Source organism: Tripterygium wilfordii, chromosome 8 (assembly GCF_013401445.1).
Source record: "Tripterygium wilfordii isolate XIE 37 chromosome 8, ASM1340144v1, whole genome shotgun sequence".
NCBI lineage: Eukaryota > Viridiplantae > Streptophyta > Magnoliopsida > Celastrales > Celastraceae > Tripterygium > Tripterygium wilfordii.
Window position 1 is genome coordinate 3,414,386 of NC_052239.1, and position 112,274 is coordinate 3,526,659.

The 112,274-nt window shown below is 36.2% G+C and overlaps 11 protein-coding genes and 5 non-coding genes across 24 annotated transcripts; 7 read left to right on the plus strand and 9 right to left on the minus strand.

Annotated features, from left to right (window-relative positions):
• Window positions 1-618: 618 nt before the first annotated feature.
• On the minus strand, window positions 619-6,964 carry LOC120004003 (serine/arginine-rich splicing factor SC35-like). 4 transcript variants are annotated; one of them, XR_005469423.1, is made up of 10 exons: window positions 6,758-6,828; window positions 6,576-6,654; window positions 5,518-5,597; window positions 5,346-5,412; window positions 3,370-3,441; window positions 2,120-2,326; window positions 1,817-2,021; window positions 1,604-1,732; window positions 1,110-1,289; window positions 619-1,006 (listed from the first exon to the last, which is right to left on the minus strand). XR_005469423.1 is itself a non-coding variant. In XM_038853197.1 (9 exons), exons 4-9 carry the CDS (start codon window positions 5,365-5,367, stop codon window positions 1,268-1,270), a joined length of 657 nt encoding a protein of 218 aa, XP_038709125.1. In that variant the 5' UTR covers window positions 5,368-5,412; window positions 5,518-5,597; window positions 6,576-6,654; window positions 6,758-6,828; the 3' UTR covers window positions 619-1,267. The 4 variants fall into 4 exon arrangements, 2 of the variants coding, with proteins under 2 accessions (XP_038709125.1, XP_038709124.1); XR_005469422.1 differs by having other exon boundaries at window positions 619-744; window positions 846-1,289; XM_038853197.1 differs by having other exon boundaries at window positions 619-1,289.
• A 5,357-nt stretch (window positions 6,965-12,321) lies between these two features.
• On the plus strand, window positions 12,322-12,438 carry LOC120004689. The gene has a single exon (XR_005469606.1). It is a non-coding gene; the product is annotated as a U5 spliceosomal RNA (small nuclear RNA).
• Window positions 12,439-12,944: 506 nt separating this feature from the next.
• On the plus strand, window positions 12,945-13,060 carry LOC120004691. Its single transcript, XR_005469608.1, has one exon. It is a non-coding gene; the product is annotated as a U5 spliceosomal RNA (small nuclear RNA).
• A 1,333-nt stretch (window positions 13,061-14,393) lies between these two features.
• On the minus strand, window positions 14,394-14,768 carry LOC120003539. The gene has a single exon (XM_038852556.1). It carries the CDS (start codon window positions 14,766-14,768, stop codon window positions 14,394-14,396), a length of 375 nt encoding a protein of 124 aa, XP_038708484.1.
• A 1,094-nt stretch (window positions 14,769-15,862) lies between these two features.
• On the plus strand, window positions 15,863-17,292 carry LOC120003540 (rac-like GTP-binding protein RAC1). The gene is made up of 8 exons (XM_038852557.1): window positions 15,863-15,967; window positions 16,194-16,281; window positions 16,385-16,494; window positions 16,588-16,651; window positions 16,738-16,799; window positions 16,894-16,959; window positions 17,039-17,136; window positions 17,223-17,292. The coding sequence occupies exons 1-8, from the start codon at window positions 15,863-15,865 to the stop codon at window positions 17,290-17,292; spliced, it is 663 nt and encodes a 220-aa protein (XP_038708485.1).
• A 2,261-nt stretch (window positions 17,293-19,553) lies between these two features.
• Window positions 19,554-25,976, plus strand: LOC120003810 (potassium transporter 7-like). Its single transcript, XM_038852904.1, has 10 exons — window positions 19,554-19,823; window positions 20,387-20,615; window positions 20,711-20,959; window positions 21,160-21,210; window positions 21,586-21,846; window positions 22,660-22,712; window positions 22,817-22,931; window positions 23,150-23,404; window positions 24,039-24,561; window positions 24,921-25,976. The coding sequence occupies exons 1-10, from the start codon at window positions 19,554-19,556 to the stop codon at window positions 25,456-25,458; spliced, it is 2,544 nt and encodes an 847-aa protein (XP_038708832.1). The 3' UTR covers window positions 25,459-25,976.
• Window positions 25,977-26,185: 209 nt separating this feature from the next.
• LOC120003811 (tobamovirus multiplication protein 1-like) lies at window positions 26,186-31,348 on the minus strand. The gene is made up of 11 exons (XM_038852906.1): window positions 30,967-31,348; window positions 29,557-29,647; window positions 29,418-29,470; window positions 28,774-28,866; window positions 28,622-28,693; window positions 28,425-28,497; window positions 28,180-28,225; window positions 28,032-28,095; window positions 27,801-27,854; window positions 27,639-27,716; window positions 26,186-26,816 (listed from the first exon to the last, which is right to left on the minus strand). The coding sequence occupies exons 1-11, from the start codon at window positions 31,138-31,140 to the stop codon at window positions 26,724-26,726; spliced, it is 891 nt and encodes a 296-aa protein (XP_038708834.1). The 5' UTR covers window positions 31,141-31,348; the 3' UTR covers window positions 26,186-26,723.
• Window positions 31,349-44,147: 12,799 nt separating this feature from the next.
• LOC120003514 (calmodulin-binding transcription activator 2-like) lies at window positions 44,148-61,228 on the minus strand. Of its 2 annotated transcripts, none has more exons than XM_038852527.1 (13): window positions 60,956-61,228; window positions 58,222-58,341; window positions 57,577-57,692; window positions 57,276-57,364; window positions 54,148-54,190; window positions 52,606-52,735; window positions 52,331-52,462; window positions 50,091-50,350; window positions 48,834-49,355; window positions 47,371-48,056; window positions 46,238-46,811; window positions 45,380-45,694; window positions 44,148-44,680 (listed from the first exon to the last, which is right to left on the minus strand). In XM_038852527.1, the coding sequence occupies exons 1-13, from the start codon at window positions 60,993-60,995 to the stop codon at window positions 44,573-44,575; spliced, it is 3,135 nt and encodes a 1,044-aa protein (XP_038708455.1). In that variant the 5' UTR covers window positions 60,996-61,228; the 3' UTR covers window positions 44,148-44,572. The 2 variants fall into 2 exon arrangements, with proteins under 2 accessions (XP_038708455.1, XP_038708454.1); XM_038852526.1 differs by having other exon boundaries at window positions 50,091-50,353.
• A 5,783-nt stretch (window positions 61,229-67,011) lies between these two features.
• On the plus strand, window positions 67,012-78,093 carry LOC120003747 (ubiquinol oxidase, mitochondrial-like). 3 transcript variants are annotated; one of them, XM_038852814.1, is made up of 5 exons: window positions 67,012-67,533; window positions 67,777-67,905; window positions 73,881-73,996; window positions 75,875-76,247; window positions 77,786-78,093. In XM_038852814.1, the coding sequence occupies exons 1-5, from the start codon at window positions 67,168-67,170 to the stop codon at window positions 77,843-77,845; spliced, it is 1,044 nt and encodes a 347-aa protein (XP_038708742.1). In that variant the 5' UTR covers window positions 67,012-67,167; the 3' UTR covers window positions 77,846-78,093. The 3 variants fall into 3 exon arrangements, with proteins under 3 accessions (XP_038708742.1, XP_038708743.1, XP_038708744.1); XM_038852815.1 differs by lacking the exons at window positions 67,012-67,533; window positions 67,777-67,905 and adding exons at window positions 68,206-68,514; window positions 68,758-68,886; XM_038852816.1 differs by lacking the exons at window positions 67,012-67,533; window positions 67,777-67,905 and adding an exon at window positions 68,206-68,514.
• A 3,426-nt stretch (window positions 78,094-81,519) lies between these two features.
• LOC120004046 lies at window positions 81,520-84,888 on the plus strand. Its single transcript, XM_038853266.1, has 2 exons — window positions 81,520-82,460; window positions 84,359-84,888. Exons 1-2 carry the CDS (start codon window positions 81,659-81,661, stop codon window positions 84,709-84,711), a joined length of 1,155 nt encoding a protein of 384 aa, XP_038709194.1. The 5' UTR covers window positions 81,520-81,658; the 3' UTR covers window positions 84,712-84,888.
• A 2,421-nt stretch (window positions 84,889-87,309) lies between these two features.
• Window positions 87,310-87,456, minus strand: LOC120004666. Its single transcript, XR_005469594.1, has one exon. It is a non-coding gene; the product is annotated as a small nucleolar RNA snoR145 (small nucleolar RNA).
• Window positions 87,457-88,085: 629 nt separating this feature from the next.
• LOC120004665 lies at window positions 88,086-88,232 on the minus strand. The gene has a single exon (XR_005469593.1). It is a non-coding gene; the product is annotated as a small nucleolar RNA snoR145 (small nucleolar RNA).
• Window positions 88,233-88,815: 583 nt separating this feature from the next.
• Window positions 88,816-88,957, minus strand: LOC120004667. Its single transcript, XR_005469595.1, has one exon. It is a non-coding gene; the product is annotated as a small nucleolar RNA snoR145 (small nucleolar RNA).
• A 4,099-nt stretch (window positions 88,958-93,056) lies between these two features.
• Window positions 93,057-98,027, minus strand: LOC120003686 (2-carboxy-1,4-naphthoquinone phytyltransferase, chloroplastic). 2 transcript variants are annotated; one of them, XM_038852708.1, is made up of 12 exons: window positions 97,897-98,027; window positions 97,456-97,554; window positions 95,968-96,232; window positions 95,018-95,121; window positions 94,767-94,838; window positions 94,509-94,647; window positions 94,184-94,290; window positions 94,003-94,102; window positions 93,873-93,911; window positions 93,676-93,786; window positions 93,490-93,555; window positions 93,057-93,409 (listed from the first exon to the last, which is right to left on the minus strand). In XM_038852708.1, exons 2-12 carry the CDS (start codon window positions 97,539-97,541, stop codon window positions 93,290-93,292), a joined length of 1,209 nt encoding a protein of 402 aa, XP_038708636.1. In that variant the 5' UTR covers window positions 97,542-97,554; window positions 97,897-98,027; the 3' UTR covers window positions 93,057-93,289. The 2 variants fall into 2 exon arrangements, with proteins under 2 accessions (XP_038708636.1, XP_038708635.1); XM_038852707.1 differs by having other exon boundaries at window positions 97,444-97,554.
• Window positions 98,028-99,350: 1,323 nt separating this feature from the next.
• LOC120004248 (polyadenylate-binding protein 2-like) lies at window positions 99,351-102,774 on the plus strand. 2 transcript variants are annotated; one of them, XM_038853530.1, is made up of 6 exons: window positions 99,351-99,486; window positions 99,618-99,720; window positions 100,602-100,672; window positions 101,910-102,101; window positions 102,230-102,363; window positions 102,478-102,774. In XM_038853530.1, exons 2-6 carry the CDS (start codon window positions 99,681-99,683, stop codon window positions 102,524-102,526), a joined length of 486 nt encoding a protein of 161 aa, XP_038709458.1. In that variant the 5' UTR covers window positions 99,351-99,486; window positions 99,618-99,680; the 3' UTR covers window positions 102,527-102,774. The 2 variants fall into 2 exon arrangements, with proteins under 2 accessions (XP_038709458.1, XP_038709459.1); XM_038853531.1 differs by having other exon boundaries at window positions 102,233-102,363.
• Window positions 102,775-103,060: 286 nt separating this feature from the next.
• On the minus strand, window positions 103,061-104,345 carry LOC120004247 (protein EXORDIUM-like 2). Its single transcript, XM_038853529.1, has one exon. It carries the CDS (start codon window positions 104,293-104,295, stop codon window positions 103,381-103,383), a length of 915 nt encoding a protein of 304 aa, XP_038709457.1. The 5' UTR covers window positions 104,296-104,345; the 3' UTR covers window positions 103,061-103,380.
• Between the last annotated feature and the right edge of the window lie 7,929 nt (window positions 104,346-112,274).

The following is a 112,274-nucleotide window of genomic DNA, read 5'->3' on the forward strand; positions in this document are numbered from 1 at the left end:
TCTTAATAAAAAAGAGAGAACAAAAATGGGAAAAAAAAAAAAACAAACATAAACTTTAAAATAAGCTTCATTTTTTTTGGATCTTACTAGAGCTATAAGTTAGTTTATGTGGATTGTTTGACAAAGCTTATTTTGAAGCTCATAAGCTAGCTTATAAGTTCCAAAATAAGCCGCTCTATCAAACAGGCATTTTAAAGTCTCTTAAATGGTGCTTGCTTTGTTAAGAGAACAAGACCACAACAAAAGGCATGCTAGATGTAAGAGGACTCCTAAAAATTGGGGACAAAAAAAAAACCAACACCAGGGAATCAAGAAGTAAACAACTGGGGAAAAAAGACTAATCAAAATTAAGTAACAGTTATATTTGCTAAACCAAAAAAAAAAAAAAACACAGCACGCACACGGTACATCAACATAAAATGGGCCAAGTATAATCATCCGAACATGCCAAAGTGGGAAGAAATGACCCAAAACCTCATGACGCGACGACTCCTGACCCAAAAAGACAGCACTATATCCTCGGCAGCTTAAAATATGCACAGCAACCGTACACATCAAGCCAGTGACACAGCTACAGAGTCATCATCAGTATCAAAACTGCTACAATAATCACCAATCTGACACCAGCACGAAGGGCAGCAAAAAACCCGCTACAAGAACTTATTCAATCGTAGTTCAACAGACCCAAGAACCCATATATCACACAACAGAAAGTCACCAGCTGCAATGCCACAGCTACTGTCACTACATTAAGCAAAATAAGTTATAAACTTCACATTCTGGGGTTAAAAGTGCACAAGTGTAATCAACACCCCAAAAAGAAAAATCAAGCGCAAACATGTTACCATGTTTGATAAGTGCAGCTGCGAAGATCAGTATTACTACATTTCATTTTATGCATCCGCATCAATTTACTGAATCACAGGTCCACCACATAAGCAGCCTCAGCTACAGCTAAAGTGACACGTACACCTTGTGTCCACCATTCACATCATCAGGGTAACAACTAACATATTTGAGGGCGACAGATTCGGAAACAAGTTAATCAGGTACATCATACAACTCAATGGCTGCATTATTCAGGAAACCAGAATTTAACTATATCTTACCAATCTTCATATCAGAAAAAGGAAAATTAGTTATCTATTCTCCAGAGAACTCAGCACACGCCTATAATCAGCATCACAGTCACGATCATGCATCTATGTTTTACAACAGCATCGACAGCCACAATAGCCAAATATCAACATTCGTTTCGATCTGCCAGTCAAATCTTTTCTCGAACAGAACTATAAAAATCCAATAAATGGTTTGAGATGTCAAGATTCCAAATTTTTTTAAAAAAAAACTAGAACCTTAAAAAAAAGTCACATGCCTCATGCAGACAGAACGAAATCAAAACATAGAGAAACTAAACTCAAACAGGAAAATTGGGGGGGGGGGGGAATCCTAGCAGAACTACAGAAGTTCTCAACATAAAACCTCGTGTGAGGATAGTAGGATACCAACACAACTATTACGACCACACATAACAGATGCATTCCAGTAACTAGAGCAATAAGGTTCCACATAAAAATAGTAAAACCGGAGTCCTAGTCCCTACCAACACCAAAAATCTAAATCTCCAATCAGAAACACATCATGATCAAATGACCAACAACTGCAACTAGCCATAAGATGCACATTGCTGACGATGCCTCCATGACCTCCCCCCGCATCACACGAGTTACTCCTGCATAAAAAAATGAAAAGTAAATAACAAAATTATCAATTAGCGACTGTAGTAACAGTGAAAATATGAGATATCACTACTCACGTCAACATCAGAATTCCGGGGAGATGGGCTTCGGGAAGCAGCAGGTTGACCTCTTGGAGATGAACTACGAGGATTGGGAGAATGTCCATTGAGACCGTGTTTCTCAGGGCTCTCACCCCTGGAAAGGGGAGTCCTGCGTGGGGAAGGGCTCCTGCGTGGGGAAGGACTCCTGCGACGACTTCGACCATGGCGAGCAGGGGAGGCACTATGATAAAATCAGAGCGCATCAGGAAAACATATACACATAAAAAATGATACAACTTGAAATGATGTTACTGAAGTAAAAAAAACATAGTTAACAACCTATCCCTCGACTGACTGGCACTGCGTCGCTCCTCGTCATAGCGGCCTCTTCCTCGGCCCCTGGAGTAATCAGGGCTTGCACTGCGACTCCTGCTACGACGGCGACCATCCTTATCCCTTCCATGATGTCGGTCGCGATCATGCCTATCATAGCTTCTGCTGCGACTTCTCCTCCTGTAATCCCTGTCCCTGTGGTCATCTCGCTCTCTAACAGTGCAAAAAGTCAGTTTTCCTATCAAAATGCATATGAGAAATCTATTGAAGAAAATTAGCTACATGTATTATAACTATCATAATATCCATGAACGAATTTTATTTTATTTTCCAGCTGCAGAGAAGATTTGCTTTTTGGCTACAAATCATACAAATAATTATCAACATATTACACTGCATATTATGCAGGGAAGGCTGTATACATCTTGCATGCCCCCGACCCCATCCACTACGGGAGCCTTGGGCAACATGATAGCACAAATTAAAATCAAATACATATTCCAATATAGGACTCTGTACTGTACCACAAATTTAGAACACAATAGAATCCATATATAAATATAATGCAATAATAACAGCATTTTACAACTAACGTATCAAATTATTATTATGCCTCTGGGTTTTAACTTCCTACTTAAAAAAACATATTTCGCAGTTTCAAATTTTACTATTTTAAATGATGACTTGGATCAAGCTCAAGTTCTTGGAAAAATTTTCTTACTTAGTGTATAGAACTCCAAAATTGGGAAAAAAAACAGAGATATGGCTACAAACAAAGTTAGTATCCACAAGTTGAAAATAACAAATTGAGCATCCACACTATTTATGATCATATTCGTAAAGAGCATTCTGCGACGGAAATATAAGGAAAGGTAAAAGAAAATAATATCATTAATTGAATGAAGAATTAAGAATGAATGAAAAATTCAAAGCACACTTCATTCAGCAATCAGATAAAGCCCATTTTGCTATCAAATAAAAGCCCATTTCATTCCTCCACCCTCCACCAAGTGATGGAAAACACAAAAGTGTCAAATGCCCAAAACTACTTTGTATCAGAAGTACAAATGTCCTGCTTGCTTCTTAATATTATCATTCGAATGCAACCAGAAACAAGTAAAGGAAAATTTTTCGTTTATAGGTAACTGGGGGATCGGGGGCTACAAGTTGGGCTAGACAGGGCCTACATATATGTTAACCACTGAACCAAGTAGTGATTCCCCCAATTAAAGGAAAACATAGAAAGAAAAGCATACCTTTTTCGAGGGCTGCGACTTCTTGAACTGTATTTTGATTTAGGAAATGATTCAACAATCCTACCTTTTCGACTGAAAATAAGGACAAATTAAACAGATCCGTAAATGAAGGTTCACGAGAAAATAGAAGCTACTATTTATGAGATGACCACATAAATAGACAAGCAATGCTGTCGATATTCAATCCACAAATAGAAACATTGCTTCTTCAGGTAAAGCTACATAAACAACATAAATTAGGGAAGCAAACAGAACATGGAATTCAAATTCCATAAAATAAAGTTAATTAAACTATCATTTAACCACCATGCAGCCATTTTATAAACAAAGTGTGCTTTAATCAAGAAATAAAAGCCCAAAAATGCAAATGGCAGTATTAGAAGATGACCAGATAACTGGATAAGCAATGCTATCAAAAATCAGTATCCCCAAGTTCAAAGCTTGAAAAGTCATGATAAGGAAAGCACCAAGAAGTCAAGAACAGTGGATTAATTTTTCAACTAGGTCTCCTTCCAATGACTAAAGGAAATGCTAATGACAACCATTACAATAGATGGACCTATCAAAAAAAAAAACATGTGGGAGGGGGTTGCATTGATAGACAACGGAGCCATTGTTCAAAAAGAACTGACATAAAACAGAGTCCATCACTGCCAAACTTATCACAAAAAAAAAACATAAAAAACCAAGTGGGAGGTGCAGAGAAAACAAACAACTCTAGTAAAACATGGGTTTGATGTCACTTACTGCAAGTACAAACAAAAAAATATATGTGAATCTTAGTAACTTTTTTTTTCCTAATGCACCCTCTTGAATGTCCTCAAAGGAAGCATGCCACCTAGGTCAACTGTGGCTGGCATTACACCAACCTGCCCTCAGGATATGGGTCAGATTCTTCCATCCGCCGCGCCCCCCAGCCCCCAAAAAAGGGAAAAATAAAAGATAGGTCAACTATGGTAGGCACACACCAACCTGCCCTCAAGGTAGAGGGTCGGGTCCCCCATCCACCCGCCGCGACAGCCCAAAAAAGGAAAAAGAAGATGAACAATCATGGAAACTATAAAAAATGGAAAACACCTATAACTTTGTCCCTCTGTTCAACCCATTATTAAACATACAACAAATCTACCAAATATGCAAAATAAAGAAATGAAAGTAAAAACCGTGAATAGGGATGGTAAAACAGTTGAACAGTTGGTTCCGGTCCCAAACTGATAAAACCGAAAATTTTGGTCCCAAGAAAATGAAAAGCAAACCAAACCGAACATGTCATAGAAACCAAACCAAACCAAACCGGTTGATAGCGGCTCGGTTCAGTTCGGTTTATGTTACCTGAAAAACCGACCATTTAAATGACATGCAGTAGAACTTACAAGCTAAAATTGAAAGTTTGGGCAATTACCAAATACATGTCATTTGAAGCTACCTATCACATAGAGTTTACTAGTGGGCTTTGGATAGGCTTCGCTTCATGGATTGGATATGAACTTGAGTTATTGGGGCCAACATTATAAGAATTTTTAAGTTACATTACATATTAAGCGTCGCGATAACATATTATCATTTTAACATTAATATTACAATTTATTGGATATGAGATATAATTGTATACACATAATTATATATATCAATTACGTATATGTATTTTAGGTTTTCAACCAAACTTTTTTCAAAAAAAAAAACCGAAATCAAAAATCAAACCTAAACCAAAAACCATAAAAGCCAAGCCACATCTAGAAAATCAGTTTGTTTTGAAAATAAGAGACTAAGAAGACCCCAATCACCGGTAAATCATGTAAATCAAATAAATATGAAAAGAAACAACTTATAAGCTGCACAAAAAAAACTCAAGCATGTTAATATCATCTCTAGCGTAACATTTCGGATACTCCAAGTATAAAACAAAGAACCAAATCCTCCATAACTCCTAAGAAATACCTAACAGAATAAATCATGGATCATTCATTAAAACTTACATCTTCTCCGCATTTGGGCCATATTTGGCAAATTGAACTGTTATCTCCCGACCGTCAACAGCTCTCCCTGAAAAAAAAAACAAAAGGGGCAGAGATGCCAAGTAAAGACTAGAAAGTCCCAGAGGCAGTATTGAAATCAAACAACCACGCTAAAAGAAATTTAGAGTCACACCATCTAGCCTCTCCACAGCCTTCTGTGCTTCCTCCGCATACTTGTAGCGCACAAATGCAAAGCCTCGAGAATCACCGCTCCTAAATGAACATACCAGAAAGTTAACAAAAACACATCACAGAAACAATCACCAGAACAATAAATTACCACGTAAAGCATCTCCTAAATGAACATGAATATCCGAAATAAAATAGTGAACACGAATTAGCATACGTGAACCCTCAAATCTATGTAGCAAGCCTGAAACGGCTAACTAGCTTACAGTTGGCCAAATTGGGCATCATTTCTGTGGGATTGACAGCCACCGCACAATAAAGAACATCAAACACAGCATCTTCACTCTTTGGTGGTTCTCTCTGTCAAGTGTCTCTCCATTCAACTATACAAACTTACATAATCAACTTATCAAGTGTTGACTTTTTTGGAATAAAAACAGTGGTTAAGTATACTTCAAAGTTCAAATATTAATTCTAGCAAGACATGCTTCTCGAGTAAGCGCAAGGACATAAAGGAACTGCAAATCACAAGATAACTCCCATTTACAAAAAGCCCTAAATCTAAGAAGACCTCATCAATTTTGTGAAACAACTTCAACTTAAAAAACTATATAAAGGGCCCATAAAATTATCATTGATCAGATATAGACTAGTCATGGTTTGAGAATATAAGTTACTTGTGATCAGATAAATAATAATAACTTTGAATATGGTGCTGAGAGCCTGAGACAAACCCTATCATGCTTTGAATTCTGGTTGACAAAGCGAAAAATTACATATTTAACTATCAATCCCCATTTTAACTGAAACTAAAGCCTCAAAACAGTTAAAGAAACAAATGGACCCAATACACCACCGTTATCCGGTGTTCAAGTCATCTAATTCTGGAATAAGGTTCATCAAAATAATAGAAATTTAAGCCATACAAAATTTAAAAATCTCCGTCTGTGCTTTTTTATTCTTCCTTCTACCACATCGAAGAACCGAAAGAAATTTCTAAACATCTCAAAAAACAAAACAGATATATGAAAAAAAAGAAACAAAGGGAGCGATATGAAGAACCTTCGATCTCTAGGGATGAAGATATCAACAACCTTGCCATATTTGTCAAAAAGCGGAAACAGATCGTCCGCAGTGGTACCTATTATTCACCAAATAACAATTAATATTTATCGATCAAAACCAGATACATGAGCAGTTTAGAATAAAATCTATGCACACAGAGAGAGTTAAAGAACGTATACGGAAGGTGATGTTGAGGACGAGAAGAGAGTAGGTGTCAGTAATATCTGGAGGGCCGGACCTCCCAAAGTGAGACATGATTTCTTCACAGCTGGGTGAGAGAGAGAGAGAGAAGGTTAGGGTTAGGGTTTGTAGACAGTAGTATGTGGTTGTGAATTGGCTCGGGGTCTGAGAGCTTTCGGTAAGGAACTTGGCAAGTCGGGGCTCCCGCTAGTATTCGGATAGGATCCACAATTGCCCCTTTACTTCTACTTAATCACCGTGACGACCATTGATTGTTTGTCTTTTAATTAATTAATTTATTTATTTTTTCACTAGTAAAAGAGTTAAAAACCTTATAATAGCAGCCCACTTGTAATAGAAGCCCAATTCTAGGTAGAAAGTTCAAGATCTGACAGAAGAAGCCCAATTCGATGAAAGGAAGGAGAGTTTTAATAACATCTCGTTTTTTTACTAAGGATAGCCCGACTTATATTGACTTCGTATATTTTGAGGCTTAGGCTTAAAACACTTTATATTTTATGTACTTTTGGTACCGGTAGTAAAATTTTAAAAATATTGAGTTGCTATTAACATGAGATATCACTGATAAAAAGCGGGGTGTGACTAAAGCTCTCCAGAAAGAAATAAACCCAAGCGGAAGAATGGCCTGTGAAGGATCAGGCCCAAAAGACCTCTGGGGATCTCTATGAAATTTAGACCAAGCCGAAGTAATCATGCTAAAAACGAATACTACTAGAAATATGTGAACATCATGGTAAGGTTGTTGAGAAGAATAAGGGAGAGAAGATATGAGATAACAATGTATTTGTACAATTATGTAAATTTACTGGTTTGATTTTTGGTGTAATAGAGTGGGACTCAATATTGATTTTGGTATAAAATATGTGTGTGGGTGTGTTATGGAGCCCACTTGAGCAAACATATGGGCATGACCAATGTCATGCCCACATTCATGCTCCAACAAAAATGAGCAAGCAAATGACACCCATTGAAGCTTCTAGTTTTACTTTGTGCCATTAAAATGAGACAACAAAACAATCCATGCCCCATTAAAAAACCTCCATTGCAATTGCTCTTAGTATGGCTATAATTACCTGTAATTATTTAAATATCAACCATCCATCTCATCTGATAACTGAGATTGAGTTACAGTTCATCAGCATAAATCTAGTTTTCCCTTCTCCCTTCCTAAATTGGTGCTTTCTAACCTAAAATTATCTGCTAGTGAGAGACATCTCGAAAACCAGCTCATTCGAAAGTGATACTCCCATAATAGAGCGACGACTTGGGAAACAGATCGGGATGAGGGCGCTGTAGTTAAATGAGCATCTAAACAACTCAAAAATATTTGAATCAATCACAGAGATATGAATCCATATCACGAATCGAACCTTAAATAGCAATAGATCTTGAATTGGAACAACTCTAGGAGAGGAAAACAAACTTAGGTAGAGAACGAAAGAGGAGAGAAAAGAATCGAGAAGGGTCTCTCTAGGGGTTCAATGACTGGTTATTATAAAGCGATCAGAGAGAAAGAAAGCGATTCAGACATTTTTAGAGGAAACGAGAAGGGCTTAGAGAGAGAAAAGAAGGATTTAGAGAGAGAAGGAGAAGAAGCATGAAGAAGAAGAGAGACGTGATATAGATGGCTGAGATTTAAGGAATTACATGTAAGTATAGCAATACTAACTACAGCGCCTCTCATCCCTCATGGAAGAGGAGCAACCAGATGGACATGAATGGCAAGGGACATGGTCAACTAAGAACGTTAGCGACAGTTTCACACTAAAACAATACAAACACCTACTTAGAAGAAGCTTATAACTGACATTATATACTTATATACATGCATATACCTAAATATACAGTAAACCACCTACATAAAAAACATATTTTATATACAGGCCTATACCTAACTATTTAACGCCCTAAGCGGTTAAGGACTAACTGTGCTGCCTAAGGCCCTAATTGGCTAAGTCGTTGTCTAAGTCTCAGTCTCAGTCTCCACTGTCTTCTTGCGCGAGCGCAGCCTCTGATTGGCTGATTGATAAATTGCTTCGTCTCCTACTCTCATTCGCTGATGCAACTGTGCAAGTGTGTTATTGTGTCCGTGTGGCTTCGTAAATTCGTCTCAAGACCCTCAACTCTCAATAAATCTAAATGTTTAATCAACTAGTCTTAATAAGTAACCAATGCTGTAAACTAAATAGGTGTAAGTAATATTGTAAATAGTCCTAAAAAAAATATTTTCAGGAGCCGAGCTCCCTTTAAACTTTTAATAGTCTCCCTAAACATCAAATCATGTCTCCGCCCTTGGAGACAGTGAACATATTGTAGTCACTGCCAGTTACCATTCTTGCAGCAACTCCACTCAACACAGACTCAACGTCAAATTACAACCTTGTCAGCTCATGGGAAATCGTTATCGATTTTACTTTCAAAAGTATTAGTCCGCTAAGGCTTGTTTATTCAATTATTGTCCATCTCAATTACTTTCAACCTACTTTTCAATAAATAGTTTGTTACCTTTCCGTCTAAGTTATTATTGTTTATTATGAAATTACTTTTTATTTTACATAGAATTGATTGTGATTCCTTATTTCCTTCCATAGCATGCAAACCATACTCAAAGTTAATGATTTTATTAATATAGATAAATGTCTTTCCAGCAATTACAATTTAAAAAAAAAAAAAAAAACTTCATTTTTTAATGGTAATTGAAATGGTCATTAAAGGTGTCTTATATCAACTGTGCAATTAGTCCTACACATTCAATGGATAATGTTGGCTGAAACAAATGCCGGTAAATGATGGTAGTTTTAACGACAATTGTAATAATCGTTAAAGCTCATAATCACAATTAGTCCTACACATTCAATGACTAATGTTGGCTGAAACAAATGCCGGTAAATGGTGGTAGTTTTAACGACAATTGCAATAGTCGTTAAGACTCAATCGACATTTGGTAACAATAAAAAATGTCAGGAAATATCGAAGTTTTAACAACAATTGTAATGGTCGGTAAAGCTCTTGAATATATGAAAAATTGAGTCGACATTTGGTGGCAATTACAAATGTCAGGAAATGGTATTACTTATTCTGGCGATTATGATGGTATTTATCAGCAATCAGCTGTTTCGTTGATAAAGCTTTTACCGACGAAGCCTTCACTGACGAAAGGTTATTCGCGGCTATCACAATCGCCGTAAAAGAGCCAAATAAACGCCATTAAAAACCTCTTCTGTGTAGTGATTGTTCTTTCATTTCAATGAATATATTCTATAATCTTATTTCTTATAATCAATGAAATTATAGGCAGTTTTTGCTTGTTTTCATTTCCTAGATAGTAGTTATCGATAGCGAATCTATCCATATTCAGTGGAGACTTTTGAATCCTTATTCAGTGGAGACCTTTGGCACTCTCAGTATTCACAATCAATCATCGCATTCCACGTGTAAAGACAACATCGTCAAAAAAAATTTAAAACCTCTTGTTTCTTTTATTTTTCCTTGTTCAAATCTCCTAGCCGATTAAACTTACTACATTTTGAGATCCCTTTGTGGAATGTTTTGAGTTATAATTATGATGAGAATCCTTTGGCGAGCCTAGGGATTAATGACAAAAACACCGTGCCAATGTGGATGACAAAAATATTATGGGGTCTTTGGGTTTGGGCGTGGCTAGCAAGCCAGCAAAAGACTTCTAGCTAGCAAGACGAGTGAGAGACTCTTGACTGACAAGGCTAACGAGAGGCTCTTGACCGACGAGGCGAGCGAGAGACTCTTGGCCGACGAGGCGAGGGAGAAGCTCGACGAGGCGAGGGAGAAGCTCTTGACGGACGAGACGAGTGAGAGGCTCTTGGCTGACGAGGCGAGCGAGAGGCTCTTGGCTGAAGATGCTAGCGGGGATGTTTTGGCTAGCAAGATACTTTTGGCAAGCGATGATGTTTTTGCAAACAACAGGCTTTTGGTTAGCGATGATGTCAAGGCTAGTGAGGTTGTCAAGGCTAACGATGATGGCGTGGCTAGCCAGACGTGGCGAGCGAGGTTGGATGCGTGTCAATCCATGAATGGTTTCGTCACATTCTAGGGCAACTTAAGTAGTATAAATAAAGGCAAAAACATACATTTGGTCCCTCTATATTCTTGATTTCATTTTTGTCCTTAACCTTTTTTTGCTCTTAAAATCGTCCCTCAACTATTCAAAGGTACCCCGTTCGTCCCTCAAATGATTCTGACATCAGAAAAATCATACGTGACATCTCAATTGGCATAACTTTCACATCCGTCATCCGACTTGACTTAAATTTTGTACTTGTCATCTCACAAAATCCTCAAAATACGTAACTCTTCGAAATTTACAAACTATTTTGTTGTATAATTTAAGCACGACTAGCCAGACGTGGTGAGCGAGGCTGGACGCATGTCAATCCATGAATGGTTCTGTCAAATTCTAGGGCAACTTAAATAGTATAAATAAAGCATAACTTGTAGGCTGTAGGGTTTAGGGTTTTATAGAGAAGAGAGATTTGAAAAACGGCACAGCTGTAAGAGGGGAAACCCATTCTTTATTTGTAACTTCAAAGTGCTCCTACGTTGATTTTTTTGGGCTAGACTTGAACCTAAACATAGGTTGTTGTTTAGATTTTCGATGGTTCATTGTACTCTTGCTTTGATCCACTTGGGCTAGTGAGGAACCCAACCATAGGTTTCGATCTAGAGATTGTATTAGGGCTTCTTTGTGCAAATTGTATTCAATCAAATATATATCCATCGATAGTCATTGCTCTCGTTCTTGTTCTTATTTGAAATTATTGGGTATTGCTTGGATTGATATTATTTGGGTGTTTGTGTTATCTGACGAGATTTTGTGTTGGATCTGGAATCGGGTCCTCATCAAATTACTAACCAATTAGTACATAACATGTCCCTTTTGACCACGATGCTTCATATATATAAATATCATTGAATGTAAGCGCCCATCATTTTATTTTTTTTCAAATCTCTTCCTTTCTTTTGGTTTTGTTCAAATATGCTAACCCATTAAACTTACTACATTCTTGAGGTCCCTTTATGAAATGTATTGAGTTATAATTTATTAGTATTGTGTGTTTTTATGTCCCCTGTGTGCATTGTATGTATGCTCTACAGTTTACACCAGAATAGGAGATCTATACTTATATATTTCTACAACTGTATGTATAGATGATTCATATTTCAAACATTTGGAAAATCATCTAATTGTTCAGCGTGACGAGACACTTGTTTTGGGCATCCAATCGTTAAATTTGGTATGAAAATTATATGTTTTTGACGACGCGTCAGTTTGTAAAAAATCAGAAGCAGAAGCCATTAGAAAATGTTTTAGTGTTTTTTTTTTCCAGTGTTAAAAGTTAATAGAGCATGCAAGGAACAACTGAACAAGGCTAACAGGAATGAAGATGTGTCATGTGTGTGTCCTGTGTAGTAGTCCTCTATTTACCAATGCCACATCGCTAAGACAAGAAAAAGATGTCGGCTATGAACTATAAATAAACAAATGAACAATTCTTGTCACTCACGCAGCCACGCGGTGCACACAAAGCGAACTATTCTTTCGCCTTTTACTAAAGAATACCGTGTGTGCGCCGCAAATAGTGGCATACGCCAATTTTTGGAGGGCCTATACATTTTTGGGCCCACACAATTATTAGTTCAAGTTTTGGGTAATTTATTGCCATGATGGTGGTAGGGATGGCAATTTGTCCCCGTCCCATCCGACCCGCCCCATGCATATTTTTCCCTAGACGGGACAAAAAATCTCAACTTGCTGCCGGGCAGGGCAGGGGTGGGTATGCCTCCCAACCCGCTCCCGCCCAGATCCCCTGCCCCGGAACCCGACCTGCACCTTGTCCCGCTATAGATGTTCATATATGTATATAACATAATATAGAAAAATATTTATTTGTCTAAACATATTTTAATTTGATATTATTATTAAAATCAAAGTAACACCTAAACCCTAAGTTCCTAAATGTAATTAGATTGAATAAATGTTGATAAAAACTTACCCTAAACCCTAAGTTAAATAAATGTGTGTGCTTTGTACACAGTCGTTTGTTTACCAATCCCACATCGCTAAGACAAGAAAAAAGATGTTGGGTATGAACTATAAATAAACAAATGAACAACTCTTGTTACTCACGCAGCCACGCGGTTCACACAAAGCGACCTATTCTTTCGCCTTTTACTAAAGAATATTGTGTGTGCGCTGCAGATAGTGGCATACACCAATTTTTGGAGGGCCTAAATGTTTTTGGGCTCACACAATTACTAGTTCAAATTTTGGGTAATTACGTGTGTGCGCTGCAGATAATGGCATACGCCAATTTTTGGAGGGCCTAAATGTTTTTGGGCCCACACAATTATTAGTTCAAATTTTGGGTAATTAAGTGTCATGCGCTAGCACATTAGCTGAAAGGCTAATGAAATCTCCTTGTCATTAGGCGCAATGACTTGGTGGGATTGTCATCTAGGTTGAAAGCCCATATAACATTTCTCCTCAGTTTTAGGTCAGACAATATCACTTGTTTACGAAATATTTACATGTTCGAACCCTAACTCGGAATGGATTTCAGATATACTTAATTTACCAAACCCAGATTGGTTTAAATCGGACAATAATCTAATTCGGTTTAGGATCTGGATAAGTAAACCATTGTATTTGGACCCATACTCGGTTTTAAACTGGACAAAATTTTTGTGTTTGGACCCAGATTTCGGACATATAATTTATGTCCAAACTTGGTTTATTCCGAGTCGAACAAATTCGATCTTTTAGATCGGACATAGTTTTGTCACCCCTAACTACCACAATCCCACAAATAGTGATATAGACAGTTGGGATCCTAGCTTTAGCTTGTTTGATTATTTATTGAAGAGTGAATATCTTATACTTCATATAAGTTTGGTGAGTAAATATTATTTTTAGCCACTGACAGATCACCCTTGTTATAACTCGCTCCCTCACGTTTCAAATGTTTCAGTTTGGCCATTTATGTTGCATCAATGTTCCACGATCAGATTTTTTGTGAAACTGGTTAGTCAAATTTTTGACGTGTCTCAAGGATCAAATGTGGAGCAATTTGAATGACTAGTTTGACAAAAAATATTACCGTGGAACACTGGTGCAACATGAATGGCCAAACTGAAACATTTGAAACCTGAGGAAGCAAGTTGTAATAGGGACGATCTCTCAGTGGCCAAAAGTAACATTTATTCTAAGTTTGGTTGTATAAGAAATAGGCTTGATTTATGTTCCAATAGGCCAAAGCCACTTTGCTGTCACTAATATCTAATTGGTTTGAATAGTATGTAGCTAACCAATAAGACAATTGGCAAACTACATTTTGACTTGTTTATACTGTAATGACTAGAAGGTAAACTAACAAAGAAACCCCAAATGACTTGTCCTGATTTTCTTAACCATTCATGACTAATTAAGCTACCAACTCACCAGCATCACACAGATCTCCAACTCTCCCTCTCTCTATATGTACATGTGTATGTGTGTATATATATATATATATAGACAAAGCTTTATGCGTATCCTCATCACCAGAACTTGAAAGAAGAGAATAATTAAGGAAAACAAAATCAAGTAAATAGAGAGATGGCCTGTTGCAAATACTTGTTGATGGCTTTCTTCATTGCATTTGCATTTTCGAGCATCGACATCGGCCTGGCAGCTCGCAATCTTTTGCAGATACCAAATTTGCCTCCTCTACCAACTATTCCATCACTGCCACAACCCACAATACCAACTCTTCCAACTACGCAACCATCTTTGCCTATGCCAACTCTGCCTCCATTTCCTAGTATCCCCAATATTCCTACTCTCCCTAAGGTCACATTGCCACCATTGCCAAGCATGCCTTCTATTCCCAACATTCCTACTACCATTCCCTCCATTCCATTCTTCTCTCCACCACCAAGCCCTTGAGAAGCTTCAGTTCTGCCCTTGGTGCACATAGTTTGTTCTAGTCTGGTTGCTTTAATTATTTTGTGTGTACTGTATATGTCGCTTAGTTTATGTGTGTGAGCATTGTTATAGCTCCTTTTGTTCTTTATACACTTCATATGATGTGTATTAAGTCCACTACTGTCTGTGGATTTGCAATTCTTTGAATTTGAGTACTTACATATGAATCAATTATTTGGCCATTATATCATTTTACTCTGCTTTATGCACCATCATCTGCCAAGTACTAATGTTCTCTATTAAGTGCTTCTTGCATGCTTTCAACCATGGATGTTGGCCTCGCGGCTCGCCATCTTTTATAGATGCTGAATCTGCCCACATTGCCACCACTACTGCCTACAATCCCAAATCTGCCACAACCCACATTGCCAAACTTGCCAACAATCCCAAACCTTCCACAACCCACATTGCCAAAGACACTGCCTCCATTGCCTAGCATGCCCAATATGCCTACTCAGTCGCTTTTCTTGTAATGTTTGCTTTATTTATATGGTTTTTGGTCTCTCACTGGCGTTGGGGTTGTCTTCTATGCTCAACAGGTGAACAGATGAATGAGCAATATACCATGTATAATGTATTGAACATTTGAACTAGTAAACTTGATTTTTTTTTATGAACCAAAATGTTTTGCATCGTATGATGAGGGAAAAATTTTCTGAGATATTTTCTTTTCCTTCAATCTGAATTCTGTCCATGGAATTTTACACCAACATAATATTACTTCATTCCTGTGAACTGGTGAGTATCAGAGTATGGACCTGGAATTAGATTATACTTGGGTACAATCTTACCATATATACACTTGTTTACTTGCCATTTTATTTTCCATATATGATTATAGAAATTGTGCGATGAGTATTAAATACACAGATTTTCTCTGCCATATTTGGCCTTTTATTCCTTTTTTATTTAAAAGATCTCTACAGAGAGAGAGAATCAAGAGCTGAGACGCCTCTTTCTTTTTCTTTGAATCCAGAAATCCGTAAATTTCTTCATAAAAGTTACCTTTTTTGTTTCTGTTAGGGATACTAACAATCTTGGAGAGCAATCTTGTTTATTTGATTTGCTTTGTTTTTGGTTGGGAATGGCTTCAACCACATCAAGGTTCATCAAATGTGTGACAATGGGAGATGGGGCTGTTGGGAAGACCTGCATGCTTATGTGCTATACAAGCAACACTTTCCCTACTGTATATATGCTCCTCTCTTTCAAATTTCCAGCTTTTCTGTTACTTTTGTATGAATGGATGTAAAACTCTAAATTCTAAACCCTAAACGTTTGTTACCCATAAAAGGATTTTGCAGCTCCAGTGTTCTTTTCATGATTTTCAATATATTTTACTCTCTTTTCTTACACCTCCATCCCTCTTTGTTTCTGGGTTTGGCTTTGGACTTTCAATTTTGTTTGCACATCAGGACTATGTACCGACGGTGTTCGATAATTACAGTGCAAATGTGGTCGTTGAAGGCACCGCCGTCAACTTAGGCCTCTGGGATACTGCTGGTATAGACTCTTTTCAAGTCTTCAATGTGATTTGGATGCATATAACAATTGCTTTCCTTACTTGTCACAATACATATTTTCTTTCATCAATGTTTTCCAATAGGGCAAGAAGATTATGATAAGCTAAGGCCATTGAGCTACAGAGGAGCAGATGTCTTTGTTCTAGCTTTCTCCCTCGTTTGTCAGTCGAGTTATGAGAACGTATCGAAAAGGGTACGTTTCACTCGAATTTTAGTCTTGTCGCAGTGAAATATGTTTTCCAACACATACATTTTCATTCTTCTGACATACCAATTGCTTGCTCAGTGGATCCGTGAACTTCAACGTTACGCTCCTGAAGTTCCAATAGTACTTGTTGGCACTAAATTAGGTATGGATGCATCATCTATTATAGTTGCATCGATCGATATAAATTTTGGTTTAGGTAACTAATGCAATTTTTATAATGAGACATAGATCTTCGAGAGGATGAGCATTATTGCGCTGATCATCCTGAATCAGTTGTGACCCCAGCACAGGTCTGGTTTCGACTTTATTGCTTGCTTAACACTTTTTATCGCGGTAATCCTATGCTCGGTAGTTCTGACAATACTAGTTCTGATATATACTCAGGGTGAGGAACTCCAAAAACAGATTGGTGCATCATATTACGTCGAATGCAGCTCAAAAACTCAGCAGGTAACTGCATGAGATACAACAAAAACATATACATTTCCATCAGAATAATAATGAATGCCAGGAAATGTTGTTATCGCAGAATGTGAAAGCAGTATTCGAAGCAGTAATCGAGGTAGTCATGAAACCACCGCAGAAGGAGGAGGAGAAAAAGAAACTCGCGTGGCGCAGACTCATATTGTTAGTGTCTATTGTTTCTTCTTACAGTTATACTACTTGCTTACACTTGATTATCTATCCGCTATGTTTTCTGTTTCAATATGCAGAAAAATCATTGGAGCGAAGAGGCTGCTGCGTTTGAAAAGAATTTCTTCCTCCTCCTCTCGATCAGACTAATATTCTTAGATGAAGATTTTTCGGATTTTTTTACTACTAATTCAACATTTTACACTAGATTGCATTTGTTCTCCAGAATGTGTTTTACAACATTTTGTGTTTTAGTTGCGGTCTTGCAGAAGATGTTTTTTATTGCTAATCTAGGCATGTGAACTATTTTATTTTTCCGTTAAGAAATATATTTTTCATTAGAATCGAACCTTAAGCACACATATATCTAACTTAAATGATTATCAAATACCAACCGAACCACTTCTCGTTGCTGCTTGAACTAATTTTGGAGAGTGGACTTTTGAGATTGACAAGCTGAAACACAGGCGCTGCTTAGCATATGATGAATAGTGTCCATATATGTTGTCTTTTGTCTTAATAAGGTTTCCTAAACACAAGGTCAACTGGGGTCATTTTAAATTAGTAAAGTGTATGACGTCGTGGCTTGTATTGCTCTCACCTCAATCTAGTTTGCAATCGGTTTGTAAGTGGGAACATACCTTAAGCAAGGGTGGTGCTTGGCAACTAGAGGATTGTTGATTGGTGCAGAGCTGGGTGGCAGTTCAGATTGTGTAAGATGGTAATACCCTATTGTCAGTCATCAGAAGGTATAACGTTTGATGTGATGTCTATTATGAGTGTGAGAAGTGACATGTGAGATGATTTGTTACTGGTGCTTACTAGATCGTGGGCATGGCGCCACATGGGCCTTGGGCCTTGACGCTTTATGGACTTGTAGATTAAGAATTAGGAAAACTTTAGTCACACCCCACCTTTTATTAAAGACACCCCAATTTGAGTTGACCATCCCTTGTAAAACTGAGTTGACGGGGTGTCTTTAGTAAAAGATGGGGTGTGACTAAAGTTTTCCTAAGAATTAAGAGGGACTAGAGCTCATGGTTAAAGGTTAGTGGGCCCATACAAATTTTGGCCACTACAGTCTCCCCTTTAATTGGGGATGGTTAAGGCATCAAACATTATCCGATTTAATAACAATGTCAAATTCCAAGTATTATTGTAAAACAGTACATTTAAGGAAAAACGATGTGTTTTCAATTCAAGTAATGATAATTCAGGGCTAGTTTTACTCCACGGATTTTCATTCGCACCCCAAAACTAAAAAACTCCATTAAAATTTAACCTAATCTGAATACACTCCATTTTTATGTTTTTTTTAAAAAAACCGAATACACCCCAAATACAGAAAAATAGAGCATTAACTTTCCAGAGCAAAATCTGGATCTGTCGCATAGGCAAGAGCTCTAATGGCAAGCATGGCCTCCTCATGTGTCGTGGCACTTCGGGAAGTAAACAGTCTCAAAAAAAGGCCCATCAATTGATTTGTGTTCTGCACATTTTGGACAAAGACATATTTTGGTGAAGCTCCATCATAATCATAGGCATCAATTGCATCACTGTTGAAGTTGTCTCATCAATTGAACATCTAACAACTTCATTTAAAGTCCCATATGCTGCAGTTCGGAGGCGTGATTCTCCAGTATCTTCTCAGTGAGTCAGAGATGAAGATGTAGTTCCCATGTCCTCATAATTTGCCGGAGTTACAATGGGAGTATCAAGAGCTGAACCGTGCAGAAATTCAAACATTCTACCTAGAGTCCATGCAATAGTGTCCTTCAAAAGATTACTTGGATCTTTCATCAAGACAACGAGCATGAAGTTAATGCAAAATGGGCACCCAAAAGGAGAGCAACACTGGGAAGATAGAAGGAGTGATCGCCATGGATAAAAGCGAAAAGGACGGTGGCGTTAACGATTTTAAAGAGAGAGGAACGGGAAGAAACAGAGAGAGAGGGAAGAAAGGGGGAAGGAGGGAAGAAACAATTTTGGCGTGGGGGGTGTTTTTCGACTATGATTTTTTTATGCTTTTTAGGGTGCGAATGAGGTTCATGGGGTGCAACTAACCCCACCATAATTTATACAAACAGAAAACGAAAATCAAGACCAAAACGCAAACTGCCAAACACGATCTTTAATTTATTTTTTTGGGTTTTTTTTCGGCGGACTGAAAATAACGCAATACCTTTTCGACGCGCCCTTTAGAGCGTCTTCGGCTTACCTCCTCTTCTTCCTACCTCGAACTCCGAACCTGCGACAGTGTATACCAGTACAGTACTCACAGTTCACATTCCATTTGTTCTTCACCATCCTCCAAATATTTCTTAATTTGGATAAAACCTGAGAACCGAATTTGCTGCCCCGACCCGAGGTTACTGAATCAGAGACTTGATTTTCAGTTCTGTGAAATTGTAATGGCAGAGGAGAGCTATGGAGCAGGTAGTGGATCGGACATCAACGGAAGATTGGCGTCTCTGGACTCGTCGGTGGACTCGCGGTGGGTCTACCAGGACGACGACGATTCTTCAGCGATCGACGATGAAGACGACGACGATGCTGCTCATCGGTTTGATTCCGACGACGATGATGCAGCGGATCAGCGTCTGATTCGGACTGGCCCTAGCGTCGATTCCTTTGATGTGGAGGCTCTCGAGGTCCCTGGTGCTCACAGAAACGATGACGAGGTGCATTGCATTGGATTCAAAAGTGTGATTGTATTTCAAACTTTACGCATGTCTAAGCATCTTAGCTGAATGTTCTGTGAGGTTTTTGAATTCTTCGTGTTTGGAGAAACGTTGCTGGTTCCTGATAAACTAACTGTATTGGTTTAATTGTGTGGATTGATGAATATTTAAGTAGCCTGGTAGTCCTTCTGACCTCGTAGTCGCAATTAATTCTATAATGGTGGGGATTTACTTAGTATTCTTGGAGCTTCAATGTGAGGAGATCTGGAAATAAGGTTAGAAGGGCTTCCTTGGAGTTTATTCGTGAGTTGTGTTGTGAATTTCATTGGATTCTGATTTAGTGTAAATTTAATGTACTTTTCTAATGCTACATAGTCGTAATGGTAGAGAGTTTATACCCTGTGTGTGTATATGCTCTGCACATTTGAATCTTTGCATTGTGTTGGCATGATTAATATACAATTATGGACTGCACTTTTTGTTAGCTCCTCTAGGATAAAGTCACATACCCTTACTGAATGAGATAAGTACCAGCTGTCTTTACTGTGTTAATCTAATTGCAGGAGTTTGGTGTGGGGAGAAAGATTATACTTGCTTTTCAAACACTTGGTGTTGTCTTTGGTGATGTTGGAACAAGTCCATTGTATACCTTTGATGTGATGTTCAATAAGGCGCCTATTAATGGAGATGAAGATGTCCTTGGTGCATTATCCCTGGTCCTATATACCTTAATCTTGATTCCCCTGGTCAAGTATGTCCTTGTCATACTTTGGGCTAATGATGATGGTGAAGGTAGGACTGTTCCCTCACCTACTCACTGGTGGACTACAGATAAATATTACTATTTTCATATGGACTGTTTTATAGTTATTACTTAACTATTGCAGGCGGTACATTTGCCTTGTATTCATTGATCTGCCGGCATGCTAAGGTTAGTCTTTTGCCAAATCAGCTTCCGTCTGATACCCGTATATCAAGCTTCAGACTAAAGGTGCCATCCCCAGAACTTGAGAGATCACTGAAAATCAAGGAGAGACTTGAGTCTTCATTGACTCTGAAAAAGCTGATTTTGATGTTAGTTCTTGCTGGTACCTCTATGGTGATAGCTGATGGGGTTGTTACACCGGCAATGTCAGGTTTGTAAGAATCTCGCTCCTTAAAATTTGGTTGGTCCTGGGCAATATACCGGGATACATATTTGTATAGAAAAAGCTGTTCCCGACATCTTTTGTTAGCCTTTTTTTGATAAGTCATCGTCTGTTAGCCTGTTTAAGCTCATCTTCTGTTTTTTTTCCTGGTTACTTTTTAAAGCATCATCTTTCCTAATGCAATGCAGTATTGTCAGCTGTCGGTGGCCTAAAGGTTCGAGTAACTGCAATCGAACAAGGTATTATAGTACTCTGTAAATGAAATCGTAAGCCATTACTTGTCTGATTTTGCAGTTTCCTGTGGTCTCCAACAGTTTTTTTTCCTTGTAAAAGTGTGTTTAATAGTCATTTACTCTCTGAGTTTTAACACCAATAGATATACTAGCTTTCGGATCTGATATTTTTCTAGTGATCAGTAGTCCAGTCCAATTTCAATCATCAAACTTCTTATTCCAGTAGTTTTATTTCACAAATGAATGTTCCATAAAGAAGTGTTCTGTAAACGTACATAGTACACACCCCATCTGTGCTTCTGATACTTCTTCTGATACACTCCACTGAGTTTCTTGGGCAAGTTGGTAATGGATTTCTTGTTGTTCTCTTTTTTTGTGCAGATGAAGTGGTGATGATCTCTGTTGCTTTTCTTGTAATTTTGTTCAGCGTACAAAAGTTTGGGACCAGTAAAGTGGGACTTGCTGTTGGCCCTGCTTTATTTATATGGTTTTGTTGTCTCGCTGGTGTTGGGATTTACAACCTTGTCAAATATGACACCAGTGTCTTGAGGGCATTTAATCCAGTTCATATCTATTACTTCTTCAAAAGGAACTCAACGAAGGCCTGGTATGCCCTTGGGGGTTGTCTTCTATGTGCAACTGGTAAACAAATCAATTCGGAATATGATGTATAATTTATTGTACTAATAAATTTGGTTTTTGGTTTCTTTCATGAATCAAAATGTTTTGCATCTAATGAAGGAAATGATTTCAGATATTTCTGTCCTGTCATTCTGAATTCTATTCTCCCTATAATCAGGATGATGGGACCTTCTATGCCCATGGAATATTGCACTAACATAATGTTGCTTTATTCCTGTGAAGTGATACTAATGTATTAAACCTCGATATAGTTGTAGTTGAAGCTTTGCAACAGTATCGTTATTCATGCTTAGAACAGTTTTTGATATTCTATATTAGGAGCAAATGTGAAAAAATGCTATCCTATTTCAAGTCTAGTGAAAGAAAAACCTATAAGTGTCCACTTATCTAAAAAGAAGTACCTATTCCCACTCCTTTGCAAGTTTGTGGCTCCTATCAGGATGGGTTGGATAGATTGAAGTTTGTGGATTAGAGTACTGATGAGTCTCAATGTGACTGTGTTATGCTTGAAGAGTTATGAACTAAGCTTCAACATATAGTTAGCCTAGTTTTGTGCCAAAGCTTAGTTTGTATGGACAATGCGAGGTAAAAAAAAAAAAAAAAGGGCATATAATTTCAGCCTGTTTTCTGTCATGGTGAATCGCTGATCTGTGTGGCAGTGTTGAAATTTGTGTGCATTCATGTGAAGAAAATTATACTGCACTGTGCAATTCGCAGATGGAATAGCAGATAAATGAGTTGTTGATACTATTGTGATAAAGTCTCCTATTGTATTCTTTCTGACATTGTTGCTGCTAACAAAATGTATTTCAGGCTCGGAGGCAATGTTTGCAGATCTATGCTATTTTTCTGTGCATTCGGTTCAGGTACAAAAAAAACGAAGTATTAGTTGAAACTCTTGTGGTTTTCTTCTCTGTTTTGATTTTTGGATTGCTTTCATTGTTATATATTGGATAGTGGTTGTTTGCAGCTTACATTTGTGTTCCTTGTTATGCCTTGCCTTCTTTTGGGTTATTTGGGTCAAGCTGCATATCTCATGAAAAACCAATCTGGAGCTGAGCAGGTTTTCTTTTCATCCGTTCCAAGTAAGCTTCATTCTTTACATCCATAAATTAGTTCATGCAACTCCTTCAATTGGCGGCTCTTCATAATCTACCATATCTTCCACTAGTTATTAGAAATGGAATCTGTTTTTCAGTCAATTTAAACCATCTTTAGCATTTTAAATTTCTTCTCTTTGCCTCCCTAATGTGAACTTTTTTTTTAAAATGGAAAGTGATTTGCTGGAATTTTTTGTTTGTAGGTGGTGCTTTCTGGCCTATCTTACTCATTGCTAACATAGCTGCATTAATTGCCAGTCGGGCTATGACGACAGCTACATTTTCATGTATAAAGCAATCAACAGCACTTGGTTGTTTCCCACGTCTTAAAATTATTCACACTTCCCGAAAATTCATGGGCCAGATCTATATTCCTGTCATAAACTGGTTTTTGCTGGTAGTGTGCGTGGTGATTGTCTGCTCTATCTCAAGCATCACTGAGATGGGAAATGCGTATGGTAGGACTCAGTTTTGGTTTCCTTTTTTTAATATCCTTGTCTAGCAATTTTTTACTGTCTTGTTCTCCATGTACAAAGTTCTCTTTATTACTTGTCCACCAGTGCTTCACATTTATCCATTTTCCAATTTTAGTTTTGCTTGGTCACGTGGATCCAAGGCTTGCCGTCACCCAACCATCCCTTTTTTCAGTTTGAACTTTAACTCAATCCTCACCTTTTGGCTTTGCATAGAATCTGCAGCATTGCTTTGCACTAGACAAAATAAAAGTATATGTGAGAAATAGGCAAAGCTGCCTTATGTATGGGCATTGAAAACTTTAGATTTCTGAGTTGGAGATGGTTTGACTGTTGGAAGAAGAAATCTGCTGCCGAAATTTCGTTATGAAATTGATGCATTAACATTGTTCACTTTGAGTTTTAGCTACAGCTGATGTTCTGTTTAATTAATAGCTTCTTTAAATAGATTTGTTTGATATGAGCACATGGTCAGCCAAAGCAACCACGATATGATTTAAGATAAAGTTTAAACTGAACGGTCACTTGTACCCTGATACTGCTAGTATTTGTAATAATCTAGAGCTCTTCCCGGTAACAAAATTTTTTAATGATTCTGATGTTGATTTTTTGTCTACAGGCATCGCTGAGCTTGGAGTGATGATGATGACAACAGTTTTGGTGACAATTGTTATGCTGCTTATATGGCAGATAAACATTGTTATTGTGCTGAGTTTTGTCATTTTTTTCCTAGGAATGGAATTGACTTTCTTCTCATCAGTATTGTCCAGTATGAGAGATGGAAGTTGGATTATATTGGTCTTCGCCATAATTATGTTTCTTATAATGTTCATCTGGAATTATGGGAGCAAGCTCAAGTATGAAACTGAAGTTAAGCAAATGCTATCAATGGATTTGATGCGGGAACTGGGTCCCAACCTTGGGACAATCAGAGCTCCGGGCATCGGTTTGCTTTACAATGAACTGGTGAAAGGGATACCTGCAATATTTGGCCATTTTCTTACCACGCTTCCAGCAATCCACTCTATGATCATATTTGTGAGTATAAAGTATGTTCCAGTACCTGTAGTGCCACAAAGTGAAAGGTTCCTCTTCCGGAGGGTCTGCCCGAAAGGCTACCACATATTTCGCTGTATTGCCAGGTAAGGTGTTCTTCTCCTTTAAGTTCTCAGTTGTCGTTGTTTGATGTGAAAGAGTCTGGGATATACTACAGTACTATGTACCCATTGGCATGCTTAATACCCCAACCATGCATTGCTTCAAGTCAAATCCATGGAAAGCAAATTTCTTGTGAACTTACTACTGCTATATATGTGCCTTCCATTGCCCCCACTATCGTACCTTTTGGTATTATAATGTCCTCCTATGATGCTGCTTGGTGGTCATAATTTCTTTTCCCTCACTTTCTTGGATTGGTTTTGGGGGTTGGGGGTGTGAGGGTCATTTGAGGGTTAAGTTTTCACTTTTCTGAGTTGCTGCTTACAAGCTAACCACTTGACAGGTATGGCTACAAGGATGTTCGAAAAGAGAACCACCGAACATTTGAGCAGTTATTAATTGAGAGCCTTGAGAAGTTCATTCGTCGAGAAGCCCTGGAACGGTCACTGGAGAGTGATGTAGATGGTGATTCTGACTCTGAAGATGACACCTCTTGCTCAAGACTTCTCATAGCTCCAAATGGAAGTGTCTATTCACTTGGCGTGCCTCTCTTAGCTGAGTACAAGGACACAGCCAATCCCATTTCAGAAGCAAGTTCCTCAGGGAACGTGAATATCGAACCTTCCACGGAGTCAACAACATCTGATACAGAGCAGAGTCTTGAGAGAGAGCTGTCTTTTATACACAGGGCGAAAGAATCTGGGGTAGTTTATCTTCTTGGACACGGGGATATTAGAGCAAGGAAGGATTCCTGGTTTCTTAAGAAGTTGGTTATAAACTACTTTTACGCCTTCTTGAGGAAGAATTGCAGGAGGGGGGTTGCTAACTTGAGTGTACCCCACTCACATCTAATGCAAGTGGGTATGACTTACATGGTTTAACTGTTGATATGGCGATGAAACGAGGGACATAGTATGATGAAGAATTTGCAGGCTCATTGACATTTGATACCAAGGTTCGAATACAGGCGATTGGGGTCTCAAAGGGCCTCATTTTTGCATTATGCTATGTTGTCGACAATGAGCTATGCAGACCTACATCAAAATCCTTCACTATGCCTGATCACTCGCGTTTCTCCATCATCGACGATGATATTTTTCTGTTCGTTCTGTTAAGCAAAAGTTTTGTAGCTTTTTGTCCATCGGTTGCATTTTGTACTTTGATGTACTGTAAAATATAGAGTGGTCACAGCTGCATTATCTTCTCCCTTGGATGCGAGAGACCTGCACTACACCCAACCCATTCAAGGGCGGGGATACGATGGTGGCACCGACTGTAATAGTCTAACAGAACCCCTTGTTTTTGTTTTTCCACCTGGTCTTACAGTTCCCTTACACCCAACACAAAGCAGCTCTCCAGATGTAACCTTACAAATACAACCTGCTGTTATCTTTGTTTATAGCACGAGTTAGGAAGCCAAGTTTAAATTTTAAAGTTGAATTGGATTAACCAACTTTGATGAGAGTGCCTCTTAACCCAGGTCTTCCTTAATTGATAGAACAGTTCACAAATGTGCACTTCAAAGAAGATTGTAATCTGTGTAATATAATAAAATTGAAGTCGGTATATTTGCTGGTGAATTACGGTATATATTGGTATCCTGTGGAATGAATTTCATGAATTTCTCAAATGAATTCATTAACTTTGTTAAGAGTTTGCAAAGAAACTTGTCAGTGTTAGCATAAAAAACTCATCCACAACCACAAGGTCATGTGGTTTGTGAATGAGTTCAAGAGCAAACTTGTCAACAACTGGATAAGTGGCTAGTGTTCAAGAAGCCAATTTGAAGCTCAACAAAAACTCAGAACTTGAAATCCTTTTATTCCTGAATCCAATCTTGACATCTTGAAGAGAGCCGGACTTGGCTTGGCTGCACTTGTTTCCACCCTTTGCTCTTGCATTTGATCTCTCTACCGCCTTCAGCCGCTTGAATAGAACTGGCATTTTATTGATTCCAAACTACATACACACAAGGAGACTGGAAAATGACAGCATATGAAACTAACCAGAAATTTAAAAACAAATTCTATAATTTTCCACACATCCCCCTTCTTAGATGATGAATTCTCTCTTCCAGTTTTGGCTTCTTTTCTGTTTCCTCGCAAAGAAGATTCTTGAATGATGCAAGTTAAAGCAGTCAAATCTTTCATCTGATTGGATGATACTGATCCGAGACACGCCTTGGGGGTAGCTTCCTTAGGGTGAACAGTACCAAAGCAGATGGTAAGATCTCTACCAACTGCACATAAAAGAAACAAGGAAGCATGTCAAAGTGAGTTGCATATAAGAGGAACGATTCCACCCTATTCAACTGCACACTCAGCAACATTTCTCTAGTTTCATGTACAAGAAAATATTGAAATATACAACTTATTAGCTTTTGGTTCATTGAAGGCTGTGGAGTTAATAGAAGCTTCCTAAAAAGAAAAGGTGCAGTCAGCTTCCATCAATACATAGAGCATGAATATATATATATATAAATACATATTTCATCATTTACTCACTTCAAAGATTTGGAGAAACTAACTAGTTTAAGCTGATGCGCCCTTTGAATATTTTTAATACACAAACTTTCCCGTAAACTGGTTAACTATAATGTAAGTAAGTACATGAAATATTAAAGTATTGCATTTGGGTAAAGCATGGACAGCTGAAAAAGAGAGTTTAGATGCATCTTCGAGTTTTAGGCTTTGAGCAGAGGCCAATTGAGTCTAAGTGAATTATCAATGCCATAAGAACCTTTTCACCAACCAAGTTTGAGACTCTGATTTCTCAGACAATGCCTTTGATTCCGTGGGTGGGATCAACAAGAAAGGAAACAACCCTCTGGAATTAGTACAGAGCATAGCTCAAGAAAGGAACAAATGGCAAAAAAAAAAAGTCACTAGTGGACTCCAATTAATTTCTTTTGTGAATTCATATAGTCAATCCTAAATAGTTTTGGATAAAGGCTTTGATAATGATTGGATGCCTCCTTGTAAGAGGTGCTGAAAGAATCCAGGCACTCAAAAAATTTGGGATTGCTGAATATACAGAGAGCACACAGAGTGCTGAAACTTACCATGTAATATATGAGATTTAAAATGGGATGATCCAGGACATCAATATCAGCATCCTTGTCAAAAGCTGATAAAGCAGCCTATAACAGAAACATTAGTTAATGTTCATTGGATGAAAAACTTTCTGGTTTTGCATATAACTTTTACAGTGAAATGAGACTCACCATAAAGCACCTTATCAAGAAACATGTACAGCATACTCCAGTAACACAGCCAACCTGCCACCATAATATGTTAACTTCAAATAATTATATCGATTCATAAGGCATTCTATAACCCAGGTCTAGGTTGGTTCTTTGGCTGTAACTATGTTTCTGTACTTCATTGCAATTTTTCGCTATTTAACACTTGATTTGCAGTGGGAACAATTCTCAAACCACACCAAGGTTACAAACCTCATAAAGCTTTTTCTGACGACCTCTAGATTCTATAGGGAAACGTCTCAGCATTACAAACAACCTAAAAGGGGAAAGAAATTTTATCAACTCCACAAATTACTGCATCAAACTAAAACAATAAAAATGGGTCGACATCCATTATTACCTCCCACCATATACCAAAAATCCCAGAGCAGCACACAATGAAATAACTGCAAGAAGAAATCAAGATAAATTTTGATAAACAGACTATTTATTCACAACCTTACAATGAACAAAGCACATCAACATCAAGCAAAATCGAAATCTGAAATGTATAATGGGTATCAACCTCGACTCCAGAATATAGTAAGTGTGTTTTGAAACAAACAAGCATTCAAGCAACTCAAGTTGTCAATAGCAATTGTTTACCTGCGAAGAAGAGTCTGGCAGCTTCCACAGCTATGGGACTCTGGCTTGAGCTCATATATATCCAGATACAAACCTATTACCACAACACCACCGCTGAGCATATGAGATGCACCAAAGTGTAACTTGCATCAAAAGTTTTAAGGCAATTCCCCAAGGAAAAACTATTACTAGTAAAAAATTAAATTGTTTTACCTCACCTGTATGAAGTATACAACTCCATTGACAATATAATATGTAGGCCTAAGTTTATCAGTGGGAAGGCTTCGTGCCTAAGACATCACAGAAAATAAATCCATCAATATCTGCTTTACATCGTTCTTGAAAATTCACTTTGACAAAAAGTTTATACCTGGTGGTATATCTCAGCCCAGAACAGCACAAGTAATGTATAGGTCGAAAAGAACAAAAGACCAGGAAGATCCAAAAGCACTATTTCAAGAACCTGTTCCAAGTTATATTTCTTCAGTACAAAGAAATTAATAAGATAATAAGATAACATGCAATGTGAAATGGAGTTGCGATGGTTAGTTGAAAAGGTAAGGCTAACAACAGGCTTCCACAGTTGAGGCAAGTTCAGGGAAGGACAAGACTTCCCCCCGCATTTCTGAGAGGCAATTTCCAAAATACTTAGTGGTTGAAAATCAGTGTTTTATGGCGATAGTTGAATACCTTAATGAGCTTAGAAATGCTCCCAGAATAACATCTCCGAAAAAACATACCATTATAAATCCAAGGCTGGCCAAAGTATACAAAGATCTTTAATGAAATTTTCCATTAAAAAAACTGCTTAGCCAACCTCTCAGCTGCAGGGTATAGAACGAAGAGGTGAATTTCACAGCGACAACAATGAGAAAACAACAAAATATAGGACCTTGGTTTTACCCTTGACTTTATATTTGACAGAATTATTTATCTGTCATCAGATACGTTTCAGTTCTACTACTTCATTGACAAAAATAGCATCAAATAACGCAAATCTAAATATTAAAGTACCTTTGGCTTGATATGAAAGACACTCTTGTAGAGGCCAAAGAGAACAGCCCTCACTGTCAAAATGCAATTTGGTTCACTTTTAGTTAGCTTATACAGTAAATCCAAAGCAAAACGATGGCAAACAAAATAAAAGCCTTACATCCATTTACAAGAAAATTCATCAAGTGGAAAACCTTTTGCGTTGTCCACCCATATTCTGGCACTCGCAATTGGATACGGATAAGTTGTACCTGAATACTCCCAAAAAAATTAGGGACCTCAATTCCATAGAGGCTCTATATTCCTTATTTCCTTCTACAATGTCGGTTAAATCCACTGATGCTAAAGTGCCACACAAGAAGCATATTCACCATTAAAATTTTCATCCATAGATGAAACTTCATGCCATTGAGCCATTCCTCAACCGAAATACACAGAGAACAAAAATGTACCACCACTGCTGAATCATTTCTCGATCTCTCAGAGATGTCTATATGAAGATGACAGCAATGGAAAAACAAGGAAAAACTAAATAGGGAGTGTCCTTTACTCTAACTTCTGCATGCACAAGATTCCTTTCACGTGGAAGTAACTATTTTAATGTGATGGTGCCACGAATTTTTATTGTTTACAGAGCCTTGAAGTGCAAAAGATAAATGAGACTTTTGAGGCACTTAGATTTACAATATTGTTGCAGCAAAAATGGATTTCCGGATTTATTAAAGGATCCCCAAATTGGTGCATTGAGCCATTAACTTCAGAAAATTGAAGACCAATCTTCTGTTTTGATTTCTAACTCTAATTTGGTTTGTTTATGATTTGAAATGTTAAAGATAGAAAACAAGTGGCAAAAACAAGGAACATCACTCAAAATTAACCACTTGTTAAGGGCTTCACAAATTATGTTATGCATGAGTATACTTTTAAACACTATAATAAACTTTTTTCAAAGCTTATGATATTTTGGAATCACTTGGTGCACTAAAACAACAAAAACTCTCTTTACGAAGAGCACATAATCAAAAAGCAAGTCCTGAGTCGTGACTCACTTTTCAAAGTATTCCTTCAACTTTCTAAAACCAGAGTTCGCAGGTATCTAGTCCTAAGGACATTTACCAAATATTGGAAACTTCTAATATATTATGCATCAATGTACAGAAACAATCTCATCTCCTGCTGGCTGAAATCCAAACACAAGGAATTTGTCAAGCGGTTTGATGCAATTTCACAAAAGAAACAGTTGTTATGAACCAAAACCCTCGGTCTCAGTAAATCAATCATTTTCAGATTCAATTTCAGTTACTTGGTTTGAAATTATATCAAGAAAAACGAAATACAGGAACTATTTCAAGACAAACAGCTGATATTTTCATGGTCTAAAATTCATGAATTTCCCCAGTTCTTCGACATATGTGACGGAATCATCATTAGATACAAGCGATTTCACATTCAACATCGAGATACTACAATCAGTCAGTGATCGATATCTAAACCGAAGAAGAACACATCCAACAAACTATACGTCTGTCTAATGCACCATGACAAGGAGTTGTAAGAAGTAAGAACGTACCAGTGCCACAAAGGAGAGTAATGCATAACACGCACACAAGAAATAGAAAATGACTCGTTGCAGATCCCCGGATTCTTCCATATTGTCCCACCAATTAAACAAGCCGCTAATTCTACTGTAGTTTTCATGCTCTCTGTAGACGAAGTTCTTCGTCCTCAGCGCCCAGGACTCCATTGATGCAGCAGTTCCGCAGACTCGAATGAAAGAAGGAGAAGTCGAAGAAAAGAAGAGGAAGTTGGGCTTGGCAATGCGAATACGCTGTGATAGTGGGATTCGAGAGAGCGATGACACGTCTGATTGATGGTAAGGCCACGTGTGAATCTGCGCGTAACTGCCAAAGCGGCAAAGCGGACTCGGTGCGTGCGGATGGCATATTCGTTGATTGCGCAACAAACATGCTTTGGTTGTAAAACTTTCTCTCTTTTGTGTTTAACATATTAATAATTTTTTTAAAAAAAATATTAATAAAATATTATGCAAGTGGGACCCATATTTTATGTTTTTTCAAAAATAGTAAACCTTATCATTAATTCAGTGGGCCCCACATTTATACGAAGAAAAAAGACAGCAAAACGCTACTATCGATGCAAAAGGCCTGAAATAATTAACATCAAGACGAAGCCGAATGTGCCAACTTGATATTTTGGCATTATAACCATAAGAAATGATGAATATTATTTGTATCTCATTTTTTATTAAATATACCTCATTTTGTTATGTTTTTAAAGGATTAATAGGATATACTTAATAAAAAATGAGGTGAAGAATATGAGGTAGCCCGATTGGTCAGGTTATCTATCCAAGACCTTGAGGTTTAGGGTTCTATTCTCACTAGGGAGGGTTGAAATATGGATAGTTTTTATCCAAACCTTCATACCTCTCGAGCATGACAGGGTTCTATTCTCACCAGGGAGGATTGAAATATGGATAGTTTTCATCCATTGTGGTGACCTTCATACCTCTCGAGCATGACTTAGTGTGTAGTGGCTTTCATGTCCCTCGAACATAGTTTAACGTATGACCTTTCAAAAAAATAAAACATAAAGCGGAAATAATATTCGTCCTATAAAATAGCTGAATAGTTTAATAGTTTTTGGATTTTTAGTTTACCAGCCTATTAAAAAAAATTGAAATTCTTTTTTTTTTCCCAGAGTAAGATGTTCATTAGAGAAAAAAGTTATAAGAGTACACAAAAACGACAAAATGACAAAAGACCCCATCACATAACAATAATCCAATTCCCAACCCACGGGGATTGCAATTTTCACAATGAATGCGTCCCTTTGATCCACATATAGATTTACCCTTAAAAGGGTTTAGGAAACCAACCAACGGTTGAAAGAAATCCAACCAAAGACTTAACAGTAAAATGAAAGAAAAAAAAAAAAAAGTCCAGAAAAGGTTGTATCGACTTGAAGACTCTAAAAAGTAAAGGAGAAGAATCTATTTTTTTTTAAAATTACCATTGACAAATACACTTCTCATTGGAACACACATATGTCTAACTCAATCGATTGTCAACTGAATCACCTCTCGTAAATCCGTATGTACAAGATTGTTGTACCAATTGTCATAGCTTCCACCCATAATGGTCATGACATTGAGTATAAAGATACACAATACCCGTGCGTGCATGAAATATCAAAGGATTTGGATATTTAAACCCCTCCCCCTAGACCCTAGAATGTCATGTCATGTTCTCCTCTCACATATATATATATATATACACAGCTCAAATGCGCAAACATGTGATTTTGAAAACATGCGGGCTTCAAATATAAGCCCTTGGATCAATCTAAGGGCTTAAATTAATAAGGTAATTAATGTACACAAAACCCATAGAATCTATTTGACCTCCGTCGGGTTTAGTGTATATAGGTCGTTGAAAGATACCTCCGTATGCAATTAAGTCACTCAAAGAAAAAAATTTCAAATTGGGTTACTCAATGTTTCAATTTTAAGTAATTAGGTCATGAGGCTTCAATTCCGGTAAATTGATCGTCGGAATTTGCTGAAATGTCTGATTTTGTCCTATGTGGACCAAAATAATGTGAATTTTGTGATGATGTGGATTTTTTAATAAAAAAATCTGACTTTTTATTAAATAACACTGAATTATTGGTCAAAAGTCTAACTGCAGTCCTTGATTTTCTTTTATTTTTATTATAAAAACATTTCTTTCAACTTCTCTCCTTCTTCGCCTCTCCCAACGTTGCTTTTTGATCCATAGAACTCGAACTCGAACTCAACGAGTCCCCCAGGTGAAAACTGAGTTTATGGTTAGTGTAAAGACGTGGTTTTGGCATCTGGGTCAACGTTGGACTTGGTTTTCCCGATGAACGTAGGATCAGTGTTGAACACGAAAAGGTGCTGTGATTTTTGGGTTTTTGCCAAAATTTGTTGTGTTTTCACTTTTCAAGGAGTAGGTGGTTTTGATTCACTTTAGTTTGGACCAAGTTTGCTCGACTATGGCGCGGCGGGAAGATGGCAGTGGTGGTGGTCTTTTCGGAGGAAGATGGCGGTGGTGGTGGCTCCGGATCTGGCTCTGAGGAAGGTTGCAGAGGTGGACCACGGGGTGGTGGTGTTTCCAGAGGAAGATGGTGGTGGTGGGTGGTGGTGGACGAGAGGGGTGGTGGTGGTGCCTCCAGATCTGGCTATGGAGGAAGGTTGAAGAGGTTGAGGTGGTGTTTCCGGAGGAAGGTGGTGGTGGTGGGTGGTGGTGGACGAGAGGGGTGGTGGTGGCTCCAGATATGGCTATGGAGGAAGGTTGCAGAGGTGGACCAACGGGGTGGTGGTGTTTCTGGAGGAAGATGGTGATGGTGGTCTTTTCTTTTTTTTCCTTTCTCACATTTTATTTTTTTGGAGAATTTGCCTCATGGCATTTTTATTTTTATTTTTTTTAAAATTTTGAAAATGACATGGATTGGCCACATCATCAAAATGTTTGACATATGTCACATAATTGACGTGGAAGCAAATTCCGATAAGAAATTGGTCGGAATTAAACCCGAATGACCTAATTGCTTAAAATTAGAATATTGAGTGACCTAAATTGAAATTTTTATCTTTACATGACCTAATTGTAAACGGAAGTATCTTTCAGTGACTTATATGTACTAAACCCGACCTCCGTCTCCCACATCCGCGACAGAGGTTCATCCGTCCTGAAATCACATGGCCGTTGGTGCGATGACGAATGCGATTTAGGGGAGACCCAGACGAAGAAAAGGAAACGAAAGTGAACTTCCGTATTCTTTTTTTTTTTAAGAAAAATCAATTTCAATCTCAGCCGTCCCCAAGATCTAACGGATGAAAATGGAAGCTCGTAAAATTAGAGGTAAGAGCACCTGCAACAGATTACCTTAGCAGATTCCTTAAAATACAAACAAAATGTCACTTTTCTCTATTTTACAGATTCCCTATCCAACCAACACTGCATCAAATTACCTATCATATTCTCTACTGTATTAAAATAATATTTATTTCTCTTTCTATTGTTTATTCTATTAATATAAATTACTTCTATTTAAAATAATAAATTAATTCCATTTAAAACAATAGATTAATTATATTTGAAATAAAAAGTGAGGAGAGAGAGGGGAGGCAGAGGAGAGTGAAGAGAGAGATAGAGAGAGAGAGAGGAGAGAGAAGTGAGGAGAGAGGAGAGAGAAAGAGAGGAGCGAGGAGAGAGGAGAGAGAAAGTGAGAATAGAGAATGATAGGAGTGAGGAGAGAGAAAGAGTGAGGAGAGAGAAGTAATAAATTGTACTCCCTCTGTCCCATTTTAATTATCCCCTTCAATTTTACACACAGTTTAATAAATTGCATTACTCCCTTTTAATTTGACATTTATACCCTCATTTATAGAGGACAATTAAGATGTCAATGACTCCTTGGGAATTCACTCCATTAGCTTTTCAATTTAAGGGTAAATAAGGGTAAGATGGGAAAAATGGATGAAATTAGTTTTAATTAATTGAAATGGGCATGCATTTTGGGACATCCCAAAAACGAATAGAGGACAATTAAAATGGGATGGAGAGAGTATTATTTTATGTTTAAGGGAGTGAATAGTGGTTCTCTACAGTAATTCTCTATTTTACAAACACATGTTTAGATAATCTGATGTGGATGCTCTAACGCGTCTACGCACCTGAGAACCGCTATATATATATATATATATATATATAGATTTAAAAAAATCACATTCTTAATTGTATTTTTTTCATATCTTTTTCACCCAATTTTTTTTATTAATTTAAATGTTTTGATTTTGATTAATATTTTTGGTTTTTATTAATTTATTATTTTCCCTTTTTAATTTTTATGTAAATAAAAAAGATCGGACAATTGGCATTAAGAGCAATTGAGACAACTTAATTGTAAAAAGGACCTGGGTCTTTTCAAAATTGTAAAAAAATACAATTTAAGGGTAATTTGGTCATCTAATTTAAAATATTTTTTGATTTATACCTATAATACCCTTTTTCTTATTCTTTTGGTTTACGCAGCTGCCTTCTTGGTTCTCGATCTGAATTTTTTGGTCGAGCTGCTCCTCTCTCCGTTTTTGGTCGAGCAGCTCCTCTCTTCATCGCCTTCTTCTTCGTTGCTCGATTTGGATTGTTTGTCGAGTTGCTCCTCCGCTCTTCATCACATTCTTTTTCGTTGTTCGATCTGGATTGTTTGTCGAGTTGCTCTTGTCTCCGTTTTTGGCCGAGCTGCTCCTCTCTTCCTCGTCAAAATCTACATCTCTTGCTCATTCTGGAAGCACATTGTTGTGAGCTGTTCTTCTTCATTTGTATTTTCATATTTTATATTGTAGTTTTCGGTTTTTGTTACACAGTACATTGATTGAAATTTGTTTATTGTTGTGGTGGTGTTAAGTTGATAATATTATGATACTTTAGGGAGTTTTAGACTTATTATGTTGGTTTTTCTGTTGATGATGATACTATTTATTCCATATTTTATGATATTGTAGGTGTCTGTAATAATGATACTTTTGTGATACTATTGGTAACTAATGATACTATTTTAATACTTTTATTTTGTTTGCTTATTTGCTTGCAGCATGATGGATGTTGTTTTTCTGATGGTTAAGTATGGTGATCAAGTGTTGCCGATCAAAGTTTCAGATGATTTTAATTATAATGTATTGTTGCGTAGTATTGTTGATAAATGGAGTTGTTTGGATTCTAACAACTTCCATTTGCTTTATTCAATACCTGCGTATACTGGGTGCTCTTTGAGGAATGATGAAGAATTTCACACAATGATATCGTTGATTTCTGTTTTACGTTTGCAGCTTGTGGAAGTTGTTGTCACAGTTGACATTGGTGGTTTGACTGGGAGTGTTGCTAGTGTGTCAAATGTAAATGTCCATGTGAATAATTTTGGTGATGCTGAAACTATTGATGAGAGTGAGGAGGTTTTTAGTAGTAGAATTTGTTCTTCTTCTAATTCTCGTCCTTTGCTTTCGTCTTCTTGGGCTAGTTTTATCACTCATGTTGGGCAGGGGTTTGATGGAGGTGTAGCTGATTTTAGGATTTCTTTAAGTAAATATTCAATTGAAAGAGGGTTTAAGTTTGTTTATTTAAGGAACAATGAGGAGAGGGTGGATGCCCTTTGTGCAAACAAGTATTCTGAAGGATGCAATTGGTTCGTTCGTGGTTCTTTGTCTAAAGTAAATGGTGTTTTCTACATTAGGAAGTTGTGTAATGTGCATACTTGTACTGTATTGTTGAGGAGGGACACGAGCTTAAGGATGAGTTCGAAACTAATATCTGGTTTGATTGTTGATATTGTGAGGAGTAAACCTTCTTTGACCCCGAATGATGTTGTTTCTCATTGTCTTTCAAGCTATGGTTGTATTGTTTCCTATGACAAGGCCTGGGGTGCTTTGGAGAAAGCAAAAGCTTTTATTTTTGGTGACTCTTCTGAATCCTACAAGCAGTTAGGATGGTATGTTAATGCAACTAGGTCTACTAATCCCGGGAGTCATATTGTTTTAGAACTTGATGAAGCTTCAAAAAAATTTCAGCGTTTGTTTGTTGGTCTTTCTGCTTGCATACATGGTTTTTCTCACTGTCGTCCCATGTTGTTTCTTGATGGGACTTTTTTGAAAGGTCTTTTTAAAGGGATATGGTTGTCTGCGACTGGAAAGAATGGTAACCAAGGTGAAAACTTCTTTTAATTTTGAATTTGACATTATCAGTGTTTGATACTATTCTGATACTATCCTGATACTTTATTGATACAATGATGATATGATACTTTGTCTCTCAAATTTGTTGCAGGGTTGTTTCCATTGGCTTTTGCGGTTGTAGATGCGGAAAATCTTGTTAATTGGTTGTGGTTCTTGGAGCAGTTACGTATTGTGGTTGGTGATTCCAGGACTATTACTTTTGTTTCTGATCGTAACCTTGGTCTTATGGAAGCGTTGCCAAAAGCATTTCCTAGTGCCAATCACTTTTTTTGTTTACAACATTTGAAACAGAATTTGAGAGATAAATTTAGTCGTGGGGCATTTAGTAACAAACAAAGGGAACGAATGGTATGGTTGTTTCGGGAGTGTGCACATGCTCCTAGTGTTTCAATACTTAACGATAATTTGATGAAACTGAAAAATGAGGGTGGGGTGATTGTTGACAACTTTTTGGCGGATTTGCCTTTAAAGTGTTGGACGAATGCCTATAGCGTTGGATGTCGGTATGGTGAGATGTATTCCAATGCCGCTGAATCGTTTAATGCTTGGATACTTGATTGTAGAGATTTGCCTATTACTCAGATGGTTGATAAGATCAGAGTTAAACTTATGGACTGGTTTTATGAAAGGAATACTGAATCTGGTAATATATCTTCTTGTTAATGTTTGTGTTCTTCGTTGAAGATTGTACATTATTTTTTATGATCTATTATTTGATTTTATTTATTGTTTTTTGTGTAAATTGCTAGGTTCGTGGAGCGGGGTTTTGTGCCCTAAGATGGTAGAAAAGCTGCAGAAGTATGTCGATGAATGTCGGCCTTGGATTATTCATAGAGCATCTGATAGCAAATTTGAAGTTGTTTCAGATCCTCCCCATGGTGTAGATATTTCTTCATGTAAATGCTCATGTGGTATGTGGAGTCTTAATGGTTACCCATGTGTGCATGCGGTCAAGGCAATAAGTAGGTGTGGTAGGCCTATTGAAGAATTTGTTCCCTACTATTTCCATGTTTCAGCTTTCCGAAAGTCATATGAAGAGCCGATTCATCCCATTCCTGCTTCGTTGAGTGTTGATTTTAAGGATGAAAACTTTGAGGTTTTACCTCCTGTTACAAAGAGGCAACCTGGAAGGCCTAGAAAGAGGCGCATTAGATCAAGGAGTGAGGAGGTACGAAGGATTCGTTGTGGTAGGTGCGGAAAGTTAGGCATCCACAATAGGAAATCTTGCAAGGAGCCTTTAGCTTAGATTTTTTGTATTATTCTTATTCTATTATTAATTGTGATATGAAGTGGTACGTTCTGGAGTATTATTGTAATATGAACTTTAGTATAAACATAGTATCACATTTCTATATGATTGTGTATCAGCATAGTATCAGTAAAATATTAGTGTAGTACCATATACCTTATTATCATATCTAAATTGACATATTTTAGTATAACATGAAAATGTATCAGCAAATTATCAGTTCAATTGTCAGTGTAGCACCATAGACATGATTATCATATATGAATTGACATATCTTAATATGACAGGAAAATGTATCAGCATACTATAAGTAAAGTACAAGTGTAGTACCATAGACATGATTATCATATCTAAATTGGCATATGTTAATACAATAGGAAAATGTATCAGCATAGTATCAGTATTGTTATGGCATAGTACCACAAATCCTGAAAAAGAAAAGCAAACCAGTCTAACTAAATATCGTAACTGAATAGTGTCGGTACCAAAATTGTACCAGTTTCATCTACTACATGAACTTTACAATGCATTTAGAATTCCAACAGAGACATTATCAGAAGTGTGGATCATAGAATGTGCATCATGGAGTGTAGTCCTTTATAAAGCTTGAAACCATTTGACACTTGTATTGTGTGACTTCTGTAAGCGTCATATCTTCAGGAATGGGGACTTTTGTAATTAGGCACTCCATGATGTGGCATACATGTATGCCACAGTCGACCCTGTCAATATTGAACATTTCAAATTGTTGGTTATTTTAATTTTTTGTTGGTATGAAAAAATATAAATAAATTATCATTCGAAGTTTAACTTACGATCCGGTCCGTTGTTGAGGGCATTTCTTTGCTGACACCAATGGGAAATTGTACTCAGTATCAAGGCTATCGACATCCACATCTAATCCACGTTCAACCATTCTATCTATGTAATGTTCTTTCATTTTCTTTTCCACATACTGTTTCTGCAATTTTGTAAGCCATACAATTATACATATAGTTTTATACTTATAATTGAAATTAGTGTAAAGTTCCAGAATTTTACCACAGTCCTTGCATCCTCCAGGTAATAATCTTTTGTCCCTGCCCTGGGCTTATTGCTATTGTAATGAGTCCATTCAGAAGCTTCACCATCCAACACCAATATTGTCCAATGATTTGGATGAATGCTTAATGGTTTACCCCCATTGGAATTCATTGGGAAGATCAAATAACGGGTTAATAATGTTACACTCTTCAAAATGTTGTCTATCTTTTCTTCCCTTAACCCTTTTTGATCATCCCTCTTGATGTATGTCTACCATATCAATTTTAGCAATGTTAAATCAGTATTGTATCACTAATGTATCAGTAAAGTATCAGTAAACTAAACTACTGTTAAAATGGACCTACCCAACATAAAGAATCAAACACATGGAATGTGTTATTATCTTCTTTTCTTCCAAGGTCTTGATGTCTGACATAGTACTTGTCTGTCAAGATCTTTGCATGTGAGTCAATCACCTGAAAAAATTGGAATTGTCGAAGTCAGATTTTTTTACGTATGTTTTTAATTTCTTTGGTTTCAGATTCTTACATTGTTTGATGTGCATTTGTCACAGAGGATTTGAGCCACATCATCCATACTGACATGCACTGAATGTCTTCCCCACTCACCAAAAATAAGAACACTGTAGAAATAGAAATTAGTATCAGTATAGTATCAATTAATTCATTGACTTATGTTTCATTGTACTTACGTATCACCGTGCTTTGTCAAAATTTTATTGATTTTTTCTTTGTCTTGTGTGGATAGCATGGTTGCCGATATCCATGTTTTTGTAATTTTGGAAACTTTTTTTGCTTTTTCAACATTGACGTTGTCTTCATTGTTGTTGCCAACATCGACAACAATGAAGTCATTTTCTTCATTTCCTTCATCATCATCTGAGTAAACCTGTAAAAAAGTTTAATTGAGAGTATTGTAAAATTAAGACATTTATTAATGAGGTTATTGTACTATAGTTATTATCACTATAGTATCAGTCGAAGCACATTATACCTGTTTCTTTCCTTTCTTTATAGCCCTTGCTTTTGCCTTCTTTTTTGGTGAACTGAAAGTGTATTTAAAATCATCATTTCTGTTTCTCTTTCTATTGTCCTTGGCCTTTATTGTTGCAATCTTGGATGGTGGCGACACATTTTCAGTTAATGCTTGTTCCTCAGGTATACTGATTTGAATTGGTGTAGAAAACTGTTGAAGCACATTATAAAGTTAATAAATGGGAAAATACCAATTAATGTGTATGAAACATACCAATTGGAATGTAGGCATATCATCAAATAATGCCCTTCCACTATCTTTGAAGACTTCTCTTGAACTGTCTTCATGTGATGCCTTTGCCAAAGGACTCGAGACAATAGCCTATGATTGCATTTAAGATTTCGTATCAGTCATTTTTCATAAAAGTATGATTTAACAATAAAACAATGAGTAAAGTTTAAGTTTAAATTACTAGATTCTCCTCTGTTGGTAGTTGGTTTAAGATTTCTGAAACAATTTTCGTTGGGCTTTCCACATCAGCCTGTGACTAGAATACAATAGAAAAAATTTACAAATAGTATCACTAAAGTATCAGTTCAAAAAAGAATATTTATAAAGTAATACCAAACTTTCTTCCTCTGGCAGTTTGTTGCCACTTTCTTTCTCTGTTCTTGCTTCTTTTGATTGAGGTAATGGCTGTGGAAGTGTTGTTGCAGCTTGTGCTGGTGTCTACTCAATGACAAATTAATAAATCAACTATTAGTTATGTATCGGTATAGTGTCACATAAATTTAGTACCATAATTGTGTAAAGAATTTAATGGATATATTTATTTACCGGAGTTGTTGAAGTTCCTGCTTCGTAGTTGCTTTGTGGAGTTGTTGCCCTTAAAGCTTGTGTAAATTGATGAACTTCATACTCCATTAACTCAGTATCTAGCCTCTCTGAGATTTCATTTTTCTCCTTAGAAACACTTTCCATTACAGCTGACAGTTTCCTCAACTTTTCCTCTAGATCAGCAACTTTTTCTTTCAACTTATTGTTTTCCTTTTTGCTCTCATGGAGCTGTTGTTGTAGTTCTTGCTCTCTCTCCTTTGAAGTTGTTAAATTTGTTTTCAATTTATTAATGTCATCTTCTAGATCATGCCCTTCATTACTTTCCTCATCTCCAGAGTGAGTTCCTTCATCACTTTCTTCATGGCTTTCTTCAACACTTTCTTCATCAACCTGCATATGTGTATATGTGTAATAATGTATCGATTTAGTCTAATAATTATATCACTATAGTACCAGAAAAGTATCACTTTATCATTGTACAATTTTTGTTTTTTAAATTGTTCTCACCTCCTTCAATATCAATTTTTGCATTGTGTTGCCCTCTAAGACATTGGTCAGATCTCTTACGTCCCATTTCGCACATAAGATTGTTGCCTTCTTAAGCTTTGGTTCTGCAATTTTGAACTGCTCCATTACCCAGAACTGCAATAGATTGTTGTGCAAATATTATTTATTATGTTTCAAGTTTGTATCATTAAAGCATTATAAAGAATAAACATTGTTGTTTACTTACCGGCAATGCAATCACGCATCCCACAACATTTGTAGAGCTTGAGTCACAAAGTGATGAAAAAAAGTAGTTGTAGATGTGGGCAGTCCAATTGTATTTTTTCATGTCATCTATCACTTCAACATAGTTAACATATGACCATGTTAACGTGAGGGATTTGTTCGGGACGAACAAGGAAGATAAGAGAAACATTACTATCAATCGACAAACGTCTTCTTCGTCATTCTTGTTTCTCCCTTCGGCAGCTTTCTTGATTTTTTCAGTTATGACTGTCTTGTTTAGTCTTTCTGTTTCCTTCAATCTTCTTGTAATGAAGGAAGACTTCTTGTCCTTCCTTTGCTTCACTATCTTTCCTATTTGAATTTTTTTCGTCCCGTCATCGATTCCAAACACTTTCTTCAAATCATCGCTGGAAAAATTGATAAACCTTCCATTTATCTTGAATTCTTTCTTCTTCTTGTCAAATGTGTCGATGATGCTCCTCAAATAAGAGTTTCCTATCCGACAATCTGCTTTTGTAATTTCTTTGTTGATGACTGCATCTATTAGACGCCAAAAAGGTGTTTTCTTCAGATGCAGAGTGTGCTTATTTGTCAACTTTAAGTCATCAACAAGTGTGACAAATGCATGGAGGCTTGATCTAAATTGTCTTTCCCCCTGAACAAAAGTATAATTATAGTATCAATTGTGCAATACAAGGTCTAATATATAGCCAATTGATGAAAAGTATCAGTATAGTATCATTTATACAAACTTCCTAGAAAGCACACTTCTGCACCAAAAAACTCTATTTAGCAAACCACAATCCACTAAAATTAAAGCACTGAACCAGAAAATCCTTGAATAAAACTAAATTTTCAGGAAAGGACATGACTTCAAGAAATGGTAAAAAAAACATCAATATAGTATCAGTATAGTATCGGTTACTATTTCATTAAGTTATGTATCATTATAGTATCAGATAGACCATTTTACCAGAAAGACATGTAATACAAATGGTATAAGGTAATGCAAATGGACCACAATTGCATCAAAATAAATATCAATTGCATGAAATACACATTTACAGCTGCAGAGATGTATCACTATAGTATCACCAACAACAAAAATCCACTAAAATGATACCATTGAACCAGCAAGACATGTAATGCAAACAAATTTTCATTCCAATATTTTTATTATCATTTTATTAGGAAAAGATATAAATGGAACACTAAATTGGATCTTCTGTTTAAAAGTATCACTATTGTATCAGTTCAACAAAATACCAAAGAAAAATGCCATATCTGTCCTAAAATTCACCAGTAAGCAAATCAAAAATCCATCAACCACTTACATTCTCACAAATTGTTTGTTGATGTCAATTTAATGAAATACATATTTAGTATCACTATAGTACCAATTGTTTGCTGCAATTACAAAATTTTCACTATATTATCAGTTTAGCAAAATTTCAAAAAAAAAAGTAGCTTCTGCACCAAAAACAACATTATTCAAACAAAAATTCGAAAATGTTGAAGGAAAATACATGAAAATTAACCACGTGAAAGCCTCAAATGCACAAAAAAGCATTATTGTATCAAAAGCTCTAACAGAGTTCAACAAACCCTAACTAGCAAATGTATTAGAAATTAACCAAAATTTTTGAAAATGAAGACATATAAACATGATTTGAAAACGAACATAGGTTTTCGGTGCACAAATTTCAGATAGTATCACCAAAGTATCAATTAATCGAAAGAAGCTTTGGGTATGTAATGTACTTACCATTTTTTAGAAAATCAGTATAGTATCACTCGAGATTGAGAAAGTAGCGTCGTTATGGATCTGAAATCTCTGAAAATGGAGGTTTTAAGGTCTGGAAATGGAGGTTTTTTTGCAGTTGTTGAGAGAGAAAATCTGGGAGAGAGAAAATCACGGTTTGAGAGGTGAGGTTTCGTGGGAGGGGAATGAAGTGTGAGGTTATTTTTGTAAAAGCATATCTCCATTAGACTTTTTTAAAAAGATGTTTTAATGGTTGTATCTTTTTACAAATAAGTACAATCTAGTGTACCGGCCCCCAGTTTTCCCATAAAAGATAAATTAGAATGAAATGATATTTTAATGATATGACATTGCCATTGACAAAAAGAAGGTATAGGATAGGGGTTTAAAATAGGGAGGGTTTTAATAGTGCTACCCAATATCAAATTATCAATACACGTACACAATTACACAAATCTTTGAACCCATACAATGACTAAGAAATTCTAAGTTACCAATAATTACTGCTATTCTTCCATTTCTTCCATTTGAAGTAATTTTTATACAAGCCCCATAACTCGAGCGCTAAAACTGAATACTAACATAATTTAAAGTAGTAGAGATTCTAAAAAAAAGTGTACCATTACATTAGTATTTGATGTGCCCGCAAACCTTCAATTCTATCATGGAATATTTGCTGCTTTGATTAGATATCATACATACAGACGAAATGAAGTTGGGCTCTTCATAATGCTCTGCAATGAAGTGATCCACGCCCACCTATGTACATGGAGCAAATCAGTTATGTTACAGGGGTTGTTCATTCAAATGCTATAGACCATGAAATTGTCATCGTCCAAAAGCGAATCAATATTGGTAAATTCTTCTTCATCTGCTGTCCCTTCAGAATTCGTCAATACCGTATCAGAGACCTGATAAAAAAAACCGCCATTGAAGGGCAATGCATTAGTGATAAAACTTGAAAAGTAGGTGTTTCTTGAGACTGTAGGACTAAGTTATATCAAAATTGAAATCAAAAGTTCTATTTAGAAACGAGAGACAAACTCTCAAAACATAGACCACCAACTGAGACAAACATCAACAGTTCGCAAGGACAAATACCAACTTCAGTCTCAGATCTCATCAAGATCAAAACAAGTTTGCCAAGGCAACCTTGGACTGATTTTATGGCCGTTTATTGCTGAGTGGTGAACTAGAAAAGAGCCCAAAATGGAAAAATCATATCCCGTCAGTATTTTGGCTCCAGCATAATATGAAGGCTTCATAATCTTGGCACACATCTCAAGAATTTGGAAATTGAAACAGCTAAACAGGAGTTTGTAGAATGCTCAGTAGCCTCAAGTAACTAAAAGTGAGCACTGGATGACAACCATCAAATAATCAAACAGAATATACCCAAAAGACCAGAAAAAATTAAGTGGGTTTGTCTAGCAGCAGTGAGAAGAGGATTCTGAACTTTATTCCAACAGAACAAGTAAAACAATTGAGGTATGATGCAAGCAAATAGTGACCCTTAATTAGCAGTTAAGGAAGAATAAAATTGACTAGTAGTGATATCAAAGGCTATGAGCTTGCAAAGTAAAATTTTGAAAATAAAATGACATATATACCTTTGATTCACGGAACCCTTCTACTACAGTTAGCAGCCTGCGGTATTGAGCTCTTCCCTCAGGATACTGAACCATGGACTTCACCCTGGTGAGTGCTTTTTGTAACCTTTCCTCAGTCTGTTTTCTTCCTTCCTTGAGAAAATCATAATCATCCTCTTTTGAGGACAAGCAAGGTGGATCAGGAAATGCATCTCGTCGAAATCCCCGCAAACCACTCCCTTTCCTCCTCCAGCGCAATATTACCTTCTCCAGAATTCCTACTGACCAGGTAATTGCTCTATATTGTTTCCTTACTTGGTGTCCCCTCACATGGGCCTTCACACAATTGATATTTAAAAGTCAGTACATAACATAATGCTCAAAGAATGACACTCTATAGTCTATACAAGAACGATTTCCCAACAACATTTTCAAATTTTTTTTGTTCAGCAATTAAATGTAGAACTTTAAATTTTAGCATAATAAATTAGATTACAAAGCCTTTTACAGACCAGCATGACTAAATGAGTCCAAGGTCAAAAGTAGCCTCGGTGACGAACCATATTGTTATATATAGCAATAACCATATGTCATTCCACAATTCTTTAAATCCAAGAAGACGATTTCCATGCCCATAGTAATAATAAGTAACCAATTATTCAACAGGATCATAAATGCACTAGAACAACCCGAGGTATCCGTCTTGCAAACAGATTCTTTCAAAATAAAAGCAATAGTTGCTGATGCAGAACAAAAGGGAATTCCTAATAGCATAATGGAATTATTCAAAGAATTTATGATGAGATCATTGAAGTTGAAAGGGACATTTAATGACAACGAAAACAAAGACTGACTTGAGAAAGGGATAAAGAAAAGAACCTGAATTTTTACAATTCTTTGTCGGATTATCAGGAATTCTTTTCTCTTCTTCCATCCACGAAACTTTTTTTGGATGCGTATTGCAGCAGAATGAGCCATACCATCAGGCTTTCGTGACTTTGCAGCTACAACTGAAAGAGCAAGCTCCTCTGACAGGCCAAATTCATCATCCTCATACTCAGTTATTTGTTTCCGCTGAAACGATTGCAACCTAAATACTTGGTGTATGCGATTAGCTGCTTGGGTGGCATTACAGACAGCAGTAAGTGAATCCTTCAGTGATAGTGCATCTGGGACATCACCGTAGTTAACAGGAGTGGTGGTCCGCTCTGCAACAGTTTGCACAGCTTTTGTTCCTGAGACCTCCTGTGCACCATCTTCTTTGGGATCATTCATAGTAAGGGATGAAAGATAGCTGGTCAACGAAACCTCCGCAAGAAAACCTGAAATCCCTTTGTGTCCATTGTCAGAAGCAAGGTCTGCAGGTGGTCTGCCCAAAGGAAATTCTGGAGACGGATCTGTCAATGCTCCAGGTGCCGCACCCAAAGAAACAAGGACAGCAACTGTCTGCTCTCTGAAGTTTTTTGAGTCCAGGGAAAACAACCACAAAACTACAAATTAGAAGTTTTAAGGGAAACCATGTTGAGCATAAGCCTAGTAATAATTCTAAGATTATTTATAAGGTAATTAAAGTGATCCATGAGTAGTTTATTTGCATATGGACAAAGCAATATGCAGCTCAAGCAGTGAGATAGACAAGGATAGCCGTCAATTCAGTGATTAAGTTCAGGAGTCAACGTAAAACAGTCACAAGAAAACATAAGGTATGAGGGACTACATAATGAGCATAAACCCGGGTAGCTAATGCAATCAATCCTAAAAGGAGCTTATAAAGCATCTATCAGTATTTTAGTTGCAAATTTATGAAACAATATTTAGCTTCAAGCTCTACACAGTTTCGTTTGTTAAAGCGCAAGATTATTAGTCTCAACAAGAGTTTGTATCGTCGCAGAGAAAGAGGGGGAAGCAGGGTGTACTGTCCAAAAGTTTTTTACTTTTATAATATAACAAAAGACAACAAATAATTATATAAAATATATCATAAAGGAGGGAAAAAGATCAAGAGGTCTTGCCTGCCACAGAAGGCAGCCCAATGGAGTGCAGTCCCTCCATTTGCATCACGGAAATTGATACTAACTCCAGCAGTTACAATTGGTTTTATAGCCCAATCATAACCAAGAGCAGCTGCTAAATGCAATGCACCTTGTCCATCAACATCTAATACACTAGGCCCTTTACCACCTTCAATTACTTTACGGAAGAGCCACGAGTACAACTTCTCTTTCATCCGCCCCTGAAAGATATGCTCTTTCACGTTGTGTTGATACGAATCCTTCTGCGATACTTGTTCTACCATGGGGTAACTTTCCTCTTCATCCCTTAACAACATAATTTTTCTAATTAAGTTTTGCTTCTCCTTCACATCTTCAAAGAGATTATTTGGAGAAGATCTCTGAGATAGTAACCTCACAAGTTGCATGTGAAGAAGCATTTCATCTGTACTTCCACCATATATATCCCTGACATCAACATCTTTAGCAGAGCCCAAACAATAATCAAATTCTCGCACCTCACTACAAGCAAACCTGTTGGAACAGGTCACATACAAAGGAACTCTTCCATCTTTATGAGGTGGGGCATGGCAACAAAGAATACCATCTCCCAGAACCTCCGCTGGAACCTCCACTTCACCAAACATGCATGACCAGTTATATTTTGCCACCTCTTGACCCCTCAAAAATGTTCCAGTGATGAGAACCTGTGTCAAGGTAAATCCAATGAGAGGACTTTTCAACTCTGATAAGATGAACGTTATAGAAACAATGAATTTGAAGAGGGGGATAAAACATTATGCGGCCAAGTTATAATACAAATAATAATATTAAGCGGTCTAAGGCTTCACCTAAAGTTGCCTTCTTCTGCTGGGAGGTTGTTTGGGGCATAAATTTAACTATGGATGATTTGCAAAGGGGAAACTTTCTAGGTGATAGATTTGTCTATGCAAGGCCTGCTTGGAACCAACAAGTCGCCTTTTTTTACACTGTGCGTAGTCTGAAAAAATTTGGTCATTGTGATGAGGCTTCAACAGGTTATAAATTCCTCATTAGATAAAGAACTTTTAGCCTGGAGATCAATCGAGAAGAACAAACATCAGAGGAACATTATTCAATTGATCCCCATGTCTGTGATATGGAGGACATGGATTGAGATGAACAACAGTCTTCAGGAACAAGGAATCTTCATGTTTTCTTAGATAGCAGGGATTAATAGTCTTATGTTTTGGTTTATTTTTCCTGGGAATGTACTACATTATATAAATCTTGCGTTGCACATGCACCCCCGGGCTGGTGCTTCAATAAATTTTCTCCAACCAAAAAAAAAGATGGCCAACACAAAAATGCTATTGTGAAGCCTAATGAGCTTTAATGAAAACATCTAGTAATTTCATGAAAAAATAGACACAGCATATGCCTAAATGCTTACTTGCAGCACTTTCTGCACAATCTTAATTGTAAACATAGGATAGATATCATACCTCAGATTCCGAGTCTGTATAGGTCCACTTTGGTGAAAAATCAACAATGCTGAAAAGCTGGTCCTGGGAGAGAGAGGGACTCAGTGAGGACTCACCAACTACATCTCCACATTCAACAGTGCCCCATGTAATGCCAGATGAGGACTGCATCTGCAAATCATCAACCTCCACAAGTTCTTTATCAACCCACCGAGAGAAACTGTCAACCTTTTTCAAGCCGCCTTCTCCATCTAACAATGATTGTTTTACAATTAACGTGTAGTTGAGGTTTCCTTCCGGGGTCATATCATTCTTGGAATTTGATTTTGTTGCAATCGCTCCTGCATCCACAAGCTGTCTTCGAAGGGCGTGCTCATTCTCCTGAGCGGTGCAATTATAAAATGGCTCGAACATATTCTGCATATTTGCAAGATGTGGTCCTTGTTCAAAGATACTGGTCTCGAAATCATATCCCAGCTCCAAATTCGACAGTGGGTCCATGGAGTGCCCAGAGAAATGCACGGAACCATTTTCAAATGGAATCTGGAAAGGAAAGTTTCAATTGATAAATAAAGCCCTGATTGGTTTAATAAAAGTATATATCTCTGTGATGTTCAATACCTTACAGAGATACTTACGGGTGGCAAACATTAATGCCTCAGTTAACGCTAGCATTTTTATCATTTCCACAGTTATCAATCATCCATGTTGTACATTCGAAATCAAGTAAACTAATAATTGGATATCTTTCAGGGGAAACATGGGCACAGTGGCAAACTCACTGCATATTGAAAGTCACAGGTTAAATGTAAACAATCTCTATGCATGCTGGGCTAAAGTGGCGTACGTCAACCTTCCCAAGACACCACAGTAGAAAAAGCCATGTGCACTGGTTAATTAATTGGACCTCTTTTAACATTCAACTAAACTTCAACTGGAAAAAATAATCAACATTCTCTGGTCTATGGAAAATCCATATGAAGTTAAGCTTACCAAATCCATATTAATGCTTAGAAAGATTGGGATATAGGGTTAGCCTAAAGGTGCAGCTGCAGAAACATACCCAGATAAATTATTCACATATTTTTTATATTCGTGTTCCTTTGAATCTTAGTCAAAATAATATTATGAATTTTAGATTTCAAGAAGAATTCTAGATAGCCAATTCTGAGAAATCCTATAAGCAAATTTTGAACTCTGCCATGCAGTTCAGTTTATCACTTCGTTTAAAGTCAAGTACCAACGCATTATGAAAATAGTAGAAACAGCGCTAATTACCTGCCAGCTGGATTCGCTAGGCATAGACCTAACAGCAGTTCCCCCTGCTAAAAGCTCTCCTAAGAACACATTCTCTCCTTCAAGCATGGCTCCCATGCTAGCAGGTTGGTTAGAAGACACAGTTACATGAGAAGGTAGATTCTCAGATCCCTTTGTACACTGCTCAAAAATATCCTCCCAAGAAGCTAAATTTTGAGACTCCATTATTCGAGTATCACCATCATTATTTCTAGGTCCATCCACATGAGGTGCAACACGGCCTACTTCAGGAATAAGAGTTCTAAGTATACCATTAAATAACAACAGCAGATCATGTATAAGTTCATAAAAGCCATTACATGTACAGAAAACTAAGAGTGGGGAAGCACACTCTGGTTAAGAAGAAAAACTGCGATAATCAGTGCTATCATAACTGACCCACACAAATACCAGCGGCACAATTTTTGGAGGTTCAACCGGTTGTCGCGAGAGGTCAAGGGTTGAACCACACAGTTTTTTAAAATTATTTCATTTGCTTATAAATAATAATAATAATAATAATAATAATAGTAGTAGATTAAATATTCACTTAATTATATATGGTTGTGTGACTTTTATACAAAGTGTATTCTTTGTACTTGTTTTTTCTGCTGATCTTCGGAATGTTAGGAGGGAAACAATTTGTAGTGAGCTGCAATTGTTTAAACTTTTTTTTTTTTTTTTTTTTTTTTGAATGAAAAATTTATTCACGCACCAAGGGGGTGCAGCCCAAACAGATTATAAGGGGGACATATTTAGACTATCAAAAATACTCTCAGAGGAAGAAGAACCCCAAAATCTAAGACACTCAAACCAGCTACCTATGAATGAGTCTAATGAGGATTCCTGGTTATTGAAAATTCTGCTATTTCTCTCCAACCAAATCTTCCACATTATAGACATTGGTATCAATTGAATGAACTTTCTATTCTTTTTGTCCCTGCCTATAGCCATCCAAGCCATCAATTCCTTATCAATAGTAGCACTAGGCACCCAAGAAATGCCCAACATCCTCAGAGCATTGGTCCAAATTTTGGTAGACCAAGGACAGTGCAGTAGGAGATGATTAATTGATTCCAGATCCACTTTACAGAGGCAACACCTGTTCACGAGAATAAAACCTCTCCTTTGCAAATTGTCCAGAGTTAGAATTCTACCCCATATGACCTCCCAGCAAAAGAAAACACATTTAGGGGGAGCTTTAGACTTCCAGAGCCACATCCAAGGAAAATGAGATCCCCTAAGTATTTTATCTCTTAGAAGTTCCTTGTAAAAGGAACTTACAGAGAAAAGATTGTTTTTTGATACCTTCCAACATAATTTGTCATCAATAGTAAGGGTGATTTTAGCACTATAAACCCTGCTCCAGAAAATTGTGAACATATCGACCTCCCAATCTTGCGCCTCACGGATAAAGTTGATATTCCAAGAGAGTCCTCCACCATACGATTGAACTAGTTGGCCTATGGTAGCCTCTTTCATGCATGCTAAAGTGTAAAGGTTAGGGAAAGAATTCCTGAAAGATGCATCACCTGCCCAAAGGTCATTCCAAAACCTGATTGAGTTGCCTCTACCAGCTTGGAAGTAAGTTAAAGCAAACCAATCATCCCAACCTTTCCTTATTGACCTCCACATACTGCAGCCATATGGAGCATTGTTTTGCTTTGTAATCCACCCATTGATGTCCATGCCATACTTGCAGACAATAACTTTCCTCCACAAGTGATCTCTATTGATGGTAAATCTCCATAGCCATTTGCCCAATAACGCCTTGTTTAAACTTTAAAGACTTAATCAGCATGTTATAATTCTTAAAGGGGTTCTATTAGACTAGACCTGTTGATGTTTGGTTGGTTTAGTTGCATATACTTTGACAAGCTTAAAACTAACATATGGATTTAATATGAATCATAGCAAACTTCAAGGAGTTTGGTTGTACGTTCATGTCATGCTTCATAGGTTTAGTATTATTACAGCACGAACATTTATGTGAATACTGAATAGAATCAATTTTGTTTTTAAAATATTTGGATCCAACATAGTAATATAGCACTTTGTGACCTATATGACACTTATTTCATAACCCTTTATGAATATTATATATTGCCAAATCTAATGCTTCTCTTGATTTTACGTGAAAGAATAGCGTCAATAGAACTGGCCTGGCTTTTATAAATAAATAAAAAAGAGGACGGTTGAACCGGCCAGATCGGACAAGGTACCTGAGCTAGGATGCATAGAAGAAGAGTGTTTGAGGCCAGCATTTATAGTGTCCATCATTGTACTTTTCTGCATTTGAATTTGAAGCGATTCGGGAGAAGAGTGGCGTCTGGAACTTGCTTGGTGGATGTCCTCTACATTAAATCGCTACATAAGTTAAGAACTCATGCACGGCTGAACACTAGCATTACCGTAATTATATTAGAGTAATAAGGTAATTTCTTCCTGGAAATGAGAGGCATATAAGAAGTATTTGCAAATCAAAGGCAGAAATTACCTGAATCAGCATCTTCACCTAGTGATGATAGAGTACTGGTTGGGCTTGTTGAATCCGTGTTTCCTGAACGCTCTATGCTATGATTTTGCTGAAAGCTAAAATTCAAAGGACTGCCATGCGCTCTGTTACCCTGATTGAAAAGTAAACCAGATAATCCAAGTACAAAATTATATAGCGAATATGTTCATTATACGTAAACAACTGGGGGAAAATACGAAAGGAACTCAACAATGAATCTTGATGATCGGTTGGGATAATTTAAGAAAAATTTGAAGATTTATAAAAAATAGACAACTGGAGCATCACAAAGGATATAGCTGAAAAACTAAAAATTTATGATCTTCAAAAAAAATTCCCCATTTCTTCATATTGCAGATATTGATATCCAATTGGAGGTTTTCCCAATTTAACTATACTATGCTGTCTATATACCTGCAAACCAAAACTGAGATATTGAGAATTGTTCTCTCTTAATGGAGTCCAGAAGCCGAGACTTGAATTTCAGACTCTTCCGTCTTTTTTTGGAGATTAGAGGAGAGTTATCTTTGGGGGACAGTTGTTATTGCAAAATATAATCTGGCCCACGATGGATAGACACCCACCAGAAATCCATGTGGAGTGAGCTAGGGAAGATGATTAATAAAGGATGGGATATTCCTTGTATGCATTATTATAGAGATCATAAACAGAACTTTTATCCTTGCTTTAACCTGGATATTGGAGTGGAATTTCTTCATTGAAATCACCTTTAACCTGATCTTTACATTGGCAAGAGATAAGGTTGCGGTCTGTATCAAGATCCTACTGATGGACTTATAAGAGGAAAATGAATTTTGTCCTATAAGGACAACTTTGGGAATGATGGGAATGAGGAAGGTTTACATATTTCTTTAAGTTGATTTACAATGTGGGTTGGATGATTTCGAGGTGGCTTTACATAATTAATTTTCTAGGGTATTACTTTTAGAGTCCTTTAGTATTTAGGATTTTAGTTTATTCTTATTAAACTAGGAAGTCGTATATTATTAGAATTAGTAGACTATTTATTTTCTAATTAGAAGTAGTATCGGATTAGAACTTTGGATATCTATATATAAGGACCCAATACTGTCCTAACTAATTACGCTCTGAAGAATTAGAAAAATATTTGGAGCCTTTGCGTAGGGTTTATCCCAATTGCAATCGGCTTTCAAGACAATATTTGCTTTGATTTACTTGGCTCTTTAGGGTATTCTTGCTCCAACTGGCTTGAGCTTGTGTAGATTATTGATTATTCTATGCTTTCTACACTACATATTGTATCAGGAGTCAATTCTATGAATTCTATCAACCAAATCTCTCTTTAATTTTGTTCTTTGGTGTTTTCAATTGGATTTGATTTGTTTGTTGTGGGATTTTTAACCAACAAAGCACCCTACTCTCCTATCTTTCCTATTATACTAGCATTAAAAATTATGGACAAGGCTGTATTCCAAATCATTAAAATTGGGAAGAGTTTATGATAGCATAAAAAATGATGATGAACTGATGAGTATAAAGTACCTTAACTTCCAAGTAGTGAACAAAAACTATGTGCATTAGCTCCCTGCAACATTGGACAAGATTATAAATGAAAAATCCCATAACAAAATATTATATTAAGGAATCAAAATAAATTTCCCCAAGAGAAAAAACTGAATAATTTGGTTTTGACTTTTGAGGGCCACAAAGTTACAGGCATCACAGAAATTGTCATTAACAATTTAGATACCATGGAAAACAAAAAGGAAAACAGTTTCAAACTTCAGGAAAATAAGACGAATAAATCATATGAAGGATTGCTAAAGACAAGAAAAGTTGGTGAAGGGAAAGATTTCAAGGGGGAAGCAATCAAAGAAAGAAACACATTCCTGATGCAAAAAAAGATGAAACTTATAGCAGTTGCATCTCTCAGAGTTCAAATATTTCTTAACTTCCAAATGATAAGAAAACAAGAAAATGAAACCTAAATCATGCATTCCAACATTAGCATAAGCATTGCCTTTGTTTGTTGCATTCTCATCTAGAATGATGCATTCTTAAAACCCTCCAATCAAATTGCACCTGCAAAATACCGCAAGCGATGCCAGAAGTGGCTTATAACAGTGCTGATTCTCCAGGCAATAGTGATTCTCAACAGCAGCAAGTTCTCCCAGGCAAGCCGGGCCAGGAGACCCGATAGAAATTACCTCACGCCTTAACCCCTACCCATTTCCCCCTTCAATATTTTCCGTCCCTGCGGCCTGGAGAGCCATCTCTTTCGAGTAAAAAAACCAATGGTTTCAATTATTTGACATTCAGCCCATCAAAATTCACAGACCATATCACAGAGTTGCATATTTTACATGATGTCATCTATAATATAACTGTTTAAATATGTGTGATTTAAGAAAATGCCTTAAAGTTTCCAATGTCACTAAATCTACTAACATGGTGATCTAATCCAAGCCAATGTCACAAGATCAAGGGGGACAAGACACTTAAAAAATCATGTTTCTTTGCGGAAGCCATCTTTTATGGGGGGAAAAAAAGAGCAGATAAGATCAAGACACCCATATGGTTCTGATAAGTAAGAAAGAAAATGGTCATTTGGTGCAAGGTCTAAGTTATTATGCTAACCACACCATTTGCCAATGTTCCATGCTTGCCACTTGTTAACATAGCTTCACCATATTTGTTTAACGTGGCAAGAGAAAAAATCACTTTAAGGTCATCCCTAACTCTAACTACGTAATCAATTCATGTACTCGCTTATTTTATTCATTACACATATTCTCTTTGTCCTATAACCTATCATACTTAAGGGTAAAGTTCAACAAACTGTTAAGAGATAAATATCCCACTCATGCGGTACCATTTCCTCTCTCTAATAGGCCTTTTAGGGAGAGTGGACGATCACTATAAGCCAAATTTAACACGGTATCGGAGAGGGTCCTAGCGATGTGTCATTGGATGGCCTTACCTCCACCCGTTTCTTGGGCCATGGTTTGCCCGTTTGTTGCACTTGTTGGACCTTTGGATTGTCCATTCCATAAGAGAGGGGGAGTGTTAAGAGATAAATGACCAACATCATCTAGTTTGGGTGAATTGTATATGCATATATATGGTACCCTCCCCTCCCTCTAATAGGTCCTTTTAGGGCGAGTGAATGGGCCACTAACACAAACGTTACCTATAATACTTAAAAGTGTCCAAAAAACTAAATTCAACAATTAATTTCCAGTAAATTACAAGCATAGCAAGAAGTGTTGTCACTTATCCATCCATATCTCATTACACAAGATGCAATTTTATTGATGTCTATGGCAACATGATCAACAATTCCTCCAAGTTCAATCTCATGTAGCAACTTCTTTGATGCTCTGTTTATCCTCCTTGTTGTTCCTTGCATGCACCTTCTTGCACTTCATTAAAGTTTCACCATTCAAAATAAATATTACAAACAGATAGCACTCACTTCTCTCAGAAAATATAGCCAATAATCAGATTGCTCTGGCACGAGAGTCGAGACACTCAATCAGGCTCCTTTCTTTTATCGTATCATTTGAAGCTTCAACTAGACATTGATAACATGAAAGGTTAATGCAGCCATGCTACCTCTTTGCACTATATTGTCAAACTTATGCATCTAATGAGACATCACAGTTCCCCTTATTTGACTCGAGCTTTGATTTGACTAGACGATAAAGTCACAACTGGCAATAAATAAATACATGAGTATGCAAACACCAAACAGCTAGAAAACACAATATGACAAGGGAACATATTGAGACGAGTGACATGCAGAGATAGCTGTAAAATACTTGTAAGGGGGTCTATAATTACACCTAAAGAGGTGGTCAAGAATTAAATCTACCCAAAAAGAGTTGAGCTTCGATATGAACGAGCAAGAAATTAATTACACCAAGTATGGAGCAGATCAAGATGTAATTTTTTAAGTTTTTTGCTACTCTCTCAATCCCAAAAAGATTCATCACCATTCCACTTTTAGCTGTCCACAATCTATCCTTTCAGAAATCAGCGAGTAAGAATTAAGCAGGTTTCAGTCAGAGATACCACAGCATGGACAAAATATGAAAAGGCTTCCCATGAAAGAAATTAATCAAAACTGCAAGAAAAAAGGCACTACAGGCATAATATATTGTGGTCATAGGTGTTAAAGCATTAATATCAATTAGCATTAATGAGCACAGGGACTATAAAGTCGGAATTCAGAAGGTATGATTTTTCACTACTTGGGGCCTAGGGTCAATGGCCACTGCCTGGTGCAAAGCTGTGACTGACCCTCAATCCTTACTACAATAATTAAAGATGGATACCATGCCTAACCCAGATCACCGTCAAACTTGCTAACTGCAATACACAGTATACCTAGTTGAGTCATGCCCAAGAGGATTTAGAAAATTAAAGCAGTTTAACATAAAATGAATCTCAAGAATCCTCTGGAAGGAAATTGACAGGGCGAACCATTTTAACTCTTAGTCCCTTACCATCTTGTACTTTTATATCGAGCATTAAATAAAAGCAAATAAAAATTTATTTCTTATATGGTTTTGTGGTTCCAATTTCCAAACACCTCTTAAGGATGCCAGAGTAAGAAAATGGGCTCAGAAAAAGCCTTCAACACGGAAAAAATATCAGTTCATACTTACTGCTCAAGCATCCAGTAACAGCGCCTTTGAAAGTTCTCATTCTCTTCACCATGGGCATAGTAGCAATGAAGTACATCAACACTTCCAACCTAAAAGTTCTTGAGCCATCAGGATCAAATACATCTTCTTTTCAAAACAAATTCTTTCATTTGATATATGTCAAATTACTAACAATGCAAAACAAGACGATTTTAAACCACTAAATAGCTGCTATCTGTTTAGTACAAATAACATTATATGTTGTGCGATGTTCACATATCTTTACTCAAAATGCAAGTAAGGTGTCCGTTTGAAAACATACCTTCAGCTTCTCATGAGCTTCCTTAACAGTTTTTCCATCCTTTTTCTTCCTCCAATTATGACAATCCTTTCTAAAGTATCTTAACACCTTCCTATCGAAAAGAAAAAGTGAACCACCTGACATTATTCCACAAAAAGGGAGAAGGAAGATTAGAGGTCAAATTCATGCATTTCTAGGCCTAGATAATCTCAAATGTGACAAAATAAATAAAACAAATGTTCAAAGTGGACAGTACATTCTTTCATCATTCATGGCCAACTGGAGGGAAAAGGGGGGGGGGGCAAACAAAAGAGTGAATTACACAAACGCTTTTATGCATGAAATAAAGGATTGCTCAGAAATTACTTTTTATTGGCAAGTATAGTCATGGGCCTCAAAAAAGGAACTTAGAAAAAACTAGACTGCCCCATCACAAGTGAACCCATATGACTAGGAAATCAAGTAGCTAAGCCCTGACTTTCCTATTACACATTTTGGCATTAACATGGCTCCCCAAACAGCACTAGAAACAAGAAACAATAAGGATCTTACTTGGTGATAATGTTAGAGGCCTAAAGGTCCATGCAATAAGTCTAGACATGTAACCACTATATAAATAGAAAAGACAGTGATTGAACTGTATCATATTACTTCAATGATACATACTTGGTGGTCTGTTAGGTGGCTCTGAAGAGATATGGAATTTCTGAGAATTGCGAAGAATTTCACAGATTTCAGCAGGTCTCAACCATCGATGTTGGGCTTCTAATTGTAATTCCTGTATATCTGCACAGAAATAAAACTATTAATTACTTAAAAAGGTTTTGGAAACAAACTACACGAATGTGAACTACTGATCAAGTGTGATCGTAGTGCAACAGCAATTTCCCCAGAAAATTCATACATGAGGAAGACATCAATTAAAGTAGAATTTAGAATTTCAGGGACTAAGGAATAGTATGGTGCATAGCAACAGGCCACTGTATAATGTACCCCTCCTCACCAAATTATGATTGCTCAGTAATAACAATGTGAATTCCTTTTCCATTTTGTACACAGAACAATCTTAATTTCGTTATAGATATTCAATCCCAATCATATCAACAACCATCAGGCCATAGACATTCAAGAATCCACCAATCACCACAGGGTACAAAATTCAATCACCTATTCAACGAAACAATCGATCACACAACATATCACCATTAATGTATCCAGTTCTTTCTATTTGTGTCGTCTCAACTGCCACGCAAATTTTTTCTCTGAATTTATAAATGACAATCAATAACGACATTCAACTCTTTCATGATCAGCTGACAACAACATTTTGTAACTTCCTCTCATATCTTTATGACCCCTAAACACTTGAAATTGATAGGTTTCATTTGTATGTTGCTTCAAAAAAAGTTCCATGGACTTCACAAACACATGTGATGTAGGAAGTAATACAAAGAATTAGAAATTTGTGTTGATTTCATTAACAGCATACAAAAATTTTAGAATTTACAATTAAGTAACCAAAGGCATTATACAATTTCCTTGCACAGTATTTAAGTATGTATTTTTTAGGTGACATAGGACAAGTTGCCTAGTTTCCTTTAGGAGAGTTGTTTAGTTATTTCATTTTCTTATTAGAAATCTATTTCTTATAGAATATTAGGAGTTTTAGTGCTAGTAGAAATTCTATAGTTTTTAGAGTGTTTTTCTAATTTTAGTATAATTAGATTACTTTCCCTAATTCTAATAGGATTAGCTGGATGTGCCTATATAAAGGCATGAATAGTCTTGTTAGAAAAAACTTTGCCATTGAATAAACTTTAAGTTTACTGTTTAGAGAGTTTTCTTTGTGCATTCTAGTCGATTCCAGATGGTTCCAGGTGGATTCCAGGTTTTCAAAAACTATTGTAGTTTAGTTATGGTACTTCATGCTTCCATCGCATCATTAGGCTTGGGTCCTTCAATAATTAGGAGTTGAATTAATATTCTAGTATACCTTATCTTACGGGTCCACAGAACCAAACTAGTATTGAACAACCAAACCAAACCAAGAAAAAACCGACCCGACCGAAATAAAACTAAGGTCTTTGGTTCAGTTCGGTTCTTTGAGTTTCGAAATTCCAGATTTTGGGTTCGGTACAGGTATTTTATTTCAGTTCTAAACCGGACGTTTAATTAGTACAAGTATATAACATATATATTTCAGATTTGTGCTATATATATTATGTTAAACGTATATGACTTTGATTACTTAATTATGATTAGTCTCTAATTACTAACTCTAGTTACTTAGTCACCAACTGTGAAACTTCGAGTAAACCGAGGACCGAACTGAAACTTGAAGTTACAATTGGTTTCTGTTCTCAACTTCTCATACAAAATTTGGGCGGTTAGGTCCTTAAAAATTTTGGTCCAAAAACTTCTGGTCTTTTGGTTTAGGACCAAAGGACCAATGAACACTCCTACCTTAACTGTACTGGATTAGAAATTAGAACTTTGCTTTATGAGGAAGTTCTTCTTCCATATTAGCCCTAGTCAGTCAATTCTTTTTTCCCAATTAATCAGAATAAATTCAATTTTTACCATCAAACTGGGAATTAGTTCTGCAAATAAGGTAGTTTCATATACACAAACTCCAATAAAAGTGCTCAAACAAACTTTCTTTGCATAATTTGCTCAAAGAAAAAAAAAATCATTTGCAACTCCACCAAAGTCTCTTCTGAAGAAAAATTTTGGGAAGGACTTGATGAATCATAAGATATCTATTTGTTCTCTTGTTTCTGGGAATTTTCTCACATAGATGACTTTGTTTGCAAGATGCATTGCAACAATATGTCAGACTTGTATGCCGGGGCCTTCCAATTGGACACCAGATTGTTCCTACTGGACCTACTCTGTACAACCCTCATTTGACCTTCTTTATTCAAACACGCTTTTGAGGCCACTTAGTCCACTGAACATTATTATGAATAACCATCCATAGTTCCATACCACATAAGTTAAATCACTTTCATACAGCCTTCTATCTCTGTGGATGGTTGCCTAATTCAATAATCAGTCCCCATGCACCGCATAAGCCTCCATTGAAAAACAAATAAATATTGATTAACAGTTTCTTCTAAAATAATTCATTCGTCCCGATTAGTGATTACAATCCCCTGACCGAGCTCCAAACATATCTTTCTTCAGTAACTGAGCTTTGCACACACATACACAAAGTGCAGGAAATTGACTCATTTCTAGGAAAGAAGCTCCAGTAAAACAAGTATCAACAAACAGAGAATTGATGGAATGATCAATCCATCGAAATATTAAAAAGCAAACAGATCTAAACCGCAACCATTGGAACAAATAAACAATAAATAAATAAAAGAACAAGAAAAAAGGACTTTGAAAATCTGACCTAATCGAGGACCCAATCCGTACGATCCACGATCCGCCATGAGAAAGAGACAATGACCGATGCAGAGAGGCTGACTGAAGCAAAGACACGGAAGTTCAGCAATCCGATTAAGTTGAGAAAAAGGAACGACCTCCTGCTCAAAGATATTTTTTGCTTTTCCTTCGGTCTCTCTCGCTTTTTTATTTGTTACTTCGATTTTCGAGTCAAGTCAGCTTCTTAGAATCTGAAACGTGAAGTGGGGGGTTTCGTACAGTTCGGACTCGGGCTATTTTTAGTTTCCTGGGGAAGGCGAAAGCAGGAGGAAAGTGAACTTTTAAAAAGATAATAATAAATAATTAAATATAAAAAGGAGGAAAGTGAACTATTATTTGAGGACTACCCTGGTAAGAGTATTGTACAATTTATTTGTTTTGATTTAAATCAATTTGGATTTGGTCAATTATGTAGGTCCAATTTACTTATACTCATTTAAAATAATCTGGGTTAGGGTCCAGACATGTAAATATTTCGTAAACACATGATGTTGTCCGACTTAAAATTGACCCAAAATCGATTTTTTGCCACCTCTAATAACATATATCAAAATAATACAGTCATGGTAAGTTATTTAAAGGATAATCTTTGTATTTTCTAATGTTTATGAAACATAAAAGAATATTTTGTTTCACCAACAAACTATAAATAGATTAAAAGAGCTATATATTCACAAACCATGAAAAGGTATGGGGGCAATGATCTTTTATCAAAATATATGGGAGAATTTGTCATTTTGACAAATGTGATGTGGGCAAAAATATTTTTTACCCTCTTTATTAATGGTAGTAAACTGATCTGTGCATGTCATCTTATTATTAACAAAACTTTAAGTAACCTTTAAGGATATCACTTAATATACAAAATACATACTATTTTTCCACAAAATTCAAATAGAATAAATTCTGACAGGGTAGTTGTGCATTTTGATCTATGTAAATTTCGAATATTTAAATCGTTTCACTCTATCAACATTTGAAAAATCACAAAATATTAATGTCGATAGTTGAATTATTTAATTTCTCAACATGAAGGATTTATCCTCAACCAAATTAGTCACTCCTAACATCAATATAAAGCATGTTTTTTATCATATATAATCTTTATTAAAATGTATAGACAATTATATTTTATTAGGCCAAATGGAATGTATCATGCTAATTACTAATTAGTACTACAAAACCTATAGAACTAAAAAAAATAGTAAAGTATGAATATTTTTTTTTTTCCTATAATTTTTTGTAGGACTTGAATCATGGCAAGATTCAAGTTTCCTCTTAAATAAATAATAATAATAATAATAAATTATTTATTTAGAAAAACATAATAATTCGATGATAAATTATGCACATATTTTGCTATTAAATATTATACAAAATAATGGAATATTTTTTAATTATATGATTGAAGTATTTGAATATTCATGGTCATGGGTCGTATTTGATGGCTTTCTGCCATATCCACGTATTTAAAACATGGCAAATATTGAAGGTCCATTAAAAAATGGACCTACATATGCTATAATCAAGTGTTTTTTTTAAATCATCAAGTGCTTAGTATTTCTTCATCACTTTGGAGTTTCTAATCCTATTGTTGTTTGAAAATTGATGGTCAACCATAGTTTGACCATTATTAATTGAAAGTTCAATAATATTTATTGAATGAAATTTATGGATAATTAATTCTTGTTATAAGGACAATAAATTAAAACAATTAGTGTGACCAAATCAATTTTTGGTTGGACGTAAAAAGACTCCAAAGTGACCATGAAAAACATGGTGAACAAAGTGCAATAAGTGTGTGTGTGGATACCACATTAGAAAAATACAATGTGGATGTGGTGTTTATAAACTCAAGCTTTGCAGTAAGACTTTGAGCCCAAGGGCACTCAAGCTTTTGTAGGAAGGAGAGACTCCCCTTTATGGGCTTTGATTAAACACACGCGCGCCACCATCCGTTCGGCCGACTCGATTCGGTCGTGTGTGGTGGGCTTGTGATTAGGCCCAGTTCAATTCACATCTTAAATTTTTTGCATAGTGGTACAAGCCCCAGCCCATAGAAGAGAAAGCCCAACATCCAGATACATTGCATTTGGACAAGAGACTTAGTCTCAAGTCAGGCCCAAAATTTCTCTCTAATTTTTCTAGGCAATTGGTTGCTCCAGCTTCTATATAAGGAGACATGTAGCTTCATTTCATAAATACGAAATTTCTCCTTCTTTGTTGTTGCCACAAAATTCTTCTCTTCTTCCCTGTTGAAACTCTGTCAAAATCCTAGTCTGAGAGTGTTGTTCTTACTTGGTTCGTTTGTACTACCTGTTTTGGAGTGTCACTAACAAGATGGTGAAAAGAGTGTTGTATCTTGGGAGGTGATTGCTCGGAGTTGCTAGACACCGCTAGGCAAGAGTAAATTCACTTTTAAGGAGATTCGGTGCACATCGTACCTCGCTCTTCCTTGTTGTTCTTCTCCAGTTGCTGCAAACTTCGGTTTCAGTATACTTAATTCATGCAATTTTAATTGTGTTATTGTTTTTTGCCAGTGTTACTGTTTATGCTAATGCTAATGTTTCATATTGTGTAACTAGGTTGCAGTATATTCAATATATTAATTATTACATTTGTTCATGCATGTTATATCTCCAACAATTATTGTAACTAGAGTTCGCAAATTTTGAAACTTTAATATAATACAAGACTTTATTAGAACTCAAAACAATTATAGTGTTCAATTCATGACCAACGAGAGGTGGTTCGGTTGACAATTGATTGGGTTAAATCTATGTGTGTTTAAGGTTCGATTCAAATGAAAAGCAAAATTTCTCAATGGTATTTAAAAAAACAAGTGTTGACGTGGACACTCAAGAAACTCCCCTATCCTCAGTTTTAGTATATGTATAGATAGATAGGGAAAAGGATTTGCTGGAATTATTCCAACAATTCCACCTCATCTCCACCATTGAATGCAATTAAGTGTAGTGTTGTCAAATCAATGTATTGTTGCATTGGATGGTGGAGATGGGGTGAAATTATTGGAATAATTCCAGCCCCCTATCCCGATAGATAGATGGATGGATAGAAGATAGATAGATGCATGAAGAACCCTAGACTGCAACAATAACTCCCCTTTAACTCTCAATTTTTTTATTTCGCAAAGCCTATCGTGGTGGATATGGCTTATTAATTGAAGGCATGTATGTGTGAAGATCTATGTGATAAAATGGTGGGGCCAAGTTAATTTGCATGGTGATATAAATGGGCGGCTGAGTTGTTTGACATGATTTGGTCGGCATGGATATGTGGGCACAAATGCTTGGCTGAGTTGTTGTCCAAGAGATGATCCATATAAGCATGCAAAGGAGTACTATCAAGCATTGAATGATCTTTGACAAAGCCATGCAACACTGTTGATAATTCGGCTCAAAGTTTTCTATAAATATATCAGTTGAAGCTTCAAGTAAGAGCAAGCACTAGCTATTCAGTGCTTAGAGACATCCCACAACCGAGAGAGATAAACACTTGAGAGAATAAAATTGAGGTTTCTCCAGTGTGTGTTCTCCTTAGTTATAAGAGATATATCATTGTTTTCTCCTTGTATTTAGAGAGAAGTTGTAATTCTCATATTTTCTCCTAGTAAAATCCTCTCACACTTGCCCGTGGACGTAGCTCATATTAGATGAACCACGTAAAATATCTAGTGTTCATTTTATCTTTCTCAATTTCACTTCAGTTGCAAGCTTGCTTCAACCCATAATTTCATAACAACCGGTTCGATTATCGTATATTTTAAGGAAATATAACTAGTCTTTCGTTGAGCATGTATGCTCTTCACAACATATACATATATGTTAGTAATGTCAAATGTTGTGGGATAGGGGTTTTTCAAGATCATTTTATATTTTTCATAGCATTTCTTGCACGCTTATGTAGAGGTGAATGAGAAAATCATGTATTTATATAATGAAAGGAGATGAAAAGACGTGAATGCATCTAGATTAGAAGTCTCATTCATGTATTCCCATTATTGATGGCGAGATACATGCACTTCAAGATTCGTATATTCATCTTCATGAAATGTTTTCGCATTCAATACTGTTCATGAATGGTCATGACTATTCATAAAGGGACACTTAAATTGATGGCGCATGTATGTCTAGATACATGCACTTCAAGATTTGTATATTCATCTTCATGAAATGTTTTCGCATTCAATACTGTTCATGAATAGTCATGACTGTTCATAAAGACACTTAAATTCCTATAAATAGATACTTCGATATATGAGGGAGAGCGACCTATCTTGTTAGAGGAGAAGTCAAGATCTTGATGTTGTTTGTTGTTTGTTAGCAGAGACATGAGTACTGTTCATGAATGGTCATGGTTTGGTGAAGCACGATGTCATTCAGCGATCATCTAATGATGTCCGGTGTAATACGGTATTGTTCGAGAGTGTCTTAGGGCCTCAAATTCTCTTACGCTTTTGGGTAAATGAATACAATCATGTCCATGAACTTTTTCAAAAAAATTTCCTATGAACAGAGAATTCATTCAAACAGTTCAGGCATCGATCAAAATAGTTCAATTGTTCATTCACTTGAGTCAAATGCATTTTACATATTTTCAAAGTGTCTTGTTGAAAGACTACAAAATATTTTATTGGTTCCTCCTAGAAGCATATTAGGATACTATTTCTAGTTGTGAATATCATTGTCTCACGAGAGACATACACTCAATATATCCAAAGAACCCGTGTAGAAGGCGAATTATGTCTTCAAGACATAGTGTTAAACACTAGTTTTGATTGTACATTGTTTGAATTGAATCCACTTTAGAATATATTTATTTTATTTATTATATAATTATTTCATTGCTTTTCTATTTCTCTCATTGAATAAAAAAAACATATAATTATGTGATGATGTACAAAATCGGACCGACTTCTCGACTGCTCGATAATCGGTTATTTGGTTAAGCAGACGTCTCAATTGATCAGACTAAGAATAAGAAGGTTGTTGCTCTATCTCTCCACAAATATAAAACATGAGTTATGAGGTCCGCGAGGAGTACCTCAGGTGGACGATTCGACGCTAAAGTTAGATCGATAGAGAATATAGCTAACGAGACAGCTTGATATTTAGAGCTCTCTTTTTAGTTAGTAATCAAATAGTGAAAAGTGAGATATATTTACATGAGTGGAGGTCCCCTTTTATATGAATCTCTCTTGATTGCGAGAGAGATTTTCGGGGGTAAATCCCTTAAAGATCTCTTGAATGTCTTCTCGGTACCCAGAGATATTTTGGTCAACTGGCACTTGAGGTCATTCTTTTCAAATAATGCCAAGGAGTATATATCGAGATGACATCTAGGTCTATCGAGATGCTTCCCAGTCTAAACCCCTCTCCTTCCTATATGGTGACAAGTATCGGTGTTCTATTGGATGAATATTTTTATATTATCAATTTATCATTATGCATATAAAAAAAAAAAACCCAAAAATGGCAACACGGCTCCCGAAGAGTTTAACAAAATTCTTGGGGACAAAAAGAAAATAAGAAAGCATTCAAGTTGTAAACTTGACGTGCGAATATGCGATTCGTCAACGATTTTTACGTGTCTCTTGTAAAGCCGGACACGAAAAATAAACTTCTTCAGGGAGGATATAATCGTATTTTCGACGGGGCAGTTGTGCTGTCCTAAATACCAAACTATAGTTTGTCAATAACACCTGATGTTAATCACCACAATTTAGTTTCGAGTTGTGGGCCCATCAATCAAACGGTAGTAATGTCATCGACTTGTAAAGAACCGAATTCACATGCTTCACAGAGAAGCTGAACCACTTGTTTAGCGGCCACACTCCAGAGTTTATTCGTCGATTCTTGACTTGACACTTTGACTACTTCATCATCGATCACGACTTAAAAGAATAAAAGTGAAACGATCAGAGCCGTTGAAAGTAAGAAAATATCGATCCCAGTCCAGTTGCTAAGTCGCGCTCACATACACGCAAAACACCGAATCAAGCCGCGCAAACTTCCTACTGTTCTCCTCCTTCCCTGGTTCTTGCACAATGAATCACAACAGATAAACAGAGACTTTTCGCTTCCCTTCACGTTCAACCAAGTATAATCTTGTACTGCAAAACCTACCATCTTAGCTGTAAAAGAAGGCTTAATTCCGAGGATGAACCAGTTCGTGGCAAGGTCCTTCGCGATTCGAGGACTTCTCAATGGCGGGAAAATTTGCACTTCCACGGTGGCGATGGCGGGAAGTGTAAAAGGGATGCCTCCTGTGGAGGTGTCGGAGTTGGGGGGCCAAAACTGTATGTCGTTCGGTGTGTTTTACTGGAAGAGGATGATGAGCTCTACGTCAGCGGAGACTGATAAGGTGTTGGCTCCAAATGAGAAGGAGAAGGACAAGAAGGAGAATTCGTTGACGGAAGAACAGAAGAGGAAGGAAGCTGGAGTGGTTTTTTCGAGCTATTGGGGGATCTTGAGGCCCAAGGTCACCAGAGAAGACGGTACGGAGTGGCCTTGGAATTGCTTCATGGTATCAACCTTCATTTTTTCAATAATCTTATTGAATTTTCGATGACCATCATATGGATTTTCTGTTGTGTACTTTTTATTGTGTCCAAATTTTTGGGGTTTAGTGATTTGCTTTTTTGTTTTATGCCTTCTATAATTATGTTGAAATCAAGTAACTTAGCATGTTCAAACTCTATAGATTCATAGAATATGTTTTACTGTTCAGCTTCTGTATGTTAATTTATTATTTTCTTTTCCAATATAGCCATGGGAAACTTATAGAGCGGACACATCAATAGATCTGGGGAGGCACCATGTTCCAAAGACTTTCTTGGATAAATTTGCATACAGGACAGTAAAAATCCTTCGAATCACAACAGATATGTTTTTTCAGGTTTGTTGTCTTCTTAGGTCTTGTACTTATGCATAGAATCTTAAGGCTTATACCTATTGAAGCAACCGGCATAAAAACAATGAAGTCGCCACCAATTGATTTTTAGGATGCAATTGGACATCCATTTTGGTCTACGAGAAAAATGGGTAAGGGGGTCTATTGAGCATGGGGAAAGTGTTAGGCACCCCACAACTCCCGAAAACGGTTACCTTCAAAAATGTTTTCCTATTTGGCTCTACTTTGATTTGAGGAATGATTGTATGTCCCAAATGTTTTAATGAGTTTTCCAATGGCGGGAAAATTTGCACTTCCACGGTGGCGATGGCGGGAAGTATAAAAGGGATGCCTCCTGTGGAGGTGTCGGAGTTGGGGGGCCAAAACTGTATGCCGTTCGGTGTGTTTTACTGGAAGAGGATGATGAGCTCTACGTCAGCGGAGACTGATAAGGTGTTGGCTCCAAATGAGAAGGAGAAGGACAAGAAGGAGAATTCGTTGACGGAAGAACAGAAGAGGAAGGAAGCTGGAGTGGTTTTTTCGAGCTATTGGGGGATCTTGAGGCCCAAGGTCACCAGAGAAGACGGTACGGAGTGGCCTTGGAATTGCTTCATGGTATCAACCTTCATTTTTTCAATAATCTTATTGAATTTTCGATGACCATCATATGGATTTTCTGTTGTGTACTTTTTATTGTGTCCAAATTTTTGGGGTTTAGTGATTTGCTTTTTTGTTTTATGCCTTCTATAATTATGTTGAAATCAAGTAACTTAGCATGTTCAAACTCTATAGATTCATAGAATATGTTTTACTGTTCAGCTTCTGTATGTTAATTTATTATTTTCTTTTCCAATATAGCCATGGGAAACTTATAGAGCGGACACATCAATAGATCTGGGGAGGCACCATGTTCCAAAGACTTTCTTGGATAAATTTGCATACAGGACAGTAAAAATCCTTCGAATCGCAACAGATATGTTTTTTCAGGTTTGTTGTCTTCTTAGGTCTTGTACTTATGCATAGAATCTTAAGGCTTATACCTATTGAAGCAACCGGCATAAAAACAATGAAGTCGCCACCAATTGATTTTTAGGATGCAATTGGACATCCATTTTGGTCTACGAGAAAAATGGGTAAGGGGGTCTATTGAGCATGGGGAAAGTGTTAGGCACCCCACAACTCCCGAAAACGGTTACCTTCAAAAATGTTTTCCTATTTGGCTCTACTTTGATTTGAGGAATGATTGTATGTCCCAAATGTTTTAATGAGTTTTCCATATGCCCGGAAAATAATGTATTATCAAATGGGTGGAAATGTTCCATTAATGTTAGACCAAGATTTGATTTTAAAAATCTTATTTTTATGGGTTTTGATAAAAAAGAAGGAAAAAGGGTGCACGGGATCACTACGGCCATTCCCGGCTTGGCCGAAAACATTTTAAAAAACTCCGCTTGAAGTGGTCTTTGATAAAAAAAAGGGTGCACGGGATCACTATGGCCATTCCCGGCTTGGCCAAAAATGTTTGATAAAAACTCCACTTGAAGTGGTCTTTGATAAAAAAGGGTGCACGGGATCACTACGGCCATTCCCGGCTTGGCCGAAAACATTTAATAAAAAAATTCCACTTGAAGTGGTTCTGGATAAAAAGATGCACGGGATCACTATAGCCATTCCCGGCTTGGCCGAAAACATTTAATAAAAATTTCACTTGAAGTGGTTGTTGAAATAAAAAGGTGCACGGGATCACTATGGCCATTCCCGGCTTGGCCGAAAATGTTTTACTTGGTCTTGGATGAAAAAGTCCATATCGGAGTGGGTTTTGATGTTTTGGATGATTTGGAAAAAAAGCTATTTGGATAGAAGCATGGGAGTGGGTTTTGATGGTTTTGGAAAAGAGAGTTTTGGGAACTTGATCGATGCGCCAAAAAGGCCCACAATCAATGAAAAAAGATTCAATTCAAACCTTACTCACAATTATGTTGTTCAAGAGAAAATAAAGAATCCATTTAAGGCCCGTCGGACGGGCCAAATATCTTTAAACCCCCCTTTGGGTCCTTAAATAAATTCTCCTAATCTCTAAAAACATATTTGCTTTCCGGGTCCACGAAATCCAAATGTTTTGGATGAATGCCAATGGAACCCCATTATCTTGAAGGCTCCTTGGTATTTAAACAAAACATAAAGGTTCCGTAAATTAATCTTGGTGTGTTATTAAAGTGAGACGGCTTGGATTAATCAAATGACCGACGCGTTGCATTTATTTTCATGGCATTCAAACAATCCTAGCATACATCTAAGCATCATGGCATAGTGTGAGAAATCAAAGTCCTAAGCATGCATTCTAATGCAATCATTATTCACAAAATCAATTCCTAATTTCTATATGCTTCTAGCATCCTAGAATATCATGTATGCATTTTCTATTTTTACTTCCACTATTTTTGCTACACTATTACAAGACTTACATTTTGCAAGAATACATGACAAATAATAAAATTAAAAAATGAAATTTATACAAATGTACAAAAACCCAATATTGTCCGCGAGGCCCATTGCTTCCATCCAGCCCAAATCCTCTAAGTATGCTCTCCAGCCCAAGTGGCTCATTCGATCCAAGTAGTCCCAAGCCCGGTCCAAGCCCAACAAACACAAAATGGGTCAATAAGTATCCAAATATAATATCAAACCAAGCCCATTTTAAGGATTTATATACATATAAACATATATACAGTATACACACACACTCATACATACATATATATAACACATTAAATATGCACACACGGACCCACGGTATCTACACATGTACATACACTGACAAATGCATATATACACATGCAACATATATATACACACACAGACACCGTAAATATAATATATACACTCAAACACAATATATATATATATGCACCACACGGCATATAATATATACACACAAACAAACAAATTCATACATACCCCACCATATATATATATATATACATACACACGGACACAAACCCATATATATATACATTCACAGATACATGCTCAGATCAAAAAATAACAAAGGTCATATTTCATTCAAGATCAACCATAGATATTCTAGCAACGCACGGACAAGTTAAAATCAAACTCAAATTAGTATATCACATACAGGAGACAGAGTTTCGATCATTCATCATCACCAGATGATAAACACATACGCACGTACTCACACTATGAACCCGAACTAAGCATAATGATATAGAACTACACACACATGGGCATAACAAATATATTTTCAGAAACTTGCAGAAATGGATTCACAAGTATCTTCAGAAACGGTATCATCAGAAACATAGAGTTTGAGGAAGGATGAACATATGGGCAAGCTTTTTTACTGTCACAGACATGGAAGCCAATCAATACAAACTAGAATCAAGGCACAACAAAGAAATGAAATCAGATTCCGAGGGATGGATAACTACCTTCTTAGGAGGATGAATCCCGATTTACGTCTTAGCTCCTTTCGTCGGTCTTCTTCTCCCAACGGTCCCTTCTTCTTCAAGTTGAGTTCCTCTCCATTTTTCTTCTCTTCTCCCCCTTCCCCCTTTTTTTTCTTCTTTTCCACCCCTCTTTTCCTCTCCCGATTTCTTTCCTTTTCTCTCTTCTCTCCCACCTTTTTTTTTTACCCTCACTTTTCTTCTTTTTCCCCCACCTCTTTTTTTTTTACCCTCACTTTTCTTCTTTTTTCCCCACCTCTTTTTTTTTACCCTCTTTCTTCTTTTTTTTATATATTTTATTTATTTTTTTGTATTTTTTTGTATTTATTTCTTTTTTTTTTTGACCGGACGAAAACCGGTTACTACACCTATTTCAACATTTCTTCAAATTTTTTAATATTTTATCAATGCTTGTGCATCCTGAATTTCATACAGCCATACAGGCATGTCAATTTATTGCACTCTATTGCACATCCAGTTGCTTGTATTTCTGTCTTGTAGAGAATGTTTAGTTTGGATTCATATGTGAAATGCTTACTCTGTTTTTTTATTTTATTTTATTTTATTTAACCGATTCCAAAGTCTGGTTGTTTTTAGTGGAAAGTTGTACTACTTCTCATCTGATACTTGTTGGTATTATATGTTTATGTTTAATTTTATTTTACAACTTGGTGATATGTTGGAATATGTGGTTCTTGTCTCGTTGATTTGTTTCTGTTGCATATTTAATTCGTTTACTGGTAATTTCATATTATTATTATTTTTTTATCAGCAAGATTGCCGGTTGCCTTCATTTTATGTGCCAGCAAAGCGCCCAGTTTGCACAGCGTTACTTATTCTCCATAATTAATTCGTTTACTGGTACTTTCATATTATTATTATTATTTTTCTTAGCAAGATTGCTGGTTGCCTTCATTTTATGTGCCAGCAAAGCGGCCAGTTTGCACAGCGTTACTTATTCTCCAAAATAAGTAATACTCTTGAGGCAATAGTTAGTCACAATTAATTTCTGCTTAACATTTTTCTTGTGAAATTTTTCCTGCCACATAATGGTCCCTGTATTTTGTTGTGATTCTTCTCTGGCTTGAAGATAAGGTATATTATGTGTTTTATGGTAGTCAAATATTTTGGTCCCAATGATGAAATTGTGGCATTTTTTGGTTTGATTGTATTCTTCTATCATATTATATGCCTTCTTAAGTTTGGAGCCGGTGCTTATTTTTCGCTGTTCAAATTCTTTTATATTTTTCAATTTGAATACATAAACTAGGACCATCCCATATGATCAAGTTCACTTCACTTCCATGATTCCTATATTTAACTGGGAACTTTAGTGTACTCTCTAGTTGTTACTTAACAAGTTATTTTTGGCTTGAAGAAGTTTCTTTCATGATTATGGCTTTGTACATATGTACATAGCCCTGGTGACTTTCCATATTTGCCGTCCATTGATTTTGTCTTATAGAATAATAGTTAGCACCTGAATAGTTCAACGTCTTACAGTTTGGTGGTTCAAAAGATATTAGAGCCTTTAGTCAGTGCTAGATCATGAGTTTGAAACTTGATACCTCCCAATTAAAATTAAATATCTTTGGGACTTTTTTTTGTAAGGAAATGTCTTTGGGAATTGAATATGGACCCGCTCACCACAAAATGGCATTATGTTTATTGTTGTTGGGAATTTATGAACGATAGTGCACGGTTGTCAATTTCTTTTGATATTAGGTGCAATCCATCTTCCATGGATGGATTGGAGCCCATCCTTCAATTTCTTTTATGCTACTATTAAAATGGCAGTTTCAGTGGCGGAGGGTGTTACCTCGTTATTTGTGATCTCTGTGAACTATTAATACATTTGGGTTCCTGAATATGAATTGAGTGTCAGTTGTGCCAGCCCATAGCCTGGGCCAAACTATACGGCCCATGTGCTGACAGGGGTTGTACCTGAGGCACAGTTTAGGCTGAAAACCCCAGGTACTAAGGAGAGGTACTACCTCCCTTCTATATACAACACTTCCTCCCCACTCACTACCGATGTGGGACTCTATCAGATCAGTAATCAACTGATCTCTATTGCCGATACAGCACGTTCAATTAATCCGTTCTATTTTGGATGTAGTTCTTACTTCTTACTGTATCTAGTTATTCAAAATGGAAGAGTAGGTTTTCTTTTGGTTATGTAATTACATTTTTGTTTAGAAACATTACTATTTTCCTTGGACTGGATGCCCGACAGCTAGTGGCAATTATTTCTTTGGTGTTTTAGTGTAAGAAATTCATTGTTTTCTTTTTTACCCTACATCCATTTTTTATTCCATGGATGTAATAATAAATGAGAAAAGTGCAAGGGTTGGTTTCTTTTTGCATTTTTGTAATTTTGTGATGCTTTAGTGTTTTTTTTTTAACTTCAACAGTGTTGTGGAGAATATTTAATCTCCTTGAATTTCCATGTAAAAAATCCATTGTTTTCTTACTGCTGTCAGTTAACAAATGTGCTGATTCATTATTATGTCTCAGAGACGATATGGGTGCCATGCAATGATGTTAGAAACAGTGGCAGCTGTACCAGGAATGGTGGGAGGGATGCTGCTGCACCTAAGGTCACTCCGCAAGTTCCAGCAGAGTGGTGGTTGGTGACCGACACCAAAGTGTGTGTGTACTTACCCCAAGTGTAGGGTATCGTCAAGTAATAAACCGGTGAGTCCGGTATCGATCCACGAGGAAGCAATGCAAATTTGAAGTGAATGATATGCAAATGACTAGCTAACACTAATAAACACAATGAATATCAAATAAAAGCAAGTAAAAGAAATGGGCCGAATGACTCGGTAGCATGAGCGATTTTGTAATCAAAGTAAGCACAAATTGGATTTAAAACAATTAATTAAAAACCTAGTCTCTAGTCCGTCCCGGTGGCTACTCGGTTCTCATACTCAAGGTATCATTGCAAACACACACAACCATACATAATGCATTGTGTGATACTATCAATCATGCATATGCAAAGAGAATTGGGTTATAAGACTTCAATTCATACATGTAGGCCATCGGGTCTCTTAATCTACGATGAACGCAAAGGGATAAGCACTTAATATTATGAATTAATATTCCCCCTTGGGGCTTGGCTTGGCTAACACCCTAGTTTCACACTCAAAGATCAATTAACCATAACTCTCCCATGCACATTCCTAATTTAACCCAAAACCCCATCATCAATACACATAATTAATAGTTATGCAATGAAAAACTCAATTAATTAAGGAAATCATGCAATGGGTTTAACAATTCTCAATCGAACACATTAGATGCAATCCCTAGACTAGACAATCCAAGAATACAAGCAAATATGTCATTCCCATAGATCCAATCACACAACTATCACGAAATTAAAAGAGAGAAATCGAAGCTACGATTCTTTGAGCATACCTTAAGTAATCGAAACCGAGCACCCACCGTTTGGGACTAGAAACTAGAAAGAGAACTTAGCCACTCATCATAATGGACATAAACATCAATTTTATAGATGAAAATCAATGTCTACACACGAAATCACAAGAAACCAAGAAAAACTTAGAGAGAGAAATAGAGAGAAACAATGGAGGCAAGAAGTTGGAGGAGATGAATTGTCCGGAAGCCAACCAAATCTTATGGTTTTCTTCTCTTTTTTTACAATATAAAATACCTAACTACCCTTATAAAATCGTTTCCCATTGGTTACATACATGATTTACCCCAAATGCCCTTGAAATTTCGGTGCAGAAAATTGCAGATTCGCCGTAGGTGTCCGGACGGGTGTCCGGACGCTTCATTCCTCCAACTTTGTCCGAACAAGGTCTGATTCCAAGCTCTTGTGATTTCCACCATTGGATCTTTTTTCCATCTTCAAATCTCGACCTTCAATTTCATGTGCAAATCTTGGCATGTGCACTTGCAGCCATCTTTGACCATTTGATTAAACTTGCACCAAATCTTGACCTTGGTATCTCCAACAATTTTGTCATCTTTGACCATTTGATCAAACTTGCACCAAATCTTGGCATTGGTATCTCCAACAATTTCCTTTTAAATGTGTAGCAACTTGCAGCCATCTTTGACTCCAAAAATCAAGTAAGATCTTCTTTTAAGTCAAAAATTGCAAGCAAGAATGTTGTCTTATGCACAACCATTGGATTCACCTTTAAATGATCATCTTAACCCTTCAAGTCTTGTTGTAATCTAATCCATTCATAATTCAAAACAATTCAATCTCGGCCATAGATTAGTGTACCGTTGGAGCTTGTAGTCTTCAAGAATATCTTCATAATCTAAGTCCCGACACCTCACAGCAAAAAGTGCCCAAATAGTGCTCCAACTTGCCCAATTCAGTCATTTAAGTCCGATTTCCTGCAGAACCAACGGGAAACATGTATAAGGGTAAAATTACTTTATTTAAACACAAATGAATTACTATAAGCACTAGAACCTCCTAATTAGATAGTATTAGGACCTCAAAATAGAGGTCCGGTCAGTTGGATTAAGGCTTTACTTGAAGAAGCAGAGAATGAGAGGATGCACTTAATGACAATGGTGGAGCTTGTGAAGCCCAAATGGTATGAGAGGCTATTGGTTCTGACTGTGCAGGGAGTCTTCTTTAATGCATTCTTTGCGCTTTATTTACTCTCTCCCAAACTGGCACATAGAATTGTTGGGTATTTAGAGGAGGAGGCTGTACACTCGTATACGGAGTATTTGAAGGAAATTGACGATGGTAACATTGAAAATGTTCCTGCTCCTGCTATTGCAATTGACTACTGGAGGCTTCCCAAGGATGCAACACTGAAAGACGTCATAATAGTTATCCGTTCTGATGAAGCTCACCATCGGGATGTTAACCATTTTGCTTCTGTAAGTATTATCTGCCTCTCCTATTTCCAATTGTTTCATCTGCTCTCCAACATTTCTTGACATATTCATTCTTTAGTTTACTAGAATGGTATTTACTTTTTTGCTTAGGTAGCATTTTCAAAGCACCACTTACCTTACCTTGTAATGCGGAGACACTTCAACTTTTAATATTTGAACCTCTTATCGTTATTCTATGATAAAGTAACTTTACCACTGCAATAGACAAGTTACAGTTTGAAAAATAAAATATATGAAGTGTCTGATTTTGCTTAGGTAAACTCCAGACGTAGAAAACTGTCAACAACTTGAAGTTTGAACAGGGCGTTACTGTTGTTTGGAATATCACTTGCATGGTATTCTAGAAGCAGGAATATAAGTTATATTTTAGCACAAATAGCTCTTTAGGACATATTTAAAAATAACATGTATATGGCTTTTATAAATGTATATTTTCCCGTTTCTTTTTCCTGGGAAAAGCAGTAGAAGTGGCAGCACAAATGAGGTTCACAATGTCAAGTCTTTATCCACATTTGTGTTTGTACTTTATAGTTTTTGTACTTCTATGTGTTGTTATTTTTGGCTTGGAAAAAAAATATCACAATGATCCAGTGTTGTCAAAAGCGTGCGCACTGCACGCTTAAAGCGAAAAGCAAGGCAGAGCGCACGGCTTGCGCCTCGGTCCGACTCGCTTCGCCTAAATTACATAAGCGAGGAGAAGCGCGCGCTCTGTCAAAGCACAAGGCACCAAGAAGCGTGCGCCTCTCTCGCTTTTGGTTTAAAAGGGCTTTTTGGGCATGATATGGGCTAGATTGTTAGGAAATCTCAAACCCACCTTTGCAGCCCTAGCCCCAAGTCATTCACGCCGTGGTTTCTTGAACACCTCTTACGACTTTGTATGACACGTTTCATCTTCGATCTCTTCTCTCTTTTCCGACTCCACTGGAGAGTGTGCGACTCTGTGGATCGATTGCAAGTCGACTCTGTGCGACTCAAGCTTCTGTCGATTGCAACTGCAAGAAGACTCTGTGCCTCATGGCCTATGCTTGTTTCGTGCCTCCTGTTTGTATGTTCGTGACGCTTTTTTTTTTTCTTTTTTGTTATATATTTGTACATATCACAGACTCAGTCAGAGTGTGTATATATTCAATTTCTTATCAAATATAAATATATTTGTTACATTTTTTTATATCACAGATTCACAATGCTGTAGTGACTCATGAATGATTATTTTATATCACACTAGTGCTGTCTAGCAGTGATCAAGAACATTATTTTATATTCATGGTAGTACTGTTCATTATTATATGTGAACTTGATATTTGTTTTTGTGATGAAATACATATAACTTGTTATTATTACTAAATTTATTAAATATTTTATGAATATTGCGCTTCAAGTACTTAAAGTACGCTTTGAAGCAATGCAATGCCTTTGCGCTTGAAGTGCGCTTTTTGCATTGACAACACTGCAATGATCTCTCTTTTCTGAATGCATGCATTGTCTTATGGTTTTGGTGTGACTCTTTCGTCACCGTGCAGGATATTCATTACCAGGGAAAAGAATTGAGGGAGTCACCAGCACCTGTGGGTTATCATTGAGAGTGTTTTTGTGCATAGAACTTACAAGGAGACTTATCTTGAAAGCATCTCAGACAATGTCCCCCTGTATATGAATAAGGAGTTTGGTCCCTGTGAGCTTGGATAGCATAGTTGTATGAAATTAAGATGGCATATAGTATGTATATCTTGGACAATAGGTTCCTTGGGAGTTGAAATATAGAAAGATGTATCACATTATTGTGGTTTTTATCAAATATTTCCACTGAATCTGGGAAACAGATTAAAGATGTGCTTGCCTTAGTTTCCTTGTGATATTAGGCATATCGATGAAGCTGCGCGATTAGTGAGTGATGTAGAATGCAGGGCATGCAGTGAACCTCGAAAGGCCAAAAGCAGTTCCTGATGCTCCTAAGGTCGTTCCTCGTCGATAATTAATATACCCTCTGGACCTCTCAACGATCTTGTTAATGATAAGAAATCAGACTCACAATTTTAATTTGTGATTACTAAACCTAATTAGGTACAGCTGTAAAAGTTTTTTAAAAATCTTTTACTTGTATAATTGAACTTTCAATTAGCGATAGGATTGTCAAAAAAATTGTGCAAACTGATCAATTGGTAAGTTATTATAAAATATATGTTAATGAGGATCAATCGAAAATCTAAAAAAGTTGTCAATAACCGATCGAATGATCAGTTAAATTTATATCAAAATTTTGAAAAAAAAAGACCGAACCGACTGGATAACTTTCAATTAGCGAGCTGGAACAAGTCCCACGAGAGACATCCATAGAAAAATTTGTGGTTGGATCTAAAAGCTAATATATTCCAAACAAGAAAAAACAGCTGCTTGTAGGTCCATTTATTTATGTATGTTCATTATGTTTTCTCTGCATCCAAATCAAAAGTTAGAAAAGGAAGGAAAAGAGAGAGAGAGAGAGAGTGGAATTGCATTGGGCCCAAGACATGGCCCAATGTTGTTAATCATGTAAAGCATGCAATCAACTTTACTAATTTCGAGACAAAAATAGTACCATCATGATTATCATCTAATGCTTTTCCCATATCGATAGCAATCATTTGGTGTCGGTTACACATTTTATTATGTTGTTACCCCGTGACTTGTGTGCTCTATCATCATTCTTTTAGCTGTTCATGTCAAATAAAATATCAAGAGTTTTCATAATTGTACAATTGTTAACTTAATAATATATATATATATATATATATACACACACAATTGTTAAAAATATTTTATAAGCAACAATACGGCAAAACCAATAGGAATCAGTAAATGAGGAGCTTGGCTCTTTTTACTAATTTATAAATGGATTAATTAGCAATAAGTTGTTCAAATCAAACTTTTATTGCAATATGTGCGCTCTAAGTTTTTTCTAACATAGAAAATCGATAAGTGAATAACATTTATTCTATATAGTTTAGATTATTTTAAAAATATTTTTTATTGATCATACTATAATCAATCATTGTTTTACTTCTAAGTTTTTTAGAATATACTTTGCATATAAATTATATGTACTGCAGATAAATTTATCTATACTAGACTCAAAGAAATTCTCCTATGCGCACTTAAAATACACACCACTTATCAAGGGTGTGGATGAGTGAAATGACAAATGGATCCCACTACTTTGGGTCCGACATATGTCAAATCAATGGTGAAAATATATGTGCGTAAATTATGTGCGCATAGGATAATTCCTCACTAAACTCATATGCGAGATATTTTTTGATCTCTATGAGCACTTAAAATACGCACCACTTATTAAGAGTATGGATGAGTGAAATGACAAATGAAACTCATTGCTTTGGATCCCATATATTTTAAATCAATGGTGAAAACATATGTATGTATTCTAAGTGCGCAAATTAGGTGCACATAGGAGAAGTCCTCATTTAACTCATATGCGAGATCTTTTTTGATCTCATGATTGAGTGATTTTGTTTGAAAGAGTTTTTCACACTAATTTAGAATATATAATTTTTTTTGAAAATTCGTTTTGAGAAATAAATCATTTTAAAGTTTCATTTAAAAAAATGAAAAAAAGAGGTCAAAAGTGATGATTCCAAAATGTGGATAGGAAAAGCGTATGAAATAATGAATAAGTTATAATTTTTTAAATGAAGAGGAACATATAGGTAATTTAATGAGTTTTGTTTTTATTAATAAATTTTTTTATCAGTAGTGTTAGGTAGTTCAAAGAGCTCAAGTCTCTTAAAAGAAATTTTAAAACGTTTTAACTCTCAAAATACATGTTAGATTTTTAAAAAAATTACATATTCAAAATCAACGTATAAAACTCTTTCTAATAAGATCCATTGTCGATGAGTTTTATTGGGTGGATCTTAATTTTATTTTTTTTAATGGAATTTGAAAACACAGTGGATTCATAACTAAAATAATGAATTTTAAATTGTGCTTTAAAAAACAATGGAATCTATATTAAAACAATTTTAAACAATGAATTATAGAATAAAAGAATTGAATAAAAGATATTCCATTGATTAAACCTCTTGAGCTCCCATGGATTATCAAACTGATAGGCTACATATATTTTTTTAATGAACATGTCTTTCCAATTTTCTATTGGTAATTGTACTTTTATAAATTAATTTATTTTTTATATTTGATTGGATATGGGCCACATGGCCCTACATCGGATATAATAAATTAATAATCCAACGAAAACGTATCAAATACGTATAGTAATAAAATTCATCCTGTATTTTGAGAAAGAAATCATTTTAAAGTTTCATTTTAAAAAATGAAAAAAAGTCAAAAGTGTTGATTCCAAAATGTGGATAGGAAAAGCATATGAAATAATGAATAAGTTATAAATTTTTAAATGAAGAGGAACATATAGGTAATTTAATGAGTTTTGTTTTTATTAATAAATTTTTTTATCAGTAATGTTAGGTAGTCCAAGGAGCACAAGTCTTTTAAAAGAAATTTTAGAACATTTTAACTCTCAAAATACATGTTAGATTTTAAAAAAAATTACATATTCAGAATCAACGCATAAAACTCTTTCTAATAAGATCCATTGTCAATGAGTTTATTGGGTGGATCTTAATTCTATTTTTTTTAATGGAATTTGGAAACACAATGGATTCAGAACTTAAATAATGAATTCTAAATTGTGTTTTAAAAAACAATGGAATCTATATTAAAACAATAAATTTTGAACAACGAATTATAAAATAAAAGAATGGAATAAATATATTCCATTGATTAAACCTCTTGAGCTCCCATGGATTATCAAACTGATACGCTACATATTTTTTTAATAAACATGTCTTTCCAATTTTCTATTGGTAATTGTGCTTTTATAAATTAGTTTATTTTTGATATTTGATTGGATATGGGCCACATGGCCCATAAACTACATCGTATATAATAAATTAATAATCCAATGAAAACGTATCAAATACGTATAATAATAAAACGTAGACTCGAGAATGGAAGGTAGTTTGATTAGTCAGGTTGTCTGTCTAAGATTCAGGATTCCATTCTCACCAGAGGTTGGGATTTGGATAGTTTCCATCCGTTGTGATAACGTTTGTACCCCTTGAACATGGCTTAACGTTAACGTGTCTGTAACCTATGAACTTTAAAAAAAAAAAAACGTAGATTGGAATTGCCTTCATACCCGTGAAAGAAATAAAACGTAGACTTGGATTGTCAACTTGTGAGTAGGCGTACATGGCTGGCTCCACTCCCCCTCTTGTCCCTCCCACCTCTTCTTTATTTACTACATCCCCTCTTTCCCTTATCTATTATCCCCAATTATTGGAATTTGCCTGAGAAAATCACAGAGAAAACGAAAGATAATGGGAGTGAAGGAAGGATTCTCTCCGACCACCATGGCTCTTGTATTTCTCCGAAACACGATTACCTCCTTATTTATCCACGCCGACAACTCGCTCCTCAATTTATCAGAGAAGTACAAGCTTCTCGAAACCGTTCGACAGCTTCTACTCAGTTCCTTCTTCTTTTTTTTGCGATTACTTCCTTTCTTTTTTCCTTCTCTGAACCCTAAACTTGACGATTTTCCGCTTAAGCCTCCGAAGAAGGAGAAGCTTGTGCCAACGTGCGGCGGCGGCGATTCCGGTATCGCTCGAGCACTTTCGCAGCTGTTGTTGATTGTTAACGATATTCCGGTCAGTTCGAGGAAATATGAAGTTGTTCGGTCATTAGCGGAGAGGATTATTGAGGAGAACCATAGAGAGAATGCGACGGCTCTGCGTGAAGTCAATGGAGCCGTTCTATCGACGGCGTTTGCGAGGACTCTTAGCCAGCTTGAAGCCGCAGTGGAGGAGCTAGACCGCGATCGGGTTGAAATTGGGGCTTTAAGGGCCGGGTTGGTACCGTGCCCGTTGAACCGGATTATTCAGACGGTTCGGAAGTTGGGGGATGGGGCGTGGAACCGGCTTGGGCAGGTGAAGGTGGAGGGGAATTTGTCAGGGAGTTCAGCAGAGAAGCTTTCGGCTGAGCTGCTTTGGTTGGCGCAAAAGATGGCGGCTTGTGGGTTTGGGGAGGAAGCTGTGGGTAGATGGGCATCTGCTTCGCATTTGGCTTGGCTTGGTCTCTCGGCTGAGCCAAGGCTGCAGGGTTCATTGGTTAAGATCGCAGGTATGTTTGTTTCCTTCCATAACTTGTGCATTAATTAATTAATTGTTTTTATAATTTGATTTCCATTTCCATTGCAATTATTCAGCAATTGCTTAATAATTAACCCACTCAATTGGTAGTTAAGCTGTTTTCGGCGTATAATATATATATATATATATGTATGTGTGTATATATTCACATAATCGACTCCAAACTTTAAGGATAAAGACTCTGATGATGATGATTATCAAATTCAATTATTTGATAGTATTTTTCGATATTCTCCATTTACATATTTAAAATCATAGAGATATTAAATATAATTAAGAAAAAAATAATTTATTTGTCCAAAAAAAACCCTTTTTCTTTCTATTTAGACAGTGCAACATTCTAGTAGCCTCTATTAAAATGACATAGACATGGTACTTTGTTTAGAGGGTAATCTTGGTATTTTGAAAGATCTATGGAGTATAAAAGAATATTACTATCAATTACACATGTTATAGTTATTAGCATTGGGAAATATAGAAAATTCCACTGTAGTGTGTACTAGCTAGCTCCCCTAATTACAATGATCGAATAAGGAAAACGTAATTACCCAAACTTTCTCCAAATTAGAAAAGAAAATGTCAAGCTACATTTGGCTGGCCAATCCCCAATCTCTATAAACTCAACTTCATATGAATATGACATGACATGATATGATAGGTCCATGAGACATTATCCCACGTGGAATTAATCAGCACCTCTTGAAGTTTAGTAAACTATTCCAAATCAACAAATGGACAAAAAAAAAAGTGTTATTATAAGACTAGTTAATTCCACCACATGCACATTGCACATGAATATTGGATCACTACACGTTATTATCACCGCATATATATCTCCTTAATTCCCTAATAACGTGCGGCGGAGGGTTTACGTGTTTTTCTTCTCCTACGAACAAGATTACGGACTTGAAAAAGTCATCTCTCGTGTTATTAATTATAGTTATATATTGGGATTCAATTATTCAGTCTTAATTGATTTTTTCTTCTTCCTTTCAGCATACATACATCTATTTATTTATTTATTTATTAGGGACATTTGATTTGATGTTGAAATCGCCAATATTTGAGCTTTTTAAACGAAAAATATATATATATATAAAAAAATCTCAACACAAGATTTGATGTGTATGTGATGGGCTCCACATGCATATTAAATCTTGTGCATACAATTGGGATCCGGATCCCAATTGTAAAGATCCATAGCATTTTTGAATTTTAAACAGAAAAGATAGAGATCTCAACGATTGAAATAATTTTATTTTTTTTTAAGAAAAACAATTGAAATAATTAAGATCTGAATTGCTGGGATCCCGTAGCATGATGACGAATTGACTAATGTTTATGATAGGCTTTTAGTTATTACAATGAAATCACGTGGTGGGCCCCTTTTTCTTTTCTCCTCCTCTCATCATGCATGCAAATTGCAAAGATCGATCAATAGGTGTATTTTCGACCTTATAAAATAATCAAGACTTGGCTTCTAAGTTAGTACTGGGCGTTAGGCTTTGTCACATGTACAAAATTATGGTCAACTATTTATTTATTGTTCTTAAAAAATTCTTTTAGTGTAGAAAATAGCATGAGTACAAACTAGTTAATCCCGTTACTTGATCATTACGATTGCTGATCAGATCCATCTTTGGTGCTGAAAAAAATTTGGTGACTGTCTCTGTCTCTCAGCTGTTTGATTACTCTTCTTTAGTTTGACCATGTAAAATAAAGACAAATATATCATCTATTATATTGCCGGTTTCTGACATTTCTTTACTTGGAACCTTTTTTTGTGTCTAAAATTTTGATGATTGATAAGATCACTTTCTAAAGTTTAGTTAACTAATCCAATTATTTACTTTAACTCATGTTGTTCAGCATTCTTGTTCAAGCAAGCACAGGAAATAGTGCAGGACAAAGATGGAGAGGAGCAACTTAGGCAAACAAGGAAGAAGATGTTGATCTCATGGCTGCCACTGCTTTGCAGAGCTAGCAACGGCACCGATGCACCAGTTCTTAGCATGGGTGAAAGAGTCGAGTTAGAAAGGATTTTGGAAGAGCTTATAGAGTCACTGGAAAACGAAGAGCAGCAGGAGCAAGTGTTGTCTCTTTGGCTCCACCACTTCACAGACTGCTCCTCCTCCGACTGGCCCAACCTCCATGCCTCTTACGCTCGCTGGTGCACTGTTTCTCGTCAGCTTTTGCTTTGTCAGGGAAATGTGAAATTATAAGATTCATCTGTTTGATTTCATTCAATTCGAGAATGTAACTTGTCCATAGGGTTTTTAAAACACTACTGTAAATTTTCACTCATTGTATCTTATTTAATTGGAATACCATAAAAATAATTGTATCCAACTCTGCAATTACTTGCACAAATTAGTTATGATAACACAAATTTTGTTTCACTCACTCTGTTATCTTGATTATTAATGGAAAGTGTTAGTTAATACTCCCTCGGTGAGACGTCATTTAATACAATTCAGGTACGCAAAAAAAAATGTTATTCTAAATTTGTCTTTATTTATAATTTTTTTTTCTTGAAACAAGGGTAATTAAAGTGATAAAGATAAATTTAAAATACAATTATAAATTTATTAATTAATGAAGAAAAATGATACTAATTTTAAAACATTCAAAAATAAAAAGAATGATGAGACGGAGAGAGTAATAAAGTCATAAAAGTCTCGTAAATATAATTGACTTTTTAATATCTATTTTTTATTTTATCTTGAGCCGATACATGAGATAAGGAGCTGAATAAAATATAATATAGGGCAGCTTTCAATTAAAGAATAACAAAATTATTTCCAGGTACCTCTATCAAAGTCTTTATCAATGTCTAAATGTGAGGAAAAAATTGAAATGTGTTTGATAACTTGTAATATTACTAATTCGGTGTTATCAAAAATAAAAAAAATAGAAAACAAAATCTAGCAAAAATTCCAACCTCCATGCCTCTTACGCTCGCCGGTGCACTGCTTCTCGTCAGCTTTTGCTTTGTCAGGGAAATGTGAAATTATAAGATTCATCTGTTTGATTTCATTCAATTCGAGTATGTAACTTGTGCATAGGGTTTTTAAAACTCTACTGTAAATTTTCGCTCATTGTATTTTATAGAATTGGAATACCATAAAAATAATTGTATCCGACTCTGCAATTACTTGCCCAAATTAGTATGATAACACAATTTTTGTTTCACTTCCTTCGTTATCTTGATTATTAATGGAAAGTATTACTCCCTTCATCTCATTTGTCATACTTTTTATTTTGAATTGTCCTAAAATTAATTTTTCTTCATTAATTAATAATTTTTTATTATATTTTAAAATTATCCTCTGAATTTTAAAAGGTCTATACCACCACGGATGAAAAACTACCCAAATCCCAAACCCCCTGATGAGAATAGAATCCTAGACCTCAAGATCCTAGACAGATAACCATACCAACCAAGCTATCTCCCATTCTCTAAAAGGTATATCATAAGGACAATAACATGATTATTTCATATAATTAAATTACATTAAATCATGCAATAAGTTTGATTTTTAAAAAATGACACAAATTGAGACGGGGAAGGTAGTTAATAGTAGTCATAAAAGTCTTGTAACCGTTGTTGACTTTTTAAAACCTATTTTTCATTTTATTTTCACGTGAGACATGAGATAAGGAGCGGGATAAAGTAACAATTAGAGAATACCTCTAATCAATGTGTGAAAGCGAGGAAAAAATTGGGATGTGTTTGATAACCTTGTAACGTTAGAACGTGTTTGATAACCTTGTAACGTTACTGATTCGGTGTTATAAAAAAATTATAATAAAAAGTCCAACCCTCTCAAATCAACAACATCATTTGCTTTGCTTTGGGTTTACTGGTTGAACTGCTTTTTTTTTTCGCCAGAATATTTTGAGAAAAGGACTTTTGGTTTAACATATACTCAAATCTTTTCTTAAGAAACTAACTCACCCAAAGAATCACCATTAACCTCTTGTGAGATCCTCTCGTCAAAAAATTTCGTCTGGATAAAACAAATTATTGCAACAAGGAGCCAAAAACATCCATGACCTCAGGCACATATGGAGATAATCTTCAGTCCCAAAGTAGTGTGACAATTTGGTCTTATTACAGGAAGAGGCAAGGATGAAGGACGTGCAAGTAGAAAAGATTACAGCTGAGTGTTGAAACAAACACAGTTGAGCAAATTTATGTCAACGTCCAACGTAACAAATCAATATACAAAATTTCAAGGAGGTATGAGTTCAAAAAATTTTGCTGCAGAAATTAAAACCAAAATTACTAGCTACCAAAACCACTAGTATTATAAAAGACTAGAAAGTGAAAGGAAGGAGAAAAAACATTAAAACATTAAATAAGTATAAAAAGCAAGTAACAGAGGCAATGGGGAAGGGTAAATTTAATGTCCCAGACAGTACTTTGCACAAATGATATCAAACAGACACAAGGCATCAAAGGACTTTTTATTTGCACAGCCAACCTCCAACCTTGGTCACCAAGAAACCACTACCAAAGTTCATGACTTCAAAATTATTAATCGCATCCATGCAACTGAAAAAAACAGGCATGGTTTCCAATTCAGGGAAAAAATTGAAACGCATAGAGACTCATTTCCAATTGAAAATTTAATTTGGCAAACAGGAGGAAAGGTTATACTACTCTTCCAATTCTCACAAAAACAAATGAAAAAAATTCATGGCACAAAAATGTGGATTCTCAAATCATTTCAAAATATTCCACTTCTAAAAATACTTCAGTTTATGAGATGATTAAACAATTTCTTTGATTGGAGAAAAATGCTGTCCATAAACAAAAGAATGTATCCGAGGGTTCAAGACACTCCAACAATAGAATTAAGGGCATCCTACGATTCGGATATCAATTTGCGAAGGAAAAATTCAAATTGTTGGAGAGATCTCAATTGAAAGATTACTCCACCTCTCCGCTGGGACCTTCGCACTATATCAAGCAAGATTAACTATTTTAAAACCAAAATTACTAGCTACCCAAACGACTTGTTGGTCACAATTTCCAGGAAAACACATTTAAAACACTCATAAGCGAAAGGAAGAAGAAAGTCAAAACATTAAGACATTAAACAAGCAAGAAAAGAAACAGGGAAGAGTAAATTTGATGTCCCAGACAGTACTTGGCACAAATGATATCAAAAAACACAAGGTACCAAAGGACATTAGCCAATAAATTATTTGGATGACATGTTATTTACTCAGACAACCTCCAATCTTGGTCGCCAGGAAAACCACCACCAAAGTTCGCCATAACTTAAAAGTTATTAATCACATCAATGAAACTAAAAAAAACAGGCATAGCCTCCAATTCAGGAATAAACTGAAATGCATACCGACTCATTTCCAATTGAAACATAGGATTAAATTTAATTTGGCTAACAGAAGGAAAGATTATAGCCTATTATTCTTTCGAACTTACGCAAAAACAACTGAAAAAAATTGATAGCATAAAAATGTGGATTATTAAATCATTTCAAAATATTTCACTTCTAATAATAACTTGGTTTATGAGATGACTAAACAATTTATATGATTGGAAAAAAATTCTGTTCAAATACAAATGTATTTATCCGAGGGTTCTAGATGCTCCAACAATAAAATTAAGGGCATCCTACGATTCGGATATCAATTTGCGAAGGAAAATTTTAAATTGTTGGAGAGATCTCAATTGACAGAGTGCTCCATCTCTCCGCTGGGACCTTCGCATTATATCAAGCAAGATTAACCATTTGAAAACTAAAATTACTAGCTACCCAAATGATCCCATGGCAATTTCCAGGAAAAAGCATTTTAAAAGACTAATAAGCCAAAGGAAGAAGAAAGTCAAAACATTAAACAAGTATGGGAAGCAAGTAACAAGAAAAGTAACAGGGAAGACTAAATTTGATTTCCCAGACAGTACTTAGTAAGCACAAATGATATCAAAGAAACACAAGACAACAAAGGACACTAGCCAATAAATTATTTGGACTACATTTTATTTGCACAGACAACCTGCAATCTTGGTCACCAGGAAAACCAATACCAAAGTTCACCATAACATAAAAATTATTAATCACATCCATGTACCAAAAATAAACAGGCATGCAATCAACTGAAGTGCATACTGACACATTTCCGATCGAAACATAGGATTAAATTTAATTTGGCAAACAAGATGAAAAAAAAATTGATAGCATAAAAATGCAGATTCTTAAATCATTTCAAAACATTCCCCTTCTAATAAAAATTTATTTTATGCGATGATTAAACAATTTCTTTGATTGGAGAAAAATGGTGTTCAAATAAAAATGAATGTATCCGATGGTTCTAGACGCTCCAACAATAAAATGAAGGGCATCATAGGTCTGGATATCAATTTGCGAAAAGTTCAAACCGTTGGAGAGATCTCAATTGATAGAGTGATCCACCTCTCCGCTGGGATCTTCGCACTATATCAAGCAAGATTGACTATTTTAATAATTTTCAATATATCTACAAACTATCAAGCATGATCGACAATTTTAATAAATTTCAAATGCATGTACGAAATCAGATCCATGAATAATCAAACTGAAACTCGTTCATCAAGCTGAGCGATCTGCTCTCAATACTGATTTCCGAAGGTAAACTTGGATAGAAGTGCACTTACATAGCACCTCCTCCATAGGTGCCTTCATTTTCTCTTACTACTATATCAATAAAAAACTCAAAATTGCACAAAATCACAACATATACGGAAGTCTATGAGGGAGAAAGTAGGACGCTCAGTGAATACGAACCAAAACAGATCATCTTGCGGAACCGCAATCGATGATATACCATATGTTCTCTTCATCGCATCTTATAGATCTACCTACTTCTACACCATAAATAATTCGAAAAACAATTCAAAGATATCAAAAATCATGTATTGTTCTTCCCGTAGCGATCGACTAACTTTTGATCGCACAAGTATATAAGAACATATTACAAATAAGAGTCTACGTAGAAAAATGAAACAGAATGAGCAGCAAAATCCAGTATCAGATGGATTTCATGCTGCGAAGTAGAAGTTTCTGAGTGCGAACCTTTATCGCGAACAGGCTTCGGCTCCTGCCGCGAGGTCGGCAGCTGTTTTGTGAGAGGATTGTGTAGGCGGTGACGAATGTATTAGGGTTTTGCGACTGGGTTATTTATAACGTCGTCCGGGTCATACGTTGAGATATTTGAGTGACCCGTTAGATAAATACAAATAAAAATTGATATTGATATGTTTAAATTTTTTTCAAATTTCAAAAGTTAAACAAGTGCTTTAATTTCAAAATTAAAAATTGTAACGGTTATTTGCAGTTTAATTTCTCAAAAACTTGTCTTTATTTGGAAATTCAAAATTCAATAGTGAAAACGATCATTTTTTCAAATTCAAAAATGTTTGTCTCTATATAAGATGATATTGTGTTTCATATTCATTTCATCGACCAAATTAAAGTATGCTTTATTACATCTAGTATTATTGTTATAATATCACAATGTTTCAATTTTATCAAAGAAGACATCAACATCTCTTTCTTGACTCTGCTGAACAAGAAACGGTGGATCAAAATGGTTTACTCTTTGAAGGAAAGGATTTAGGGAGACAAGGCAAAGCAAAAGCATGTTGAGGTTCTATTATCGGTCGTGAATACATTGATCGTGATAGTAAGACGGGCCATGAAAACTTGTTGCGTGATTACTTCTTCCCAACTTTGAAATTTCCTCACAGGGTATTTCATATATGATTTTGCATGAGTCAGAAATTAATTCTTCGCATCCATGATGCTGTTATGTTTTATGATGACTACTTTGTGCAATCTCAAAATGTTGCAAACACAGAGGGCTTATCTTCATTACAGAAAGTGACTGCAGTCTTCAGAATGTTGTGTTATGGAGTTTATGATGATATGATGGATGAATATATTCGGCTTGCAGAGAGCACAACAAATGAGGCTATGAAAAAATTTGTTGAGGCAATGATTACTATTTTTGGTAATCAATACTTAAGGCATGGTTTTGAAAACCGGACCGGACCGGCCGGTCGGACCGGTCCAACCGGTGACCGGCCACTTGTCCGGTCCGGTTGAGGTGCCAGAACCGGTAATTGATGAACCGGGATATTTCCGGTTGAACCGGCCGGTTCTTCAGTTGAACCGGTCAGAACCGGGCCGGTTTTGACCGGTTCGGTCATTTATTAAAGTTAATAAAATATTTTTGAAATTTTGTTATTTGTAGGGTTTGAACTCATGACCTTTTGTTCATTAAAAAAGGCTTTAACCACTAGGGTATGAGATTTTCTTTGTTTAAAATGGTACTTTATTTGAATGTATTGTATTTTTATGAAGTTTTCTTACATATTATATGCATATAATATAAATATATATATAAATAATTCATTACATTAAAACCGGTTCGAACCTGGTTTGAACCCCGGTTGAACCTTTGAACCGTGAACCGAAGTCTTTTCCGGTTTGATGACCGGTCCGGTTTTAAGAACCTTGACTTAAGGTTGCACACTTCCAACGACGCAGCTCGATTGCTTCAACTATATGAGGAGCAAGGATTACCAGAAATGCTTTGCAACATTGATTATATGCACTGGACATGGAAAAACTATCCAAACGGATGGAAAGGTCACTATTCCGCCCATTGTGGTGATGCAACGATGATATTAGAGGCAATAGATTCACGTTATCTTTTGGTCTGACATTCTTTCTTTGGCCTTTCGGGCTCACTTAATGACATCAACGTTCTTGATCGTTCTCTTGTCTTTACAGATCTTATTAATGGTCATGCTCTGCCAGTGAATTTTGTCATCAATAATCATCAATATGATATGGGGTATTATCTGACAGATGGTATCTACCCGCAATGTTCAACAATTGTAAAGTCAATCCACATGCCACAAACTCAGAAGGCATAAAATTATGCAAAAGCTCAAGAGTCATAACCTTATCCTCTTAATGCTCCCGATCAAGCTCAAGCTTTTCCCTCTTTAATTGTAGATACTCATCCATTTTTTTGTTATCCTGTATGATGACGTTCATCTTTTGATCATGAAACTTTTGTATCAATTCTTGTGACTTTTCTTAATTAATGCTCGTTTGAGACTCTCCATTATCTTCCACTTTCATTTTTTTGTTCGTCAATCGCTCTTTTTCTGCCTTCTTACCAATTGACCTTTCCAATTCTACATGACCAGAGGGCATTCACATCGTCTCCTAAATTGATCAACTCTGATGCAGTTGTGCTTCGACTCAAACTGGGGTGCACCACTTCTGTAATCCATCTAGAGGAATTCTTGAGCACTTGATGACAATGTAAGAACTTGAAGACACCTCTTTCATTCACAAACTAGCTAAGTTGTACACGCCAATTAGATCAACAACATAGGAATTCTAAAAGAAACTAGCTGCAAATATCTAAAATGATAGTGCAGGTCAATTCCGATGGTAACTATAGCATCTACCTTCAACAACAGATCCAGAACAATATCATCTACAAGTCTACTACGAATGAATTACATAAATATACCAAGTGAGCGAAAAATCTAAAATGGAGAAACGAACTATGCAACTACCTGAAACAAATAGGATCGAAGCAATGAAAGAACAGATTGAGACCCTGTATTTCTCTATGCCGTGTAGCCCTTTCTTTGCCTCTATTTTGCGCTGGAGATGAAAAGGAGATCATAATAAGGCAAAGATTGAACATTTGACAAAATCGAAACCAAATCAAGAACATTGAACCCTAGATTTTATGTTTCGACAAAATATCTTCAAATCATATGATTTCGAGAGTCTAAGAGATGAGACGAAGGCAAAATCTAGTGGAGGAGAGCTGCATATATCGATTTCTTTGATTCAGCACCATGGAGAGTCGACGAGAGTGCTCTAGAGAAGAAGAGTTTCTATGTGGCAAATGAAGTCATGTGGCCTCTACCCCTTGGCAGGGCTAACGTGTCAAGTTTTAGTAGGGTGTGAATTGGTTTTTTCAATTCCTCACCCTAAGGAAGGAAATTAGTTATAGAGGATAAATTAGAGTCATATGAAGATAGGAAAACTACTATATCATATTTTTGATGTGTTCTTCAAATATGAGGATGGGAAGTATAATAGGGAGACTATTGAAAATGCTCTAAACTTTATATTTGTATTGATTTTAATTTAAGTAATTAGAAATTCTCATCTTTATCGTGCTAGTAATTTTTATTTTGTAATTAAAAATTATTATTTAAAAATATATGTCAGTACTAAAAATCTCACATGAGTTTGGCATAACTCATTTGAGTGGTTTATACGCAAAAGTTTAGCTCCTCTCACATTGAAAATGCTTTTAAACCAATGACGACGATCATGAAAAATAAATTGATATTTTAAATATGTTCTTTAGAATAGGAATTCCAATAATGTCTAATAAAAGCTAGGGAAATGGTATTCTCACCTCCTAATTTTTAGAATATGAATATAATGTCAAATCAGACGCAAATCGAAAAAATCAAATATCAAATCATATAAAAATTAATATTAAAATAATAAAAATCTATGATTGGGGGGTGAGATTAATAATTTGGGGGGTGAGAATACTGTTTCCCTAAAAGCCATTAAACATGACTTTACAGGCCTTGCAGGGAAAAATGGTTTCACAGTAACTGAAGCTTAAATGAGCACAAACCATGTTGCAGAGTTGCATCAGATTCAAGATATCAAATCTAAGCTGACTTCTACTTGACTAACTCTTACAATGTCAAGTCATTTGGACAAACATTTATTAAAATTTCAGTCTTGGAAGAAATCTCTTGGTAACAACCAAACCAGTAGCCAATGCAACTCCAAATAGGGCATGCAATCTCACACAGTAATACTTAGCCATGAAAATTTTCCCTTTGTCCTGTAAAGATCAATTGTTATCAGGTCCCTAAGACTGCGTGTTTGTAATCACAATTCACTCAAACATTGTAAAAGGCTCACCTTGTAATTCTCTTGAACAAAGCTTACTACAAGTTTTCCAATCGGTGCAGTCAGCGCACAAAGAAGCTGAAATAAAGCATGATAATTGCAGAAGTTTCTTAAATGGAAGGCTCGACTAAGAGAGAGGATTGCGGAAAAACTCTACTCGAGTATTTTATCAGATTGAAGTATACAAATTGAACTTACAATGCAAGCAGCAGGAAGAGCTCTGCTTAGACCAAAAGCAAAGAGAAGGGAGTAAAGCGCCATAACCGCCACTCTAACCACGTCAGAACCTCTTTTGGTGCCCAATCTAACCTGTATGGAGAGAAAAATCTCATGACAAATTACATTTACTAGTTTATGCGGGAAACAAAAATGAAGGCTTGGTCAAGTGCACGCGCCAGAGGGGATAGCTTTCCAACAGCCATATCTTCTTCCACCTGAGTTGCACAGAGTTCGTGTTACTCGACAGATTTCGTCCAAGTATACTCTGAAGAGGAATTGATTCAACTTTTGGAAAAAGAAACTTACCTGGTGAAAATGACTACAAAAGAGGATTAGCGTGGTCGTAAAGCCAACCAGGACTGAAGCACATAGAATTGCGCATGATATGGGAGGCTTGTTGATCTCACTGTGGATACACATAGAGGAAATATTAGGCACAGAAACAACATTGAAATCCAAAGCATCATAATCAGGTAACTTATATAACCTTGTGCTCCCCAGCAATAAGTAAAAGGCAGTGGTTGCAAAAGGACCAAATGCTGCAAAGCACAAAGGTTCTCCCAATCCTTGGTAACTCAGCCGGAATGGTGGACACTGCAACACATAAAATGTTAAATAGATATTAGAACCTGGTTGTTACCTGAGATGAGAACAGTTGCAGAATATTTGGCCAGAGTGTATATACTTAGAAAGCTGGTTTCGGAAAGCGACCCATTCGGCATTCAGGTCTTATAGCAATCTATCGCAGAAGAAAGACTCAATTTAACAAAAAAAAAATTTAATCCTCCGCATGCCAGAAAGATTCTCTATACCTGGTATATATAACCACAGATAATTGCACAGATCAGTAATAACATGGACTGCAAATTTCCTGCCTGTACAGATGCCTGAGTCAAGCCCATAAGGCCAAGGGCAAGCGATAAGTAGGCAGCAATGAAGGTCCCTGCACGGCTTCCCAACAGAATAACAGAGCAAAGTTGAAAAAATGTCAGTCTTTTTAGTATGGAATACAATAAGATATGAGGAAAAGGGTTGCAAAAAATAACAAAACAAGAAAAATTAATGCTCACCTGCCAAGCATGTTTACCACTGATTCCTTCTTATTCTTATCTGCTCCTGTATCGAAATCATAAACATCGTTGCTGTCCCATACATCACATATAAGAATCTTAATAACTCAAGGAGAGAAATGCCAGCCATCGGTCCTCACAATTCACAAAGAAAGAAATGCCAACCATCATGCTCAAACATGCAGTTGTGCTACAAGTTGACTATGTTCAAGCTATAGTAAACTCACTCTTTGAGAATGGATAAAACTTGCCTTAAGTTGAGCCAAGTAATAATAAGAACCGAGAAGGCCAACAGATAGAGGTAGCGCCAAGCTAAGAATCTCCCAGTTTGCATATAAGCAGTTGCACCTCCTACCTGCCCGCAGTAACTAAGAGGATTAAGATGGAAAGAAGAGTGTCAATCATGTACATCACCGCATCATATCAGAAAAGCTGATAGACAGGACAAAACATGATATCTGAACAGTACGATGATTGCTTACACAATAAAAGCTCAACTAAATGTGAGATGTGCATACAAATGAGAAAAAGCTGGGGGTAGAAGGTAGATGAACTTGATGACCTAAATTAACATATAACTCCTCACGCACTTTTCATTTGACACTTCTATGAAAGAGATAAGTCTACCGACATCCTTCAAAACCAAGCGAGTGCTTTGCTTTTATCAGTTAAAAAAGAAAAAGAAAAAGAAGTTTTAGCATATGGATAACAAAAAAAGTATGAAGAGAGATCTGAGAGCACCCTCTCAATCAATCAAGTGGTCCAATCGTGCATTAATTCAGTTATTGATTACAAAACAATAACAAAACTCCGATTTAAAAAGACAAAGCTAGAAAATATTGCGGTCATTGAAAAAATTCCTAGAAACCAATGAGAATATTCATTGCAGATTCAGATCACGGGACAGATTACATTCTGCTGAATCATGGAGACCAGTTAAATTTATGAAATTTCATACATAATTTCTGGATCAGCTACTGCTATAAAATCACCAATGCCATTAGAAACACTTAACAAATTGTTCAATAGGAATTTGTATCAACTTATAAATTATAATCTTCTAATTTCTTTCTCTAATATATGGAAACATATGTTCACTTAAGGACATAATTATGTATTTAATGCAGAGATATGAACAACTAAGATGCAAATCTTTGAAGAGTGAACTAAAGAGATTGCTTGAGGTGCTGAATAAACTCACAGTTAGTGGAACTAATGCGACGGAGTATATCGGCAGTTTGATTGCCCTCCATATCAAAGTTGCTTTTCCAACTTCCTCTTCTTTTTCCTCTTCACTGGTGTAGTCAAGGTGCTTTGCTTTACAATTGGAGACTTTCCAATGACATTGACACCATTGCTTGTCTCTTAGTTTTATATGGGTTCTATGGAAAGACTTCCGAACATTCATGTGAAGAAGGGTCGTCGATGTTTTGGAGAGTTTTGTAAGGAGAACTCCTATATGGGACCTGAAAGATGGTGCCAGTTTATGCAGAAATATTAGCCTCTAAACATATATATGAACTTTGAACACATATATGGAAGAATTTAGTTCCAGATAAGTTCTGGTTCTTCGTAAAAGCTGCATATAGGTTTTTTATTCTTGTTATTTTTTAGTTTGTGTGCGTATTTTTACACAAACATATACGAATGCCCGCAAACATCAATACCAAAAAAATAGTCTATGCATACACATATACATACAAATAGTCTATACATACACATACTCTTGCAATTGCTAGTAACATTCTGAAAGCTTCATAAAGAATTTTCCAAGATCTGATTAAAGACTAAAACCTAGAAACTTCGTAGTTTTCCATTAACAAGTAGATATGTTTTTCAAGTTACGTACGAACAGGGGGGAAAAGAGAAAAAGAGAGGGAACAACACCTAATTGTCAGGGTTCCAAAGTGGTGAAGCCTAGGTTGACAATGACATAATTTAAACCTATGATGCCTAGGTTTCAATGAAGCAACTTCACTTTTTCTATATATAAGCCTCAAAGCAGCATGGGATACACTGAAAACTACAAACTTTAACCAAGGTAACAATACATTAACTAAAATGACAAAGCACCACATTATAAATTGACTGCTACAAACTTCATCTAAGGTTAGAACTTAGAATGAATGATCCATAATGGCATGTTTTAACAATGATGTCATATTGTTGAAACTATTTTGATTCAAGAACAACTAAGAAGTAAATCATATTTCTGCATGAGTTTTACAGTTTCTTATTTCTTTGAATTACTTAAGTTACTTTAATCTTTGATTCTTTATTACAATGATATACCTCTTCAGATGACTATATGTCTATTACAAGTAAAAATACCAGAGTTCAACTAAGCTGTTATACTTTTTGTTCAATTTACAATTGTAAATTCACTTTCTCGCAGCTGTAGTTTTCATGTGATGATTACTGGAATGCGTACACGAACCAATGTTCTCGTATACAAAAGCCCTAAAGTTTCGTGAGAATAAATTAAACCCAGTGAAGCTCGAGTAAGATTAGGTTTTGTACGACTAGCGTCCTATAAGCAAAATATGATCTCATTATATTAAGCATTTGACATAGGATATTCAGTCAAACAAAATAAATCTGCAAATACATTCTAAAGGAAGAAAGTTGGCAAGCTACAATTGCACGATATCGAGCTCAAAGAAAGAACGAAACTTGCCTCGTTTTGTACCTTGGCTTTGAGAGATATTCATTAAGATTCTTGTGATTAATCCCTGAATTGAGGTTACAGAATGTGACCCCCAATGGTATCAACATCCTCTAATGTTATCTGCATATAGTCAAACATAGATTAAACCTTAAAAAATACCAACTCTACTCATCCACAAATGCATTAAACAAGTTGCCTCCATGAAACCTTAAACTACAGTTGCCACAGCATAGTTTGAATATTTCATATTGAAACAGAAACTCAGATTATCAGAGGACCAGATTTCAAAAACAAAAAAAGTTCAAATGGTGTGTGAAGCTCCTCTAACAGCTGAAGCTAAAGCCCATCAAAAAATTTGCAGGAATTCTTACATTGAAACTAAATTGTTTCTCTTATCCTCTAATTTGGTTATTTGGGGGAAACCATAATTCTGGAAAAATAATATATATGAAGGAGACGTACCTTGCACTGAAAATGTGCTCCTGCTCCTGCCCAGGCTAACTTTGCAGCTTGAAATCTCTTGTGTGAGAGATGATATGGGAGCAATTGTTAGTGTAAGAGAGGGTACAGTTGTTCATCTCTTCACTATATCCAAAATCATATCCACTCTGATTTTCTTAAGTATTTCATTAATCATTATCGCCATGTCAGCAATTGAGTCAATGGGCCGCAGCACCTTGCTCTTCTAAGTTGTAACTGGCCTGTTTAAGCTGTGCAAGCAGCCCAGTACACGGCCTTGAATAGATTGGGTTGAATCACTAATGGGTTTTGAAGATCCAGGCCCATCACTTCTTTCCGTATATGCTTCACACTGGAGGAATCTCACACTCCACCTGGTTATGTTCTTTTCGTATCACATCTATGGGAGAACTATAGAGGTGAGAAGTGCAAACTATCCCTCGGTCGAGATGGTTAAGACATATATTCGAATCGTGATCACACCCAAGTTCGAAACCCTCACTCTCGCTTACCCTAGTAAGAAGTTCAAATGATGTCAAAAACATCCTATTAGGGTACTTGCATAACCTGTCCGACTCAAACGCTGATGCCCGTTAGTTAACGACTATGAGTGTTTTTACAAAAAAATAACCAGACGAGTATGGAGATGAGTTTGGCGAAATTAACCAGTCAGGTACCCATATATTATTAATTATAATATTTATAGTTTACTTATGATAAAATTCCTATTTTTTTTTTTGTAATCAAGAATTTTTTTAGCCCAACATGTCCACCATACAATTGGGTCAGCTCTAAACTCGGGCCTTTAACCTAACCTGTTCCACGTTTACAACAAGTAAGATTGGGCTAAAGTCAGTACGGGGAGAATAATGTCAAAACCCACAAAAGATAATTAACTCCATAAAACCTACGGCGTTTGTAAAGAGTTTTCACAATCAACTTCATCATTCCAACCAAAGATTTTTTGTTATAAAATTCCTAATCCACCTCTAGTCTTATTTGATCTTTTTGTTAGTTAAAATTTTTTTGTTATAAAATTGCTAATCCACCTCACCTCCTTATTTGATTCTTTGTTAGTTTAAAAATTTATTTTATTTGTCCCATCATTTACACATTCAATTTTTCTTTCAATTAATTAATTAATTATTATATTTAATAGAGTTGTCACCATTGTAATTGGTTGGAACGGAGTGCAGTGGCGGGCATTAGCCGCCCCAACGAGTTCAAATATGGAATAAAAGTTAAAATATCTTAGGAGAATGGGGTACAAATTTATTTAATTGGCACGGGAACAGATAATAATAGGGTCCCGTCCCATTGACATTCTTAATATTGACGTTGCTTTAGATATTTTTTAAAGAATTTCTTTAACTAATTAAGTTCTTTTATGAATTTAAAATATTGATACAACAGAAAATAAGTTAATTCAATATTAAAATATGTTGGTAAAGTATAATGCCGAATTTTAAATAATTCTTATTTTCTTATGATCACTGCCGCTCTCTTCGTCTCTGTTGCGAGAGGTGGACGGAGAGAGATATGGAACGCGATATGGAGATGGACGTCGCAGACAACACTACCAGCAAAGAAGCAGTAATGTTTACTGTGAACGCCTTCTTTTCTTCTGTCTATGTCAAACACTCACTCCAATTCGACACGAAAACACTCGACCCCAATTCGCTTCAAATTGGGTTTTCTCAGACTCTAATTAATTTGCATTTCAGGAACTGGAGGATATGAATGCGCGTCTGAAGGAGATGGAAGACGAAGCCACAACACTACGATAGATGCAGGCCAAGGTTGAGAAGGAGATGAGTTCTGCAGAAGGTGCCCGTTTTCGTTCTTTTTCTAATGTTTTCTTTCTCATCCTTTTATGTATAGTTTCTAGGGCTTTTCGTGTTCAACGATGTGTCCTGCTTTTTGTTTATACTCGAACTGTAGTGTATCTCCATACTCAAGATTCTATGATTCGTTTGTGCTACGATTGTTTGGATGTAAAAATTATTTACGAGTAAAGATTTTGAAACAATGTATTTTGAGTAAATCAGCCTTTTCCCCTAGGTTGGTTACATACAAGGAAACAAATCACCTCTTTTTTTGTTAATTCAATTGAGTAGATTTTATGTTGATGGTGTATGTTGATTTGTTTAATTGCCGTAGGCTCGTTTGTTTCAGTAACATGCAATGTAGATATCGAAGGTGGCAATATAATGGAAGAATCTGTGTAGTTTCTTTCAGTTTTGAATATGCCTGTACAGGTGATTGCTCTTGTATATTTTAGTCTTGATATGCTAGTATCTGCCCTAAATTTCTTAAACAAATGCTCCACAAGAACTTTAGCTCTGTAAAAACTTAGTGTATACTTAGCTCAGTAGTTGTTCCCGGTATACTTTAAATCACCAAGCATTGACTAGAAAGGTGCTGGAAATGGATATCCAACCAATGGAATTGCAACTCGAGAAATTCTCCGTCAAAATGGGAACTTTGGTAAATTGATTGTTGCAGAAAGAATCAAGGAGGCCTGAATAATTGTTCTTGCTCTCAGTGAATAAGCATGAGCAATAAAGATAGCTGATGAATTTCTTTCTTACATCATTGATTATTTTTTAAATCCTTCTTGTGATTCTTTTGTTTATTAATTAGGGAGGATGGCGCCACTCTACTTAGATGATTTGGTCTACCGTCTCACTCTCTTTTTCTTTTACCAGATCCATTGACTGCAGCTGCATCTCAGGCAAATAAAGAGGAGCTTGATGCTCGTTCAGTGTTTGTTGGCAATGTGAGGCCAATTCTGTTATGAAAATAGCGCCTTTTTTTTTTAATGTGAGAAGCTAGTTTTGCAAATGTCCTCTTGATTTACCTGTCTCAAGTTCTGCTGTTTTGTTAAGCAAATCCTCTGTGCATTAGCTCCTTTTATGTCCTATATATGGTCTATAATTAGTGACATTTTCTTCATGGAGCTGGATGAATATGCATGCTGGTGGTTTATTTCCATAAAATGATTGTAAATGCATCTTCTCGGCACATGTGGATATTCTTGGGACTCTATGGAAAATGGCTTTGAGAATCATTGATTGTATTGATTATAGTGAAAAGTGAATTATATCAATTCTTTCATATATTTCCAATTTATATGATATCTAGAACCCTGCAAGTAATAAATTTTTATATGTTGAAATTTCGCATGAAATGTTTGTTATTATGACCGACATCATGACAACTTATATTTCAATGTAGTTGCAACTCTAGAAATTAGGTTCTCTTTTTCTTTCTTTTTTTCCATTTATTTGTTCGATATGTGCATCTATAGCATAAACATGTGATGTTGAAGCTTCTATGGTTAGCAGCTTTCTCTGGATTACAGATGAAGGGCTTAGTATTTGCGGCCTTTTCCGCCTTGTGGAAAAGCTCCTTTTTTTTTCTTCCCTTTGGTCTTGTTTTTGATAAAAGTGATCCTGTGAAAATAAATTGGAAGAAAGAATGTGAGAGTAGATTTACGTTATTCGGCAATTTGCCCTAGTTCATCGGGAGAAACTACTTGTTTTCACTATTCTATAAAAAGAATACGACTTTTTGCTGCTCTTTGTTCGGATGATAAGTGATAACAGGTTTAACAAGTGTATATAAGTCAAACCACAGCCTGGAAGAATCCTCAACGTATTTCTAGAGTACACCACCTTTAACTCTTGAGGTACTTGGACTTAGGGGGTCTGTAGCTCCTTATCCTTAATATGAGATATTGCCAACACAGTTAACCCTTTTTGTCCCCTTCTTCCACATGCATACTTTTGAAAGATATACTGTTTTGATAAAAGCTCAAGCATTCCTTTTGATTAACCCTAGTGATCTAGTACTCTCGAAATCTTGTCTGTTACTTGCTAGCTTGAATTGATATAAGCATGATCCTTATTTCAAAGCTTCCCTTATCAACATATTGAATTTTGTTCGATAGATGGTCAAACTTTTTGGTTTTACTGGCTGCAGATAACCCATTTCAGTTTAAACTTGGCGTGCAGGTGGATTATTCTTGTACGCCTGAAGAAGTGCAGCAGCATTTCCAGGCATGTGGGACCGTTAATAGGATAACTATTCGTACAGACAAGTTTGGACAGCCGAAGGGTTATGCTTATGTGGAGTTCCTTGAAGTAGAGGCAGTTCAGGAAGCTCTCCTTCTGAATGAATCTGAACTTCATGGTCGACAATTAAAGGTTAAACAGCTCTTCTTTCTCTACTTAAAGGTTTCTGGTTATAACATATAAGCACCAATGTAAACTTGACCCCAGGTTTAGTTCTCTCTTTTCTGTTTCCTCAGGTCAATTCTTTTTGTATTTGCTAGCAGGTCACTTCTAAGCGGACCAATGTACCCGGAATGAAGCAATTTCGAGGTCGCAGACCCAATCCTTATATGGGATTTCGAGCTAGGGGGCCATATATGCCACCTCCTTTTATGTTTTCTCCTTACGGATACGGGTATAAATTTTTAGGAAGTTGCCTCTTGACTTATAGAACTCCTGCTACATTTGTCTTTCCTGACCTTTTGGTTTAAACTGCGATGACAGAAATTCTGCATGCTTTTCCTTGCAGGAAGGTCCCAAGGTTCCGGGCACCTATGCGTTATAATCCTTACTACTGATTGAACCAAACTACTGATTGTTCGATGAACGTGTCCAACAAAACTATTTTTTCTCCTCTTTATTCTGTTTACTCATCATGTTTTGAGAAGATCGATGTGGAACTTTTATCCCTAGGACTCATGTAGCGATCACATTGAGGATTTAGTTGGGGTTGTGATGAACTGTTGCAACAACAAATGCTGCTTCACATTGTTGTTTTGGTTCTTTAACTTGCTGTACGATAATAGTCACCATTATTTTCTTGCTTCGTTGCCATATGACGTCATTTTCTTTTCGGACAGAATCCTTTGAAAAATTAAATGACAGATATTCCTTTGCTTCATTACCATTTGATGTCATTTTCTTTTCTGACAGAATCCTTAGGAAAAAATTATCAATTCCTGCCTCTTACAGCAAGTAAAGATTTGCTGAAAGAGACCATTAGCAACATTTGTATAAGCATAATTATGATTTTATCCTTAACAATGTCGGATTAATTTTGAAATAATTCTCTGTTGGGTCTCTTTATCCCCCAATGAAAATTGTCAAAACAACAAATCAAGAAAACAAATACAAATCAGTACAAACCCAATCTCACTTTCGCATTTTTTTTTCCCATCAAATACTATTTTTATTTATATTTATATTTTCATTTCCTCCTATTTTTCACGTGTCCAATTTTATTTTATTTTTTCCCGCAAAGAGAATTTACACGTCAAACAAAACGACAAAACACAAAAAACCAAACAACCCCCACGGCCCCACCACTATCATGATCCCATACACTGCCTGATACATAAACCTCCCCAGTCCGTCGCTATCTACATACACATGAGAGAATTTTTGCCACGTCTACAATTCTATCTTCTCTCTATCACACGAGTGTCTTGCACGCGCTCGTCTGCGGATCCCACATGGCAGGCAACAGGTATTTTCTCCCGTTAACCCCGTGCGCATTATAGCTCGCGCCCGTGACCTTATCCACTAATACCTGACCCGGATATCCCGGGTACGCTCCGGACCCGAAAATACCCGTGCAAGCAGATACCGCCTCAAGCGGTGCAGTAGCGGGGCCTTGGAAGTAACCGTTGTTAAACGGGTTTGTAACGGCGTTAGCTAACACGGTAGCCAAGTTTATGATCATACCGTCAACTCCGACGTCTCCGTTAGGCGAAACTAAAGGCGGGGTCTGTGGGCCGTAGATGGGCTGGTGGAAAGGCCACGCGCATTGACCCGGACACTGAGTCTCCGAGTTACCGACCCAGAGGTACGCGCCCCGTTTCAACCCTCGAGTTGGTCTAGTAGACCCGTGGGTCCCGCACCTGGACATACAGAATCCATCGACGGCGACGTCCTTGGCCGTGAGAACGACGTTAATAGAGTTCCCGAAGTTTGCCTTGGAAGCTAGAGCGGGCAAGTACGAGTTCTTGAGAAGTTTTCCTAGCGAGTAGTTTTCAAGGAGGATTTGTTTCCCTACCGTGAGGGTGCAGGGACCTCCACGGTACTTCGCGGTTGTTTTCCACCAAGACGCGGTGGAAGGAACTGGGGCCCGGTTGTAGTTGAGAGATTTTATGAAGTCGACGATCACGGACCGTTGAACAGGAGTGAACTTTCCGTACCAGATTAGATTAACGGTGACGTTGCCCTTCAAGAGCGCACCGTTGTGATATTTAAGTACAAGCGGCTGCTGCTCGACAAGGGCGGCGAGTTTTCTTGTAGTGGAAACAGAAGGGGTGACGAAACAGAGAAAAAGAGGAAGAAGAATGGCAAAATGGTAAAAAGAAGCCATTTACAAAGGTAGTCTTTTCAAGGTCCTTGAGGAGAGAATTGGATTGGGGAGGAAAGAGTGAAGGAGAAGGGTGCATTTATACGGCTGAAGAGTAAGAGTAACAGCTGGCAGCGAAAGTGTCAGCGTCCAGGAGTGCCACGTGGGAGATTTTAATTGGGGGTAAAGTTCTTTTGCCAGGCTGTAAGGTTCTTTTGATATAATTAATGTTGGTTTTATGTTTACGTAAATAATACAGAATTGTGATCGTTTGATAGGTGAACGGAAAACCAATAATAATTTTCTCTTTCTGTATGATTAGATAACGATTTTTTTTTTTTTTTTTGAAACGGGAGAGGAGATTCGAATCCTGATCATCAAGTTAATACACATCATTCTTATCAGTCAATTAGTAACTCGAGTATTGATTAGATAACGCTTACTAAGTTGTTAGGAGTCAATTTTGCTATAACTCATCAATTATATATAGTACGTAGGCCTTGATGGATAGTAATTAACAAATAGTAACAACCTAACGTATCCTTAGGGATGATCTTGGACAAATTTGAATCAGGGATGATCATGACCAAACCTACAATTTGTTTACTAAATTTAAAAAATTGTGTAAACCCTACATTGATAAACATAATAGATGTGATTAAAATTGAAAAAAATTGCACTAGAGGGCCCTTAATCCAAAAGTAGGGGTGACAAAACTCTATCTGGGTTGAATGACTAAATTTATTTGACCTAGATTAAATCAAATTTTGACATAAGTTATATGTTCGAAATCTGTGTCAAAACACAAAATTTTTGTCTAGATTTAATCATTTAAAGCAATATGGATTTGATCAATTAAGTATGTTCAAAATATAATCCAAGTTAAGATCCTAATATAAAAATATTTCATAAACACGTATTGTTGTCCGATACAAACTTTTTTTATGATACCTCTACCCAAAATCCTGACGAGCAGATGATGCCTTGGCTCTAGATTTTTTTTTTATTTGAGAATAATGAAAACTTATATTAAGCAAACCAAACACAAGTTACACCACACATAAGTGAGGATACTCCTCTAGAAACATAATAATACAAACAAACTTCGAAATCAATAAGATAGGAAAGACTCAAGACCATAACATATGCCACAAATAAGTCAATAGAGAGATAAAACTCCTTTTGAGGGGCAGGCGGGGGCCTTGGCTCCATAAAATTAGGGACCATTAGATACAAGTATGTGATGAGGCTAAGGTGAGAGCACTTGTAATTGTGTTATTTTCTCTGGGCCAACAAATATATATGGGATTTTGTGTTTTGTGATGTGGTTGTATTGAGTTTTGTGTTTTGTTGATGTAGCTGTATTGAGAGATGTGTTTTGCTAATGTGACTGTATTGAAAGATTGTGTTTTGGTATAGTTTTATTGTGGACAATATGGAAGACATTGGAATTTTTTGGCGTCCATGTTGGGTGGGAAGGGAAAATGTATATGAATTTGTGTTTTGCTGATGTGCCTATATTGGGAGATGTGACTATATTGAGAGACGTGTTTGGATTGATTTTTTATGTAATAGAGGTGAGATTCAGTGTTGATTTTTGCTGGCCCAACAAAAATCAACCATTGGAAGTGCTCTAAGGTAAGATGTATTGACCCCGAGTTCATAGAATGGGGCCCACCACAGGGGTAATGACATCATTTGGTGGGCCATGAAGGAAAAAATGTTCCAATGGAGTCAATTTGTTGAAATCAATTTAGGGAAATGACGAAGCTCATACCTTTATGTTTGATGTTCAAGTGGGTTCCACAATAAAAGACACTCACATTTATACGAAAGTTAATAATGTCTCACATTTATTACATCAAAAACAAAGTCAATAAATTAACATAATTGTATAAATACATTTTTTGATCCAATCATATTAACAAAACACGTCTTTCAATACATTTTGTTGTCCCTCAACAAAAAATCACCATTAGAGCACTTGCAATGATGTTATTTTGTCTGGACCAACAAATATGTATGGAGTTTTGTATTTTGTTGATGTGGTTGTATTGGGTTTTGTGTTTTGCTGATGTGGCTATATTGGGAGATGTGTTTTATATTGAAAGATTGTGTTTTGGTGTAGTTTTATTGGGTACAACATGGAGGGCATGAGAATTTGTTGGCCACTATGTTGGGTGGGAAGGAAAATGTATAGGAATTTGTGTTTTGTTGATGTGGTTATATTGTGAGATTGTTTTGTTGATGTGGTTGTATTGAGAGACATGTTTGCCTTAACTTTTTATGTAATAGAAGTGAGACCCAATATAAATTTTTGTTGGATAGCAAATTAACACTACTGAAGTTGCTCTTATGATTGGTCTCACGAGCGCTCTCGAGTCTAGTCTTTAGGTGCAGACTTCGATGGAAGTGTTCGTGTGTGTTGCGGATTATTATATTGATTTAGGACACGCATGATGCGAGCTACTTGTTTAAGCTGCGAGCAAGAGGTGGGGTCCGCACGGTTTTTTTGGTGAGACTCGTCGCTCGCGTCACCTTTCTTGGCATTTTCCAATTGGCGTTACTTACCATTTTCTGGCATTCCCCATTTATTCTAGACTTTCTAAACATTTCTCTTTACAATGCATGCTTTACTTGGCTCTGCCTCTGTGTGATTTTACTTTTCTAAGCAAAATATTTTTGAAATGACGGAAAAACAACAAAAAGAAAACATAAATATTTCTCACAAGAATGAATTTGTATCATGTAAATCACGGATATTTGAATCATATATACAACCCTATGTGGCTATATCAATATATTGAAAAGTCCGGTATGACATTAATATGATGAAGAGTTGAACTTGGGTTTTCGAATAGAGTTTTATGGAACGAAACATACCAATGATAAACTTGGTGGTCAATCAAGAGTAATTGTTTAATAAAGAATGTCATAGATCCTTGCTAACATAACTTTTGATGATGTTTTACTTTGTGTTAAAAGTCTCATATCGATGATAAAAACATGTGTATGGTATTCCTCTTTATAAGGACACGTCCACTCTTAACAATCAACTTGTCCTTTTTTCAAAACTTAGTGAGTTGGGTTTAGTCCATTTGCTAGGCTTGAGAGAAACAAATTCGTGAAGGTAATCTGATGTATCCAAGGAAATTGAAACCCCAAAGCAAACAATATTATTGGTTTTATGAGGGGTGTGTATTTATAACACTTTGTGTGAATATATTGCATGGAGTCTTTCCACTAGTTGCCAGTTGGATTGGATTGCATAAAATCTAGGGCATCATATATATATACATATATATGTGTGTGGTATATATGTGTGCAACACTAGTCAATAGAGACATGGCATAGCCACCTAACTTGTTTGGCAATGTTGAAAATGGTGAGAATATCACTATTAGTGCCAAAAACCGAGGTTGGTGAGGGAATGGTCCAGAGTCTTGAAACAAGGGAAAGGAACAAAAGTTTTGGCCACCCAAGTAAAAGTTATTGCAAGTGGTAGTATATATAGACAAGAGAGTATGCGTCCAACAGGCTCTAAACAGCTTTATTTTTTCTTTGGTAACACAAAGTCTTAAAAGGGGGCAGTGCCTTCTTTAGGGGTACATGTCATTTCCCATCATTGAAAAATAGACCGTGTTACAATTCAATCATTCATCGTAAGAACGTTACGTCTTCGTCACCAATCTTACATAATTGTTTCCCTAAGAGGACCACCAATTGGGCGATAAATGATTATGTAAGATTTATGATTAAAACGTAGTGTTTGAACCGTTAATGACTGAGTCCTAAAAAAAAACTATGTTTTAGCGATGAAAAGTGATATTTACGCCATTTCTTTTGCCATCCACACGTGACTCCTTTACTCATTTTGTTTTAACATTAATATATTATTACTTGAACGTTAATTAAAAAATAATAATAAGATGATTTTAACATAATTATTGGAGAAGGAGTGCATTAGAAGGGATGATTCACGTGTTGTATGGGAGGAGGAGAAAGCATTGTCGGCAGGAACCACGGCAAAAAAGTTATATGCTAAGTCAAAATGGCTGCGACTTTTTGTCTTACACGTGTTATTATGTCGGGCGGGGCCTATATGTTAGGGGTTAAGGGGCTAGGCAGTACATTTCATAATTTTTTAAAAAGAAAATCATAAAAAACTAAAAAATATGCAAAATTTTAGATGTAATGGTGTTTTTTAAAAGAAAATTATAGATAAGTTACTCAATTAAAAATTTTGTTTCAATAAGAACACTCAATAAGTTTTGTTCCATATGATTCATAAAGATTAGAACAATATTCCATACAGGACAAAAAATTATAAGTATTTGTTTTATACTTTTATTGACAAAAATATTATTATCTTCCCTATTTGATATCTAAATCGGATATTCCTTCTCCGATGACTATTTTAGTCAGCTAATGGGTGAGGATGGTGCACCTAAGTCTCAGAAACATTCTCATGGTGGCTGTTTGCGGCGGTGTTGTCTCCGACGATTTGATCTGGATATTTTTTTCACGGTTAGCCTATGCTTCAAGATCAGATTATGGTGAAACCAACAGTTGACGGTGGCAAATGATAGCTGGGGGTTGGTTACGATGCTACATCATTTCTATTTGGTGGGTCGGTGACTGTGATTGGTGGCCGGATGACGGTAGTCAGAGTGTCAATGGGATCTGCTGATATGTTATCTATTTCGACTTGTTGATATTATATTTGTTGATATTATATCTATTTTGTTATAGCTGCTTTATTATATGTGTTTGAAGATTATTTGGTAATGTCACCACAATGAAGGTCGAAACACAATAATTTCATTTAAATGGATATAATATCATCATATTCAAACCATATATAATATCAAAACAAATATAATATTACAGATCTAGAAACCAGAACACGTTTCACTCATGTTACTAGATCTAGTTCCAATGATGATGCGCCTTGGTCCAGTGAGTTGATTGGTGGTGTTGATTGTCGTCGTCGTTGGCCGGATTGAACTATTTTTCGAACTTTGGTATGTGATTTCATCAAGCTTTTCTGGTGACTCAAGTGATCAATGAAGGTCGGTGATGATTGGGCATTGGTCGAGCTGTCACGAAGCTTCATTTTGGTGGTTTGTTCCTCAAGAACAATGGTCGAATGACAAACTTCCTCTATGAAGGCGCAAGGAAGAAGAAAAAAGAAGAAAAATATGAAATATTTTAACAATATAAGGACATTTTGATAAGTTTGTAACTTTTATTCTTATTTCTAAAGTTTTTTTTCGACTTGCTTCTATCGGAACACAACTCTCACATTTTGTCTCTTTTTTTTTCAGAAACAAAGAAATCATAAAAAAGAAACATAACAACTATTCTGAAATATATTATACTTCATATTTCTTTTCTTTTCTCCTTCATGATTTTAAATTATTTTATTGACCAAATATGGTCCCCTTGTGGCCTTGTGCACATAACACATGTCTCTCTCTTTTTCTGAAAGGATAAGCTTCTCCTCAAACAAAATCTGTACTCCTCATCCAAAAGGACACCACATTTGTACCATTAATTTATGCTTTTCCCCCCCTACTTTCAAAGTTTGTTTGCTACCATATGAATTAAACTGATTTTAGGTAAATGTTTAAAGAGGCCAAGGATTTTTGGTCCAATGCCCTTTGCCAGCTTGTGAGTAGCTGACATATCAAGTGGAAAAATTGAACATTTTTAACATTACTACTTTAGCATGGTGTGAGATAGGACTTAGAAGAATTAATTGTGGGGTATGATTATACTTTAGTCATTAATATATACCAAATAAATAGTGCTCAAAAAATAGTTCATTTTGGGTTCTTTCTGGTTAAAAGTTCGACATCCATCTCACACATAACCCAATAATTCAATATCATTAATCCCAACCCAACCTCCCTAAGAATTTTGGCAATTATAGTTTAAGAGTAGTGAACTTCAAACAAAAAATCGTTGGATCATATGGTTAGGTTAATTGTGTGAATCTCTTAGTATATGTACGTGGGATTCTGACATGATTTTGTGTTATTTTTGTATTGACCTACTATCCAAAACTTAATCAGTCCATATGGTTGTATATGGTCCATGGATTTAGTATTGGAATGGAGTTCGGTGGATTGTGCGATTACTGCGATACTCTCATAAAAAAAAAAATCAACTTCATATAAGAGGCTGACCCTCCTATAAGGACATTACCTTACACGAGCATATTCGAATAGTCAGTAGTGAATTAGGAAGAGAAATCCATCAATTATTTCATTCAATAACATTATAATAGGCCCCAACTAAGAAAGAAGATACGTGGAAGCTTCAATACTCATTAATATGGTGATGGGAGCATTTCATACCCAATTAATTAATTAACCCATTACCATTAATCTTTACAGCTGTTTCTCATGATATTTAATACCAAATTGAATGAAAAAGTGACGGCCCAATTAACGTTGTGCACTTATGGATTCCAAACTCACTTTCATTTAATTTTTTTCAATGTGTGTGGATCCATTCCAAATTGAATGTACATTATTGACTTGACTGATTGTGCGGTAGCAGCTACTACTACTCACAAATGAAATGCATGTTCATCCATCAAATTATTTTAGTGACAATCCAATAAGATGGTATCAAACCTCTAAAAAAATTAAATTTGGGTGTTAGATGTCCCATAAAAAGCTATAGAAATGTCATATATAAAAATAAAAATAAATAAATAAAAACTCTCTAAACGTCGTTGTGTCAAATTTTACAGAACATGCCTCCATATTGTCACATCTGCCAACCAAAAAATAGATGGTTCTCTCTAACGAAAACTTGAACCAAATATCCCTCGTGGATCTAAGAGTATTTGTAATGGTATTATTTTGTCTGGACCAACAAATATGTATGGGGTTTTGTGTTTTGTTGATGTGATTGTATTGAGTTTTGTGTTTTGCTGATGTGACTGTATTGAAAGATTATGTTTTGGTGGTTTTATTGTGGACAACATGGAGGGCATGAAAATTTGTTGGCCTCCATGTTGGGTGGGAAGGAAAAATGCATATGAATTTGTATTTTGTTAATGTGACTATATTGAAAGATGTGTTTTGTTGACATGATTGTATTGAGAGACGTGTTTGATTTGACTTGTTATGTAATAGAGGTGAGACTCATTATTGATTTTTTTTTACCCAGCAAAATGTGACCATTGCAATTACTCTAAAAGCACGTGTCCCTGGAGAGAAGGCTATAAAAGGACCAAGGTCTCTCTAGAAGAGATCATCTTCGAACAATATCCTCGATTTCTTGAGAATCCCAGTAGTGTTCAAATAAACTTCAATCAGTTCCATAATTCAATATTATTAATCCTGACCCAACCTCCCCAAGAATTTTGGCAATTCTAGTTTAAGAGTAGTGAACTTCAAACAAAAAATTGTTGGATCAGATGATTAGGTCAGCTGTTTGAATATCTTAGTACATGTACGTGGGATTCTGACACGATTTGGTGTTATTTTTGTATTGAGCTCCTGCCCAAAACGTAATCAATCCATGTGGTTGTATATGGTCCATGGATTTAGCATTGGAATAGAGTTCAATGAACTGGGCGATACTCCCATCAAAAAAAAAAGTCAACTCCATATAAGAGGCTGGCCCTCCTGTAAGGACATTACCTTACACGAGCATATTTGAATAGTCAATGGCGAATTAGGAAGAGAAATCCATCGATTGTTTTATTCAATAACCTTATGATAGAGCTCAATTGAGAAAGAAGATATATGGAAGCTTCAATACTCATTAATATGATGATGGGAGCATTTCATACACAATTAATTAATTAGTCCATTACCATTAATCTTTGCAGCTGTTTCTCATAATATTTAATACCAAATTGAATGAAAAAAGAGACAGCCCAATTAAGGTTGTGCACGTATGGATTCCAAACACACTTTCATTTAATTTCTTTCAATGTGTGTGGATCCATTCCAAATTAAATGTGCATTGTTGACTTGACT

Excerpts from the sequence above, each read along its gene's own strand:
- LOC120003747 (XM_038852814.1), top strand. The coding sequence starts at position 67,168 with ATGAACCAGTTCGTGGCAAGGTCCTTCGCGATTCGAGGACTTCTCAAT. Across the intron at positions 67,906-73,880 it reads CAACAGATATGTTTTTTCAG|AGACGATATGGGTGCCATGC; the intron begins GTTTGTTGTCTT and ends ATTATGTCTCAG. Across the intron at positions 76,248-77,785 it reads ATGTTAACCATTTTGCTTCT|GATATTCATTACCAGGGAAA; the intron begins GTAAGTATTATC and ends GTCACCGTGCAG.
- LOC120004046 (XM_038853266.1), top strand. The coding sequence starts at position 81,659 with ATGGGAGTGAAGGAAGGATTCTCTCCGACCACCATGGCTCTTGTATTT. Across the intron at positions 82,461-84,358 it reads TTCATTGGTTAAGATCGCAG|CATTCTTGTTCAAGCAAGCA; the intron begins GTATGTTTGTTT and ends CATGTTGTTCAG.
- LOC120003686 (XM_038852707.1), bottom strand. The coding sequence starts at position 97,541 with ATGTTGATACCATTGGGGGTCACATTCTGTAACCTCAATTCAGGGATT. Across the intron at positions 94,103-94,183 it reads TTATTGCTGGGGAGCACAAG|TGAGATCAACAAGCCTCCCA; the intron begins GTTATATAAGTT and ends GTGTATCCACAG. Across the intron at positions 93,556-93,675 it reads CTCTTCCTGCTGCTTGCATT|CTTCTTTGTGCGCTGACTGC; the intron begins GTAAGTTCAATT and ends GCTTTATTTCAG.
- LOC120003540 (XM_038852557.1), top strand. The coding sequence starts at position 15,863 with ATGGCTTCAACCACATCAAGGTTCATCAAATGTGTGACAATGGGAGAT. Across the intron at positions 15,968-16,193 it reads CAAGCAACACTTTCCCTACT|GACTATGTACCGACGGTGTT; the intron begins GTATATATGCTC and ends TTTGCACATCAG. Across the intron at positions 16,495-16,587 it reads ATGAGAACGTATCGAAAAGG|TGGATCCGTGAACTTCAACG; the intron begins GTACGTTTCACT and ends TTGCTTGCTCAG.
- LOC120003514 (XM_038852526.1), bottom strand. The coding sequence starts at position 60,995 with ATGGCGGATCGTGGATCGTACGGATTGGGTCCTCGATTAG. Across the intron at positions 54,191-57,275 it reads TGTTACTGGATGCTTGAGCA|GGAGCTAATGCACATAGTTT; the intron begins GTAAGTATGAAC and ends CCAATGTTGCAG. Across the intron at positions 48,057-48,833 it reads ATACAGACTCGGAATCTGAG|GTTCTCATCACTGGAACATT; the intron begins GTATGATATCTA and ends ACCTTGACACAG.
- LOC120003539 (XM_038852556.1), bottom strand. The coding sequence starts at position 14,768 with ATGTGCACCAAGGGCAGAACTGAAGCTTCTCAAGGGCTTGGTGGTGGA.
- LOC120004003 (XM_038853196.1), bottom strand. The coding sequence starts at position 6,833 with ATGTCTCACTTTGGGAGGTCCGGCCCTCCAGATATTACTGACACCTAC. Across the intron at positions 5,413-5,517 it reads GGCTGTGGAGAGGCTAGATG|GGAGAGCTGTTGACGGTCGG; the intron begins GTGTGACTCTAA and ends TTTTTTTTTCAG. Across the intron at positions 3,442-5,345 it reads GGCCCAAATGCGGAGAAGAT|TCGAAAAGGTAGGATTGTTG; the intron begins GTAAGTTTTAAT and ends CCTTATTTTCAG.
- LOC120003811 (XM_038852906.1), bottom strand. The coding sequence starts at position 31,140 with ATGGAGTCCTGGGCGCTGAGGACGAAGAACTTCGTCTACAGAGAGCAT. Across the intron at positions 28,498-28,621 it reads GAGTTGTATACTTCATACAG|GTTTGTATCTGGATATATAT; the intron begins GTGAGGTAAAAC and ends TTGTGGTAATAG. Across the intron at positions 27,855-28,031 it reads GTCAGAAAAAGCTTTATGAG|GTTGGCTGTGTTACTGGAGT; the intron begins GTTTGTAACCTT and ends TTATGGTGGCAG.
- LOC120004247 (XM_038853529.1), bottom strand. The coding sequence starts at position 104,295 with ATGGCTTCTTTTTACCATTTTGCCATTCTTCTTCCTCTTTTTCTCTGT.
- LOC120004248 (XM_038853530.1), top strand. The coding sequence starts at position 99,681 with ATGCAGGCCAAGGTTGAGAAGGAGATGAGTTCTGCAGAAG. Across the intron at positions 102,102-102,229 it reads TTCATGGTCGACAATTAAAG|CAGGTCACTTCTAAGCGGAC; the intron begins GTTAAACAGCTC and ends TGTATTTGCTAG. Across the intron at positions 102,364-102,477 it reads TTTTCTCCTTACGGATACGG|GAAGGTCCCAAGGTTCCGGG; the intron begins GTATAAATTTTT and ends TTTTCCTTGCAG.
- LOC120003810 (XM_038852904.1), top strand. The coding sequence starts at position 19,554 with ATGGCAGAGGAGAGCTATGGAGCAGGTAGTGGATCGGACATCAACGGA. Across the intron at positions 20,616-20,710 it reads GGCTAATGATGATGGTGAAG|GCGGTACATTTGCCTTGTAT; the intron begins GTAGGACTGTTC and ends TAACTATTGCAG. Across the intron at positions 21,847-22,659 it reads TTGTCTTCTATGTGCAACTG|GCTCGGAGGCAATGTTTGCA; the intron begins GTAAACAAATCA and ends AATGTATTTCAG.